Source organism: Miniopterus natalensis, chromosome 4 (genome assembly GCF_054644295.1).
Source record: "Miniopterus natalensis isolate mMinNat1 chromosome 4, mMinNat1.hap1, whole genome shotgun sequence".
NCBI classification, from domain to species: Eukaryota; Metazoa; Chordata; class Mammalia; order Chiroptera; family Miniopteridae; genus Miniopterus; species Miniopterus natalensis.
In genome coordinates this window covers 18241432-18385610 of record NC_142084.1, presented here as the reverse complement: position 1 = coordinate 18385610, position 144179 = coordinate 18241432, and the positions used below count along the sequence as shown (strand labels likewise).

Here is a 144179-nt window from a genome sequence, read left to right as displayed (position 1 = left end):
AGAAATTTGTGTCTTTGTCTGAACCAGTCTATCAGGGATTGGTATAAAACAAATCAGTTTTTATGTGGGCTCAAGTAAGTGATAGCTTTGGGGGCTAAGTCCAAAGGAAGAAGACACTGTAACTGTGAGGGACAAGGTTCTAGGGAGGAAGCAGATAAAAGAGGTGGGGAGAGCGTGCAAAATACAAACTGCCAATTTGGCAGTTCTGCCAAAAGTTGGACTTAAAGTTGTTGATTGCTTCCAAGAAAGTAAGGCTCTTAACTCTAGGCAACTTTTCTCCTGATATCTCTCATCAGTACAGTCATTGCAGGTGCTGCAGAATGAGACGAGGAAGCATTGTAGATTATTCTACAATGATCTAGATCCTAGAGCCCAGGCCTCTGCCACCACTGCTCCTTAGTCCCAGGGCTGGTTTAATTTCAATATTTTATCATCAAATAAGAGAAAAATCCTAAACCCAATCTTTAGCGAAATTAAAAAAGTTCTCTAACAAAGTAAAAAGTAGCTGGCCACATAATTCAAACCAATCATTTGTTTATCTTAGTATTTGAACCCTAAGATCTGAGTTTTTTTATAGAGAAGAATTCTAAAAATTTAGTCTTTTAAAAGTTGAGTCTTAAAATTAGTTCTTGTACTGCCATAATTGAGGGTCCAAGAAATCACAATAAAACAAAGTGGGGGGAGTTTTTTTTTTAAAAAGAGAGATCATTCTTGGAACACTTGCTCTTAGAACCCTAAGCCTCCACGTGAGAAAGCCAACTACCCTAAGGTCACCATGCTGTGAAAAGTCCAAACCACATATAGAGAGGTCCTGAAGGATTAGGCCACATGGAGAGAGAGACAGACAGACAGGCACCAAGTAGCACCAATGTGCCAGACATGTGAAGAAACCATGATGGAAAAGTGCATCTAAGCCCAGACACCCCAGTTGAAAACACATGGATCAGACATGAACCACCCAGCTAATGCTTTTCAAATTCCAACCTAAAACATCAAGTCACAGGAGAAAGACTATATGCTCCAAAAGAGCCCCTCAGTGAGCAAGAGTTCCAAGATATGTCCCAGTTGTTTCCAAGCCTACTAAGATCTCAGCATCAGGGAGAGGAAGTAGTGACATTTTCTAATTATGACCAGGCATCATATCCTTTGATTGAGAAGCAGTCTGAGAAAGGCCATGAACAATGTGGAACTTAACAAGAGGAAAACAAGTGCAGTAAGGGTTGAGCCACATAGATATGCAACTAGAAATCTGTAGGCTAGTTAGAGTATAGTAGTTATCTCTTTTTTTTTTTTTTTAATTTTTTTAAAAATATATCTTTATTGATTTCAGAGAGAGGAAAGGAGAGGGAGAGAGAGATAGAAACATCAATGATGAGAGTCATTGATCAAGCCCACAACCGGGCATGTGCCCTGACCGGGAATCGAACCCTGACCGCCTGGATCCCAGGTCAACCCTCAACCTCTGAGGCACGCCCAGCCGGGCATATAGTAGTTATCTTTTAAAGCAGCTTTACAGCCTGGCCAGGCATGGCTCAGTGGTTGAGCATCAACCTAGGATCCAGGCAATAGGGTTTTGATTCCCAGTGAAGGCACATGCCCAGGGTTGCGGGCTAGACAACTGATCAATGACTCTCTCATCATTGATGTTTCTTTCCCTCTCCTTTTCTCTCTCTGAAATCAATAAAGATATATTTTAAAAAATAAATAAATAAAATAGCTTTATAAAGTAAGTAGTTTTATAGCAAAACACCATTTAGCTATTGGAGGAACTATGAGAACAAGGACAGTGAGTGCTCTAACATGGAGAAACATGACTGATAATCTCCTTGGCACTGTGTAAAATCAAGAAATTGGAAAAAACACTGTGAAGAGGCAAAACATTAAGTATGATCAAGTAAAATTTCTAGTTATCTAGAAAACAACAGCTCACCCTTGACATTAATTTAATGAGTTGAAAATAAAAGGTGTTTTCTTTTCTGAAAAGCAAGAGAGAAAGAACAAAAGAAAGAGCCAAACACGAAGGCAGTATGGAAAAAAAAAAAAAAATCAGGAGATCTGAAAAAATAAAAACCTACTGTTGCTCAAAAATAGTCTAGATAAATTGGGAAAGAAATGGTGAGGTGCATATTTAGATTTTCCCATGTACCAAAACAGCCTTAAGAATTTTTCAAAACCATCATCAAAGTACTCATTTGATGTCAAATATCATCTTCTCTTCAAACACCTTGGCAATCACAAGTCAAATTCATTCATTTTTGCGGGGACTGATACCCATGCCATAAAAAGCAGAAGCTCTGAACTTGTTAAAAAAGTGATGAAAATCATACATACACACAACTCACAACTCCTTTTCTGACTTAACTCATGTACCTCTTTCCTCAACTATTTTTTTCTCCCTCTTCTTGCTCTGTTAGGTATAATACAAAGTAAAAAACAAATGTCTTCCATAATATCTGTTGCTCTGCAAACTTCAAATTAATTCTCTTTTTCTGTGAATGAAGGCTCCTTAGTATGGCATTTGTTAACAAATAATAGATAAATACTTAAAATAAATCTAAAATAGACAAAATCATGTGACATTTTAAAACATTTGAAATGTATGTTGCTAACCTGCCTTACTTCAGTTCTCTTTCCTCAATTTTTGCCTAATGTAGTTACTATCAGATACTTCAGTTGTTCACTTACGAAAAGATCTAATGTTCTATTTTTTCAGACCACTGAACCTACATTATATCCATTAAACTAGAATAACTCTGCAAACATCCTAGCTATTCAGGCAATGTTATAAGGGCATCATCATTGTTCATTTGTATGATCTCTATGTATCCTGTCATCTTTCCAGGGTAAGACTGCCAAGGTCTTGGACTCTTCATTTGGTGGAGTCTAATTCTGTTCTCTTTACAAAGAGCTAGGGTTACACTCAGCAAAGGTTACCATTTACGTGAGACATGAAGCCTGCTAGCATAACTCATCACCAAAGTAAAATCCCTAGCTATTTTTTCTCTCAAGGACATACCCAGCGCTACCTAAAATCAAAAAAGAACACTTCAGGACAGATCACATGTAGAACCCACATGGATTCTGAACCCACATTTTCATTTTAATGCTCTGGAGTGTGGGATTCTTTCACAGCAGTCAAGCAAAAGGGTGTTGTTTTCCTTTCTACACCGTCCTTTTCTAACCCCTAGAGGACAATACATGAGAATCAAATGGAAAGACTACAGTGGCTTGAAAGAAAGAACTCAGTATTTAAGAGGGAGCTGTTTTTTTATGTTATTCCTTTTCTGGAAGCGAGGTGGTTCTCATGTTGGGTTTGGTTTTATCATTTACCCAATGATTTCTGAAAGATCTGTTTTCATAAATAAATAACATTTAAAATTGTTGAAGTAATTCTAAAGCTCACTTCATCTTTCAAACCTCTGCATTCTGGAGTGGCAGTTTAAGCCGCAGCCCGAAATGGAGACTGCTTTTGCTTTTAGCCCAATGTTCACCTTTCTTTCCCTTATCCTCTCATGGAATTTCATCTATTGTGGTAATTATGTAAATCAGAGATTTTTAAAGCATGATTATACCCTGAGATTTAAAAATATTCAAAAAGAGCAAATAGAGCTAGAAGAAACTTTAGGGACCATTCCACTTCTCATTTCTCATTAGAAATGAGATCATTAAGATCTCAAAGGGCCTTGCTCAAGGTCATATAACTAATTAATGACAGATCTAGAACCAAAATCCAGGTTTCTTCAATCCTGAATTAATTATCTATTTTCCATACTACCTGGCCTCTAAATTTTTATCCATTTCTACACAATCTTCAGACATAGACTGTTTAATTCATGCTAACCAGTGGCATATGCCAAAGTAAAATGCAGAGCGTTTCTTGGTTCCATTGGTTATCGCTGTCTCCTTTCATTGGTTGGAAAATAAGGCACAGGAGATGGGAGGTCCTGCCTATCTTCCGGAGCCCACGGATTAAACGACACCATGAGCTGTCTGGTGCCTTTCCTATGAAGATTGATTATTCATGCTTATAACAGAAAGCATCTGGAATGTTAGGGGTCCCAGTATAACCTTCCCTTCATAAGGCTTGCATTTTCTCTTTTCGTTCTCATTAGCCAAAAACCAAAAACCTGAATTTCACCCACCACCAAAACTACTATTCTGATGTTTTCTAGCTTCTCCTTTGAGACATGCCAAGGAGCTTAGAGGAAATTCTAGCCTCTTGAACCAACTGGACTTGTATTTATTTATAAGTTATGTTTCTTCCAAGAAGTTTCATACACACTCCCTCACTTAATCCTTCTCTTCCCATGAGGGGAAGCATTTCATTTCTATCTTCCCGCCACAGCCAGAGTTTCCCTGGTGTTCACAGGGTTTCTCTCCAGGGTCTAATACTTAAAGGTTAGATTCTCTAGAAACCATAAACATTCTCCTAAAGTCTTATAGACAATATTGCCAACAAAGCAAATTAATTCATTCAACAACTATTTACTGAGCATCTTCTATGTGCCTGGCACTATTCTAGGCATTGTGGATATAACAGTGAACAAAACATATAATGTCTCTGCTCTCATGGAGCTTACATACAAAGTAAAAGGATTATTCCATTACCCAGTGAATTCAGAACCATAAATACACACTACTCTGGTAAAAGAAAAAAAAATCACTACAGTCTCAACTACTTAGACAAATTTTTTTAACTATTAAATTTTAAATGTATCTGGTAATATAGAGTCCATTTGCTGGGGGCCTATATGGATAGCACTAGAAGACTGGAGATTTGGATTCTAATCCTGACTCTACCAATAGATTGCATGACTTTGAGCAAATAATATAACCTCTCTGTCCTTAGTTTTGTTGTATGAAGATGTTAGAAAAGATTTCCCATATCTTCCCTTAGTCTGCAATGCTCCGATTACTTAACTTTACCTAAGAGGGTCAGTGTGGTGTGAGGACTTACTGCCAAGGTCAGAAGAAGAGGATTCTTTCTACATATCAATTGCTTTTATTTGTGGGGTGGGGTTGAGGAAAACAGCACAAAGCAATACACACCTCCTAGGACAACTATTAATAGTATCTCCATACACAATAATCTAAAAAATTAATCAACTCCACATCTACTATGTGTTCAATCCTGGGCTAGATACTCTGCAGATGGGAGACATATGAAAAGATTCCCAATCTTAAGGAGCTTCCAAACGAAAGTACACAATAGTAAATAGCTAAAAACAAAGTGTGCTGTAGAGTTTTTAAGTTCACAAGAACAGAAGGAGAGTATATAAACCTAGTCCTAATGATGATATCAAACACTATATGTAAAAGACTTTTTTAAGTGGGGACTAATTTTTTTTCACTGAAGCACTGTAGTATGAAGTGACCATATAGCCTGGATTTTCTTGAATAGTTACTATTTCAAATATTCTATTTCCATAAACTAGTGGCTTTTTGGAAATTATAATATTTTGTTATTCAGGCCCAGCCGGGTGTGGCTCAGCGGTTGAGCATCGACCTAGGATCCAGGTGATCAGGGTTCAATTCCCAGTCAGGGCACATGCCTGGGTTGAGGGATCGATCCCCAGTTGGGGGCATGCAGGAGGCAGCCAGTCAATGACTCTCTCATCACTGATGTTTCTATCTCTCTCTCTCCCTCTTCTTTCCTCTCTCTGAAATCAATAACTATATATTTATATATATATATATATATGTATATATATATATAGTTATTCAAGCTATTCTACATCTTCCAATTTACCTCTTCGATCTGAAAATAACGAAAGTTCTTTGTGGGGTTATGTGATCTAAATGATGGATTGGGTAAATAAACCATTACAGATATAGTTAAAAATAAAAGTATCAGGTTACAAATGTAGAAGATCCTGACTGTAATTTCTGTTGAATTATTGTCTATAAAGTGAGCTCTAGATATTCAAATAGTTAACACAAAGGGAAATACAACCAATATTAAGGAAAAACTAAACTAGCAGCACAGGAGAAGCCCAATTATTCATGATACTAAGAACTGAGATATATTGCTCTACCATGTCCTCACAGAGACAATACAAACATTGACAACATCCTCCCTTATAGTAAACACAGTAATCTGTTTCATTAGATTTCATATTATAAAAAATATTCTGAAGACTTCAGACCAAAACACAAATTCACAAACACTAATATATGCCCTTTGAAATGATGTTTTGGGGAAATAACTCAGTACCTCTTCTGGGTCCAAGTGGTATAGTTCTGTAAAGGTAAGCATTTGGATGTTTTAAACTGAGAATATTAAAGTAGCTCCATCTTAGTCAAGAATGCAGATGTTCTACCTGAGTCTCCTTTAGTCACCAGGTGACGGCAGTCGCGATGAGGCAGAAGCACTACCTCGAGACTGCGGTGCGGAAGCTGCAAGATAGCTGCCAGGGCCAGGCCGGATTATCTGCTCTGGGCCTACAATTCGTCACATGATGCTAGAAGAACTTTTGAAGGAACATGTCCATACTGTTTCCAGTTGCTCGAGGCACCTGAAACCCAAGCCCAAACTGACACCCAGAATACAGAAACTTCTTAATTGAGAAGCAAGAAACTATACACTCAGTTTTAAAGAAGCAAAAATTGTGCAAAAGTACAAAGACTCCAAACGTGTATTGTTGATTACTTGTAAAACATACAATAAAACAGTTAAACATCATGGTAAAAGTAGAAGCTTTCTATCAGCATTGAAGAGCAATCCTGCCACTCCTACGAGTAAACTCAGCCAAAGACACCAGAGAGAAAGACTCTAAGTTCTGCAAAGCTAAATCGTAGTATGTCTGGTTCCAAAGGCAAAAGCCAAGCATTGATTTTCAGAACACCTACATCTCAACAGTCAACACCCACTTGCTCCTCAAAAAGTGCGAACAAAACAAAGAAACACTTCTCTCAACTAAAAATGTTGCTTAGTCAGAGCAAAAACAAAAAGAATTCAAAGGTGGACTTCAGAAATTTCTTATCTTCTTTGTAAAGGATGGACTATGAAAGTAAGGAAAATTTAATGCAATTTCTGAAACTAAAGTTAGTCAGAAACTAACTTTAAAAACTTTTTAAAACTTTTTAAAAACTTATTCTTTAAATCAATGAAAACTAGGGTCCTAAAGCAAACTTTCCTTGGTATTCTTCAGTATTTATGGAGAAAATACCTCATTAGAATAAGTAAAACCCACCTACCTCCCACAGTGGTTCTGAGAAGCAAAAATATATGAGAGATCCTTGTAAGTAGTAAAGATTTATATGGGGAGAAAAAAAAGAATGCAGATGTTCTAGATTGACCTGCTGTCTGTAACTAACCAACTTGCTGGTCCTAGTTGAATACAGTTAGTTCAACTAAATTTTGTTAAATTCCAGTGAAATTTAGACAGAATTTTTTTTTCTCTTTCTTGTAGGTACCCGGGGAGGTAAGAAAATATTTTCTCTCTGGGATGGTGCTTGGAATATGCTACAGAAATGTCAGAGTAAGTACAAAAGGTGCACGAGAATGTACATTTGTTGCATATAAATATAAGGGGAATTCTACTTTTAAAAAATACACCAAAAAATTCCCAAACTTTGAAGTTCTTATTTGCTTTATAAGTTCTTTCTTGTGCATAAATTAAGTGTTTAAAAACAGCCCACTGACTACTGAACTAAGACAAAGGAAGTTTAAAGTGAAACTATTAGGAGACGTAATCCCCTAATAATTGGTCAAAAAGAAAAAAAGCTAAAATTATTATGGAAATCAAAAGAAAAATAAGGCCCAGCCAGGCGTGGCTCAGTGGTTGAGCATCGACCTAGGATCCAGGCGATCGGGGTTCGATTCCCAGTCGGGGCACATGCGCAGGTCGTGGGCTCGATCAATGACTCTCTCATCATTGATGTTTCTGTCTCTCCCTCCCTCTCCTTTCCTCTCTCTGAAATCAATAAAGATATGTTAGCCCGGCCGGGCGTGGCTCTGTGGTTGACCATCGACCTAGGATCCAGGCGATCGGGGTTCGATTCCCGGTCGGGGTACATGCCCGGGTTGCGGGCTCGATCAATGGCTCTCTCATCATTGATGTTTCTATCTCTCTCTCCCTCTCCTTTCCTCTCTCTGAAATCAATAAAAGATATATTTAAAAAAAAAAAAAAAGATATATTTTTAAAAAAAGAAAAATAAGGATTATAGGTTAAAAATGTGATACATTCAAATGCATACAGTTAGGTATTTCTATTAAAGCTACCTCTAATCTCTCTTTCACTGGATTGTGTTTGGTTTTGTTTCCTCCACAGGATAAAGAAGAAAACCACTAGAGTTTCTCTGACCATCAGGTCCCAGGTTAATGAAACCTCCAACACCAGATCAAGTTATTGTACCTTAGTTCAACCATTGTGTATTGACCCCAGAGGGTAGGTTCAGTTTTAAAAGCCTTCTGAGGGGTCCCAGTAATGGAGACACAGGCCCAGAGGAGAAGTTGCATTGCATTGATTAATGCAACTTTCTTGAAAAGTAGTAGACATGAAGAGAGCCTCCAGCTGCATGACCTCAGAAAGAACAACAAAGAAATCCATGGGTCTCAGAAATAACTCCATGGCAGCCCTGTGGGTTGGCCATTTGTCCGTGTGCCAGACCAAAAGGGACAGTTGGTTTCTAGGAGCTCAGTCCCATAAAGAGTATTCCAACTATCTAAGGAATGAATTCCCTATTTTAAAAAATGGGGGTGGGGAGAGATGCTTTTACAAAAACCTAAAAAATACAGGGACAACTGTATGGAGGAGGGGAAAAAGCTAGTCAGTAAAATTTAGAAACCTTTAATATATAGTCTCTAATTGCCAATACTTGTTTCTCAAATGTAACTTCCCAGTGTTCTATTTCACTATCTCATCTGATAGAACGCTGCAGGAGCTAGATAAAAAGGTGGCACTGGAGCAGACATCTAAATTAGAAACATCATCCTTTTCAAAAAGTAATCTTAGGGTGTGGTTGGCAGCAGCTAAAAGAGATCCAGTTCGTTCATGGCCACCATGTACCTCGGTTTCAGGGCCTTGATTATATGAATGATAGTGTCTCTTCTATTTCTTAAACCGGATGCAGAGTCCCTGCAGCAACCTGTCAGGATCCACTTGTGTTGTGGCCCCTGTGTTTACCAAGGTAATTTGTCCATATTGCATGACGGAGTTTGGAGTTTATAGATAAACTGTAGGCATTATCGAAGGGGTAGAAAGGAGGAAAGGAGAAACTAGAAAGGACCTCAGAGACTATTATTTTATGTATGAGAAAACTGAGTTCCAGAATGGGTGAAATGTCACAGAGCAACTCATGGTTTAGCCTATGCTCTTTAGACTTTTGCTGTGTGTCAATCCTCCAGCTCTGGAGGGCAATCCTTATATTGTTCTTTCTAAGCAGACTCTGTTCTGCCTAACTTCAAGGTTTATCAGATTCTCCTAACTAGCTATAAGACACCCTTACGAAGAAGTCAATGTCTATTTCATGCTTTGGTCACAGTCAGAAATCAGAATTGATAAGGCTCCTCTATCACCCAATGGAAACAGCAAAATTTAATCAGCTAAATCAAACCAAACTAAGGTTGAAATCCTCTGGGCTCTCTGTCTTCCAGTTTCCAAACCTGACAGAACTGGAACCACTGCCCATTGCTGGCCCAAGGTACGAGAAGCAGCATAGGGACTTAACCTGTACCACATACAGGATGGGAGACAGAGGAAACAATGTCATTAAGAGTAAGAAGCACTATCAATTCTGGAACCTCGCTTTCAGTAGATGCTGTTAGGCATGTGTCGATTATTTCCACAAGTGTCCTCTCCTGCTGCATTCTTTCCCTATGATATGCAGTCCTGGGCATCAGGCCTCAACCACTGGGCTGGTGGTCACTATGTCTCAACTAGGCCTCACCTAATAGAACTTCAAACACTCCCTCTCTGATCTCAGGACCAAGTTATAATCTGAAATGTAATTCTAATTCTAGAGGTCCTTGGGGCTGGAAATAGGAGAGGGGGGAAATGAGGGTTTAAGGGGTAAATTTACAACAAATGTCATACATTCATGTATGTACTGTGAGACTAAACTACCTATTATCAGTAACTACTTTTTTTAAAATATCTTTATTGATTTCAGAGAGAGGAAGGCACAGGGAGAGAGAAAGAAACATCAATGATTCAGAGAGTCATTGATCGGCTGCCTCTTGCACACCCCCTATTGGGGATCGAGCCCACAAATCAGGCATGTGCCCTGACTGGGAATCAAACTGCCATCTCATCAACCACTGAGCCACGCCGACCAGGCAATAAATACTTTTTAATATGTCAATATAACTCTTCATTCTTTAAAAAAAGTTTTCAGATTATTTGCCTGACATGAGCCTCAAAACCTCCATGTAGGCTGAACATTTTGCTAGTCCTATTTCACAGATAAAAATTCTGAGTTTGCCCTGGCCGGTGTGCTCAATGGTTAGAGTGTCAGCCCACACACCACAGGGTCATGAATTCTAATACCCATCACGGGTACATACCTGGGTTGCAGGTTCGATTCTAGCCCCAGTGGGGGTGCATGCAGGAGCAACCAATCAATGTGTCTCTCTCACATCAATGTTTTTCTCTCTTTCTCTCTCTCTCTTTCTCTCCACTCCCTCCCTCTGCTTCCACTCTCTCTAAAAATCAATGAAAAAAATATCATCGGGTGAGGATTAACAAAAAAGAATTCCTGAATTCCACAGAGATTAAGAACCTTCTGAGGGAGGAAAACAAGATGGCGGCATAAGTAACAGCTGCACCCTCCGCCTCCCACAACCACATCAAAATTACAACTAAAAACCAGAAACACCATCACTCAGAGCCTCCTGAAATCTGGCTGCACAGAAGCCCCACAACCAGGGAACTGAAGGAGCACTGAGAGCGGTAGGAGGGGCGGAGACGCGGGCGGATCGGGGCTGAATAGCAGAGACAAGGCCACGGGCCCAACTCGGTGTCGCAGTTGAAACCCGGGAGGAAATCTCGGCAGTGGGGGTTTCCCGGAGGAGTGAGGGGTCCCATCCCCACAGCAGGCCCTCAGCCCAGGGCTCCAGGGCCAGGAAGGGACATCCCCACAACTCCAGGCTGTGAAACCAGCGGGGACTGTGGCTGAGGGTTGCAGATGCTGCGGGAGCCCCAGCAGCTCCTCTCAAAGGGCCCGGCACGGACTCACTCAGACGCTCCCTCTGAGCCCAGCGCCGGGCAGCAGCCTGAAAGGAACCTGGGACACTCGGGGAGGAACTAACCTGCCTGAAGTTGGGACGAGAGCTGGAGGGGTGGCTTTCTTTCAGGCAGAAGAGCTGGCAGAGGCCATGGCTCCTGTGGCGAGTCCTCCCCAAACAATGCTGACAGGCAGACGCCATATTTGAATCGCCAGCACCTGACTCTCACCTTTGGCCCCGCCCCGGTGATTCCTGGAGGCCCCGCCCCTCTCCACCTGCAGCTCATCCAGGCCATTCCCAGGGGCTTTTCTATAAATGGGCTCTCGAGCCTCATGCTTAGGACTTTCCTAAAATCTCTCAAACAAGCAACAGCGTGCCCCATACGGCTTAATAAGTGGCCCCAGGCCTGGCACTAGCGGCAGCCTGCATTGGCTCATAGCTTGGCCTCTCCTGGACACCGCCAAGCCCAGCACAAGGAGCAGCCAATTACAGTTTGCTGTGTAGTTCATGCTGGGTGGCCCTGGGCAAGGCACTGGCACAGGCTGACTTTGTGCCTCCCGGGAGGCCACAGAGACAGTGCACCTGGTGGTCAGACTCAACCACGCTGGATTACAAACCTACCACATCCACAAGTGACACTCAAGGGGCGCACTTGGTGAACACCAAAGCTCCACTGAAGTAAATCCTGCTCCATAGGGGTGTCTCCAGCACAGCAGCTCTCTGGCTGTAGTTGCAGCTGGTCCTCACAGCTGATTGGTCAGGGGGTCAGTTCCTCCCAGTGATGCCAATAGCAACCAAGGCTCAACTGCAACAGGACAGTGCACACAGCCCACACAGGGGAGCACCTAGAAGGCCCAGCTCAGGTGACTGGGGAGGCTGAGCCACTGGACCCTATAGGAAACCTACTACACAAAGCCACTCTACAAATTCCAGGAGACATAGCAGCTCTACCTAATACATAGAAACAAACACCAAGAAGCAGCCAAAATGTGGAGGCAAAGAAACATGTCACAAAGGAAAGAAGAAATCTCTAGAAAAGGAACTAAATGAAATAGATCCAAGCAAGCTAATAGATACAGAGTTCAGAATAATGGTTATAAGGATGCTCAAGGATATTAGTAAGAGTATGACGAAAATAATTGAGAAAATCAATGACATAATAATGTATCAATTTGAAACGAAGGCTACCCGACCTGAAATGAAGAATAATTTACAGGGAATCAACAGTAGAGTAGAGGACACTGAGAATCAAATCAGCAATTTGGAACATGAGGAAACAAAAAATACCCAACCAGAAGAGCAAAAAGAAAAAAGAATCCAGAAATATGAAGATAGCATAAGGAGCCTGTGGGACAACTTCAAGAGGCCCAACATTCGTATTATTGGGGTGCCAGAAGGAGAGCCAAGACAGCGAGAAATTGAAAACCTATTTGAAAAAATAATTACAGAGAATTTCCCCTACTTGAGGAAAGAAATAGACTTACAAGCCCAGGAATCACAGAGGGTCCCAAACAAGAGGAACACAAAGAGGCCCACAGCAAGACACATCATAATTAAAATGCCAAAGGTTAAAGACAAAAAGAGAATCTTAAAAGCGGCAAGAGAAAAGCAATTAGTTACCTACAAGAGATCACCCATACGACTGTCAGGTGATTTCTCAACAGAAACTTTGCAGGCCAAAAGGGAGTGGCAAGAAATGTTCAAAGTGATGAAAAACATGGAACTACAGCCAAGATTGCTCTACCCAGCAAAGCTATCATTTAGAATTGAAGGTCAGATAAAGAGCTTCTCAGACAAGGAAAAGCTAGAGTTCATCACCACCAAACCAGCACTACAGGAAATGTTGAAGGGTCTTCTTTAACAAGAAGCTAATGAACAAAAGAATCTGATGAACTAAATAGATCCAGAGACATTGAAGCATGTAACAGACCATCATATTTCAGAGGGAAGGGGGGTGGAAGACGGGAAGAGATTAACCAAAGAAGTTATATGCATATATGCATAACCCATGGACACAGACAATGACGGGGTGAACGCCTGGGGAGGGGTGGGGACGAGGTGGAGGGGGTCAATTGGGGGGGGGGATGGGACACCTGTAATACTTTCAACAATGAAGATAAATTTAAAAAAAAAAAAGAATCTTCCGAGGTCCTAGGATCAGCTTCAACCAGACAGTGGCAGAGCTGAGATTTTGGCTTAAGTCCTCTAAGTCATGGTTCAGAATCCTTAACAAGTTACAATACTGCTCATGCTAACTGACTGATAATAAAGATTAAATCTGTGACTATATATGTACTCAACAAAATAGTCAATGAACTAAAGACTTTTTAAAAATTGATTTTGAGAGAGAGAGAGATTGATTTGTTATTCCACTTATTTATACATTCATTGGTTGATTCTTATATGTGCCCTGACTGGGGATTGAACCCACAACCTTGGCATTATCAGGACAATGCTCTAACCAACTGAGCTACTTGGCCAGGGCAGTAAAAACTTTTCAACTTATCTGTTCCTATTTTGAAAAATAGCTCTTGGGGAGTGAATAACAACTTTCTCATTAAACACAACCCTATGAAATTAAGATAAAAATAATTTATACCTGACTGTAAAACACACTATAAAGTACAAAAGAATGCCGAGCAGCTCCTTGTTTTGATTAAAGTAGTCAGTTATCAATTATTATGATGAAAAGCATGCTCACTTACTGCAACTGGCATCTCAAATCATTGCATATGGTAAAAGTTTCTTGCATTCTGTGAATTCTCTGTTTGTTCTTCAGCATCTTCAAGACAGCTCTATAACCAGAGGTCAATTTGTCATGTTTGAATGCCAAGTCCAGGCCACAGCCACAGTGCAAGTTCACTGGTACAGAGAGAAAAGGCAGATAGCAGACTCAGATAACTTTTGGATTCCGAGGAAAAGCATCGTGATAAGATTTTCAATTTTCTTCTTATTCCAATTAACCTTGAAATCTGATTTATGTTTAAAAGTTTAATAGCTGATTTGTTACAGACTCAGAGATTTCTATTGTTAAGTGTTATTTTAAATCCAAATGATTCCTCAACAAAAACAACCAAAAAAGACAAGACAGGTGCACTCTCCCTCCAGGAGCGCACCCAAGCCTTTCCCTTCCTCCTCTTCTTTCCCCACAGGCATGCATCTCCTAAACTCTACAGAACTCTGTAAGACTTGCAACCAGGGAGCAATGTGCACCCCCTGAACCTGTCCCCAAAGCCCCCTTTTCTCTGACTTCTTAGTGAGCCAGAGCAGCCAAGCCTAGGCTTATTTCCCCACCTAGTCTCTCTTCTGCTGCTGCTTCTTCCCAGGCCCTTCCTTGTTTCACTTCCCCAGCTTTAATAAAAAGAAGAAAAAAAGCTGTTTTGTTTTGATAAAACAATAGTTTTAATAGCTATGAAAGGACATATTTTCATAAATTAATCTTAACTATCTTCCCAATGAGTTCTTGCCGTACAAACAAGAAAAAATGTGAGAATAAACATGTATTTTAAAAGAGTAAAACAAATGAAAACTGATAGATAACTTTATAAATACTTTATTGTGTAAGTTCCTACAGAATAATTAATTTATGGGAGGCTAAAAAACATGATGCTATCCCTCATGCTAAACACTAAGTTTATACTTTATAAACAATTTCTCATTTAATCTTCACATCAACATTTTGAGGTATGTGCTATTACCTCCATTTTATAAGTAAAAAAACTAACATCAGAAATGTTAAACACCTTATCCAGGGTCACAAAACTAGTAAATGCTGCAGCCAGGATTTGAGTCCAAAATAGTTCTTGAGCCAAGTGAAGGAAATACATTCATTTAAAATGTTAATTCAAAACAACTAAACATCTGCACATCACATTTAAGAAACATCTGTATTACACAATATGATATTTCCTTTTTTTCATTCCTCACCCAAGGACATTTTCACTGATATTTAGAGACAGGGGAAAGGAGAGAGAGAGAAAAACATTGATCAGTTGCCTCCCACACGCACCCTGACCAGGGCAGGGATTAAACCCATTACCTAGGTATGTCCCCTGAACAGGAATCAAACCCACAACCTTTTGGTGTACAGGATGACACTCCTACAAACTGAGCAACACATGCCAGAGCATGATATTTCTTTTCAAAGTAATATTTATTGTATTTTCTGAAACTAAAATAATAGAAATTTTTTTCATGTTTTTATTGCTTTTAGGGAGAAAAGAAGGGAAAGGGAGAGAGAGAAACATTGATGAGAGAGAAACATCAGTCAGCTGCCTCCTGCAAGCCCCCTACTGGGGACTGAGCCAGCAACCTAGGCATATGCCCTGATTGGGAACTGAACCTGTGATCTCTTGGTACGGGGGAAACGAACTGAGCCACACTGGCCAGGGCACAAATTTATTAAAATAAATCTAGAATATCTATAACATAAAGAAGAAATTTAAAACTACCCATATTCTGCCAGGCCAGTGTGGCTTAGTGGTTGAGTGTTGACCCATACACCTAGAAGTAGCCAGTTTGATTCCAGTCATGGCATGCGCCAGGTTGTGCACTCAAAACCCTGTGGGGGCTGTGCAGGAGGCAGCGGATCGATGTTTCCTTCTCATTGATGGTTCTATGTCTCTCTCCCTTCCTCTCTCCTAAAAATCAATAAAAACATAATTAATTAATTAAAATAAAATTACCCATATTCTTACCACCCAGGAAAACTATTATTAACCTTTATTGTATTTTTCTACAGTACTACTACAGTACTTTTATAATGTATTCAACTTTATTCTTTAAATATTAAAAGAAAAGAGTTTTCTTGGGAGAAAGAGGCCACCTCAGGATTAGTGTTTTAGCAATAGTTCACATTCAGTAAAGAGATATTACCTGGTCTTACCTTCATGTTAGAAATGAAGAACAAAGGTCCAAAGGAGTAATTTTCACACAGTCACAGAGCAATTTCATGGTAGAACAGGATAAAATACAGTTCTTCTAAGCACCCTGCCAAGTGTTTGTTCCCTTATGCACTTTTTGTGAGTTTCTACAGAATTTATATGACTCCAGATTATAGCTTCAAGTTATTTCTCATATACACGTGGCCCCTCCTCACAACTAAATTAACTGTCACTATTTAAATCCTCTCCCTTTTCTCTTGTTTTATCTTTCAGAAGCTTGTTTATCACCTATTCCTGGCAAGTACAATTTTTCAGCATCTTCATAATGAATGACTAAGTCAAAATTAGTATAAGAAGACTCTGTCTCCTAAATTATTTTTGCCTTCATGAGCAGTTTTGAGGCTACCCTATGCCAACTCTTGAACTGACACACAGAATAAACAAGATAACTGAAATCTTTAAGTATATTTATTCATCTATTCATTCACTCAACATATATCTCCTGAGTAGAAACTATGGGCAGGTTCCAGTCTTAGCCACAGTCCCTGCCCTCACAGAGCATGCATTCTTCCTCTCTTTCCATTTGGCATAGTATTTGTGACTCATGAACTATGCACAGAGGCAGTAAGGAGGTGTCCTGACATCAAACATCCAAACTGTTGACTGCCCAAGAAGTAAATGTGGTGCCCACCACACAATGGCCATCGCTGTACTAACATTAAGTCTAACCACCATGGCAGTGATAATTTTTAGGTCAGTTCAGAAAATCTTTCTATAGGACATTTATGCTAAGCACTAAAGCTATCAAAACCTAGAAGTCAAGGAATAAAGTATAATTCCTGCTTTCAAGGAACACAAACTAGTAGAGAAAACAGATATATCTAAGAGGCAGGTGATAGGGACCAAGCTAGTACTGTTTTGGGTTATACTTTTAAGATTTATCTTCATGAGCCCACTCAAAGACAAAACAATCTAATCAGATGGATTTTTTTTAATCCAGGAATACTCTATACCTAGTATCTACTCTCCCTAACATTCTCCCCCACTGTTTGTTTGTTTGTTTGTTTGTTTGTTTGTTTGTTTGTTAATTTGGGGTACCCAAATATTCTGGTCATGTTGAATCTCTTTCCTTTTCAGAGGAAGTCTGCACCTTGATTATCAGAGTATTTCCTGAAGACTCTGGGGGATTCAAGTGCATTGCTGAAAATGAGGCTGGAACTGCAGTCTCCACAGCAAGATTCTTTGTTTTCCCAGGTAATTATTCTTCAGGATCCCCCTGCTCCTATTCAACCCTGAGCCAAGAGGAAGGCTCCCTGCTTCTATCTGAACTGGTTACTAATGATATTTTTCAGAAGGAAAAGAAATTAAAAAATCAGAGAGTTCTCCAAAGTTACCCATCAGAAAATTTTCTCCAAAACTGAATTCCTTTCCCTGGAGCAGTGACAGCTACACAAAGAACAAAAATCCAGACAGTATCCTAATAAACCTTATGCCAACTTTTATTCCTGAACCAGTCAGTCCCACCAAACATGAGAACCAGATTCCAAAGGAGGATTTTTGCACCATCAATGAAAATTCCTCTGAGCTACAACCACAATGGTAAGGGCAGAGAGACCTAACATTCACTTATTCAACAAATATTCTTGGTTCTGTAGACAGAACAGTGAACATGACAAAGCTCCTGCTCTCAGGGAGCTTGCATTCTGTGATGAATCACTTTATTTTATATTCTTCTACACTGTACTAGGATAGAATGGACGACGTCAGTAGCTTCTGAGGATAATACATTTCTATCACCACAATTTCTTTAGCAAACCTGGTTCCCCCAACTTATGCAACATCATGCAAAGTTAGTGATCAAGTTTCCACTAAGATGAATCACTTTAACTGTCATTTCTCCCTTGCGCTCCATAGCCATGGAAGAAATAATAAGTCATGTGCTTAGATTCATATTTAAGGGTTTGTTACAGAGACTTATTGAAAAAAATCAACAATGCTCAAATGGCACAAGTTTTTGAAGAAGTGGAATCTTTTTCCAAAACAGAATTCAGTGTCCTATCTCAATATAAATAGGTAAAATATTTTGTGACACAGGTTTCTTCAGTCTTAGAATACAGACAGAATTATCTGTATTGTATTCAGAGAACAAATGTATAAATGGAAAGATAATTCAGTAAGTGAATTTGCCAGTCAGGCTATGTTTAAAACAACACAATCTACCACCATGCCCACCCCTCAAAGAAACTATTGATTAAAAACAACCTAAGCCCTGGCTGGTGTGGGTCAGTGGTTAGAGCATTGGCCTGCACACCAAAGGTTCTTCAATTCCCAGTGAAGGATACTTACTCAGGTTGCAGGTTCAACTCCTGGCCCCAGTTTGGCCGCATGCAGGAGGCAACCAATCGATGTTATCTCTCTCACATCTTTCTTTCCGTCTGTCTGTCTGTCTCTCTCCCTTCCATCTCTCCCTCACTTCCACTCTCTCTAAAAATCAATGGAAAAAATATCCTCAGGAGAGGATTAACAGGAAGAAAAAAAAAAACAATATCTAGCATAGTCCACTAAATATTTTACCAGCATAAAGTTACCTTTAGATAAATTTAGGTTACATACCTTTAATAAAACTTAAATAGCATTCTTGACTAGTTACCTAGTACAACTATATATAGCCTATTAATTACAAAACAAAAAGATATTGGAATCTCTTTTAAGACGAGATTTCTTGAATAATATTTGGGTCTACTAAGTGAGATAAATATATCATGTTAGAGATGGAAGGAATCAGAGGTCATCTAAATGAAGCTCCTCATTCTACAAATGACTAAACTATAGATGATTGGCTCACATTGTTGAGGGATGGTTCTCCATGCCTCCATCATCTCGGATAGGTACTTCTCCAAGTGTTTCTTGCAGTGAAGACAGTGAGGAAAAGAGTTTGGATTTAGAGACTAACAGACCTGGAACAATATATACGAAGTAGTGAAGCACATAGTAGGAATTCAATAAATAGTAGCTATTACTTCACTGCATTGCTTTTTATCAGGATCACTATATCTCCAATAACAGTTTATGACTGTGATTTCTGTTGGTCTCCTGGAACCCCATTAGCTTCTGGGATCTCTAGTTGCCTGATCAGTAGCTACCTCTATAAATAAAGATTTCTCGCCCGGCCGGGCATGGCTTAGCGGTTGAGCGTCAACCCAGGATCCAGGCGATTGGGGTTCGATTCCCGGTCAGGGCACATGCCCGGGTGGTGGGCTCTGGGGCCTGCAGGAGGCAGCCGATCAATGACTCTCTCATCATTGATGTTTCTATCTCTCTATCCCTCTCCTTTCCTTTCTATGAAATCAATAAAGATATATTTTTAAAAAAAAAAAGATTTCTCATGGGGTCAAGTAAGAATGGGCATATGGGTCAATGAATAAGACTATAATTTATTTAACATTTATTAAACACTTTCTATGTGTTTATCAGTTTCTGTGCTAGACTTGCCTTGGAAAGATGGCCAATAATAATTATCTAAAAATTTTTCTACATGAGTACCTGTTTTTAGTAGTGAGCGTTTAGGACTTAAAAAGACCTTGAATTTATAATATACTATCTTTTACAGGAGAGTACCATCTTTATCATCAACAAAATCTTCTGTGGGGGAAATTATTGGGTAAAAGTTCTATAAAAGTTAACAAGTTTTTTCAGAGTCTATTATGAGCTACACTGTCCTAGGCAATATAAATATATAATAAACATTCCCTCCCACAGAAAAAAAGTTAACCTAATGTAGGAGATATACCACATAATAGTCCACTGTATGATTTCCTGTTTTATTTGAGTCTCTCAGCAACCTCTGATTTAGATTAGTATAACAGATACTATCTTTGTGTTTCCAGTTAATTATTAAAGCTCAGAGAGTTTAGGCAGCTTGTCTAAGGTTACACAGTAAGTATGTGGTAGAGTGGGCATTAGCACTTGGGTCTTCAAAACAAAAAGGTTAGTTTGTCTAGAAAGTTGTAGAACATTAACCAAATTAACGTTACCACTTTTCCTGTTTGACTCCAAACCCAGTGCAGTGTGCATTATTATTTCTTACATGAGAAGAACATAAGATTGAGTCGGGTGCTAGAATGGATATTTCAAATTACAAGTGTGACAGCAGGATCCCCTTTCACTATATGTCTATGCAGGACTTCAGTAATCACAGTGAATTACGTATAACCTGGAAATAAATAAAACATTCTTCACTCTTTAGTCCCTCCATCTTCAATGTGACATTTTCCTTCTCAGTTGATACAGCAGAAATTAGCATCATCACACACACCAGACCTCTGACTTCAGAAGAAGCTCACAGAAGCATCTTTACAATAGTACATATACTTCACATTTTAAAAAACAAGAGCTGTATATGAAGAAGGGATGAATGGAGGACAGCTAAACAGCTACCCTTCCACTGACGATAAGACAAGAAGGAATTCCCTTAGCATGCAGCAGGAAATAACAGGATGCTACCTACACTGCGTGAGGCATTAGAATGATTTACCAGAAACCCTTACTGGTCATTTAGAGAAAGAAAGGGAAAAAGTTGTCTTTGGGGGCAGGTTGCAATATGGTTCACCCACCTGACATCTTTGTTTTTATTCCTCACCAAGAATATTTTTCCATTGCTTTTCAGAGACAGTGGAAGAGGGGGAGAGAGATAGAGAGAGAACATCGCCCAGGCGGGCGTGGCTCAGCGGTTAAGCGTCGACCTAGGATTCAGGCCATCAGGGTTCGATTCCTGGTCAGGGCACATGCCCAGGTTGCGGGCTCGATCAATGACTCTCTCATCATTGATGTTTCTGTCTCTCTCTCTCTCCTTTCCTCTCTCTGAAATCAATAAAGATATGTCTTTTTAAAAAAAGAGAGAGAACATCAATATGAGAGACACACCAATTGGTTGCCTACTGCACATGCCCCAACCGGGGCTGAGCCTACAACCAAGGTACGTGCCCTTGGCTGGAATCGAACCCAGGACCCTTCAGTCCATGGGCGGACGCTCTAACCGCTAAGCCAAACTGGCTGGGGCCCCACCTGACATCTTAATGATTCTTTCCATTTTATGATTTTTTTCTCAAATAAGCAACTAAACTATTAAAATAGCCATATTTGTGAGAAAACATAAAATATTCAAGAAAGCAAACCAAACATTAAAAAGTAGAAAAACAGCCCAGCCAGGCGTGGCTCAGCGGTTGAGTATCAACCTAGGATCCAGCAGATCGAGGTTCGATTCCCAGTCAGGGCACATGCCCAGGTTGCGGGCTCGATTCTCAGTCGGGGGCGTACGGGAGGCAGCCAATTAATGACTCTCATTATTGATGTTTCTCTCTCTCTCTCTCCTTCTTCCTTCCTCTCTCTGAAATCAATAAAGACATATTAAAAAAAAAAGTAGAAAAACAGATCCATAATTATTAAATACAGACCTTTAACTTCTGAGAATGGTGTCATAAAAGAGGACCTTACTTATGTTTCCCAATTTATCCCTTAATCCGCTTATTGTAAGAACCTTAGCCTAGATGTACCACAGAAGTACCACACTGTAACCCATGTTACACCTTACGAAGACCTAGGGAATAAAGGATGCGCTTAAAAGATAAAGGGTTAATGGAACTAGGAAGCATTTTTCTCAGTCTATTGAGATCTTGCTTCTAGGCATATCCTCAGTTTAACTCAAATAACTTGTTTTAATTCTCAGAAAAAGAGAATAAATGAAAGTAAAATTCTGCCTCGACTATGGTACATTTAGAATTGATCATTTAGCCTGGCTGGTGTGGCTTAGCAGTTGAGCATCAGCCTATGATCGAGGAGATCAGGGTTCAAGTCCCAGTCAGGGCACATGCCCAGGTTGCAGGCTCAATCCCCAGCAGAGGTTGTGCAGAAGGCAGCCGATCAATGACTCTCTCTCCTCACTGATATTTCTCTCCCTCTCCCTCTTCCTCTCCCTCTCCCTTCCTCTCTCTGAAATCAATAAAAATATATTTTTAAAAAATTAAAATAAAGATTGACAATTTAACAGTTTCTCCTGGGCATCTTCCTTACTTGGCTGTTAGGTCATATCTCAAACTTTTAGGTACTAAGAAACCTCAAATCTAGTATCTCCTCTTCCTTGCCCCAATCAAACCCTGTTCTCAGGAAGAACCAAATATCAGTTACATACACCACATTTAAAGTGCTTAGAATAGTGCCTTACTCATAGAAAATGCTATACATGTTGGTTATTTTTATTATTCTTATTGTCACTTGCATTTACATTTTAAGTCTTTCTAATTTGGATGAAAAGGCTTTTCCCTTTCACTGGAATTTGAAATATCAGTGAGCAGATACAGAGAAATATTCTGGGAAATTCCTGAAGTAAGATTTTGTAGGCAAATACCTACTCATCGAGTCTAGTGTGCTTTTTCTAGTATGTAATGGCTGCATGCCCAGGCAGCAATTATTAAACTTCTTCTAGAACATAAAAGGAAGGTATACCTACATAGTCAGCTGTGAAGAATTTTATATTCACATGTGCTCAAACATCTGTTTATTGGACCCTAATGTACATGGTAATTAAATCAAGTTTGGAGTACCCATGAGGGAGGGGAATAAACAGACATGCTCTAAGCAGTAGAATCATATCAAAACCGAAGCCACCTGTGGAGACAATTTCACTTCATTGGCCTGATCCTCATGCTACCTAATCTTCCCCACCACCTCTTTTGTTGATTTGAAGGTTTCTTCCTCTGTAATTATTTACTTCCCTGCACAAAAAAAGGAAACCTAAATACCAAGATGGTCTCCTTAGTGTTAGTAGTAAGGAAGATGAAGGAAAGAGAGGTGACAGTGCAGAGCCCTAACTGTATAGATTGCTTCTTTGGTAGTTTCTTAAGCGTTTCAAACCGTTAGAATAAAAGTACAGGGTCAAGGAGGCATACACCATACAGATTCAGAAAACTTGCTAAACAAACCATATCCTGTTTTCCCACCAACCCACCTTCCCAGGGACATGTCACCTGCTTGGCAGCCTTTACCGAGACCACACCCCTTTCTTGAAACAAACTGCTTGAACACAGCTCCACCCCCACCCCAGTTGAGGGGGGGAGTCTTCAGATGAACCACCATCGAGTAAAATCAATTTGGAGCCCCTCCACCACTGGTCTTATTTCTGGAGAAGTCTTCCGAGATAGAACGTCAGTCTTAGAACATACGAAGGGACTTACTCCCTCTTTCCTCAACAAGAAGGTTCACAAAATCCCCACTACGATAAAGAAACTGAGTTTTCTTTGTACTTTTTCCCATTTCCAAATTCCTTGCTCTTCCCCCTACATGAGCTTGCTAAAGCTCATAATCAAAATTCACATCTAAAATAAAGCGGCCTGGGAGAAAAGCTCATGTAATCCCACTCCTTAAATATCACTGGGACATCTGAGATATTGTTTAGATTGTGGACTCTTACTTTGACATGCCAGCATAGGTAGATGGACAGGCGAGCACATCAGATGTCACTGCTTGGCAGCTGATAAAAGTCAGTGGTGCTATAATACTAAGCACAGAGCCACTAGATTAGTCTGTGAGGGAAGGGGATGCCTCTTCCTTCCCTTCAATAGTGGGTTAAACCCAGCTGGCACCCTCCAGAACTACGGGTAAGTCCCTTCTTTATTCCTGCTACAGTTTGGGGTTTTGTTTTTGTTTTTTGTCCAAACCAGAGGAGCGTGTACAGAGGTGATCTTCAGATAACAAGTTTGAAAGCCACAGTATCATAATGGTATTACAAAAAGATTTGAAGGCAAAGTGCTTTATTCATTTCACTGAAACTGGAAGGCATTATAGAAAGGGTAAAAGGAAAAGTAGTTATGTGTTATTATTTTTAAGTCATCATTTTTCCTTGAAAGGAGACACTTGGTCTGACTGTAATTGTGGTGATATCCTACAGCTTCAAAATATCCTCAATCAGTTTTTTCTGCAAGTCTGTGCTATATTAGAGATGGGGGGGAAATGTTAAGATTTTTTAAATAGGAGGCTGACTAATATTTTATTTATGAAATCTTTGATATTTAACATAATTTAGAATAAAGTGATATGTCATATAATAGAATATATTCTAGAATTGGACTGTTGAACAATAACTACAAACATGAAGAAAGCCTTTCAGAGTTACCTGTGGGAACATCTGTATGAAATTTAGTGAGACGTGAACAAAATTAAGCTTTTGAAAGAACATATTTTTAACTGAGCTTTATAAAATAACAGTAATTTTTAACTACATAGGCTGATATCAAAATGAACAAGATAGTTGACATTACAGAAATATATGTGAAGAAAAATAGGGGACTTTTTGGAAAATATCTGCTGGCTATTAGTTAAACAGTTTATTCCTTGCTACTTGAAATTAATCTGAATCATTTGCCTGCCCAAAAAGGAATTTAGGAACCAAATTGTATTCAATTCTGCAATGGAATGAGTAAACTGATAACTACAAAACTACTTGCTTGAAATAGTCTTTTTTTTTTTTTTTTTTTTTTGAGAAAATCTAATTAAAGCCTCTTCTGGATGTTTTCTCCAACAATTTAAAGGTCTAATATAGTTAATTACTAAAATGGACTCTAGTTGAATGTACTTGTGTTCATAAACTTGAAGTTAAGGAATATATGACTTTTTAAGCCTTTTCAATGCAATCTTTCTCTTGGCTGTTTAGTTGCATTTTTGTTCTTCCCTGAAACTGCTAGTTTTAATTTAAACTATATGCACAATTAGGACAAAGTTATCTGGGAATTTCTCATTAAAAATGATACTTTTTCAAGATAGAAAATTAAATAATTATAAGATTTTGTTTCGATAATGACAAACATTTTGGTCAATTTTATCAGCTAAAGGCTTGACTTAGCATTATCTCCGTGTTGGTTTAAACTATGTGAAACAAACTAAATGTATTTTCAACTAAATTATCTGATATTCTGAATAAAAACAGAATCAATGCTACAATTTACAGGACTAGTCTTTGCGTGTAATGTCTGCATATAATCCTGCTTAGATTTACCATACTAATGGAAGAAATCAGAGGCAAATATAACCCCTTAAGGATTTTAGTGACAAATGATTCCTCTAAGAAAAAATGGGGATCTACTATTGGAAGCCAGGTGAACCAGTGTAGAGCTAAGTAAGAGAAATGGCACCTATCTCTTCTTGATAAGGTATAGGCTTTATCTTCCTTCTGTATGTCCTTGGTACTATGGTCAATTTGGAATCAAGGGAAGAAAAAGAAGCAGTGAATTATACGGTAAAACAATCCACTCAGAGTTAACAACGGTGAATTATAGATGTTGTGAACTCTCCTTTGTGAACTTGTGAAAGGGCAAAGGAGTAAATATGGACATTAAAGTGTCATTCTTTACTGAAGAAGCATATTGCTCCCCTTGATTTACCAAGACCTCATTCATCACAGATCACCCTGACATGGTGTATCAGAAGAGATATTCATTGGTTTTGATGAGCAATGGGAAGGATTCACACTGAATGGAAGCTGACATGTTATATATTTAACTGCTAATAATTTTAAATAATTAAATTCCTGTCGATAATGAAACGGTAGCCTCTGGGCAAAAGCTAACCATGAAACATGGGAAAAGTCATTTGTGCAATGACAGAGATAAAGGAAGTGTAGAAACCAGGAAAGTTCTACTTTGAGATGACCTTCAAAGCATATAAGCTCCTAAAGATGTTAAACAAACAGAACTGTTTTTTATGCAAATATTGTAACTGAATCATTTTCTCCTTTTGAAGGAAAGACATTCTTCAAGGGAAGGCCACCCCATCAAAGCCAGGAGCACAGTATTCCCAGGATCTCAACAAGAAGGGGCAAACCCAGGTTGCTTCTGATTCCTTGCAACCTTCTGTAATTCCAGGCTTGCAGTCCCAAATTCAGGACCCCAATCCTCCAGGAGCAAATCGTTATAGTAACAAATTGCCTTCATCTTCCATACACCAGCTAAGCATGTTTAACTACGAACGGCCAAAACACTTCATCCAATCCCAAAATCCATGTGGCTCCAGACTGCAGCCCCCTGGACCGGAAGCCTCCAGCTACTCAAGCCAGACCAAACAGTCTTCCATTGTCATCCAGCCCCGCCAGTGCACAGAGCAAAGATACTCTGCTTCCTCAACAATGAGCTCCCACATCACCATGTCCTCCTCTGCTTTCCCTGCTTCTCCCCAGCAGCTTGCTGGCTCCAACCCAGGCCAAAGGGTTACAGCCACCTACAATCAGTCCCCGGCCAGCTTCCTCAGCTCCATATTACCATCACAGCCTGATTACAGTAGCAGTAAAATCCCTTCCACTGTGGACTCCAAGTAAGTGAGTTTTTAAAATATATATGCATATGGATATACACTGTGCATACAGTATCTGATGGTGGGGGCAGGGGGAGGTAGCTCATTCACTACCTAAAAAGGCAATGTGACCTCAAGGTCTCATCCCATAATTCTCCTAGAACACCTTGAACCTGGGTACTGGCAATAAGGGGTCATCTGACCCATTATCCAATGTCCAGGCTGAGCTGAATCAAATCATCTATTACCACATACAATTACTTACCTATTATTTTCCATCTTCAAAACATATTTCTAACATACCCAAGAACAGTGAACTATTCCTCCAGTCCTAAGCTAAGTTCCTCATGCTGTAAATTTAATTTAATTGCTCTGGTCTGGGCTCAGCTGAGATGAACACCTGCCTGCTCGTCTTCAGATAGGATTTCCTCTCACATAAGCAGAGGCTATTAAATTTCTTCTCAGTCTCAGTCTTTCTTCCTATCCATTTCCCCCTCTGATCTTGAATATCCACTTGGCTAAAAAGAAAATCTGGGATTCAGACACTAAAGTGTATGACTTTTCCTTACTATGATCAGAAGAAGAAAGGCTTGAATAGATAAAAATTGATGACCTTAAGGTTTCCTTTGGTAATTAAAACCACCCTTTGTTCAAATCCAGGGAAGAATACCTGCGGCCTTATGCAAGCATGTACTATTTTCACAGTCCTAAAACTGTCCTAGGAGAACCTGATACGAAGAAGGACACAGTGGTTGTGCTTTTTTTAAAACATGAACTGAATACTTTGTGCTTATGTAAAGTTAGGGCTATCAGTTTTCCTATTCCTTGGCTGGCTAGAACATCAGAGAATTAAATCAGAGGCATCTGGGGGGAAAAAATGTCTGATGGAATGTGTTTTGTTGGTTGCAGGCTTATTGACAAATATGCTGAAATTCTTGCTAATTTCTCTCAGTTTCCTCTAGAAGCTAATTTTTTTCTAGAGATTCCTATTGTTGGTGACAACTCTAGGAACCTAGTTGAACTGACTATAGCACTGAACTTGCAAAGAAAACTTTTCAATATTTTTTAAGAATAAAAACCAGAAAAAAAATCTTAGATACTAGGCTGAACCATTTGAAATGGCTGAGTCAACTATTTTTGACCTACAAAAATGGCATCTCATGTTGACCTATTTTTATTTTTATAATTTTTATTTTAATTTGAGAGACACAGGCAGAGAGAGAGAGAGAGAATCATCAATGAATTGTTCCACTCATTTATGCATTCATTGGTTGCTTCCTGTATGTGCCCCGGCTGAGAATCGAACCCGCAACCTTGGTGTATCAGGATGATGCTCTCACCAACTGAACTACCTGGCCAGGGCTCTGAGCTATTATTTTTAAAGATGTATTCAAGAATTAAAATCCCTTTTTCTTTTCTCTCCCAAATTCCCATTATGTCCACTATAACACACTGTAGATTTTTCTCGGTAACATTTTACCCAGGCGATCTTTTTCCATCTAGCTTTCTATTATTTCCAAATTTCCTATATGAGCATTTTAAAATCTAAAATAACCTTTTCTGACTATATTTTTCTTAATAGTCTTTCAATCCTACTCCAAATTCCTGCCCAGAAAAGAAAGCCATAAATAAATATTACTGAGCCTCAACCATATACCTAGCTCTGTGTACAGAACTGAGAGATAAAGAAAGGCAAAAATGGAGAGATAAGAAATAAAACACAGGAGGTCCCCAAAACAGAGATCAAAGGTCCATCTTTAGCTGTTCCATTTTCAGCAACCACAGATAACCCTTTTAATCTTCCCACAGCCACTTGATACCCATTCTGTGCCCAGCTGCACAGGGTGGAAAGCTCTGGCCCTTTGAACATTTGTGCACAACTCCCTCATTGTTATGATGGGTTTAAGTTTGCCATGTCTTCTAAAATAATCCCTTGGATTCTGACCTAGAGAAGTTTGAAAGCTTTATTTAGCTTTTCATTATTAGGAAACCCTTAAGCAAATGCTCTATTCGGTTGATCAAACCAAAGACTAGAAACTGAGAGGAACTCTTTAATTCTAATTATTCCTTCCAAAATCCTTGCTGTGTGATATTCAACTTCACCTTACCCGCTCAGTGATTCAGTTTTCTGATCCATAACAAAATTAAGGATCTGGGTAATTATAAGAAAAAAAGACCTATACAGCAGTGTACAAGTATAATATTAGTTTATAAATATGAGTAGATATCAAGTCCTGATACTTAAGCCATCTGGTAATAATGGGTGTATTCGGTGAACAAAGTGACTGAGGTTACATATACGTGAGTGATTCTCAGGCTTAGTTTTGATAATCCTTCAAAATTTCTCAGATATTACAACAGTCTGAAAAAAGGATTTTTTAATACTAACTCACTGTAACAAATGTGTGACTTTTGTAAAGATGGTAGCCTAGCATTAAAAAAAACAGTTTATTTTAACTTCATACAATTGGAGAAACAGATCTATAACCCAAAGAAATTTTACCACTTTGATCTGGGCATTCAAATGCAAAGCAAACGAACAAAAAACAAACAAACAAAAAAAACCTCACTATTTATTTAAACACTTGGTTTGGCTGCTGACTTGACTTCAGGATTAATACAGACAACCCTGAAGATCTGACATGTAAGAAAGGGGAATGTGTATCAGCATCTTTCGTTACAAAGCATCTTGAATACAATGAAAAACATTCACTCATTCAGCTGATAGTATCACCAATACCCAAACTCTGTTAGTGGATATAAATGATACAATAATAAGACATTTTTTCAGTATGTTTACAATCTAGAGATTAGTAACCAAGTCCCCAAAGCCTACAAAAATTAAAATTCTGGCTCTACTCAGAGGAGATACATTTTCACTTAGCTTACAAATTCTTTTAATGATCCTTGAGAATATTTGAACAGGAATATGTCACAGAACAGACAAGCGTGCCTCATCTGGATAGCAAGAATGTTTATTGTAATAATGGTAAAATATTCACTGAAGGTAGTGGCCAGTTTCCCCACATTAAATAGATGTAAGCTAGCAACTATATGCCCTAAACGAATGAACTAAGTGAAATATGAACAAAGCACTGTGAAAACTGCACCTAACAGATCTAATAATACAGGAGTCCCTAAATACCACCCCTGCTCTCCATCAGAATCAACAGGGGATCTCTGACAGAGGCACGAACATCTTAGAAGAAAATTTAGGATCAGAACTTGAAATAAGGATTTAAACAAAACTCGACCACTATTCAAATTTACTTCCTTTTTCTCCAAATCTCCCCTTTTCTTAGTTTACATTTCTTTCTTCTTCCTCCCTTAATCATTCCTTTCTTTCTTCAGAAATCACTTTAGCAACATTAAAGAAACTGTCATTACTGTAGAAGCTATTTGTTATATAGTGCCATCTTGCATTTTCTAGAATAAGAAATTAATAGGAGCCCTAGCCGCTGTGGCTCAGTTGGTTGGGCGTTGTCCCGTACACTGAAAGGTTGCTAGTTCAATTCCAGATCAGGGCCCACGCCTGGGTTGCTGGCTTAATCCCCAGTAGAGGGAGTGCAGGAGGCAAACAATCCATGTTGCGCTCTCACATCGATGTCTCTCCCTTTCCCTTCCTCTCTAAAAATCAATTTTAAAATCTTTTTTAAAAAAATTAATAGGAATTGGAAATTAATAGAAAAGCCAATGACTATGTTAACTGTATTCTCCATTCAAAGCAACAGAATAGTCACTAAATACCAGTGGTTATACTGGTAAATGTGTAACAATCAGCTGGAGGAAGGAGCCATGATTTGTGGTATTTACCAATTTCCCTGGTGTAGATATTCCACCACCACCAATTTCAAAGAGATCACAGGGAGCTGGGAAGAGATGCTAAAAATCAGCCCTCTTGAGCCCAAAAGTCAAGCGCATCACTGCTTAATATCCACCTATAAATCAAACTTATGAAATTCAGTTTTAAGATTAGAAGTGCTCTCAAACTACAAGTAACTAGACTTACTTCTGTAGGGAAGATCTTCAAGGAAGGGCAGCCTCCTTATACCTAACCTAAATTGTTCCTCCTGCTACTTAATTTTCACTTGCCAAAACAAAAAGAAACAAAAAAGCTGGTAACAACTCATAAAACCCTTCTTAACTGTTACTAGGGAAATCAACACTAGTAGTGCTAAGTGTTAGATTCAACCTATCTAAAGGTGACTGACAAAATAAGGCCAACCCTCTTTTTCATACAAACCTTTTTTTTGTAATACATTTTGAAGGGATTAAGCAGGGGGAAAAAACAAAAAAACCCATAGACAGACAGCAGTATGGTTATTACCAGAGGAAAATGGGGGTAGCGGGAGGTAGGAGAGGGTAAAGTGGGGATAAATGGTGATGGAAAGAGACATGAATTGGGGTGGTAAACACACAACACAATGTACAGAGGATGTATTATAGAATTGTACCTTAAACCTATATAATTTTATTAACCAACATAACCTCAATAATTTTAATTTTAAAAATAGATATACATCTTAAAGATCATCTTTTTAAAAAATCTTGTTTCTTTTTAAAGCTATCAACAATCCTTAGTTGGACAACCTATAAATGCTAAGCCATCCCAAAGTACAAATGCTAAGCCCACACCCAGGACTCCTGACCATGAAATACAAGGATCAAAAGAAGCTCTGATTCAAGATTTGGAAAGAAAACTAAAATGCAAGGACAGCCTTCTTCATAATGGAAATCAAGTGAGCAAGAAGCCTATTTTATACAAAAAGCCAATTAAACTATAAAATCTAATCTCAATAAGAAAGTTCTTTCTGTCTCACAGATCTATGACCATATAATCATCAAGGAATAGAATAATCTTTTATAAAAAGGAATATCTGGGTCCTATTTCATATTTCTCTGCATGAAATTACCATTTGGTCTTGAGTAGTAAAAAAATGAAGTGAATGAAAAGTCGATCTGAATGATTTAATATTTTGTTTTAAGCATTACTCTCTCATAAAATATGTCTAATGACCAAATAACTAATACTGTCAACCTGACTTCCTCATGTACTTTTGTATGTATTATTGGTGGACACAGAGCTACAAATTTTATTATGTAACTCTTATTGTGCACATTGTATTAGTCACCTATCTTTGAAACAGTACTATACGCCTTTAATCCAAATACATTTAGCATACCATTTGCACTGTTTTCAGCCAGAAGTTGGTAAATCAAATATTCAGTGTTCATTTAATAAAAGTTCTTTCTGAATGTGAGGACATGCAGTACTATTTTCAAAGACAGAGCTGACTGGAACGTACACAACAAGAAGGGAAAGAATTTCCCTTTACTTGGGAGAGCCTTATTTAAGGGTGCTTATGCCTGCCTTTCCAAGGAGCAAAAAGAAAACAAGTGAATACCACAGATAGAGTGGCACTAGAATGGGGGGAAATGCTCTGAATTAAAGATGCTTTTTAAAACATAGCATCTACTTATAATTCAAAAGACAGAACTATACTTCTTTGGTAAAATTCACAGTGGTTTTAAGTTAAATCTGTACAAACAATTTTTATTAAATCTCATTACCATTGTCCTTAATGATTTACTTCTTTACAGCGGTTAACATATGAGGAAAAGATGGCTCGCAGATTGCTGGGACCACAGAATGCAGCTGCTGTGTTTCAAGCTCAAAATGACAGTGAGGCACAAGATTCACCACAGGTAAATAAGAATACTCTTTGTCTAACTAGAGCTCTTTTCATGTGTATGATTTTTAAATGTCTGCTTTCTGAATGTTTCTAAATGGCATGTGAAGCAAAAGTGAACCACTTCCATGGGAGAGGCCATGATGGGCTAAAATATATATATATATATATAATTTTAATTTTACCCCATTTTCTGGTGGTTCTAATATCTGCATAAGAAATGTCACAAAGAAAAAACACCAGAAGGCTAATGGAGTCACTTTTCATCTGGATGTTTATGGGTAAGTTAGATCCAGGACTCCAGGACTCTTTCTTACAATGTCTACACAGATAGAGAATTTATGAGTTGCAAATCATCAGTAGGACAGAAATTAAAACACTAAACCAAAGTAATTATAACCTCTTACAAGCCATTTATCATTTCAATGTTTTAAAATATATTCATGGTACAATGAAACATCCAATTCCTTTTGTCATGTTCCTGTATTTACAAATGTTTCTTATTAAAAACAACCAACCAACCAAGAAAAAAACCCCACCTTGAGTAATGGCTCTAAGATTAACAAAAGCATCCTTTCCAAAGAGGGATTAACTTTATGGAGAGCATAAAGTGAATATCCATCCCATAGGCTCATACCTGACCCACCTCACTTTAACAAGTAAAGTTAACCCTGAATAGAAGTGTAGAGTTGGAGAGGCAGACTGAAATGCTCTGTCTTCCTTCTTCCATTCCTTCCCAAAAAGCCCACATGAAACCAGGAGCCAAAGGGTTAAAACTGGGCACTCAACAATTCCAAACTTCTAAGTATATAGGAAGCTGAAAATAAGATTTTTGTTTCTGTTAAATATGACCAGTCCTAATAAGAAGAATGGAGCAGGGTCTAACAGTACAAGTAACTAGAAACTGAAAACAAAATTTAACTCTCTTTTTGGCTACTGAACAGTTCATGCATTCATTCATTCAACTAATTTACATGGAGCACCTACTGTGGTGGTGCAGACTAGATCAAGTATAAGACACAAATATCTCTATTAGTGAAAATAATTCAAAGCAACATTCTATTGATGATGGTTTAACGTATAAATTCACAGCATATGATTTTAAGAGCAAGGATGTACTGTTTTTCTCATTCATTCTTTAAAAACTTTAAAATGACGGTGACGGTAAAGAGATGGCAGCAAAATATATCATTATAAAATCAGAAAATATAAATCTTACTTTTTTTGTACACTTCAAGCAAAATGTCATCTAACTATGTATAACTGAAGTATCGCATCTATGAATACGAATATACACATATTCAAACCACCTTAAAGGGGAAAAGTAAAAACCTTACTTTGGATACTTTGAGTTTAACTGGATTATTTTTATTTTTTACCAAAAAATTAGTTGATTTGTTTGATCACTGAATTGTTGTTTTGACATTTTGCTTAGAAAAAGCTTATGGCTAGCCAAAAGTTGTGACAGTTTTAAGAATTTTGTTTTAAAATGACAAAATACTTTCAACATATTCATCCAAAAATAAATTATCTGCAATGATTTGCTGTGTTGCTGTACAGATGGTTCTTCGGATATTTGGGTAGGAACTATATTTTCCCCGTTTCTGTATCTCCCACTATGCCAAGCACAGTGAAATACACAGAGTAGGCACTAAATACTTAATCCATTTATTGATTCTATTATAATTTCCATCATTCCTGATTTTATTTTCAAATAGAAATAATTTTTTGGTACTCAGACAATAAATTCTAAAAGATGTTAAATTAAGTATACCTTTATTAAGCAGGAAGTAATTAACGTTGTTTTTCAAAAAGCCTTTTCAGAGCTCTACACATATCTTCCAAGGTGTTCATCAGGATTTTGTGTCATGAGCTAAAAAGAGAAGTATTTTCCAGTCTAATATGTGTTTACTGCTGTTGGTGCCACTTTTGAGCAGCAGGCATAACACCCTGTATCTACTGCCAACACAAGTGACTTCATGTCTATTCCTGTTTTACTAAAGGACAACCTGTACTACGTGCTCTCATTTCAAATACACCAGGGGGACACACCGTCCTTTGTCATAAAACAGTCATCTGAAAAATGAACCCTATCAACTCAAAGTCTATGTAATTTTCATAAATCATGCCTGTGGAACAGCCTTATTAATTCTGGGGATTTCTTGCTAGAATATTAGGTTAGTGCAGTATGTTTTAAACGTTTAAAAGCTAAATTTATAGAACCAGCCGTATCTGCAAAAATATAGCCAACAGAGAAATGTTCCTTTCAACTACAAATGCTTAGTTCTGTTTCATTTCAAGCTAACAACTACATATTAATATTATCACTGTTTTAATTTTACACAGCATAATTCGGCACATGCACGGTTGCAAGTTCCTACATCACAAATAAGGTAAAAAAATTTAATTTTAAATATATATTTTGCTATCTAAAATGTTTTCAACTTACAAATGTAATACTTATAAAGCCCTCAAGCTTCCCACATACCTTTTATAAAAAACAAGGCAAATTTCCTAATGTCAGAGATAACGATCAAAACTTTATCTGGCCCTGGCCAGTGTGGCTCAGTGGTTCGGGTGTCGGCCCATGCACCAAAGGGTCACAGGTTCAATTCCTAGCCAAGGGCACATACCTGGGTTGCAGGTTCGATCCCCAGCCCCAGTTGGGGCGTGTAAGGAGGCAACCAATCGATGTGTCTCTCTCACATCAATGTTTCTCTCACATCAATGTTTCTCTCACATCAGTGTTTCTCTCCCTCCATCTCTCCCTCTCTCCCCCCCTCCCTCCCTTCCACTCTCTCTCTAATCACTAAAAAAATATCCTTGAGTAATGATTAACAAAAATAAATAAATTTATCTGTTAAGGCCCTGGCCGGGTAGCTCAGTTGTTTAGAGCATTGTCCTGGTATGCCAAGGCTGTGGGTTCCAGTTCTCATTCAGGACACTGTTAATTATTAGAACTATCTCAGAGGAAGTTTTTTAAATATTTTAGTCAAATAAGCCAGGACCACGTTTCCATGTTAAACAACTTTTTCATAATGGAAACCCAATTCTAACAATCTTTGCATGTGATCACTGTCCATGGGGTACTTTGCATTTGAATAGCTCAATTTCTTCATCAATTCATAGCACTGTAAAAAAGAAAGAGTGTAATTTGTACCAGATGTTTCTAAACTACTACCATTTCTAACAGTTATCAAATGTTCCACAGCTAAATACAGCCCTAAGGCCTCTCTCCATTGTTAATACACTATCAAACAGTATAGACTCAGGGTTTCCAATGTGATGGCTAAAATGTATTTGTGTGAGAGGAAGAACAATGACAAGTTTTTGCACAGTGGTTATTAAAATACTTTTGTAGAAGCAGATCATCTTCACGGGGAGATGTGAATGACGAGGATGCAATCCAGGAGAAATTTTACCCGCCTCGTTTCATTCAAGTGCCAGAGAACATGTCAATTGAAGAAGGAAGGTTCTGCAGAATGGACTTCAAAGTAAGAGAAGAGTTATAAAATACTGGAGGAAAATTAACAATGGGATACTGTTTTGAAAAATGTCCCCTTCCTCTTCGTAGCTTGCTACACAGCTTGGGAAGCAATATGTATAGTGGTAAGGACACAAATGCTGGAGCCAAGCTTACGTGGGGTGAATCCTGGCTCTGTCACTCTTCAGCTATGTAACCTCAGACAAGTCACTTAACCTCTCTGTGCTTTTGTCTCATCTGTAAAATGAGAATAAATGTACCTACTTCATAAAGTTGTCTAAGGATTGAGGGAATAGGTATAAGGTATTCACAGTAGTGTCAACCACCTAATAAATTCTCTAAGTGAAGCCATCATAACAGGGTTTCTAAAGCAGAATGGCTCCTTAGTTCCTCGCCACTAAGAAAGTCAAGCAACCCTGCTTTCTCTCAGCCCAGAAGAGAGTCCTTCAAACTAGAATAGTTTTTCCTACAATTTCATTATCCTCATTTTGGAGAACTTTTTCCTATAAAATGTTTTTCTGGATTCCTTATGAATGAAAGTTAGTGTATGGATTTATTTGTTTAGATTTATATAAGAACACTTAACAAACTGCCACTTATACATCAGAACTACAGCTTGAGAACCTGTTTCGGAAAGGTTACTCATGAGATCAGCAAGCCTCACATATGTGTGCTTCTGGGACTGCATTTGCAGTCACCATTAGCCAGAAAAGCCATGACTTCCATATTCCTTAATTAAAAGATCTTAAAGAGCCTGAGGTTGCATATGAAAGAGCTACATGTGGTTTTAGAGAGTCTGAAAATACTGTATTAATTTCAAGAGTTTTAATTTGTACTGTTTTGTTAAAAATTATTGAAAGCAAATACCTTTTTAATCTCTTGCTTTGCATTTTCAATCACAAATCCACTCAGGTACTGGAACTGTTAAAATTCAAAGACAAATGGGTTCCAGTGATGCTGTAATTTAAAACTCTGTCATCTCCTTGTATTTTCATTTCCAGGTGAGTGGACTGCCAGCTCCTGATGTGTCATGGTATCTAAATGGAAGACCAGTTCAATCAGATGATCTTCACAAAATGATAGTGTCTGAGAAGGGTTTTCATTCACTCATCTTTGAAGTGGTCAGAGTTTCAGATGCAGGGGCTTATGTATGTGTGGCCAAGAATAGAGCAGGAGAAGCCACCTTTACTGTGCAGCTGGATGTCCTGGGTAAGCCCTCCAAGAGATCATAAAGTATCTTTAATCCTGCAGTATTAAAAAACAAAGTATTAAAAAAGAAAATCCATATTTTAAACAAAAATAAAATTAAAAAATTAAAATTAAAAAAAGAAAATCCCAGAGCACTTCATATTTAAGGTTAATGTCTACATTATACAACCCAATAGAACCATAGTTTTTACCCAAAAGCCACAAATCGGGGTGGGGGTCTGAGGTGGATCATATTCTTGAGGGAAACTCAGTGAAACTAGAATGAATCTACCACCAAAGCTTTTCTGGTACAATTTCAGACAGACCAAAGAAGGTGGTAGAAGCATTTCTACAGATGTAACTAACAGGTCTTAAAATGAAAAATTTTAGTCTAATCATTTCTCTGGTCTACAGTCTAAAATAATCAATCTGACTCACATTTTCACAGAATTGTCATAATCATGCATAGTTGAAAACTGAAGAGTAAACATCAACTTTTGGCCTTGAACTGTGCTCCTTTTACTAGGAAACTCATCGGTAATTATGACAACAAAAACATACTTATTTGCGTTAGAAAACATTATGGCAAAACTCATATCTCAAATTTTCTTTGTCAGGCAGTTCTCATAAAGTTGATGTTCTGTTTTAAAATATTACAATTTAAGTGCTTTAAATATATCACATTTGTAATGTTTTAAGCCATGGTATATCACATAAAAGAGATTTTTGCTATAATTCATTGTTTGTTATATAAAAGCTTGAGAAGTTGAAAATTTTTCTTCAGTTTGTATTCTACCCAGATCAATTATTCTGACACAATAAGGGACCTCAGTCTAAGGGAAAAACTAGTGATCTAGAAATCAAAGAACACAAACAAATCAAGTGACTAAGCTTTGGGTAAATCCTCTTTATGCCAATAGCTCCAGAAATACTATAATGTTAGAGCTGAAAGAGACCTTGGCAGGCATCTGTCCAATCTCCTCATTTCTCCTTCAGAAAAGCTAGGGTTATGGTAGTATAGTATCATTTCCTTCTTATCCCTAAGGTATTTGAAGACAAGACGTAATAATTACTGATATTAGCATATTATTTTATAGTTTACAATGTGCTTCTTCATTCATTATCTCAATTGATCCTCACAACAATTCTGTATGGTAAGCACAGCAGTCACTATTACTTGGGTATTGTATTATTTTTACAGTAGATAACACTAAGCCTCAGAGAACTAAACAAATTTTTCCCAATTTGGCATGGCAAACGGGGTAAATAGAGAATTTGAACCCAAGTTGATGGTACTCTTTCCACCACTCATACTGCCTCCCTATAGATGACACAATACATGAGAATATGACTTAAATTCTTTGAATGAAACATGATTATAAATTCACTGCATCAATACCTTACTGTTTTAGAACTCTGAATGGTATAATAATACAATAGTTTTGTATATTATTTTAGCTAAAGCTAAAACATGAAGCTTCCAAACCTTTTTACTTTTAAAAACTTTTATATCAACATACAAATTTTATAATACTTTGGTTTGACTTAATATCTTTTTTATATTTCAAATACTTGGTTTTTTTAATATGTAGCAAAAGAACACAGAAGAGCACCAATGTTTATCTATAAACCACAGAGCAAAAAAGTTTTTGAAGGAGAATCAGTGAAGCTAGAATGCCAAATCTCAGCTGTACCTCCACCAAAACTTTTCTGGAAAAGAAATAATGAAATGGTACGATTCAACACTGATCGAATAAGGTAGGATAAGTATTTCTAGACTTAACTATAGTTTACTTTGGTGAATCCAGTTATACTTTGAAATGCATTAGAAATGGCATGCATTTGTGATCTCAATTTGTCTTGTTTTTAAAACATATATAGAAATATAAACCTCATTAAGCCAGAACCCACTAATCAGAAATTTAAAGCATAAAGTAGGCTGTCATTTACCTTATAAATGCTAACAATAAACAAAGATGGCTCAAGGAAATAGGTGGTATAAACAAGATTTGGTGTGGGGATGTTTAATGCAAGAAAAGCAATAGCTATTTATTTGACAATCACTAAATATAGCCTCAGAATTTCCAAATGCTTCTTTTTCGTATTAGTCTGACATTGTAGATCACAAACATCATAAATAAACTTTCACAGAAAAATTAATTCCTATCATTTCATTTTTTAATTGTTTCTTTTCAGCTTATATCATGATAACTCTGGAAGAGTTACTTTACTGATAAAAGATGTAAACAAGAAAGACGCTGGGTGGTATACTGTGTCTGCAGTTAATGAAGCTGGAGTGATCACATGTAACACAAGATTAGATGTTACAGGTATGTCACACTGTTATCAAGTGTTATGTCAAGTGTTACAAAGGACTCAACCAGGAAGACTTAATAAGAAACACAAATCCCAGCATAGCACAAAATCTGAGGGATTTTTCCCATATATAATCAGTTTTGATTTCTTTATTCCTATCTGATAATGAATAACTAATGCAACCCATTTGTTTAGGTTCTCTGAGTTAATTTTTATTTGATCTATTTCAGCCCGTCCAAACCAAACTCTTCCAGCTCCTAAGCTCCGTGTTCGGCCAACTTTCAGCAAATATTTAGCACTTAACGGAAAAGGTTTGGATGTGAAACAAGCTTTTAACCCTGAAGGAGAATTTCAGCGTCTGGCAGCTCAATCTGGACTCTATGAAAGTGAAGAACTTTAGTCTACAGCCATACCACCCTGAATGCGCCCGATCTCGTCTGAAAGTGAAGAACTTTAATAACTTTAACAACATTGGAAAACACAACTACACTATTAGTAATATATTCAATTAAAATTTTGAAATAAATCCATAGCTGTATTAACAGATTATGGCTTTCATTAGGTAATATAACTAATGTAATTTATAATATTATTTATCCTTTGACTATTGCACATTCTATCTACTTCTCTGGTTTGTGAAGCCAACAGAAAATCAGGGTACATGGTTTGTAATTGCAGAAGACCACCTTAAAATGTGGGATTTTTAACATTTAAGTCACACATTTAATAATTACAGGTTATGAATTATCAACTTTTTAGACACACCTAATGCTTGCAATAAGGTTTATTGGTACTGCTTTCTCAATACTGTTTTACCCATTTTCTCTTATAGAAATTCTAACATGGTATAGATTATCTGAGTGTTCCACAGTTTTATGTCAAAAGAGAATAAAATGTCAAATTACTTAAAACAGCCTGTTTCCTCTTCACAAAAATCTAGATCTTTAACATAAAACTTCTGGTTTTTATTTATCAAACAACTAACATGCCCTATGAATAACAAATTCCAACATCATATTCTAGAGCAGTGTTTCTTCTTGGTAAAACTCACAACTCAGTCAATTTCTCCTGAAACTGGGCTAGATTTGCACTTCAAAAGCATAAGGAAATCTCTCCTGAAATTGATTAACCAAGTAAGTCACTAATTCAAGATCTTTGAGACTACTGAACTCAATGGAGTAAGAACAGTATGTAGAGTTATCTGCTTAGTTCTTATATTTAATATAAATCTGAATAGCTGTATTTGGGGGGGGGGGGTTCCTCCTGCATTTTACGTTCAGATAACCTGTTACATTAAAAAGCATAATTTTGTAAGCATCTGAGAGTCTAAGTACAGGAAAGGGTAAATCCTTTTATTAACCTATTCTTAAGCTAGGACAGTAGCCGTTTCTTTTTCTCAGGCTGTCAGCCTTTTGCTAGGCCTCCCCTGTTCCTTTCATCATTGGTAGCCTCTGACCCTCCCCGCTGTGTGGCCTAGTTTTGCTTTTTATCTGCACATGAAACAGCATTCAGCAACATCAGTCTACATCTCTTTCGGGGAAAATAACAAAAATGGCTTTATTTTTTTACTTTCAAAACAGCTTGATGGTTTTCTTTGCTGGCTGTTCTGGGGCCTTTCGACTGATTTCCATTGTATTTTCCTTTGACCAACATGAGAATCCAATCAGTCTCAAATCCTGGCGAACTCTGGATGCCTTAATTCACAGCCAGATTCGTTCGGCCTTTCCTACAGCTGGTTTACAAGCCTCCTTTCCTCCTCTTTGCAAAGCTTCGGGGCAGGTGTGAGTCTGGGCTCCCAAGGGCTGCTGCTTTGGCCTTTCACATAATCGCTGCAGAGCTGGATTTTTATTGTTATTTTTTAACCTATTTTAACGTTCCCTTTAGCCATACTGGGTGGAAAAGAAAGATGGAAGCTATTTCTAGCCACAGCTCTCGGTTAATAACCAGGTTCCACACGAGCGGCGGCCGCGGGGGGTCCGGGGTACGCAGCTGGGCGCCGGCGGGCGGCCGACCTCGCCCGACGGGCCGGGGACGCGGGGAAACGGCCCTCTCAGCACCTCGGCTCCTTCAGACTTAAAACGAGGACAAAACACCTACCTTTCAAGAAGGGGTGTGTGAAGACCAAACACGCCCATAAATATGAAAGGTATTCAAGAAAGAGTAGCCCGTCCTAATTAATTACTACCACTTTTATGACTGACCGCAGGCGCAAAGCCAGCTCTGCCCCGGAGGTGCGCGCTCCGCGGGAGACGGCGCCGCGCTCTCCCAACCCCGCCTCGGGCGAAGCCCTTCCAGGCGCTCCTCGGTGCGCACGCGCGCTTGCGACTTGGAACTCAGTCTGCGCCCCTCGAGGAGCCGCGGGCCCGCGCAAGCGCACGAGCTCGGCGGCTTGCGCAGGCGCGGCGGACCTGGGGAGGTTGAACCGGCGTCTCTTCCAGGGCCGCCATGCCTGAGGCGTCCCGTTGGCACCGAGGCGGTGAGGGCTGCTCCGAGCGGGGGGGGGACTCTGTAGCCCCGTGTGTGTTCATGTGAGAGAGATGGCCTCCAGCACGTTTAGCCCTCGCGGCCTCCCCTTAAGCGGAGGGGGACGGTGGTCCCATGTGTCAGATGGAAGCCCCGCAGGGACCCGGCGCGCGCCCCTCGCCCGAGGCTCGAGTAGGCCCCGGGCGTTTGCTGTGCTATCGCGGTCGCTCGACCAGTAGGGAGGCGTGACCTTGGCCGAACCCCAGGCCGAGTCCTTTTCCCCCTTCTGTATGGACTGGGGGAGAAAACGATTGGGGACAGATGGGGGGTAGGGGGGTTATTTTGTATTTTGCTTTTTCATTTCAAGACAGGACTGGTCTTTTCCTGTACATCCCTTCTATGTTATAAAATTCATTAGTGTAGAGTCACAAAGAGTGCCCGCTCACCCACATGGGAAAATGTTAGTAATTATTGCTCCCTTATAAAAGTGAGCATAAAAAAAATAATCAGGCCACTGGCCGTGTCCTTCACACAGTGTAGCACTAAAAGGGGCTGGTTTTCTGCTGTTATTTATATACATTATGAATTACATAATAACGTAAGGAAATTTTTGTTTTATACTTCACAGGGATTCCAAACCATAAGCTGCAGTTCAGAAAGGAAGTAGAGAGTACAATCACACCTCAGGAGTTATTACTCTACTTTATTTTTTTAATAAACCTATGTATATGTAAGTACACAGATGGAGATGAAAATGAAAATGCTGCTTGAACTAAAGATACGTGGAGATGAGAAATAAAACGTGGACTTTATAAAACTATAGGCTTTCAGAATACTAAAACCTCAAAAACTAGTGACACGTTTCAGACATTATCTTAAATTCATTTAGACTGACCCTATTTTCAAACTTTAGATCACAGATGTAATGTAAAACTTTCATAGGCAGCATTGATTGGATTAATTATTCCTTTCTGTTGGCATTTCTATCTTGAATATAAATTATCCCCTTGAGTTGGCAATTCTAACTTGATTTCTTTTAGAGCCATATAGATACATTAGCTCAGTTTCATAGGTCAGTGAGGCCAGAGAAGTTAGTTTTAGTGTCTGCTTTGTTCTTTTCCCTGTTCTGTTGCACAATTAATAGTAAAATATGCTTGTGCTGAGTCACAAAACATGGATCAATGCAGATCTTTTAAGGAGGACTGGGAAAACTTAACCTGCATTCCTCCTATCTGGGTCCATGGCATTGACTTAATAAGTTGTAAAGAGCATTTTATCTTTAGAGCACCCAACATAGAGTAGATGTAAGCTCGCTAGCCCGACTTGGTATGGACTACATACTGGCAATCACACATCAATTAATTAATAGGTTTGTAGGGGTGTGCTTGAATTGGGTCTTGATTAAAAAGACAACTATAGCCAATCTTATGAATTAAGATATCTTAAACTGATTTTTTTTTTAGATTTTAATTTATCGTTGAAAGTATTACAACAGAAGTACTGATCCCCTCCACCCTGCATCCACCCCACCCCCAGGCCTTCCCCAAACTATTGTCTTTGTCATAGACTGATTTTTAAATACTACAGAACATTTAGTGAATGGAAAGATATAAAAAAGATCGTAATCCCATTATTCAGGGATCAAAAACCTTTATATAATTAGAAAGAATTGAAAACAAATCTCCATCAACAGAAGATTTGTTTAACACTGTACAGTGAAATAATGCAACATTAAAGAAAGGCATAGGCTCATGTGTACCCTGGAATGATGTTCAAGATACATGGTTTCTAAAAACTAAAGGGCTTCTAGCAGAAAAGTTAATCTATACTCTGCTCTAAAACCCACCCACCCCTAGAAAGAAAGAGTAAGGAAAAATGCTAGTTAATACTTGTTAAAATTCTTACCATGTGCCAAAACATGGTTGTAAATGTTCCACATGCATTCTCTCACTTCTCATAACAAAACTATATAGTAAGAGGTATTATTCTTGATAGGACTCTGTTATCTGTTTGTATTCAAAGTCCCTAGTCTTAAATACTCACCATATGGAAAACTTAATTACTCTCAATATGGAAAAAAGCCAGCTTGCAGAATAGTATGTATAATGTGATTTCGTTTTTGTAAAACTAAAGTTATTTTCTTTATAAATGTGTACGCATATAGAAAAATCTGGAGAGTATATGCCAAATCTAACTCTAGCAGTGGAATTACAGGAGTCTTCTTCCTGTTTTGTATGTATCTGTTTTAGTTTTTTATTCTTTTATAATTACTGACAAAAATTAAAATTGAATTTCAAAAGAAAATTGGGAACAAATATGTAAGTACATATTTAATCCTGATAAACTCAGTTTTTAAATATAAGTTTTTAAACAAAAAATTCTTCTCCTTAGTGGCTTTTGGGATGGTAAACCCACATATGTATTACTTAAACAAAGTTATGTCATCTCTGTTTTTGGATACTTCTCTGCCTGATGAGGAAAGAACCAACTTTAAGTCTATCCGAAACACCAGTGATTTTTGGAAGGTAAGGTGTCATGTGACTGTGGATAAAGTAGCTCTAAGTATTGCATTTGGCACACATAGTAGGCACTTGATACAGTACATATGTGTTGAAGGAATGAGTAAAAATGAGTATAATTTCTTTATATTAGAATCAACTAACCAATGAGTATTTATTAAGGACCTGTGTTCTCAGTGTGAGTTCTTGTAACTTTTAAAATGTAAGTATTATTTATTGCATTTTGAAAATAGGAAACTTGCCCGGCCGGGCGTGGCTCAGCGGTTGAGTGTTGACCTAGGATCCAGGTAATCGGGGTTCAATTCCCGGTCAGGGCACATGCCCGGGTTGCGGGCTTGAACAGTGACTCTCTCGTCATTGATGTTTCTATCTCTCTCTCTCCCTCTCCTTTCCTCTCTCTGAAATCAATAAAGATATATTTTTAAAAAAAAGAAAATAGGAAACTTGCTTCTTATGTGGGAGTTAGGATCCAAAGACAGTCTATAATTGTGTACAGTGAAAATTACTCTTTTTAAAAAATCCTTAAATTGCCCATAAAGTAAAATATATGTGGATTTGGGTATACTATACAACCCTGTACTGTGTGAGTGTTACAATAATATAGAGTATATATACAAAATATAATTTTATAGTGTTTTTAATTGTGTAAGAGAATCATTCCTTCAACATTGGAACAGACTTGTTTTTTCCATTACACTTAGCAAGATACTTACATTATGAGGAAAGAACAGTTAAGAAAACAGCAGTTTCAGGTATCCCATGTCACAACCATTGGAGCATACATGGAAGAGGCAGGGAAGGCTTTCCAGAGGTGATGACTATTCAGTTGAGGTTTAAGGGATGAGTAATGGAAGGGCATTCTAGGAAGGATAAACAGTATGTTTTATAAGTAATTCCACATATGGGGCTGTTTGACATTATAGGCACATAGAAAATGAGATAGAAAAGGCCAAACTGTGAAGTCAAATCATGAGTGCCATGCTAGGAATTTGGAACTTATCAAGGAGACAAGGTCATCATCATCATTATCATTAATGTTGGCTTGGTCAGTAACTTAATTTTTATACTCATCCTCAAAATCACTGATTTTTATACTATGGATAACATTATGAATGTAGAGTCTGTTATACAGTTGACATGAAAATATTTTTCCCATAACATTTTTCTATGTGAAGTTTATGGAAGGACCCCTTTTAGATGGTCTGTATTGGGACTCATGGTACAACAACCAGTTGTATAATTTAAAGAACAGCAGTCGCATCTACTTCGAGAACATACTTTTAGGAGTCCCCAGAGTCCGTCAACTAAAAGTCCGAAACAACACATGCAAGGTCTATTCATCCTTTGAGTCTTTGATAACGGACTGTTATGCCAAATACACTTCTGAAAATGAAGACATATCTGATTTTGGCCTTACACATGATACTGAGTAAGTAGTATAAAATTGCACATAACTTTTTTTTTAGCAGCTCACCATTGTATCTTTAAACAATTTTGAAAATATGTGTGTTTTCCAAATAGTACCAACAGGGGTCTTATTCCAATAATAGTATCAGAGGACGGCTCAGCAATGCAGTGTCAAGAAAAGGAAGAATTGAACCTGTTATTTTTTTGTCTACCAAATGATATGAACTGTCTTCATTTTCTCTGGTATATGAAGTACTAAGTCATTGAACACAAGGCAAAGTGTCCATTTTTGCTCTTACAATACTCCATGAGCTCTTCTGGCTCTGGCCAGACTCACCTCAAACACATCCCAAATGCTTCTTGGGATCCCTAAGGAGTACCCTAGGTGTGGGGCAACTTTCCTTCTTCCTTACTCTGGCTCACTTCAGCGATATCTCTATTGGGGCCAGTATTAAAAAGGGGCAGTTGTGCTCTGCAGGCATTGCCCTGATGATGCCTCCCAAAAGTGTTTTGGCCATGGTTCTCCAAAGTGGCTGAGGCTACTGCTGGCATAGATTCCTGTCTATATATTAAAAAAATGTGAAAGCCCAAAGCCACTGACACTACCTCCCCTTAACACAGAAGCTGCTGGCATCATTGCTTTTAGGGTCCTATGAAAATCTTAGGGGGCAGATAATAAATCTTTTTTAAAAATCTAATATTCACCAATTCACAAATATGGTGACATTATCTTAAGTACTGCAGTACTATACACTGTTTCCCCTTCAACAAGAAAAATTACAAGATAAATCAATTATTTAAATACACAATTTAAATTGGAATTTCAAGACTAATCTGTTAGGTATTCAATAATCCAAATTCTCATAACAACTACAAATAATTTAAATACCAAAATTAACACTATGGATTTGGAATTGTAATAACTTTCATTCCCTAACAACCAAAATAAGAATCAATTTGTGCTTGTTTGCCTGTCTAAAATGGAACATTCATTAATTAAAAACATAAAAAATTGGAAGTAGGAGAGTGTTGGTGTAACAAATGTCCTTGTTTCAGTTTAACAATCATGTGAAAAACATTCAAAAATAGAACTATGGACTTTTCTTTAAATATGAGTATTTTTTCCTTAGTTATGTCACTTTTTAACCCCCTGCTGTAAACATAGTATTATTAATAGAAATACGATTTAAGAAGTATGTCTTTGTATAATCGTTCCAATCTGTTTTGGGGAGACGGAATGACTAAAATGAGGAATCAGGCTTTATTTTTTTTTGATACACCACAACTAAGTTAAAAGTAAAAAAAATGGAAACAAAATTTAGTTACACACATTTTGCTTTGATTTATGTACCTTCATTAAAATAAGATACCTATATAACAATAAATAAATTATAAGTTCTTATTTACTGGGCATTTTATAAATGGTATATGACCTTTAGAAGACAGACTACGAAGCACCTTTTTTTTCCCCATGCTGAGACACATATTTCTGAATCACAACCCTTGGTATTCTTGTTCTAGTCAAAGACTTAAGATCTAATAAAATAACAGAGACAGTATGTTAAAGAACTCAGTCATTATTTTCTAGATTTTAAGCTCCCTGAGGCAAAAACAGATTTAATTTTTTTTCTCATAGCAAGTAGTCCAGTGTCTTGTCCACAATAAGCACTAGGGAATGAAAACATCAAATATTCTTTTAACTTCATCCTTAACTCATTGTCTTTTTTCAAAATGACTATAATACTCAAGAACTTAGTACTATTTTTTTTTAACTACCACTTTCAATCAAAGTTTAGCTGAAATTCTTAGAATACGTCTCATTCAGGCCTTTTCTCAGCTCTCCATTATTCTTTTTATATCCAACAGATGGAAGTATTCTACCCCTAGTAGCAACTCCCCTTGGTACAGGGGATTCGTTGGTGTTTACCGAAATGGGGGATATATTTTCATTTTATCAAAATCAAAATCTGAAACCAAAAACAAGTTCATTAACCTTCAACTGAACAACTGGATCACAAGAGGGACCAGAGTTATTTTTATTGACTTTACCGTATACAATGCCAATGTAAATCTGTTTTGCATCGTCAGGTGAGTGACTCCAAACCTCTTTATTAATACATTTAAAAAGCATCCAGAGCCCTGGCCAGGTGGCTCAGTTGGTTAGTGTGGTCCCATAAACCAAAAGGTTGCTGGTTCGATTCCCGGTCAGGGTGAGTATAGGAGGCAATAGAAAAATGTTTTTCTCTCACATCCATGTTCCCCCCCCCCCCCCCGCTTCCTCTCCTGAAAAGGGGGAGAAAAATCAATGAAAAGCATCCAGAGCCCTCCTTAGGATTTCCAAGGGTTTTTTTGTTTTTTTAAATATATCTTTATCGATTTCAGAGAGAGGAAGGAAGAGAGAGAGATAGAAGCATCAATGATGAGAGTCGTCATTCATCAGCTGCCTCCTGCACGCCCCTGAGTGGGGATGGAGCCCACAACCTGGGCATGCGCCCTGAACAGGAATCGAACCTCGATGTCCTGGATCCTAAGTCAATGCTCAACAGCTGAGCCACGCCCGGCCAGGCAGGATTTTCAGTTCTTACATGTCTGTACTGAGATTAAAATTATAAGCCTGAGGCCTGGCCAGTGTTGCTTAGTGGTCAGAGCATCAGCCTGCACACCGAAGGGTCTTGGGTCTGATTCCTGGTCAAGGGCACGTACCTGGGTTGCAAGTTCAATCCCCAGCCCCAGTCAGGGCATGTGCGGGAGGCAATCGATCAATGGGTCTCTCCCACATAGATGTTTCTCCCTCTCTCCCTCCCTTCCACACACTCTCACAAAATCAATGGAAAAAATATCCTCGGGTGAAGATTAACCAAAACACATTTTTTTATAAGCTTGAAAATAAATATAATGTAATTCTGCTAATAATGAAAAAGGTAAAATAACATCATATTCAGTTTCATTATTTCAGAATATATTCAAGAACTTGGAGAATTACATGTGTTAGTTTTATATTACTAAAGGATATATAGTCTTATTTCTTGTGATTCTGCAATTGCAGAGATCTAACATTGAGTCTTGATGATTTCTTCTATTCAAATCATTCAAATCTGTTATTTTCTTTCAGAATGAGCTTCTTTATTAAGTTATTAATCTTTGTCTCAAGAATGGGCAATTTTTATTTTAAAAAATATTTAACAGTAGCTAGCATCCTAGAAATGATTAGAGCTTGTAGTGATTTGCAAAATTGGCACCAATTCTTCACATCTTTGCCATGTAACCTTGCAAGTGCCCTGCCACCCAGGGCAGGGTGCACTGCCCCAGCCCTTGATGCTTGGACTCAACCATGTGATCTGCTTTGATCAATGGAATGTTAGCAGATATGACATAAGCAAAAGCTTGAAATGAGTTTGTACATTAAAACTTGCTCTCTTGCCCTGGCTGGGTATGTCAGTTGGTTAGTGTCCTTCTGATACGCCAAGACTGTGGTTGGATCCCTGATCAGGGCACATACAAAAATCAACCAATGAATGCATAAATTAGTAAAACAACAAATCTCTCTCTCCCTTGCTCTCTAAAAAAAATTTTTTTTAATTTAAAACTTGTGCCTGGCTGGCATGGCTGAGCAGTTGAGCGTCGACCTAGGGGTCAGGCAATTAGGGTTCAATTCCCGGTCAGGGAACATGCCTGGGTTTCGGGCTCCATCCCTAGTAGGGGGTGTGCCGATCAATGACTCTCTCATCATTGATGTTTCTCTCTCTCTCTCCCTCTCCCTTCCTCTCTCTGAAATCAATAAAAACATTTTTTTAAAAATTTTAGATTTAAAAAAAAAATTTTAACTTGCTCTCTTGCATCTCTGCCATCGCATGAGGACATGCCTGTGCTACCCTGTTAACCCACGAGGAGAAAGAGACATCCTCTTATGAAGAAGGGGGGGGGGGGTTGGAGGAGGAAAGAGAGGAGAAGGGAGAGGGGAGGAGGGAGGAGGGAGCCAGGGAGAACCAGTCAGAAAGAAAATGTTCTTTCCTTTAGTCCAGTTACCTTAGGCTAACTGCCTAACCTGGACCATGCTAACTGGTTAGGCCTGGGTTCTAGAATCAAACCCTGGTAAAGGAAATAGGGTTACCATGGCTGGATCTGTCTGGGGATTGAATCCAACCCCTCTGAGATCTGGGAGAGGGTGAAGACCTGAGGTAATCAGGGCTCTGTTTAAAAGAAGGAATGGGCAGTGACCGCTCAGCAGGCAAACAGTAACGTCCACATAACCTCCATGAGCCGCTTTTCCATCATGAGTCAGGGTTTACCCTGAGTGGAATATGGATCGGTGTTTCCTCTGATTAGGGGATCTTGCCCTTGTGCGACATTTTACAGTGAAACAAACCATGGCCTTTAAAATTTGTAAAAATGAATACAACATGGGCATTATACCTCTTCTTTTATAGATCTTCTCTTCAAGAATTAAGAGTTGTTTCTTTAAATATGTTTCTAGTGATTTTTGAGAGGGAGAGGGAGAGAGAGAAACATCCGTGAAAGAGTGTCCCTCAGCTGCCTCTTGCATGCCCCCTATTGGGGATCGAGCCCACAACCCCGGGCATGTCCCTGACCAGGAACCCAACAGGCGACCTCGTGGCGCATGGGGCGACACTCAGCCAAGCAAGCCACGCCAGCGGGCAAGAAACCGGAGCTTTTACCCAGCATTATTCGCCCTTCCCACTAGTCCTCCTCAGGATAAAGTGAAGACTACTTTATTTACTTCTATGTCCTAAATAAGAGTAGAAACACCGGGGTAACTGGCTCAAAGGCATATGAAGGACTCCTTGTACTACTAGGTTAAGTCCAGAGTTCCTTTCTCTAGGTTTTAGGCTTATTCTGTGTTACCTTTTAAAATGTTATTTTTTAGAAACTTCAGCAGATTTTGAAACTTTTATCTGGTAGTGTATCTAATCAGCAGTTGTGAGGAAGCATATTGCTTACACTAAGACCTTATCTACTTAAAATATCCTTGCGTGAGGATTAACCACAACAAAGGCGTCCTTTTTGTGGCTGTGTCTAGGAAGGCAAATGCTGTCCTCTTTCCTCTTTTTGCTTATATGTTTACACTTCAGGTCAAAATACTGAGTTTCTTTCAAGTCACTCACTTATCCAACCTTGCACGCCCACTATGTACAAAGTGAAACAAACAGTTCTCTTTTCCATTTGTTAACTGGGTGTTTTGTTTTTGTTTTGGCAGCACCTTATTCCAGTACCAGTAATATATGGTAATATCTTTAGGCAGGAATAATTACTTTGTGGCATGGCGGTAGAGATGCTTGTTCCTTAAAGTACTTAATTATCTGAACTTGTGGAGAATCCTAGAAGTACAGTGAACAACCTTAAAATCTTACTATATTTAGTGATGGAATTCATTTTTATAATTACATTTGCATATAGATCATATCCAACATCCAGTGCCTAAAGTAATAACACTTGCTTTAGGAGAATATGTAAGCTTGACATTTAGAAACAAGAACTCTCTCTGATACGCTAAGTATAAAAAGTGCATTTCCCTCCTCTGAAGTGTCTGGGGGAGTCCTCACTAACAACAGTACTAACAGGATAGCATTTCCTTGAACATCAGCTCATCCTTCTCAGGACATAAATTAGTATTTCCAGGTATGAATGAACAATCTGAACAGAATAGAATGAATGTCCAGCTAAAGTCACATCTTACTTTCTCATTTACCTTGGTCTTTGACCACTGAAAATATTCAAAGTACAAAAAGGGTAGAGCCATTAAAAAAAATAAGTCCACTAGAAATTTTTCAAATTCAACCCATTACCTCAAGAAAACGTATTGTGTACAGAATAACTGATTACCATTAAATTAATTTCTAATCAGCAATGATTAGAAATTTCATATTGAATTACATACTGAAATATAAATGCCTGAAATGCACAAATCTAATTTTACAGATTGGTGGCCGAATTCCCTGCAACTGGAGGAATACTTACTTCATGGCAGTTTTACTCTGTGAAGCTCCTCACATACGTTAGCTACTATGATTATTTTATTGCTGCCTGTGAAATCATATTTTTAATTTTATTTATTGTCTTCATAACACAAGAAGGCAAAAACATAAAAGAATTTAAGTCAGCCTATTTCAAAAGTATTTCGAACTGGCTAGAATTACTACTTTTGGTGGTAAGTATATGTTCACCTGTGTGGGTGAAGGGACTCACATATGAACCCATCAATAAGAGGTATAAAAAGCCGAAGTTTCTACTCGTCAGGACTTATTTTAAAAGCTGCAAGTATCAGTCCTAAAATGAATTGTATAGTACATACTAATGGTGGGCCTCTGAAAGGGAGAGGCCTATTTCTTTTTCCTGGTTTGGTCCATGGGATGACCAGCATGACCTAAAGGAATAGGTAATTCCATAGGCATTATGATTTAATGTGCACAGTAGGTCTCACCTACTCCCACTCAAAAATGTATTCCTTACAGGGCCTCATGTTTAAAATCATGGATCTTTGGGGATAAGGTCCTTTAAAATGTACCTCTTCTCTGTTGCCTAAATCTTTTCTCCTCACAATAAATTTTGAGAATAGCCAAAAGACACGCCAACAAAAAATACTGAAAGAGAAAGAGGTTTGAGCAGCCAGAGGGTAGCTTGTGGGCACGGAGGACACCAGGATGGGGAAATAGTCCTTGAAAGAAACTCCAAAGACTGCCAGTCCTGGTCTCTAGCACATACTAAAATAAGCATAGAGACGTAGGCAGGGTGGGACAAATGGTAAGAGCTTGGTTTCAGGAACAATGAACAAACATTTCTGATTTATACAATCTGATCTTTCACCCCGACTGGCCAAGTTGGCATGGCCTTGTCTCCCAAAACAAGGATTGGAAGTTTATCAGAGTCAGAAAGTGTGTTACTTACCTTTCTGGTATCCCCAATAATGTTTAACATATGGCAGGAATAGTGTTAAATGTTTAACAATTTGGTTATTTCAAAGCTGTTAAAAAACACTGAAATAACCACTCTCTCTGGTTATTTCAGTTATAAAGCTCTGATACCTAGTTCTGAAATCTTCTAAAGAAGTTGTTACAGGGCTCTAAAGGGCTTGTTTATTTATTTGAAACTGTAAAATTTTTTCCTTGTAGTAAATTTTTAGGTATCATGTGGTTACATGGAGCAAAAACCCTTAGAGCCTGGTCAGAATTATATAAGCATTTTATACATTTGTGTTTTATGACTGACTCAAAGAAACAAACAGGCAGATAGATCAGGATGGCCGGGTGATCACCACTTTATGATGATTGTTACCTTAAACTGCTATAAATTGAGACTTACTTCCAGTTACTAAAAGCCTACGTTTTCTCTCTCCCTCCCTTTTGTTGAATTTTTTCATGTGCTTCTTCATAGGCTGCAGGAGATTTAGACGTAGAAATAGCCTCTAATTTAACCCTTCTTTTTTTCCATATAGTTGTGTTTTGTGGCCATTCTCTTCAACTCATACTATAAACTGCAAATTTTCCTCTTACTTGAAAAGCTGTTAAAAAACACTGAAAATTATTCAGACTTCTATTTTCTTGCATACTGGCACATTTTTTACAACAATATAATTGCTATTACCTTCTTCTTTGCGTGGATAAAGGTATTTATATTTTATTATATTAGGTACAACAGAATAGATAGAATATTTTTATATTAGATATCAAGATGGGAACTTAAACTACAAAGTCATGAAAAAAACAAAAGGATACCCTTAACTGTAACGTAATTTTAAACATAGTTTGGCCAGCCCTGGCAAGTTTTGCTCAGTGGTTAGAGCATCAGCCCTCGAACTGAAGGGTCCAGGGTTTGATTCCTGCCAAGGGCACGTTACCTTGGTTGCAGGCTTGATACACCCGCCCATCCCCAGAATCGAGAGACACATTGATGTTTCTCTCTCCCTCCCTCCCTCCCTTCCACTCTCTCTGAAAAGCAATGAAAAAATATCAAGTAAAAAAAAATAGTTTGGCCATGTAGCAATCGCTCGCACATCCTCACCCCCCCACAGACTAGCATTAAGCGCCTCCTTTAATTTGAAGCTTATTTTAAGTAATTAGAATCTTTAATATTCTATTTCAATTAACTTTGTTCTTTTTCAGATATTCAAATTCATAAGCTTTAGTAACACAATGTCTCAGCTGTCATCAACCTTCTCCCGCTGCACCAAAGACATAGTAGGATTTGCCATTATGTTTTTTATAATATTCTTTGCTTATGCCCAGTTAGGATTCTTTGTTTTTGGATCACAAGTTGAAGATTTTTCCACTTTTCAAAATTCCATGTAAGCTAATTAATTATATATTAATTATATATTAATTATATAATTATATAATTATATATTAATTAATTCCATGTAGACTAATAAATTAATTATATTTTCCAGTTGATAACCAAAAAAAATCATGAAAAGATCTGTAACATGAGCTTTAATAACTTTGAACCTGGTTTGATATTTTCCCTGATGGCTAAACATGTCATACTCAAAGTATGGTTAAGCACCAGAAGGCCCAAATGGATGGCCAGAGCGGTTTTGTAAGTGTTACTAGGTCAAGTTGGAAAAATAATTTTCATTTCTCAGAAATGAAAGTTTTACCTGACATAAAAGAAACTGATTCTGGGAAAAGGAAATCTTACGTGTTTTCTCTAGAAGGCTCCATCTTTGGAATCCTTTTATTGAAGCTGACCTGATTTGCTGCTCTGGCAAAGCTGTTTAACTTTATATGCATAAAGCTATCAGAATGCAACAAACTTGTAAAACTAATTAGAATCCCTACAAAAGTATCCAGGCTTTTCTTTAAAAGCAAATGATGTTAATATTACTCCCCTTTTTGGGTAGGTAAAGCAAGTTCTGTTTGTATAAGAAAATTATGATAGTCTAAATATCAATTCTCAAAACACACTCTGTGGACTCTAGACCAAGACTGTCTGGGGGAAATGGCCTCATATTTAAGTAAGACTGGGGAATTTTGCATGCATAGTAACGCATGGCTGTGAGGGGGAAACGCGATAACTTTCTTAACTTCAGTTAAGAATTCTCCAAACTTATCTGTTCATGACCCTCTGGTCTAAAAAAATGTCTTAGGTTGCCCTCTTTTCACCATCCACATGTACATAACTGAAGTACCAATTATATAAAATTTAATAACATTTTTCTGAAATAACCCTTCACTAAATCAGTAGGGGGAAGAAGAGTAGACTAGGAACCAAAAGGATTTAACTCTACTTTTCCAGTTATGCCATGTGCCATTTAACGTTTCTAGAACCTAAGTTATCTGTAAATGAAAGGGCTGAACTCAATCACTTCAAGGTCCTTCCCAACTTCGAACTACCTATAATTTAAGAAATCTAATTAGCTTCTCCTGAGAGAATAATGTCTGCAGTTCTAACAACTTCTTAGGTCATTTCCTAGGATCTTATTTCAAGTATTACTTAAAACTCAGTAGTATTGGATATTGAATATAAATTTAGTAATTTACAGAACGTCGGAAATTTGTCTTACCTTAGTTAGTGGGGGAAAAGGAAGTATAAGGCACAGAATAGACAAGTAGAGAACTCTGGAACAGACTGAGGGTATTTTTGTGCTTGGTAATGATGTACTAGGTTATCCAGATCAACTGCCTCTTCAGAACAATCGAAAAAGCTAGAAAACACTGAAATTCTATAGGACTGACAAAAAAGTGAGTAATAATTGGGGCCACAATGAGAAGGCAAAAATCCAGAGAAGCCCAGCACCCAATGCTACTTTTGCCCTGAGGCTTTTTTTTTAAGTCATTAAGAATTTTTTTTATTGTGGTAAAACACACATAAATTTACCATCCTGACCATTTCTAAGTGTATAGTTCAGTGATATTTAGTACACTCGTATTGTGCAACCATCCCCACCACTCCTCTCCAGAACTCTTCTTTTACCCTGCAACACTGAAACTCTATGACTGTTAAAAAAGAACTCCACCTCCCTGCTTATCCCAGACACTAGCAACCACTGTTCTACTTTTTGTTCCTATGATTTTGATTACTCTAGTTACCTAGAGAATCATACAGTATTTGTCTTTTTGTGACTGATTTATTCTGCTTTAGCATAATGTCTTCAAGATTCAACAATGTTGTAGAATAGGTCAGAATTTCCTTCCTTTTTGAGGCTGAATACTATTCCATTGTATGTCTATACCACATTTTGCTCATCCATTTATCTGTCAATGGACACTTGTGTTGCTTCCATATTTTAGCTACTGAGAACATGGGTGTACAAATATCTTTCTGAGGCTCTTTTAATTCTTTTGAGTATATACCCATAGATGGAAATGCCAGATCATATAGCAATTCTATTTTGAATTTTTGAGGCACTGCCAGACTTTTTCACAGTGGCTCTAAGATTCTGCATTCCCATTAACAGTGCACAAGAGTTTCAACTTCTCCACAAAGGTGCGGAGCACACCTGCCTCTGTGTCTGCACCTCTGTGATCAGAAGCAGCAATCAGAAAACAAACTTCTGATGTGTGGAGAACGGGGTCCTTATTTCCCACCTGAGCCCCACAAGCTGCGTGCGAACTATTCCAGGAACACATGCACAGCTGTATGCCATGGGATGGAGCACGGGAGATGGGTAGCTGCTGCCAAACTAAAAACTGAAGTTGACCAAAACTGTCTGAGCCTTTCCTTGGAAATTGCAAGCTTTCAATAGCATTCCAAAATAATTACATCGGACAGCTGCCAATGTGATTGTCGTCTAGGTGGGCAGACAGATTACTAGGTTTTTCTTACTGCACTATCTTCCCAAAATCTCCACTTGAAGGCATTTTTGCTGATTCAGAAAAAATAGTTGAGAAACTGTGTTTCTGACCACCTCTCGGGAAGGAGACAAAAGGCAAAGCCCAGGGCCTGCATGTGTGTTTGTGTTAGGGGGTGGGGGGCAAAGGTGGATTTTCTGATAACCTCTCTACAAATCAAGCATGAAGCCTAAAGTGATACAGCCTCAAGTTAAAAGTAAATCCCTTATAGTGACTTGAAGCCTTGGTTTAAGCATCTAGGTGTCCAAGGAATCCCATGTCTTAAATTTGAATTAAGACATCCCAGGCCAGCCAGGCGGGGCAGGACTCAGCGGTTGAGCCTCGGCCTAGGATCCAGATCGAGGTTTGATTCCCGGTCAGGGCACATGCCTGGGTTGTGGGATCGATCCCCAGTCAGGGGCATGCAGGAGGCAGCTGATCAATGACTCTCTCATCATTGATGTTTCTATCTCTCACTTCCTCTCCCTTCCACTCTCTGAAATCAACAAAGATATATTTTTAAAAAAAGATATCCCAGGCTAGAATACCTGCATGAACCTGCAGACACAAACAAAAAAATCTCTCTGGGGAAATATGTCTTCATCCTAAGCATCAAATTACTTCTACAAGTAGTTTTTCAAATATAATTTACTTTTTGTAGTCAAAGATAACTTGGTACATAAGGGGAAAATAATCATTAGCAAGAACCAGCAGATAACAATAGACAAAAGAAACAGACGCAGAGACTTCAGTGATTGGAATAACCAAGCAATACTTACTAAAATTAGAGAAACAGCATAGTATAAAGAGTGACATTTGAAAAGTATAAAATTGTTTTATGAGTTCCGGAACTAAAAAATTACAGCAGCTGAGATTAAAAACCCAGCTGACAGGTTTGACAGCAAATAAGACACAGATGAAGAGAGTGAGTAAAGCAAAAAATAGGTCAGAAAAAAATTATAAAAAATATATAGAGAAAAACGTTGGGAAAGGGTATGAGACATAAAGGATAGAATGAGAAGGCCTAATATATATTTATCCTACGTTACGGGAAAAGACAGAGCATAACAGAGGTAATATTTAAAGAATGCTTGGGAATACCTATCACCCAACCAGGCCTCTGAGCGAGAGACTGGGAAGTCACATCAACCACAAATGGTACATTATTATGAAACAGTCTTTAGCTATTTTTAGAGAGAACTCTAAAAAGTTAGCAGTGGTATCAAGAAGTTACAAAAGTATTTCCATTCAATAGAACCTGTATGCTGAGAAGTTATGGTGTTCCTTTTAGCTTGAAAAAAGAAACAAAGGATGAACTAACCTAAAATCAAGAGGAGAAAAGTAACAATTACATTGCATTCGGAGTCTTCCAGTTCCTACTGATTACAGCCGTTCAGTAAATTGCTCAGGATTGTTATTCACATTATTATTTATACAGCAGAGGTACCTGGGTGCTGCCCTGATAGGAAAAGGCTGAATGGAAGCTTTAGTTAATTGCTAGAAAGGAGAAATGGTGCCTTTCACTTATCTTATATAAACACAACTCAAGGATAAAAGATCAAGTTAGAAATACTAAGACAGAACCTCTTACTCTATCCCAAAGAGGAAAATACATTTGATTTGTCGCGAAATTTTGGTCTCCTTGCAATTCAGCATTTTTCTTTTAATGTTGTATAGAACAGCATTAGAAACCAGTATTAAAGGTTGGATAAATACTTCAAGCATAATTTAGTAAGGTCTTAGGTACTGGGGGTGAAATTCCAGATAACTGTGGAGTCCTAGGACTTCAGCTAGCCGATTTCTTTGAAAACAGTTCTTCCTTCTTTGTATATAGTCCTCTGCCCCCTTTATGTGATTGACTAAAGCAACGAGGGACAAGAAACGGTCTCCCTTTTGACTGACTGGCCAATCATACAGAGAATCTACTTTTAAGAATTCCTTCCAGATTTCCCTGATAAGGAGCTCACACACACAACTCATATCCCTGGTGTGTCTGGCAATGCCACTGCAAATTGATGAGAAAATAAGACATCAGATTAAGAAATTCTAATAAAGCCTTGGTTTCTTAATTTGCCACCTTTAAAATTAAGAAAATGAAGATTTTAAAATATTTTAAATGCTATTTCACATCAAAACCAAACTTTTATAGTTACCAAAGAGAATAAAATAAACCTCAGGAACGTTACCTGCATTTGTTTGAGACTTAGCAGGTGACAAATTAATGGCCTCATTTTTAAAAAGCAGCTAAAATTAAACATATCATTGATATCAGAAGAAATTTTAGGGCTCCTGGGTCTAGGTACAAGTTGCAAATCACTTGGACAAGGCCCGAGCATCCTAAGCTTTAGGAGGGCATGGGGATAGCTAAGGAGGCCCCTATGAAGATCAGGCAGTAAAAAGGCATCTCAAGGTTCGTCTTGTAGGTAAACATTGGGTCCACTCTAGTGAAATAAACTGAAGCCCACCCCAAGCCTCGCCTTCAGGGAACTTCCCACACCCGGCTTTACAGAGCTCTGTGCTAATGTGGCTAAAGCCAGACCACACGCCACACTGAGCGAAACACTTCCCGAGACACCTGGGTAACCCCTTCAGTTGTCACGTACGTATGAAGGGATATAATATTTTCTCATGTTTTTCTTTGTTCCCATCAAAGATTTGCACAGTTTCGAATTATTCTTGGGGATTTTAATTTTGCTGCTATTCAGCAAGACAGTCGTATCTTGGGACCCATTTACTTCATCACCTTCATCTTTTTCGTGGTCTTTATAGTGTTGGTAAGAATGACCGTATATGTTCCCTTTTTTTTGCTTGCAAATTTTAGAATGAAAAAATGAGCAATTTAGAAGAAATTACAGTATCACTGCTTAGCTGTCAGAACGCCTGACATTTATTAAGAACGGTGTAGATTCCTAGTAATCCAGGCTCTCTGGTCCAGCTGTCCAGTGGAGGATGTGATCACAGTAGTTACCATCTGGGAGTCTGTGTGACACAAACCTGCGAGACCTTTTAGATATAACTTGAATGTCCCAGTCTCTCGAGCCTCAGACATTCCATACCAGTAGGTATGAATCAGGCCGTTAATATTCTGCCCATATTACAAGGACTTTTGGCCCTCACAGCCGAAAGCTCACACCCCTGGTTTTTAGGACTCCCCAGGATGGGTCTCATGTATGCTCAGGGCTAATCTGTTTGACTTTCCTAATCAAGGAACCTTGCCCTCCTAGTCAAGGCACTGCTACTGTCCTCCAAGAAAACATTCTGTTGTTGCTGTGCACAGCAGTTATCCCCTGGTAATGGCCAAAAGTCCTCATGTGACAGAGCTGGGTCACAGTGAAAGTTGGGAGAGATGGGCTGGGGATAAGAATACCCTCCCCGCAACTGTTTGTGTTACCTAAACATTAGTAATCATAAGAGCCTTAGTAAGATTGTGTTTTACAGAATTAAAAAACAAAAACCCTTATGAACATACAATGCAAGTTTTCTTCTAATATGTAATATTGATAAATTAATGTGTATATATACATAACCAGTTCATAGGCACTATTTTAAATTCTGCTGTTTTCCATAAACATATCCACACGCTACACATTACCCAGTCTACTATATTTTAGTCTTCATAGCCATTTCTCTATTACTGACCACATGAATTACTTATAAAATTTTAATCTAATTTTACAAATCCTATCACTTGTCAAAGTCACTAACATTTAAACTAAATTTTTATTGAAATAATTATTTGAATATTTCTCCCCAGAGCATGTTCTTGGCAATAATTAATTATACCTATTCGGAAGTGAAAGCTGATTATTCAATAGGCAGAAAGCCAGATTTTAAACTTGGCAAAATGATTAAAAAGGTATGTCAAATTCTTTTCCTAATTAGAATTCTAAGACAAATCTTGTTCAGTTTATACGCTTGCAGTTTGAACCCCAAGTGGTAGTGGGTTTTGGTTTTCTGGGGTGTTTTTTTTTGGGGGGGGGGTGGCCCAGCATTAATATTTGTATTCCTCATTACCAGGGCAGTGAGATAAGCTGTCTTTATTAAAAAGTGTGGCCAAAATTATTTCAGAGTTTAATGTATCAAACAGCAATCGAGCTATTTCCTAAATGCAAAGCATTGAATAAAAGTATATTTTCCCTCCAAAATTTTTCAGTTTAGATGCTGGCAAATTTCTATAAATAAACTAAACTCAGAACTCCATGTGCCTTATCTTCCTCACTTTCCCATCTCCGTTATTGACAACACTCTTCCCAGTCACCCCTGGCTCACAAATCTTGGATCTATTTCCTTGTCCCTTATATGATCTGTTGCCAAGGCTTGTGTATAGTTTTTGCTCACATGTGTGGAACTCAAGGACACTTCGATTCTAACTGCCACCATTAGGCCCTCAGTACTTTTCACCCAGCCTTCTACATAGTAACATCTTACCTGGTCTAGCCTCTTTCCTGTGCCAGGCCAGCTCTGAGCACATCACTTCTCCGCTCATAATGCTTCAGTTTCCCTGGGCCGACTGGCCGGTGATGCTCAGTGGTTGAGCATCGACCTATTACCTGAGATTGTGGTTCGATTCCTGGTCAGGGCACATGCCTGAGTTGTGAGCCCAGTGGGGGGTGTGCAAGAGGCAGCCGATCGATCAATGACTCTCATCATTGATGTTTCTCTCTCTCTCCCTTCCTCTCTCTGAAATCAATAAAGATATATTTTAAAATAAAATAAAATTACAAAGTTTCCCTGGGCCTATCAAAATAAGTCCAAATTCTTTACTCAAACATTCAGGGCCCTTCTAAAGTCGGACAGCCCCAAACTACCTTTATTTACTATCATCTAACTATAGATTTTCTACCCCCCGTTCCTCCATTTCCAGCATGGTATGTCCCAGCCAGTTTTAAGCACAGTGCTATTTACCATGCTTGCTCTCTCCCCACTCTGCTCATGTCATTTTCTGACCCCAAGTATATTCCATCCGCTCTCTCACTGACATTCTACTCTCCCTGACAGAGTGAAATCTTCTCTGTCCTCTTGACACTACTTCACTTTGGGTGGGAGCAGCATCACATGTGTTACACACTATCATGCCCACTTCTGCATTTCCACAGCTTTAACTATAGCACTTAACATGGAAAAGGTCCTAATAGCTGTTTTGGTTAGTGGGGCTTAAGAACTCTGTCCAAGAACTTATCTGTAAAAGAAAACTATTAATATGTCCCCCAATGAGCTTCCTTGTGGTTTCATCTTTTATCTCAGTTATGATTTTAGTTATATGCATTAAAGTGTTAACATCTTTTTTTTTTTTTTTAATTGATCTTAAGGAGAGAGGAAGGATGAGGTAGAAACACTGATGTGCAAAAGAAACATTGACTGGCTGCCTCCTGCAGGCCCCCTACTGGGGATCAAGCCCAAAACCTGGGCACGTGCCCTGACCAGGAATCGAATTGGCAACCCAATCGAACGGTGCAATGGGAGGATCCCCACCCAGCTGAGCCATACTGGCCAGGGTGTGTTAGCATCTTTAATGCAATAAATGTTAATAATACTTTTTAGAATTTTTATTGTTGACACCATTACAGATGTCCACCTTTTCCCCACCTCCTCCCAGTCCCACCCCAGGCTCCCCTGGCCTTCACCAAACATTTGTCTGTGACCACGGGCTACACATATATGTTGTTAATAGTAATTTTTAAAGGCTATTTTTTTCAAGTGCATGTGTGATGCCCACAGGGGAACCCGTTTTACCAGCAGGCAGAAACCTTAGTGCTGACCAACTGAAAGGAGGACAATCATAATATTTGCCTCTACCTTTCCTTAGAGTAGCAGTCCCTAGACACAAGCATTCCGTATTTCCTTCACATGGGCCAAAAATTAACAATACAGGATAGATTTCTGATTTTTAATTATGCCTAGAATTACAACAGTGTCCTCAGAAAACTCAAACTAAAGAAACCCGAAAAGTATGAAGACAGTAAAAGGTAAGATGGCTTTAAATTTTTTTTTTTAATGATATCTTCTTGTTTCACCTTTTTTTTTTTTTTTAAATATCTTTATTGATTTCAGAGAGAGGAAAGGAGAAGGAGAGAGAGAGATAGAAACATCAATGATGAGAGAGTCATTGATCGAGCCCGCAACCCAGGCATGTGCCCTGGCTGGGAATCGAACCCCGATCGCCTGGGTCCCAGGTTGACGCTCAGCTGCTGAGCCATGCCCGGCCGGATGGCTTTTTTAATTTACTATTTTAAATCTCTTTATTGTATGAGAAACTTTGGATGGCAAAACCACCACCATCCAAAGTGATGACTCTAAATATGTTAATATATCCAGTAGTGCCTCCTAATTTCTGAGAGTATCTTGAAACGCTAAGTTAATTTAAAAGTAACATCAGGCACCCCATACTACTGAAATAATTTTAGTCTACATTAAGTGCATTTATTTAGCTACTGAAATAAAAACATATTTACACAAAATATTAAGAATATACTTATTTATTGAATCATTTTGTTGTCAAAATGCTTCCCCAACCCATACCTCTGACAATGGGACATAATATAAACATTTTTTTTATAGCTAAAGATGTGATCCTCTGGGTAACTTATTAATGACTGCATTTTCCAAATAATTAGTGTTACCAGAAAGAAAAGAAATGCAATTCAGATCCTTTCTATAAATCTGATTGTAATTCATGCTGGCATTTCTCTTTTTACTGACATATGCCTCTAATTTTTATTTTATATTCTCAGTGAGAAAGGCAGAGATTTGGCTGAACAAGCCAGAAGAGAAGGCTTTGACGAACATGTAAGATTTAAATTTTCTCATAAAGAAGTTATAGCTTTATTAGAAATATGCTTACAAAAATGTTCTGATTTAGAATTGAAATAATTTCTTTTTTCAGAGCAGTAGTTGCCACCTCTAAATATTTCTCCCAGAATCTAGATCCTTGTGAAGGACAAATCATTTGGATTCCAGATGCTCCCTCTTTCTTATTGGTGCTCTCAGCCAGATACCCTGGTCCTACAGCTGTATACTCACTGTGGGATAATCGCACAGGGCTTAGTGAGTATACTCCATTGCAAGAGCCAAAGCAAGAAAGGGAGGACTCAGGGTGTATAAAAAGTTACATGAATAAAAACAAACCCCTGAAATAAAAATGGCTGAAGGGCAAAAGTACAAAAACAAGAGAAGAGAAAATATACCACATGGTAAAAGACTTAAAATATAACCATAAGACAATATGATATATTTGTGACCAGATATAGCAGACATGTCAGGAATGGCAAAAGTGTGATTTAGAAAAAGAAAATATTTTCAGATTGAATCAAAAGCAACACCCAATTCTATGCTATATCCTAAACTATACACCTAAAACAAAGTAATTCAGAAAAGTTATATATTATAAAAGCATGAGCTAAGGTATAATAGGCAAGCAAAAGATATCAGGAGACACAACTTAATATAACTCGAGAGAGAATTCAAGACAAAAAGCTCTGAATGATATGAAAGACACTTTATAAAGCTAAGATCAACCCTAATAGTTATGATTATCTATGCACCAAATAACATGCCATCAACTTTCACAAAGACTACTGGACTTATAAAAGGAGTAATAGACAGGAACACACAAAAAATAGACAAGAAATCAAGAAAAATAAGAGGATAAAAAGAAACCAAAACAATATAATGAACAGGCAATCTTCCAGTTATGTATTAAACTCTGTACTCAGAAGATAAACATGCTTTTTGAAAACCCATTCATTAAAACTGATCATATATTGGGCCACAAAGAAAACCTCAAGAAATCCCAAAAAGTTAATACAGAAAAAAATTCTCCCCCTGGCTGGTGTGGCTCAGTTTGCTGAATGTTGTCCCATGCACCAAAAGGTCAATGGTTCGATTCCTGGTCAGGGCACACACCCAGGTTGTGGGTTTGATCCCCAGTCATGGGAAGCAACTGACCGATGTTTCTCTCTCTCTCCCCCCGCTCTCTTCTTCTCTAAAATCTATAAAAACATATTTAAAACAGAAAAAAAAATCTGAAAATGACAGAAAAATATATTAATGAAATTAGAAAATAAAAAATTCTTTAACCAAGAAAAATTTTAACTATTAAACAATTCTTGAATCAAAGAGAAAATACAAAATAAAATTGCAGAACTCCCAGAAAACAAAATGATAAAAACACTGTATAGCAGAATCATAAGATAATCAAATACCCAGAGGGAAGATTAATAGCCTTAAATTTATCAATAAAAATCAAAGACTGAAAATATAAATTTTAGCATGTGACTCAAAAGGTTAGAAAATAAAATAGAAAACAAGTAAGATAAGCAGAATTGAGTTACAAACAAAAATTAGTATAAATAAATAAAAAGGCTGGTTCTTTGAAAAGATCAGTGAAAAGAAGCCACTAGCCAACAAATGGAATAAGAGGGAGAAAGCATAAACACACAAAATAGAAAATTACAATGGGGGAAATAATCAAGAAACAAAAACAAAATTTAAAATATCACTAAAAGAAACTGAAGACAACACAAACAAATGGAAAGATATTCTGTGCTCATGGGCTGGAAGAACTAAAATTGTTAGAATGTCCATACTACATGAACCAATATACAGATTCAACACAATCTGTATAAAAATTCCAATGGCAGTTATCATAGAAATAAAACAAACTCTTAAATTTGTATGAAAGCACAAAAGAGCCTGACTAGCCAAAACAATCTTGAGAAAGAACAAAGCTGGAGGAATCATGCTCCCTGATTTCAAATTATATTATAAAACTATAATATTCAAAACAGTATGGTATTGGCATAAAGACAAATTGACTAATGCTCAGAACTGGGAGCCCAGAAATAAACCCATGCATATATGATCAATTAATTTATGACAAGAGAGCCTAGAATATACAATGGGGGAAAGGATAGTCTCTTAAATAAATGGTGCTGAGAAAACTGGAGAGCCACATGATAAAGTATGAAACTAGACCATTATCTTATATCATATACAAAAATTAACTCGAAATGTATTAAAGACTTGAACATAAAATCTTAAACCATTTAACTCCTGAAAGAAAACAGTAAGCTCCCTGATCTTGATGATTTTTCGGATATGACACCAAAAGCAAAGGCAACAAAAGCAAATACAAACAATTTGGACTACATCAAACTAATAAAAGCTTCTGCACAGCAAAGGGAAACCATCAACAAAATGAAAAGGCAACCTATGCCATGGGAGAAAATATTTGCAAATCCTGTATCTGGTAAGGGTTTAATATCCAAAATATATACAGAACTCATATAACTCAATAACAACAACAAATAAATGGGCAGAAGACCTGAATAGACAATTTTCCAAATAAGACAAACAGATGATCAACAGGTACGTAATAAAGGTGCTCAACATAATTAATCATCAGGAAAGTGCAAATCAAATCCACAGTGAGACAGAATGGCTATCATCAAAAAGACAAGAAATAAGTGTTGGCAAGGACATGGAAAAAAGGGAACCCTTGTGCACCATAGGGGGACAATGTAAACTGGTGCAGTCACTATGGAGAACAGTATGGAGTTGCCTCAAAAAATTAAAAATAGAACTACCATGTGATCCAGCTCCACTTCTGGGAATTTATCTGAAGGAAACAAAACCACTAACTCAAAGATATCTGCACCCCCAAATCCATTGCAGCATTATTTACAATAGCCAATACATGGACGTGTACATGAATGGATAAATGGGTAAAGAAATGTGGTCTATATACACAAGGGAATATTATTTAGCCATAAAAAAAAAAGGAAATCCTGCCGTTTGTGACATGAATAGACCTTGATAGCATTGCTAAGTGAAATAAGTCAGAGAAAGACAAATACTATATGGTTTCACTTATATGTGGAATCATTAAAAAAAATTTTTTTCACAGATACAGAGAACAGACTGGTTGTTGCCAGAGGAGGAGGTGGGGGGGTCGGTAAAATGGGTGAATGTGGTCAAAAGATACAAAGTTCCAGTTTTAAAATAAGACATAGGGGTAAAACATACAGCATGCTGACTACAGTTAACACTATTGTGTTGTATATTTGAAAGCTGCTGAGAGAGTAGATCTTAAAAGTTCTTATCATAAGAAAAAAATCTCTTAACTGTATGTTGATGGATGTTAACTAAACTTATTGTGATAATTTCACAATATATATAGGGTGAGGCAAAATAGGTTTACAAATTGTGAGTACTCAAAACAGAGTTTTATCTTTTTTTTTTTAATCCTCACCTGAGGACATGCTTTTGTTGATTTTAGAGAAAGAAGAAGAGAGAGAAACATGGATGTGAGAGTGAAACATTGATCAGTTGCCTCCCACATGCACCCCAACAGGGGATTGAACCCGCAACCTGGGTATGTGCCCTGATGGGGAATTGAACCCCAATCATCTGGATCCTAGGTCGACGCTCAACCGCTAAGCCACACCCGGCCAGGCAACAGAGTTTATTCTTGTATAATTATTATTTTCCATACAAACAACTGTAAACCTACTTTTGCCCTACCCTCATATATCAAATCATTATGTTGTACACCTGAAAAAAATCACTTAAGAGGCTTTTTGTATAATTCTATAAACTGAGCACAGAAGAGATTTTTAAAAGCCTAAACAAATCTGTACCGTAAAAGGAAGAAAGTCATCAAAGAGCTACCTTCAAAAGAAATCAAGCCCAGCTGGTTTCACAAGGAAATCTTACCAGATTTTTAAAAATTGATTTTGAGAGAGAGAAGAGGGGACAGAGAGAGAGAAACATCGATGTGAGAGTGCAACATCGAACAGCTGACTTCCCCACACTCCCTACTGTGGACTGAGCCTGAAACCCAGGCATGTGTGCCGACCAGGAACCGGCAAACTTTTGGTGCATGGGACGGGGTGCCGCCCAACCAACTGAGTCATACTGGACAGGGCAAATTTTACCAGATTTTTAAGGAACACATAATTTCAAACTATTTAAGTTGTTCCAGAGTAAATGGAAAACTTCCAAATTATTTTTACAAAGTGATTATATAGTGATTTTAAAACCTGGCAAAGATTGTACCAAAAATAAATAAGAATAGGAAGAAAAAGAAAGTATCCCATAAATCTGGAAGCAAAAGCCCTAAAAAAGATACTAGCAAACAATCTAACAAGGACAAAATTATATCATTATTCGGACAGGGTTTATTCTAAGAATGGAAAGATGGCTCAAAACTGGGTAATCAGCTAACATAAATAGACGCGAAAAGGAAAATTACATCATCATTTTCCATAGATGTTGGGTATTTAATAAGATTCAACATTCAAGCCTGGCCAGGCGTGGCTCAGCGGTTGAGCATCGACCTAGGATACAGGAGATCGTGGTTTGATTCCCAGGGTTAGGGCACATGCCTGGGTTGCAGGCTCGATCCCCGGTTTGGGGCCGTGCAGGAGGCAGCCGATCAGTGACTCTCATCATTGATGTTTCTATCTCCTTCTCTCCCTTCTTCTTTCCTCTCTCTGAAATCAATAAAGACAAATTAAAAAAAAAAAAAAAAAGATTCAACATTCAATCTTTTGGGAAAACAAAGCAAAACAGGAATCAATGGATACTTCCTTGCTATAATAAAAACATATTTATCTCACCCCTAATCTAGCACCTTACTTAATAGGTAGAAACACTGGACACGTCAGAAACAAGACAAGGATGTATTAGAGGAATCAGCCAAAACAATTGACAAAAAATGAGAAGTATAAGAATTAAAAAGAAAGTGGTTAACGATAACCTCTGATCCCCTTAAGTTCTCTAGGTGTACAAATGAGCTGAAATGCATGACAAAGAGTTCCGTAAAATAGTAGGGAAATAATCTACACAAACACAATCACGTCATATATGCAAACATCAACCAGATTGTTAAAAAATTTAACAGGCTCTATTTATAAAAGAGATCAACAATGTAGAAAATGCCCAGGAATTACTAAAAAATATTTAAAACCAAGATAAGGAAAAATTTTAAACATCCCTTAAAGACACAAAAATTCACTTTAAAATGAAAATGTACACTTACAACACGTTCTCAGTCAGGACCTAGTCAGGAAAGTGTAAATCACATTATGTATTTCCAACAGAGAAAATTCAGTACAGGGAATTTGATTATGTATCATAAGACAGAAAAAGTCAAAGCACTGCGGCAACTCGTAAGGAGTCACTGTAGGATGCTGCTGCCACTCCAGGGCTAAGGTACAAAAGGCAGGGTTATCAGGAGGGCCTTGTACAGCTGCTGCTCGGACCTCTGAGGGCACCCCCAGCCCACCCCTGCTGCTGCTACTTCTGAGGGAGTGTGACAAGTCTGGTTCTGGGCTGGGCCACTGCAGCCTGGAGCCAACCACTGTTACTGGAGATAACCTGCATTTGCAGAAACAATGCTGACAGAATAAACAGGATCCTTCTCCCCTCCATCCTCCAATATGGCAGAACTAAAAAAAAATCCAGCAGCAAGTCTGGGGAATAAGTTTTCAAAGCCTAAAACCCAGTATCACAGAGAAGAGAATAAGAGGGTAAATTCTGAGTTGAGAGACATTAGCTGAGCAGCTGGCCCAGTTCACCACTTTGGCTATTTAGGACACACATTTGAACTTCCATAAAACAACAATAACTATTTCAAGCTTCCATCTAATTAGATGGAACTATCCTTTATACAAATGAAGGTACTCTTTATTTTCTCCCCAAAAAGGAAGAAGCAAAGTCCCAATAGTAAATGTATCCATCCTCTGGGTGATTTTGAAGCCTTTTCTACTCAAATCAAAATTCCTTGAGAATTTGATGTTTAAACTACAGTGATACCTCAGTTTTCAAATGTAATCCGTTCCGGAAGACGGTTCAAGTTCCGAAACGGTCGAAAACCGAGGGACTGACAGCCGACAGCCGGGCCTCCAGATCTTGCCCTCAGCGGAAGCCGTGTGGCCTGTTCCACTTCCGCGTGGCCTGTTCCACTTCCGAGGCACGTTGGAAACCGAAGCATTTCCTTCCGGGTTTACAGCGTTCCTGACCCGAAATGTCCGTCAACGGACACGTTCGAAAACCAAGGTGCCACTGTACAAAGCTTATTTTTGGACATGGGAGTATTAAGAGGACCCCACCCCCAAACTCAAGAATTCCCAGGCTCCAAATAAAGGCCTGTGCACTCATTTTGTAGCTGCAACCAATTTCCCCTTGATAATTAGGATCAATCACCTCAGTCAGTTGAATCTTTGCCTGCTCATTCAGTAGCCTGGGGGATCCCAAATGACCAGGTGGTAATCTCAATTTCTTCAGTCAATTGTTGTGTCCCTTGGTGGAAGCACGCTGTTTGAGTTTCTTCCTTTGGACCTCCCCTGCTACCAAGTACTCATCAGTTAGGGTCTAATCAGAAAAACAGAAATACACTAGGTAATTCAAAGGGAGGAGGTTTACTACAGAGAATTCATTCCTGAGTATTAGAGGACTGTAAGAGCCAACATGGAACACTAATAAATTAATCCAGAAACAACTGTAAAAGGCAGCTACCACCTATAGGGAAAATCCAGAAACAACTGTAAAGGCAGTTACCACCTACAGGGAAGAGGTGGGATAATTAGAACCTAGGAGCTTGGAGGGAATACCCCCAAAGAGCTGCTGCTCTGCCTGATTTCCCTATGAATGTCAAGGAAGGCTTCACAGAAGTGATGGTTGAGATGGGTTTTTTGAAAGATGATCAAGTCTATCAGGCATAGTCTATTCAACCCATATTACTAATGTTTCCACATTATAACAGACCTGGTCATTTAGAAATACTAGTTGTGGAACCTGCGACTTTTTAAACACCACATTAAAAGTATTAGTAATTATGTCAAAACATGGGTGCTGTAATGTGGACAATAAAACTAGAAAGATTAAAAGCCATCCTTTCCTACTTCAAATATGTTGCTTTAAAGACAAACACTACCTAATAAAAGTTTTTCTGACCAGAGCAGCACACATTTATCAGGTGAACAGTGTATAAACTTAAGCATCACCATCCTGAGGAAGGTAATCAGAGCCCTTATGCAGGGATCTACTTTGCTACTTAGGGTTATTGCTGGAGCAGGGCAGTATCATACTCATTTGCTGAGAAGTATCTGAATCACATCTGGACGCACTTTCTGCTTCCCCTTTCTTTCTAGAGCTGTCCTTATTTTCCACACTAAAAGAAAAATGGATGGTAGTGAGGGCAAAGCACAGGAAGGACTCTTTAGGATCAGAGAAAGATGTAGCAACAAGAATTTCCTGGTACAAGGAGATAATTTGGGGGTATGTGGACAGATTGGAATGCACAGATTGATGCAGTAATTATGAAAAGGGGATTGTGATGGTTAGGTAAGACTGTAGGAGTCTGGCTGAGCTGAGAAGCAGCCGGGCAAAGAATACCCACAGATGTATTTTGAAGTACATTTGCTTCATTAAAGAAAAGAGGTACAGCCCAGCCAGCATGGCTCAGTAGTTGACCATTGACCTATGATCCAGGAGATCGAGCTTCAATTCGCGGTCAGGGCACATGCCCGGGTTGCAGGCTCGATCCCGTGGGGTCATGCAAGAGGCAGCCAATCAATGACTCTCATCATTGATGTTTCTATTTCTCTTTCCCTCTCCCTTCCTCTCTCTGAAAGGTACAGCTCGGCCAGTGTGTTGTTGTCCCATACACCCGGAGGTCATTGGTTTGATTCCTGTCAGGGAACATGCCTAGGCTGTGGGCTCAATCCCGGGGGGGGGGGGGGGGAGTAGGAGATAGCTGATCCATGTTTCTCTCTCTTTCTCTGAAATCAATAATATATTCTTAAAAAAAATAGAGGTACAGAAATATCTCAGCTTTGCTCAGATGAAGAAAATCATGAAAAAACTGAGCTGCAGATGCAGAGGGGAAGAGGCAATGAATTGAGGATAAGCTGATAAATTTTAAAATTCACCAACTCTACCAACAGTTCTAACACCAGGTCCTCTGCAGTGACTCTGCTAATGCACAGAACTGAAAACTGGCAAGGCAAAAAGGCAGTGGGGCTCAAAACCTCAACCCTGTAATACTTGTATGACAAGACTCGAAATAGAGAAAAATTTTAACATTGCAACCTAGGCTTTTCCTATAACTTGACAGGAGATTCAAAGTGCAGAGCAGATGAAAAAATGGAAAGAGAGGCTTGAGAAAAAGTATTATTCTACAGAAATTCAAGATGACTACCAGCCTGTCACTCAAAAAGAATTTCGAGAGTAAGTATTTGTTCTCAGCAGGGTACTAGGGATTACCATGACATGGGGATTGGGGACGTGAGTTAGACACATTATTTTCCTGAACCCAAAACCTATTCTAAGATGCCACTTTTTTCCCCCAATTTCTTTTACTCAACTTTAAACAGGAAGCACAAGGCTTCATTTGTTTAAATGTAAGAGTGAAGCCAACTGCTTTTACCCTTACATTTCTATAAAGGAACTGCCATTTACACTTGGTGTGTGCAGCAGATGCTGTTCTTCACACAGCTTTAGAATATTAGACCCGTAAATGACCACACTAGGCATGTTTTAGGAGCTTAAATACTGCTGTTCTACTCAAAGCATTTCACAATAGGCACTAATAATCTGCTGTCTCTTTATGCACAAAAGTGTGTAAGACTCATTCTCTACTTCTTTCTAAATTATCCTTAGCCTCTTTTTATATGCTGTGGAGCTGGAGAAAGAATTACACTACATCAGTTTAAAATTAAACCGAGTGATGAGAAAGGTTTCAGCTCTGCCCTACTGAGACAAGTGGAGGTGAGAATCTGTGATGCAGTCATTGTACATTTCTAACAAAGGCTCATTCCTGTACTGATTTCCTAAACTTGTCCCCATTTCCAATATACTTTAAAAGCACTAAACCACCTATCATCAAAATATTGCCAGAGTCAATGATAATCATCAAATGATTTCTGGGACTTAAGTGCCCCTGGAGGCGACCTACTATACAATCCATGTATATTACAACATGCCTCCAAAGTACATACATACTGGTTCACACGGAGGATTTTATAATGTTGTTATTAAATTCTAGGAATATGAAGGGAAAAGTATAAAATAATGCTTATAGTTCATGGTGCAGGTCTCTAACCAACAGTTCAATACATAGGTAAAGACAGTTTTCTCTATGTTCCACAGAGTGTAAGAACTGTCAGTGCTCTCACCATGTACCATGTTCCAAGTTCCTCTAACAGGTAATAAATGCACAGGACTCTGCAAAGCCATCATACGATGGCTAAAGTAAAATAATCTCATCTCCACTCTTTCCAATTTGAAGTCTCCTATAAAAAGCCAAAGTGTTAAAGAACTTTCAAATCACCTACAGAAATTTTACTAATACCTTTGAACTGGAAATTCATCTACACGGTTTCTAAAGTAGCATCTAAAGTTTCCCCAAAGTGCTTCCTCAACTACTTTAAAAGCAAAATACACTTTAAAAAATAAAGAGCAAGGTAGGAGTATCAGGGTTATAAAAAGTCAAGTTGTGTTTGGAAAGTGTAAATGAGGCTACTGCAAAAGCTCTGTTGGATGGTTGGAAAGTTATGAATGGCTGGGATTCTGGAAACTAGAAGGAAACTTCTCTAATTTTTTTTAGGTTACATAAACCCTCCTAGAAGAAACTTGTTCTCTTAGCCCAAGCAACAGCATTTGACCATAGTACTCAATTTCCACATTGCTGTTCAACAGTTCTGGATTTTAAAATTTGAATAAAGGGAGTTTTAAATCTACCCACCTTCCCCAGGCCAAACTCTTAAGAGACTGTACACCAAGTTTTCTTAATAGGATAATTCAAAGCAACAAGAAATGCTGACTATCCTCTCTGTATCTTCTCCTACATTCTCACAAGGGAAACAACACGGCCTTTCCCTGTCTTACCACTCCCCAGAGCTGGAGCCAGCCAGATGGTTTACTAACCCTGTTGTCCCCACATATAACCGCAGGTTGGGGTAATTCAAACAAAGTCTGAGGACGTTAAGACAAGGGAACACTTGAGGTCTCTCTTTTTCCCTTTTCAACATCTAGTGGGGGGGAAAAAAGCAAACATTTACAATGACTTAGAACATTAAAGTTCTTTTATTACAAAAGTCTATACAATGAAGTGCCAGACACAGCAATGCAATTACACTGGTGGTCACATATATCTATATATTGTTTGTATATAGATATACAGTGTTTACTTGTACCAAAGTAAAACTATCACAAACTGCCTAATGCTACCACCTACTGCTCAACTCTGACACACAACACTGTGGTCACATAGCGTAAGTGCTGCCATGCCACTGTTACCTATTCTACTCACAGCCAAACATTAACAGTGAGTAACCAACATCATGAAGCAGCTGTTAATTTTAAAAGGAAACCAGTCAGGCCACTGACTTATAAAAATATGGTACTCATATAGATTTAGCATTATAAAGAAGGAATATATTATTTAAAACATTTAAATAGTGCATATGGACATTTTTGCATGTGGTATATAAAATAAGACATTCATATAAAACAATACACAGCGCACATTAAATTAGATGTTTGGATATACTCCTGTCTGGAGACTGGGAGAAATTAACTAAATGCACACTGCACAATGGATTCGAATCCTAATGATCTTTTGGCATTTTCAATGTCACTTTTCTAGGTATACATTAGGAACAACCTAGCTGTACCAAAAGGAAATGACACACAAAGAAAGGGCTGGGTTAGTGCTTTATTCCTTAACTACGTGTTCACTACCAACAAATATTCCCTCCCCGCAAAAAAGGCATTGCATACACAGGTGAAAGGTGAAGTACTAGAAACACTACTGATTACCAAGCTACTTCATGTGCTCACTATGTAACAGCGCCGGAAGTCTGAGGTTCATGCTTCCCTCATCTTATTAAAGGATGATGCAAAAGTCCATTTTTGTATGGAACAAAGTGTTAATATTAGCTAGTTAAGAAAACCATGCATGAGTCACTGCATGCAAACCATGGGCACAATCAAAGTGAGACACTCATCATTCCAAAAAAGCACCAGAAAAAAATGAACACTTAGATCGAGCCTGACCGGAATATGCTATTAATGACTGTTATATTGTTAGCACAAATAAAGTCATCATTCTGTGAAAATGATTAGCAGAATGATACCACGTGAGTACCTGAAAAGCCATGCAAAGCCAAAGAAAAAAAGATGTTTAGAGTATATGACAAGGGGTATACCACTACAAATCTTGTGACCAACACTTTAAACAGCATGTGACTGAGCAAAAGGTGGTCCCTATAAAAGATGTTTTCTTTATGGATTTTGCTGATTAAGAGAAAAAGGATGCAACCCCTTGAAGGTACATGTAAAAATGCAGTGGTATAGCCCTTGTTAAGAATAGATTTACTTCAGGCATAATGATTCTTTTGCCAATTTAGGACATTTGATCGAACACACAAATATGCTGAGTACCATCAGAGTTCCTACATACTGACATGGCTCTTTGCTCACATTATATGGAGGTGGGTAGGAAGAAAAACCAGAGGTTCTGATCCAGACAAATTACATCATCACCAGCTGATAAACAGTAGCTGAGAAAACAAACAGTAACTTAAGTCCCATAGGCAGCATGTTGTATGATTCATTTCTGTGTGTATGCGTGATGTGTGTTTTCACTATACTAATAAGCAAGGTCACTTTTTGGTCTACCCTCTGTTATCTTGATCCAGAAGCTGTGTGACCACTGAATTGCAAAATTTTGTTAACATACTACCTGTGAAAAAGTGTTACTTTGGGAATTAAACAGAAATGTGCTCCACAGTAGGACTTGAAATTTCAGTTGATTTTGGTTTTCTAAGAAAACATAGAACATAGTTGCATATGTGCACATTTATAGGCTTTTCTTTCAAATTTTCAGTCATTCTGTAAGAAAAAAGCAACCGAAGAATTCAATGTGAAGATTTTTCCTCTTAATTTTCTTCAGTAATGAAAAAAATAATAAAGTTGGTAAAAACAAAAAGCTTGTACTTCCAAAGTTCTTGAAGTTGAAAGAATAAAATACTAGTCTTTTGCTAACAGGATGTATCTGTAGTACAAAACAATGAAGAAAACCGGATGTTTGCTAAAGGTGGAGAGGACAGTCTGTGGCTAATATGGAACATTGTGCTCCCTAGAGAGGGTCTACTTACCCCCCATCATTTCTCTAGTGGCACCACAACCAAGTTACAAAATGAGACTCTGAGTGCCTGACAAAATGAACTCAAGTACCAGCCAAGTACACACGATGATAGCTTCAGGGAATACAACTGATTTTATGATGTTTCAAGGATCATATTTTAAATGGATTTTGAAGAATCCTGTTTGCTGATAAGAACTTCAAGAAGCCTAAGCTTGGCTTTAATTTTCTTGTACTCCCTGTACTCCTCAAGCACTGGAGCACGATCCTCTTTCTGGGCATTCCTAGGGGAGAAAATAAAATGTGTAATAATCTAGAGATCATCTGGAAAATAAAGTCCAAGAAGTTGTCCTAATGTGAGACAATGTTACCAAATACAAAATAAAAAATTGCTCTGTAACAAAAATATATTATTGAACTAATTCCCCCCATCCCCAAGGAACATTCCTGAAATACTTCTTTTCTGATGGATTTTTCTAATGACAGGTTAAATGATACTATACTGATCAATGATCATTGTGGATAACTAGAAGTAATATTTTATCTTATTTGTTAAGAGGTAATATTTTAATAAGACATACATTGCTAGACTCGGTCAGGTCTGATAGTGTATGTATATGTTAAGTGCCAGAGGGCTACAATGAGTCATTTCATACATTAACTCTGGCTTCAGTGAGTTAAGACGTAAAAGTAAAACATCTTACCTGTGGCAGCAAGTAAGTAGTTTCCTAACTTTATATTATTAATGACCCAATGCAATCCAGTTTAATCATGAGGTAAAGCATCAAACCATCCTAGGTATAATAATTATAAGCAAAGTTTTCTTCCAATAAGACAAAGAACCAGAAGGAAAATTTATTCCTGTACTTAAGATATTTTTAAACCACTTCTGCTAACCTATATAGAGAACTCTCAAATTATTTAAAGTAAACACATTTTAGAATTTTCAATATAGCCACTGGCTGGTAAAACCACCCAGTTACATGGAAAAACTTTGAGACCTGAGATAGCCCTAATTTCTGGCTACCATTTGAATTAGAATGTTATTTTTCTTACTTTAAAAAGAGTCTCACTGGGTCAACTGTGCATTATTCAGTTAGATAAAGGCAACTTGTCGTACTGTATTATAGGAGCCACATGACTGCCACTCTGTGACACACCTTGGAAATGGGCAGCTTGGAACGAACAATGCGGCTTAAGCAACGATGGTCTCAGTTATGAGAGTCCAAACCAACTGAAGATATCACTCATGTTATGAGACCCTTTCTAAAAGAAGAAACATCTTGGTCCACAAACACTTCCAAAAGGGTGAGGGCATAGTATAAAAGAACATAAAATAGTTGCCACTCAACAAAGCCTCCTTAGGAAAACCTTAGAATATCAGATGTTGTTTACTTGGGCTCTGACTTCTTCTTGCCATTAATAGTAGAACTTCAAAATAGAAAAAAGTTTTTTACTTTTATTTTCAATGTTAATATCCTTATACGCACAATTTATTTCTGATCCTATACATTTAACATATGAGCACTTGTGAGTTTAAGAGAACTCAATTTTGCGATGCTCAACAAACCTTCCATTTTGTTGATAAAATGCTTCTTCAAATTCCCGTAATGTCTTACGTAGTTTCTTTTTTTCAGCTCTGGCTTTCCAAAGTTGTTCCAGTAATTCAGGCCTAAAATTGAAATAGGAAGAAAACATTATTGAAAGGGCACTGCTGATTCATTATGTTCTTAATAGTGGTTTGAACCCTGGCTACACCCAAACCAACTAAATCAGAATAGCTGCCGGTAGGGCTCTGCAGTAATACTTTAAAAAAAAAAAAAAATCTTCCCAGGTGACCCTAAAGTGAAGCCAGGGCTGAGAACCACAGTCAGACACCGTATCAGGTAAAGAAGCTGACAGAGAACTTAATTAACAGATAACTGTAAGCTGGTTCCAGCACTTTATTATGCAGCAAATACAGAATTTTAGTTTTTAAAATTTTTCAAAACACACTAATATTTAATTTAAAAAAATGTGAACTGGCTCAGCAGTTGAGCATCGACACAGGATCCAGGAGATGGCGGTTCAATTCCCGGTCAGGGCACATGCATGGGTTGCGGGCTTGATCCCCAGTGGGGGTCGTGCAGGAGGCAGCTGATCAATAACTCTCTCATCAGTGATGTTTCTCTCTCTCTACCCCTCTCTCTTCCTCTCTCTGAAATCAAAAAAATGTGAATTGGACATGTATTTACAAATCACATTTTTTAAAAAAGGATGTATCTCTTGAGCACTGTATTAATTCCTTCCAAGTGCTCAATTATTTAACATTTAATTTCTTGGCATATAAGTTATATTATACAAAAAGGCTAAAATCACAAACTAGCCAACATACATAGACGCTGCTCGAGTACTTGACAATCGGAGATCCAGAGCCAGTTTTTCTTGATTTTCCTCCACATCAGATTCTGAGTTTTCTAATGAAGACTGTGCCTGTACAGCAGTTTGCAAGATATCAGTTAACTCAGAGGACAGACTAACACCATCTTCTTCTTCTTCCTAAAAAGATATTCAAGCAAAGAATCAAACAGGCCATGACTTTCAACTTTTCCTTTAGAAAAGAGATCAGACAATAATTTCTCTTAAAGATTACCTTGATTTCTTCAAAAAAATGTGCAGTTTCTCCTTCTATGATCGGTTGTAACATCTGACCCCTGCGCTTGGTGGATGGAGATCCCTATAACAATCAACATACAAATGGTTTACAGTTCAAATATTAAAAGTGTTCAATGAAGCTTCACCTTCACTGATATTAAACTTTATTTTCAAAATCCTAATCATTTATGCTTTTAATTATTTAGAAATTCCTTAGTAAAAAAATTTTTTTGCTTATATGTATTCTCTAGTTATGTGTGCACAAAAGTGATAAATTATATTTTATGTATAAATAATTCTAAAAGAGCTCTCATTCAGTAAATATTTTAAAAATTCTAAATAAAAGAAAGCATGACATAATTTAATTGGAAGCTTTTTTTTTTTTTTAAACAACAGCTGTCAACTATTTTGGTCTGAGGACCATATTATACTCCTTTCTAAAAAATAATAGCTTACCCAGCCAGGTGTGGCTCAGCGGTTGAGCATCAGCCTATAATCCAGGAAATCAGGATTCGATTCCTGGTCAGGGCACATGCCCGGGTTGCAGGCTCCATCCCCAGTAGGGGACATGCAGGAGGCAGCCAATTAATGACTCTCATCATTAATGTTTCTCTCTCTCTCTCTCTCTCTCTCCCCCCCCCTCCCTTCCTCTCTCTGAAATCAATAAAGATATATTTAAAAAATAAAAAGAAATTAAAAATAGCCTCACTGAGATATAATTCACATACCATAACATTCACTTTTGAAATATACAATTTATTGAGTTTTAGTATACTGTATTCACAAGTTGTACAACCATCACCACTATTTAATTCCAGAACATTTCATCACCACCCTACCTCCAAAAACTCTATAGTTATCAGCTGTTATTCATGTGCCCTCTCCCCTCAGCCCTTGGCAAACAATAATCTACTTTCTCTATCTATGGGCTGGCCTATTTGAGATACTTCATATGAATGGAATCATATAATACGTTGCCTTTTGTGTTTGGCTTCTTTCATTTTCAAGGTTCACACATGTTGTAGCACATATGAGTACTTCATTCCTTTTTATGGCTGAATAATATTCCACAAGATGCATACACTATATATTTTTTCAAATCCTCACTGGAGGATATGTTACTGACTTTAGAGAGTGAGGAAGGGGAAGAGAGACAGAGAGGCAAACATCGATTGGCTGCCTCCCATACATACCCCAACCAGGGATTAAATCCACAACCTAGATATGTGCCCTGACCAGAAATCAAACTGGCAACTCTTTGGTGCACAGGACTACACACCCTAGCCAACTAAGCAACAGGTAAGGGAAATGCAATACTTTTGTTTATCCATGAGTCACTGGACAATGTGGGTTGTTTCTACATTTTGGTTGTTATGAATAATTCATAGCTATAAACATTTGTGTACAAATTTTTGTATAGACATATGTTTTCAGTTCTTGGGCATACACCTAGGAGAACTGCTAGGTAATTCAATGTTTATGGTAATTCTATGTTTAACCTTTTGAGATACTGCCAAACTTTTTTCAAAGTGGCTGTACCATTTTATATTCCCACCAGCAGTGTGCAAGGGTTCCAATTTCTCCATATCCTTGCCAACACTGTTATTATCTGTCATTTTTATTATACTAGTGGGCATAAAGTAGTATCTGAATGTGGTTTTTACTTGCATTTCCTAATGACTAATGACATTCAACATCTTTTCATCTACTTAATGGCCCTTTATATATCTTCTCTGGTGAAATTTCTATTCAAACGCTTTGCCTCATTTTTTAAAGTGGGTTATTTATCTTTTTATTATTGAATTATAAGAGCTCTTTATATATTCTGTATATAGTCCCTTATCGGATACATGATTTGCAAATATTTTCTCCCATTCTGTGGGTTGTGTTTTGTTTCCCTCTTTTTTAAAAAACATTTTTTTAAAATGTTTTTATTGATCTTGAGAGAGAGAGAGGAAAGGAGAGGGACAGAGAAATAGAAACATCAATGAGACAGAAACTTCATCACTAGGCTTGCTTCCTGCTCGCCCCCTACTGGGGAATCAAGCCTGCCACCTGGACATGCACCCTCACTGGGAATCCAACTGGGACCTCCTGGTTCATAGGTCGAGGCTCAACCTGTCAGGCAAGTTTAAAATTTTCATAAAGTTCAATTTATTTTTTCTTTTGTCACTATGTTTTTGGTGTCATATCCAAGAAAACATTGCCTAATTCAAGGTGAAAAAGATTTTCCTCTATTTCCTAAGAGTTTTATAGTTTTCGCTCTTACACTTAGGTCTATAATCATTTTATAGATAAATTTTGTGTGAGGTAAGAGTCTAAATTCATCTTTTTTGGGGTTTTTTTGCATGTGGATATCCAGTTGCCTGAGCACCATTTGTTGAAAAAATCATTCTTTCCTACTGAATTGTCTTGGCTTAATTTTTAGACTGCAAATTTCTGTTTATGAGTCATATACAGGAGTCCTTAAGACCTAGAAATGCTTCCTACAGACTCAGTTTTTAAAACAAACTTGTGGAATTCTAAAATGGTTTTTATAAAGAAATTCAAAGACTACACTATTATGGAATTATAAAAATGCTGGTGACAGCCTTGGCTGGTATGGCTCAGTTGGTTGAAGCATCATCCTGTTCACCAGAGGGTGGTAGGTTTGATTCTCGACCAGGGCACATGCCCAGGTTGTGGGATTGATCCCCAATAAGGGTGTGCGCAGGAGGCAACTGATCAATGTTTCTCTCACATCAATGTTTCTCTCTTTCTCCCCCTTCCTCTCTTTCTATATATATTTTTTTTTAAGTCAATAAAATAAAAATTAAATAAACTTTTATGTGCAAAGAATATAAACTATACAGGCTTTTTTTCCTTGTTCAAAGGAAACTGACTATATCTAAAAAGTGTTGAGATGACCAACTTAAAAAATGGCCAATTACAAAAGAATCAGGGCCACCGGTCAAGGGCACATACCTGGGCTGCAGGTTCAATACTTGGCTCAGGTCAGGGCAAGTGTGGGAGACAACCAATTGATGTGTCTCTCTCACATCAATGTTTCTCTCTCCCCACCTCCCTTTTACTCTCTCTGAAAAATCAATGGAAAAAATATCCTCAGGTGAGGATTAACAAAACAAAAAGAATCAGGATCCTGGCCCCGTAGCTCAGATAGTTAGAGCATCGTCCCAATATGCCAAGGTTGGGAGTTCAATCTCGGCTCACAGCACATATAAGCAGCCACCAATGAATGCATACAGAAGTGGAATACCAAACTGATGTTTATCTCTCTCTCCCCCTTCCCTCCTTCTCTCTCTAAAAATAAAAAAATTAAAAAGGAATCAGTTTATGAAAGCTAAATAAAATGTGCACAGAAGGCCAATGTGAACCTTCTAATGAGTAGTCAGCCTGAAAGAAACCCCCATGCAAAGTGGCTATCACCATAAAAATGGACTGCAAGCCTAAGAAAACCATAGCTCTAGCAAATTAATTCCTATGGGACGCTACAAAATGGGCTACATACTGTTTTCTACTTGAGCTTGAGAGAAATCTAGAGCCATACTATCTAATGGTTAATTTGGGGATAGCACTTCACTTGCACATAAGTATTAGAGTTTCATTTTTCTCTAAAATTGTACATGAATATGAATAAGCATTATTTTAATGAACTTTTTCATTTAAAAAGATAAACTTGAAAAAATCAGCTGATATTATTATACAAATAAAGTATACATAATCATGATGAACATCACAAAACTAATGTAATTTCAAAGACATGAATTTAAATGGAAAAAAAATAGGCAAGAGTTTGAAATATAGGCTTCTTTTAATTCCACAAAGTAGGTGACCCGAGGCATATCACTCAGTTTCACCATCTATGAAATGAAGCTAAGAGGCTATTATCTTCTGCTACCTGTTGTAACTTAACTTGCTGGTATTCAATGACATAATCATACATAAAAATGCTTTATAAAAATGACTGGGAGATCATAGTAGGCACTTATTAATTTCCTATTCTTCTGTAAAGCAGCAACCTCACCTTACATATACAATTCGTGCCACGATGACTGTGTCTTTCTCCCATTTAACACCATAATTTTTGTTGTTAACCCTCACCCCGAGGATATTTTTTCCATTACTTTTCAGAGAGAGTAGAAAGGGAGGGAGGGAAGGGGGAGAGAGAGAGAAAAAGAGAGAGACAGAAACATCGATATTAGACAGACACATTAATTGGCTGCCTCCCACACAAGCCCCAACCAGGGCTAGGGATCAAGCCTGCAACCCAGGTACATGCCCTTGACCAGGAATTGAACCCGTGACCCTTCAGTGTGACAGCTCACGCTCTAACCACTGAGCAACACCAGCCAGGGCACCACCATAATTTTTTTAAGAGTAGGTCTTTGTAAAATTAACTAGATAAATATTTGCATGCTTTACTTACAAGGATAGGAGTGATGCTAGCTCTTGTCAACATCTGTTTCACAAGTCTGTATCTATCATAGAGGGGTTTAACAATGTGCCTTTCTTCCCTGGTCACCTGAAGCAAAAACAATAGAAATTACCTAGTCATCAGAAATCTCAAATGTCCAAAACATTAAGCAATATGACTTTCCCCCCAATTTTTAAAGTTATTTTAAATAAGGAGACAATCTCCCAGATGGAGGAAACAATGCTCCAAAAAGACAGTGTGAAGATGTGGACCACAAGAGTGATGTGTCCTCTTTTTTAAGACAGAAAATCAATGTTTTATTTTTTGTTTAAGCAAGAGAGAAATTACCGGCCTTCCATGTTGACTTTCATAATAAAGAAGACTTTTCTGGAGAGAAGTTTTCTCTTCTACCAAATGATCTTTTGTCATTTTCTAGAGGGGAAAAAAACAAAAGCAAAAAAAAACTCCCATTGGCACCATCCTTATTGTCGTCACTCTCACAGTGTAAGTAAGCTGGGTGAAAGGGCAGCCCGTCACCACTCTACCCAAGGCTAATAAGGATACACCTGTTGCTTATGGATTTGCAGGCAACATTTTTCAGTCACCTGTACAAGCTAATATTTAGGTTCCAGTCCTCTTTGGTGGCTTGATTTATATTTTATCTGAATAAGTTATGAATACTAGCTTAGTGACCTTAGGTAAGTTACTTAACCTCTTTTTGTTCAATAGCTTAATCTATAAAAGGAGTAACTTCACCCCGCCTCATAGGGCTCTGATGAGTTATTATGTTATAAAGGCATTTACAACAGTGCCTACCTAGTATACAATAAGCATACATAAATGCCTATTATTTTATTTTATTTTGCATAGTATTTTATTGGCATAACTATATACAGGTCTTATTATCCAGTATTTCTCCTAAACTATTAACAAAATCTGGACGCAATACAGTGGAAAGAACATGAGTAAAAACACTGTCTATTTGTGACCTTAGACTTCTACTCTATGACCTCAATATCCCCTCATCTAGAACTTTCTTCTCACTGCAGTACTCTTTTCATAACTTTTAGTACTCTCAATTACACTAGAGTAGGCAGGGCACCCCAAATTTATTTTCCCATAGAACCTTCCAACTTTGTTCCACGGGACCTTTTAACATCTCAGTGAACCAATGTTCCATAGATGACCATTTAACACTACACCAAATAAACGCTCTACTTAATCCCAGAACTAGATAATACTATCTACCCTGTTTCTCACCAGAGTGAAATTAGACGTAAAAAAATTTTTCACTGGATAATATCGTCCTCTAATAAGTATCACTTTAGATTATGTGTGTTCAGTTGAGGACAGGTGGTATAGATTCTATAAAACAATGTGATTTCAACCTCAAGTTTGAACCTTAAACCTAGGATAATGAATGTGAAAAGCTAATCCAATCAAAATCATTTAAAGGAAGGAGGGAAGCAGGTTGGTCTAACACAAAAATCGAACAAGAAAAGTTGAAGGAAAGGAGCAATTAGAACTTCTAATCCAGCTCTGTTCAAAGGAGAGAGACTCCAATATTTAGATCATGAGAGAGGTGTAGCTCTTTTGTCAAGATTGCCTGAACAAAAGTTGACTTGAGGTCATCTACCTCTGTACTCTCCTAGCAAATTTCATCTGATAAATGATTTGGGGTGCCAAGTGCTTTGATCAGGGCTGCCCAAGGCATGGGCTTAGTGAGTAATGGCTCTTTTAAAAAAAATACATTCATTCAATCCTCGTAACTACAGTGGCATCTCGGTTTTCAAATGTGACCTGTTCCGGAGACCGTTCAAGTCCTGAAACATTTGAAAACTGGGGGTTCGACAGCTGACAGCCAGGCCTTAGGATCTTGCCCTCAGCGGAAGTTGTGTGGCATGTTCGACTTGTGAAGCATGTTCTAAAACCGAAGCATTTACTTCTGGGTTTATGGCATTCGTAAACCGAAATGTTAGTCAACAGAGACGTTTGAAAACCAAGGTACCACTGTATACTGTGTTAGTATTTTAATGGACTTCAATATAAGTCATAGGGCTGTTAAAGGGACTCAGTGGCAGAATGCACATAATATAATCAGTCAGGGTCAAGCCTAAGTTAAGAATTCAATATATGTAACTGTCAAGATACAAAGCCAGAATTCAAACTGAGGTTATTTCATGCTCTTTACTCATCTTACCAACTGCCTCCAATATAAATGAACAAATCAGCATTCTAGTCTCATTGTGATTCAGTCCCTGAATGATCGGGCATTTCTAGTGTGCTGATAAAAACATGTTTCTGTATCAGACTACCTAGACATCCCTTTATCACTGTGGTAATTACTTTGTTTTAGGGACTCTAAAGGCTAGTCTGGGCAAACACCATAGCGCAAGATTACTTTGATATCTTCTGGAAGACACCTCTCAACACGTTTTTCCTTCAGTCTTTTCAGAATAAGTTCAAGTGTAGCTTCCTTAGACGGCTTCTTCTCCTTGTGAATGACCCTGGATTCATCTTCATTCTCTTCATCCTCATGGTCTAGAGAAGAGCCAAAGCTTTTTGGAAGAGTGTTACTACGTGGACGTGTCTGAGGTACAAATTCTCCATCAGAGCTTCTGTGTTTTGCATCTACATTTCAGAACCAAGAAGATAGATCACTGATTTTAGCTAAAATGCAACTATGTCAAGAGTAAGCAGTAAACAAGATATACAACAGGAAAATTGTACACCAACAGCACACAGGCTCAGCTATTTCAAGGTTACACGGAATATTTAAATTATATATATAGCAAGAGAGCTATACTACTCATTCTTTCAACCAATATTCATAGAAAGCTTACTATAACATAAGATGCTCTGATAGGAATTGGAAAGATAGACACAGTCCCTATTTTCATGGAGCATATAATTCAGGAAGTAAAAACAAAAAAAAAACAAGTAATCAAATTCATAAAATAATTTTAAGGAGTGCTAAATGCTATAAAGATAAAATAGGATGGTATCACAGCGCTAAAAGGAAGAGAGCTGTGTTTGTAGAAAAGCAACTACATTGGATGGGATTGACAATGAAGGCCTTTCTGAGATAGTGATATCCTAGCTGAATGTGGAATAAAAAGATAACCTAGTACAAAAGATTTAGGAGAAGAACATTCCTCCCCAACTGAGGCAATAGCCAACAGTGCATAGGCCCTAAAACGTGGCATATTTAAGGAACATAAATGACAAAGGATAGTGATAAAATGAGCTAGGGGCAGAGTAGACAAGGTTTTGAAAGTCATGGCGAGAAATCTGGACTTTATTCTAAGTGGGAAGGGAAGCCCAATGAAGGGCTTTGAACCATTTTTAAAAAGATAGTTCTGGCTGTTATGAAGAGAATGGACTGTAGGACAAAAAGTGTGGAAGAAAAATGAAAAATTAGTTGGGAACCAATTTTCCTAGTTTAATGCCAGTTTGGTTAGAAATTGGCATTAAAGAAGGAAATGCTTAACAGAGTTATAGGAAACAATTCTAAAGAAGAGATGAGAGAACCTAATTATAATAATGTAAACTCAATAACTATAGGGACACTGTGTTGTTCGTTGCTATAACCTCATGACTACAACTACTTTATATTTGAAAATACTAAAAATTTGGTTGAATTCAAATAAAGCAAAATATAATAGTCCAGATTATAAACCCATGCTTGGTACGGATAATTTTTTTAAAGTATTAACAATTATTTTAAAACATGCTCACTAAACACACACAAAGTAATTATACTTTAGCAACTGCTGTTCTGGGTTAATACCCAGTAACACAATACCTAGTTTTTGATTCAAGAAGCCTTACTATTTAGTCCTTGTAGTATAAACAGTTCATTATGATTATATATTCTTAGTCTAAGTTGAAATACCGAAAACCAAAACTGCTTAATATTTGAAATATATTTCAGATAAACTTTATAATATAGTATCACCTATAGATATACAATCTAGGGCACCTTTCAAAAGAATACTACTAATTAAAACACAGGAAAGACATCTGGAAGAATTGTACAGCGCCACAACTGATCATAACTAATACGATAATTTTTACTTTGGCGAAGTGTCCGAGATCTAAAATTAACAAAATTGTAACTATAATTCTCATAGGCATTATGAGGAATATTTTTTAAATGAAAATATATTACAAAAGTGGCACATTTTATACCTTTAATTTGCTTCCGCAGTTTGGTAAGCTCTGTCATCCATTTTAACACCTTTGGATTAGCTGCAATATCACTGTAGGAAGGCTGAAAAATTAAGAAACAGAATCACTGACACCTTTGTGGTAAGCAACAGTTACATTGATTTATGCCAAAGTAGTATTTTATGGTTTCCACAGCAGAGATTTCACTCAATTCTCACTTTCATCTTATCTTAAGTAGATATTAATGCAGAATATTAAGCAAAGCTCTCAAGAGCAGGATTTAGCAACTGGTAGAAGCCAGGTTTGAATATGGGTCTTCTGACTCCTTGTACAGGATTCTTTCAACTTCATGTTCTAATTATTAAATTATAATATTAAAATTTATTATTAAATTTTAAATTGTTTATTATTACATTTTAAATTTATTATTTATTATATTTATTTCAATTTATTAAACTCTCTTTCTCCACCTACTATCCTTGGCACTTGTAGTTTTAGGAGAGCAGAAGTAGTATTAACATGATTTGTCAAAGTAAAGTATTTACTTTAAAAATTCTACAAGCTCTTTTGCCCATGTAAATATAGCGATGCAAGAGCAAGAGCACTGGCATGAAAATCAGGAGATTAAGGATATATATAATCTCGGATCTGTATGATGTCTGGGCATCTCAGATTCATTCTCTCTCCCAGGAAGAGATGGACTAATGCTCTCCAAATACATTCTCCCAGTTCCAATAGATCTAGCTGGCAAGGCTACAAACTTACCTTGCTATTTCTTTCCCTTTCAAACTGCTCTTCAAATTGTCTAATTTTTTTCTGAAGTTTCTTGACCAACTGATATGGTGTTCTGTCTTCTCTTTTCTCATCTTTTGAACTAAAGGATGATCTTCGAATCCTGAATTAAAACAAGAGGCAAACACTATGTTAAAATGTTAAGTTATCAACACCATATCTCTTATTACCCTGACATAAAGTGATACTATTACCAAGAAGTATATCCCTCAGACTAAAAAACAGTCAGAAAAAGAAACTTATGCTGTGGTGTTACAGGCCACAAAATTAGCTATCACAAGTGTTGATGAAAAGTTCCTTGGGCAAAAGGAAAAAAGAAACAAAGATACCTAGGCAGCTCAGAGCTCTCTTTGTGTTCAAACTGCAAAGGAAAGGTTTTGACATTAAGAATCAATTTAATCTAAAATTTTGACAATAAAACCATTAGGGACTGATGAGCTCCACTTGCTGCTTCTCTTCCAGAGTTCTGTATTTCAATGAATGATTAAATGAATAAATACACCATGAGAAAATTTCTATTAGAAAGCAAATCCCAAACAGTACATCCCAATGAACCCAGAATTTAGGGATCCAAAAAATTAAGTTACAAAAATGTACTTCATGAAAGAGGGGAGAAAGCTTTGAACTGCAGATCCAGAGGATTAAATTTCTCAAAGGACCTGGGTACACAATAGGAATCACCTCTCTTAAGTACATAAAAAATCATATACCTAGCAAAAGACAGTGCTTTTGATGAGGAAGCCAACGTTTCTGGATCATGAAGGAAACGCTGGCTTTGCCCAAAATCTAAACTACGGTGTGATAATACTGGAGGGCAGTCCTCTTCCAGAGGGTGATGATTCATTCTTCCAGCTTGTGGAGAGAGCTGAGCTTCTCCAGACTCAGAGTCTTCCTGCCAAGACTTAAAAGCAGGAAATGGCTCTGTAAAATAAACACAAAGAATAGTACCATGGGTCTCTTGGTTTCATATGGAAAAAAAGTCACATAATATCAGCTATATGTCCTTTAAATCAGATCATTATGTGGTGGTTCAGATAATATTTATGATACATTTTTTTAAAAAACAAGGGATACTAGGATCTTCATAACGCCTACTCTAGTTTAAAATTGCCTGAGTTTCATTTTTAAGCCAAGAAATCTATTTTCATATAAGAAGCTATACTTTAAATTTCTGAACCCAGTCACAAAGCAAGAAAGGACACTGTCAAGCTCTTAAAAATTATAGCAAATGTTATTTTTAAAGTATGGGAAAGTCTTCATTTAGAAACACTCAAAAGTCCTTAGTTAGGAATTTAACTTAGCCAAATGCTGCCAGGTGAATAAATTGTCCCTCACTGTCAAGTGGCTGTTAAGAAGAAGTGGAAGCTATTCCCCAACCTATACAGAACACTCACCAAATGGAGCTCCCCGATTCCAAAATAATTCTAACATTTCAAAATGAGTAGCTAATTCACTTAACAGCACCTGGCCTCTAACATTAAACTGTGGTGGTTATTTTCTGTTATGGGATTCCTATCCATAATATATATTTTAATAATTAAACACTCAACAGTATTATCAAGACATAATTTAATAGCACTAGTCTTTCTTAAACGCATTTATTTTATTGGTTATCCTGTATGTGTTCAGATAAAACCATGTTGACATATTTAATATCTTTGCACATATAAGGTTCAATTACATATATAATACATAGAGATAAACACACAGTCCACAAATATACTCCAAATATAAACTTAACTTCAAGTACCACTGGAGTCTGTGGGGGAGGGGAGACATTTTTCACTTTTCCATCTACATATTAACTTTATTTAAAACTTTGATGCCATGGCTATTAACAATAACAAAAATGAGTTTTAAGGTATTTTTGGATGCAAAGACGGCTTGACAGTGTCAAAAATCAAGAATGGTTTCTTTTTCTTCACACAATAGCTAAGGATTGCTACTTTAGTAATTTAGTTTTTTACTTTATGCATTAGCAATATAAAGCATTACATTTTTTTCCCAGTGTAATAAAAAAACCGTAATTTTGTTAGTTTTTAAAGCCAAGATCAATCTGATCACTAAAAAATTGGGTACAAAGCGTGCAATCCCACAATAAACCCAGCAATAAAGTGATTTTCAAAGCAACCCTTGTACCTGCTTCCCAGCTAATAAGTAACTGGTAATAAACATTTTACTAAAAATCTCCTATTTTAAGAAAAGACAGAAGTAATAAAAACAATTTTTTCTGGGTACCATTTTTAACCCAGATCAGTTTTCCTATCATATGGGGACAGCAGGAGAAGGGCTAATAAAAAAGGCAAACAGAGTGAACCATAAAAAGGCATAAAAACTAAACTATGGTGAACCATACTTACCCTCCCCATCTCTCTGCAGATGCATTGTTTTGAAATCAATGAGGGGAAAAGTGATAGGGCATGACGCTAATAAAATGGAAAAAATGGCAAAAAATACTAAAGTGAACACACAGCACAGTCAGAACAAACCATACACATAACTAACACAAGCCAAAGATACCAAAAACATTTCCCTAAAACCAGTTAGACATTCCGCTCAAAAACTTTATTCAAAGAAATTATTAACCAAACTTTAAAAACAAACACAAACATACATTTCCATTTCAGCAAGCAAGGCAAAAAAATCAAAGAGTATTGTTTTGTTAAAACTCAAACATAAAACTGAAGAAATGGAAACTCTTAACCAGATACTACTTGAAGCTTTTCAGTATAATTGATTTGACAGAAAAATATCTCCTTTTTATTGTTCTTTGATTGCTGTTTTCCATTCAGGACTTAGCAGGAGAGAATCTAAAGGAAAAATGTTATCCACTTCCATTAAAAGCCAAGACCTTTGAACAGCTGCTACAAATTCACACTCATGGTAGGTATGTGCTACCTGCTTGCTACTGTATTCTGTTGACTGTACTTTGAGCAATACAAAAAAGAAAGCCCACACACAGGAAGAGGTAGGCCTATATCTGGAGGCACCCCACTTCTCTTATAGTAAGAGTCACACGTAGCCCTGGCCAGTGTTCTCAGTGGTTAGAGCATCGGCCTGAGCACCAAAGGGTCGGAGATTCAATTCCCGGTCAGGGGCGGCGCGTATGTGGGTTGCAGGTACGATCCCTGGCCCCGGTCAGGGCATATACAGGAGGCAACCAACTGATGTGTCTCTCTCACATCGATGTTTCTCTCTCTCTCTCCATCCCTCACTCCCTTCCACTCTCTCTAAAAAACACACAAAATCAATGGAGAAAATATCCTCAAATGAAGATTAACAAAAAAGAAGGAAAAAGTCACACTCAAACAAGGTATGTCTTTGATTCTAGGGTATTTAAGGTCTAAAGTAATTCAGTCTCTTAAGAAATACTTTTATTTAGACTATCCTAGTGCCTAGCTATAGAAAATCAATCTTTGTATTGGCGGCAACACTGGAAGGAACAATATGGTCTGCTAACGAGCCACTCTCCCAGCACACACAGGGTTCATGGCTGACAAGTTCACTCAGATGTCTGTTACCCTTTGCTCTCTGAAAAGTCACTGACACCTATTCCTGGAAGTGCCAGAAGGAGGCCTCCATCAACCTGTCAAGGCTATTGAGCCACGTGGATAACAGGGCAGCTTGGGCACTGAAAATCAGAGATCAATAGTCCATCCTTACCTGCCTTCCGTACCACAAGTGGTACCGGGTAGATTCTGACACACAAACAAAAGAGAGCCCAGCACTAGGTTCTCTTTGGGGAAGTTCCCAGAAAGCTGAAGAGACAGACAATGTCTTATCTCCTCAAGTGATTAAAAACAATTGTTCTTTTATGCGTAATACTTAAGATGAGGACCTTCAGAATTGTAAGAGGCTGCAATCTCCAAGAGGAAAAAGTCCTTTGTCAGAATTCCAGACTCAATCTTTCAGAGACTCCTTTCCTAAGGCAGCTTCAGGGATGCTCTGTTGACCATCACGCCTTTTCAGTAACTACGCCAGGTTAAATAACTGCCAGGATAAATAACTAAGAGGGACATTTGACTTTCTCTGTCACCAGGATGCTAAAATACCTCCTCACTCTGGGGAGCATGTTCATAAATTCTAAACAGCCTAATAACCCAGAACAAAGCAAATGAAAGACAGCTTCCTGATTTGTGTATTAGTCTAAATTAAGACACATAATATGCCACTGGGGGGCATGCCAAACACCCAGACAAAAAATAGGGGAGCAGGAAAGGGGAGACAGCAGTAAAGGTTGGCACAGGCAATGAGTTGGTTGGGACTTTAGAAATTGGCTATATCTTAAAAATAAATACATAAAAACACTCCAACTGTGATCAGGTGAGTAGACTTGAGGCAGCAAAAGGAGTCCATGGTACTGGCTCTGCAATTCCTCTTGTTATTGCCACTGTATGTCATTAGCTAACTTGCCAAAGGTGAGGTAACCAAGGGATCTTCATCCAAGTGAACAAACATGTAACTTTAAGATTCCTGAGTTGTCTCATTGTCTCTTTATCAAGGAAGGTATATGATCCAAAAGGACTCCTGGATCCAAATTTGTTGCTTGCTTCCACTCCCCACTTCAACATTTTATTTCAAAGTTTACAAATATACAGCCAAGTTTAAAGAATTTTACAGTGAACATCCATATATCAATTACCTAGATTCTATGGTTAACATTTGACTAAATTTGCTTTATAACATTTATCTATCCCATTAACCATCTTATTTTTTCATGAATTTCAAAGTAAAATCAGATATCAGCATACATCCCCATAAACGCTTCAGCATGCAATTAATCACTGCAGTTCAAAATTTATTGTTTTCGCTTTTTATAAAAAAGAAAAACTTATATATAATGAAATCCAAGTTCTAAGTATACATTTTCTGAATTTTGACAAAGACATATCCCCAGGTGTCTTGCTTTTAAAATTTAAATTCAAACTTCTCTCCTTTGTAAAAATTGCTAGGACCCAGCTCCCAAACTTCATAACCTAACCTAATACAGGGATATGGTACAGTATTTGCATAGAAATTCTCCTGAAGGTAATTTTTTTTTAAAAAAGTATTCCTGATGATCATAAAGAACAGGTAGCTATACATAAGCTCCCTCTTTAATGTGGTGAGATTCCCAAGCCCAAATATATTGGACTTTCAAAGACTGGTCAATATCACCTAGTTTAACAATTAACAAAAGCCTATCATGGGTGATTTTATTTTTCTCTCTCTGTTCTAACATCCATCTTCAAAGCTAATGGATTAGATAAGAACTTCTAGTTCATAAGAGATAGTTGCCACATAATCTCATTAGTGCACCTAAGTAAAAACATTCACTCTTTTTTATATGAAAAAGAGAACAGAAAATCAAAATCAATAATGACCAGAAAAAGGGCAGTAATCTCATTACTGCTTTAGGTAATTTCCGTTACAAAGAACATTATCAGGAAAAGAATACGTGTGGGTAAAATTACCTTCCCATTTATCACCATCAGAAACATTCTTCAGATCTAAATGTGGAATTTGGACACATGCTGCTTCTCCTTGAATACCAACACTCTGATTTCCTGGCACTTCTGATTCAGTGTTGGCATTCAAATCACATATCTTGCTGCAAGAGTCCTGTATTTTAAAATAAAGTATACATTTCACAACCAGGAAGTTTTTCATACCCAGCTTAAAGACAACCAGCATCGCCCTAGCTAGTCTGGCTCAGTGGTTAGAGCATCAGCCCCTCAGACTGAAGGGTCCTGGGTTCGATCCCGACCAAGGGCATGTGCTTCAGTTGAAGGCTCGATCCCCGGCCCCAGTCAGGGCATGTGCAGGGGGCAACCAATTGCTGTGTCTCTCTCACACACCTCTCTTTCTCTCTCTCTCTCTCTCTCTCTCTTTCTCCCTCCCTCCCTCCCAGTCTCTGAAAAAGCAATGGAAAAAATCCTCTGGTGAGGATTAAAAAAAAGACAACCAGCATATATCCTTGTGCAGTCTTCATCAGTTTACAGTGCCTGTACAGTCAGCTGCCCCACTCCCACCATCCAAACTATTTTCAAATGTAAATTTGCAGTATATAAGATGTCTTACTGGGAGACTAAGTTTGGATCCCAAGTTCAGGAAAGTGTTTTCATAACCAAGTTTCTTTTAACCAAAAGTGGCATATTAAGTGCTACTTAAACTGTAAAACATTTGGTAAGAGTATCTATATTTAAACTCCCTTGCCCGGCCGGGGCGTGGCTCAGCGGCTGAGCATGGACCTGGGATCCAGGCAATCGGGGTTCAATTCCCGGTCAGGGCACATGCCCGAGTTGTGGGCTCAATCAATGACTCTCTCATCGTTGATGTTTCTATTTCTCTCTCTCCCTCTCCTTTCCTCTCTCTAAAATCAATAAAGATTTTTTTTTTTTTTTAAAAAAACTCCCTTGAAACCTACATAACCCATAAGTTAAAAGCCAGATATAATTGTAGATTAAGTCTAGTCAAAATTTTAAGAACCATAAAAGAAAAAGAATTCTTACCAGAATCAAGTGTGACAATTTATCACTGTCAAATGACAAATATTCTTTCCTAAAAATACAAATAAAGTTATTAGACCTCTGAGAATAAATAGGTAACTATCACTGCATATTTCTCATCTAGAGCCCTCTCTTCCCCACATAGCTAGCATTTACTACGGGACAGAATGACAGCTAGACACATGCCCATTCTTTGGAGCCCTATATCTGAAAATCACACACTACTGAAAAGATCCACAGAATCACTTCAGGTTAGGAAAATAAAGTAATGTTCACCACCCTCCCATACAGCCACACCAAAAAAAAAAAAAAAAAAAAATCTTAAAAGAAAAATAAGCCCGGCCAGAATATCTCAGTTGGTTGAGTGTCATTCTGTGCACTGAAGGGTTGGAGGTTCAATTCCTGGTTAGGGCACATGCCTGGGTTGCCCGTTGATTCCCAGTCGGGGCACAGTTGGAAGGCAACAGATCAATGTCTCCCTCTCTCCTCCCCTGCCTCCCTCTAAGCATGTCCTTGGGCGAGGATTAAGAAGAAGAAAAAAAGACAACCCATAATAAATAAAAACCAAAAGGACTGAATGTATAAATGCAAAAGACTTTATAAAATAAATATTAGTTTTAACCAAACAGTTTTATACTCCCCCACTCTGGGATTGTTTTTTCTTTTAAAGATGATTTTTGAAAGGCATAGCTAGGTCTATACTTTAAATCTGCTTGTGCTCTATCACAATCAAAGTAAGGCTACTTCTTCTAAACCTCTCTTTCCTAAAAACATCATGATAACATGTAAACAGGAAATTTTTAAAAATCTCAATTCACCTATTTCCCCACAAAAACCCACCCCTATTTAGAATAAGTGTTACACCAAGTGTCACAAATGATCTCTACCTACATGAGCAATTAGCGGAGCGTCTAGTACTTAGTAGGTTATCAGTGTGCCTACTGGGAGAAGTTCTCCCCAAAGACACTGTGGCAAGTTGCAATGACACACACAGGTGCTGCTCTAGCCCTGCCATAACAGAGTGTACACTCAGAAGATTTGACCTAAATTCGGCAAGTCATCTCCTCAAATACCTAACTACCTTATTCTTACTGAGCACGTAAACTACTAAATTTCCTGGCAAGCTCAAAGGCCTTCCTTTGCTCAGAGTGGGAACAAGTGGTGGGATGAGCTAAATTCTACCCTATCAGATTAAATTTGAGAAACATGAGTGTTAAACATACAAAATATAAAATCCACCTAACCAAGAAACTCTTTGGATCTAAAAACAAGTTTGCTAACCTATACACAAGTTGAAGAGGAAAGAGCTTTTTCCAAAAAGATTGAGTCCTCACTAAATGGATCCTTATTGTTCTACCAAATCCAGATGTCATCATTCTGGGGATGCCTGTCAATGCTGTTAATCTTATATCTTCAGCCCATAGCTCCAATACTCCCTGGGCTGGAAGAGGATCATTCCTGCCTCCTGAAAGGAAGCACAAGGAACTGCTGTAAGCAGGAAATCTGTGGACCTTCAGAGTATGGGGACGCTCCAGAGACATGGCTCCAAAGAATTTACTTACCCTCAGAGAACTGGTTTCCCACTCCCAATTAAAAGAGACAATGGCATTAACACAAGCTTACCCTTGCCAACAGGCTATCATCAAATTAATAATGCTGTTCGGAATTTCTCAGTATTTACAATCTAGTCTGCAACTTTATTACTGATTTGGTTTCAGAATATCAATGATCTTTCCTAAGAAAATTACAATGCACTTCTCAGCAACATCTTAAATAATTATAAAAAGGGTAACAAAATCCAACACCTACCATGGTGACTTAAAACATTCTAGAAAACTTCCGTTCAAAGGGACTCTATCTATTGACTATCTATGGAGACTACATATGGCTGAAATATTCATGGCTTCAAGGAATCCCCTTCCCATTACAGCTGGCCAAGGGGATAAACAAGCACCAAATGCATAAGGTGATTATGCTAAGTGAAATAAGTCAGATGAAAAAGACAAACACATATAATTCAAACAAACGAACAAAACAACCTAAACCCAACTCATAGATACATACAACCGAATGGTGGTTACCAGAGGGAAAGGAGGGTGGGGAAGAGCAAACTAGATAAAGGGGATCAAATATTCGCATATAATATAGAATTATAATGCTGTACACCTGAAACTTATATAATGTTACCTCAATAAATTTAATTTAAAAAAAAAAAAAAGACAGTCCTGGGACACACACACCAAGGAGAAGGGGAATATATATATATATATTTTTTGAAGCAAATATGCTACAATCTTTGTTAGTCATCTATAGTTCCAAGACTATGATACACTGAAAGCTTTATTCAGAATATCAATAAATTCCCAATTGTTCTATAAATTAACTGAAAGTTTTTAGTGTCTCCAAGGTAGCTGTGTTCATCCCTCTGAATGTTTTCCAAGTTATAACTGTCTGAACTTGCACCCCTTTGAATTTAATATGCTTTATGCTTACCAGTAAAACAAGAAGCTTGGTTCTTTCGAGAGTCATGTAAAAATTTCACCCCCAAATTTAAGAACTCCAAATCTCAAAATGATTGATCGAGTAGCAACAACAAAAGGAAACGCTTACCTCTCAAGGCAGCCTTCTTCCCCATCACCATGAGCACCACATGGCTCTAACAGTATGCCTACAGGCTGACAAAAAGAACACCACTGCATTAATGGGACTCCCAATACTCCTATGTGAGAGGAAGTTTCCAGTCTCAATTAGAATAGCAGATTACAAAGTTAGTCGAATGCCCTTCTTTAACTTGCTACCCTATTAGGTTAACAGGTACTGCTACTATCACAATCCTTTTCCTTCCCCAGAATTTTCTCCTCCAAAAATGATGGTCTCATGGTCTCATTTACCAACAGCCGCTTCTCCTTCTCCTCAGCCACAAACAGAAGTTTGATAGCTTCTTAGCAAGTCACAGAGGAGTCATGTAGTTCACCAGATCCTTTTATTTGAAATAACAACTGTGAACTTCAAAAACACATAAGAACACTCCTCCATTTCTCAATGGACTTACAGTGACACCATCCGTCCCTATTCCTCCCCAAAATAAATACCTACTAAGTCTAACACAAATGTCATGTGCATTATTACAAATTATGTAAACTTTTTAGTGTTCTGATCACTACCTCTGAAATAAACAAACGGTTCAATTCTTCTTAGATTCTTAAGAAACAGGACCCACTTTGTTTAATATGAAAGATAGTCCATAATTATCTAAAAAGGGCTATTAAAATACTTTTCCCTTTTCCAACTACATATCTAAGGCTAAATTGTCTTCACACACTTCAAACAAAAGAACCTATATAGCAATAACCATGCCATTCCTTAAAATAAAAAATTTTTAAATGGCTGCTTGTTATTAAGGAAAAAAAAGTAACCTTATTTGTTATCTTGAATGAGTTTATCATTGTTTTTGTTTAAGTGAATTAATAAACATTTTTTAATTTCTCAGTTTTAATTTCCAACAGTAAATACTGATAGATATTCCTATGTAAACAATAGCTTTACAGGATCCTCAATAACTTTTAAAAGTATAAAGAAGTCCTAACATCCAAAGTGTGAGAACCACTGATCTAGAAAAAAGACTTAGCTTCATTCTTAAACATGAAGGTTTCTGGGTACTGTTATCCAGACCCAAATTTTTTTTTTCTGGGCTCACAATGAGCTACAGTTCAGTTTGGTGTTTGTTTTCTCAGGGGCTTGAAATTGAGAGTGGGATTGTAGTAGTTTTCACTCTCCCTAGTATCTTTTTGAGATTCCTGTTGTGCAAGCCAGATATTCAACCAAAACCAGATCCTAATGACTGCGTTGGGAGCTTTACATTTCAAGCTGCTATAAATCATTAAACAGTTCTACAAATAAGGAAAACTGCACAGCACAGATTCTCTTCAGCATTTCATTCAAAACCATACCCTCCACCCCCATGTGTCATGGTGTGTCATTTACCTGCTCCTGATTCCACTGAAGTAGTTGTGTGTCCCACCCCCAGCACACAATGGATTAAATTCAACTCCTTGGGCCCAACTTCTCAACCAAAAGTGAGTTTTGCAAGTTATTTAGCAAGGTACTGTTATAGCACAGTAAAAGCTAGGAATATTACAGGACAAGTGGAATAGGGAAACTAAGACAGATAGTTAAACAGCAGCTTGAAGCCACCTCGTAAATCCTATCTTCCAGACTCAATATTTAAAACAGGCCTTGGTGTTTTACTCAAAGAACAAAATTAAATCCCAGCTCTACCTTCCTCATCACAAATATGAAGCATAATAATCATTTACTTGTCTATCTCAGTTATTGTGAAAAAATCAAACAGCTTACAAAAAAATTATAAAGTTATATTATAAAAGTATTGTTATTACATCACTACGTATTATCCAACCTACTATTCTTTGTTTTTAATTTGTTTTAAATATTTTTTTTTAAATATATCTTTATTGATTTCAGGCAGAGGAAAGGAGAGGGAGAGAGAAAGATAGAAACATCAATGATAAGAGAGTCATTGATTGGCTGCCTCCTGCACGCCCCCGACTGGGGATCGAGCCTGCAACCCGAGCATGTGCCCTGACCAGGAATCGAACAACGATCACCTAGATCCTAGGTCGACTTTCAACCACTGAGCCACGCCCGGCCAGGCACTAAATATATTTTTATTGATTTCAGAGAGAGGAATGGAGAGGAAGAGATAGAAACATCAAGGATGAGAGAGTCATCACTGATCAGCTGCCTCCTGCACGTCCTCTACTGGGGATCAAGCCGGCAACCTGCACATGTGCCCTGACCAGGAATCCAACCGCGATTTCCTGGATCCTAGGTCGACGCTGAACCACTAAGCCATGCCTGACAGGGTTCAACCTACTATTCTTTTTACTATATCATTGAGGAAATAACTGGGCATTCTGTAATCCATACAGAACCTTAAAACTGAGCTGTCCCAATCATCAGTCTGTGTTTCCTTAGTACCTACTGCTTTATTTTTATGCCAAGATGGAACTGGAAGGTTCTGAGAAAAGAACTGGCATTATGTAATTTTCATTTTAAAAAAATATCTCCGGCTGCTGCACTGAGAACAGACCATAGAGAGACAAAGATGAGATCAGTTAGGAAGCTATCTTAATCCAGGCGAAATGACGTTGGCTTCAATCTGCATGTGGGTGGCAATGGAAACAGTAAACAGTGCTCAGGCTCTAGATAACGGTTGAAGGTACAGCCAACTGAACTTTGTGAGACTGATGTGAGAAAGAAATCAAGAATGACTCTAGTTTTTTGGCCGGTAGGTATAGGAGATATTGCCCTTTAATGAGATTTTAAAGATAAAAGGACGGGCAGACGTGCAACAAGATTACAAATTCAGTTTGTGCATGTTAAGCTTAAGATGTTTAAAAAATATTCAAATGGAAATGTCAAGTAAAACAGCTAGATCTAGGAATCTAAAATTTAAGAGAGGTCTGGACTAGGGATATAAATTTGGAAACCTTTAGCACATCTATGTTATCTCATTAGACTAAATGAGATTACCAGAGGAGTGAATGAAAATGAAAACAATCTGAGAATTGGGCTCTGGGCCATTCCAAATTTCTAAGATTCAGAACAGGAAAAGCAATCAGGGAAAGGATAAGGGATAGAGCAGACAGTCACATAGGAAAAATAACAGGAGTGAGATATCCTGAAAGCCAAGTGAAGAAAATGTACCAAGGTAGTGGGAGAGATTAACTGAAATTAAATTGTGCTCTCAGGTCAAGTAAAAGGTGTAACAGACACCATTGGTGACTTACAAGAACGGTTTCAGAGGAAGGTAGGAGCAAAATGTTGCCTGTAGTGGGTTTAAGAAAAGACTGGGAGGAGAGAATTAAAGAAGACAGAGACCATTCAAGGGAAGCAGACAATTCATATAAAAGGGAGAAGGGAAAAAGGGCTGTTGCTAGACTGGGGATAAAGGGTTAAGAGAGAGTTTTTTCATACTAAACATGGGAGAAATAATAGTATAAATATTTTACACTAATGGAAATGATCCAGGAGACAGGGACAAATTAATAGTCCAGGAAAGGGCAAGGAGACAACTCCAGAAGCAATAACCATGAATAAAGGAAAAGGAATTAACCTAATATACCAGAGGAAGTAACAGCATTAATACACAAGCAATATATAAGTCCAGTCAGTAGTAAAAGCAGCTTAACTTCTGTGAAATGTTTTCCAATTTATAAAATAATTTTATACTTTAACTTCTTTCGATATTTAAAATAATTCTCTAACATCAGTATTACTAGACTTACCTATAGAAAAGAAAAAAAGAAGCTCAGAGAATTTAGGTGACTTACTGAAGTCACACTGCTCTTAAGAGGTGAAGCCAGAATACCAATCTCAATTGCCTGACTCTAAATTTCTTATGTCTACTTTAGTTTATGGTTTAGAATGAAAACATGCTGAAGAAAACCTCCTTATCAATTAATTAGAAAGATGCCGCTTTGTACATTTATTGAAATTATGTTAAAAACAATGTTACTACTAACAACTGTGACAGCAAAAATAATTTTTTTAAATCTATTTTTATTGATGGCAGAGAAAAGAAGGGAGAGGGAGAGAGAGAAACATCAATAATGAGAATCATTGAGCAGCTGCCTCCCGCATGTCCCCCGCTGCGGATTGAGCCTGCAACCTGGGCACATGCCCTGACAGGGAATCAAATCGGGATCTCCTGGATCATAGGTTGATGCTCAACTGCTGAGCCACACACGCTGGGCGAAAAATAATTTATTTTTAAAGTGATATTCATGGGTTTTCTCTAATCATGAAAAAGTCTGGGGAATAGAGAAAAACTTTTAAAAGAACAAAATTTAACCACAATACTACCAACCTTCTCAGCTAACATTATTTGTCTTTTCAGAAAATACTTAAAATAAGGCATTTTATACCTACTTCTCTACTCAATAATGGTTCCTGGCCTCTATTAAGAAAATGTATGTTCTCGGGACTTAGAATCCAGACAAATATGTGTGTTAGAAAAGACAGTAGTGTCCTGGCTGGTTTGGCTCAGTGGTTAGAGTATAGGCCCTGGGATGGAAGGGTTCAGGGATCGATTCAAGCCAAGGGCATGTTGCAGGCTTGATCCCTGGCCCCCTTACGAGCTCGTGCGGGAGGCAATCAATCGATGTATGTCTCTCTCGCTCTCACATTGATGTCTGTCTGTCTGTCTCTCTCCCTTCCATTCTCTCTGAAAAACAATGGAAAAAATATCCTCAGGCGAAAATTAAAAAAGAGGAAGACGAAGAAAAGATAGTGAACTATGGCTTCTGGTATCAAAGGAACATGTGAAGCAATCAGAGTTGTATGTCTAGCACATCTAAGAGAGATTTTTTAAAGTCTTTGCATTTCTTACCTGGTTATTTTCTTCATCCTCAAACACAAAATCTTGCTGCATAACTTCATTGTCTAAATTAGTGCTAGCCACAGGTTCTGAGCAGTCTCTGTTACTTTCACTGGCATTAATAATATCATCAGCAATGTCAACCCTAGTGATGAAGATTGAAAAATCAGATCAGGCTAAATGTTGAATATGGAATGCCTTTAAAATAAGTATCAACAATTATCTGAAACTTTTACTTATTAAAGAAAATGTGTCCTTTTCATAAAAATCTACTCTTTCTTTATCCTGACAGGTTCTATTATTAAATGCACTATTTATTTTTGTCTCTCCATGGGATGTTGTGAGGAATCTACCTTGTTAGTTATCCCTCTTGAAAATTTTCTAAAACAAATGAATGGTGCCCTGCTCAGTGTGGCTCAATTGGTAGGAGCGTTATCTCATACACCAAAAGTCTGCAGGTTCAATTCCCGGTCAGGGCACATGCCCAGGTTGTGGGCCCAATCCCCAATCGGGGCAGTGCAGGAGGCAGCTGATCAATGATGACTCATCATTGATGTTTCTCTCTCTCTCTCACTCTCTCTCTCCCTTTCCTCTCTCTGAAATTAATAAAGACATATTAAAAAACAAAATAAAATACAAGTCTAGCACTAGACACCATGGAGTCAACACTTTATCAAGTACAACAGGAAGAGCTTCTTAAGGCAGATTTCCCATCTTAAATAATTTAGAATAATTTAGCAGACAAAACACTGCAGGTTTTTGTTTACAAAGACAATACCACTACTGAGACAACATGAGTGGTAAAAGTAAGAAAACTGTCTGAGCATGGGCATAGGTTTTCAGGATCTCTAGCTAAGCTAAGGGCAAACTCCAAAGGAATCTGCTTATATATCCTTTGAAACATTTTCCCACTTTTCCCAACTTTTAGATCCTTTTTTCCTTTATATTCAGCCCAAATACACCCTATAAATCCAGTTCTATCACTTCTAATTATGCCTTGAAAGCAGACAAATCAGGGCCATTGCACAGAGCTGCACAGGCTGGTGATGTCACCCATGCAAACTACTTGACACACCTGCAGCTGTACAATATGGTATTCCTAAAATATTCCAGCCATTGGTTTTCACATCTATTAATTTTGTTTCACTTCATATTTAATAGCTATTTTAGTGTACCAGATATATTTGGCCTTTTAAAAATATATTCCTTTAAAAAAAAACCTTTCTACCCAATAATCTATTTTTTTTTACCATTCTATGAATCCTCCAAATTTGAGTACATCTTTCTCTTTCTCTTTATCTGTCCCCAAAATAAAAAATGATAAATAAAAACTATGAAATCATTGCATGTGGTCTCAGCGGAAGGCATCTATATATACTAAAGTGCAGGACTGAGGTAAAGAGGAAATAAGATGAGGCTTTCATTCATTTAAAGGTAACAAGTCATATTAAAGAACAGAGTAACATCACATTACATAGTACACAGAGGTACTTTAAACTTATATAAATTCAACTATTAACAGCTACTCTAAAAGAAAAAACCCTGTAGGGAGGACAGAGGCTGGTGGCAGGGAATAACAATTTAAATAGGAGAAGATGATTCTGCTCACCATGTCATTCAATGATCATGTGCGCCAGGAATGATGTCAATCTCCTGTCCCTGTAACCTATCTGTCTAGATCTCTGCTTGTTTCTCCTGGTGTAACCATCTGTTGCACAGAGGTCTTTTTTAAGTTATTTTTCATACAACATACAACACAGTCTGTAAAGTAAGTTAATTACTTTATCTAATGTTCCAGGAGGAAAACCTGGCTGTGTTGGACTTAATAAACAATTTAAGAGAATTTTTTCAATGTTACATAAGTATATATAATTTATATAAAAATACATTAAAGTCACTTTTCACAGACTTTCAGAAATCTCCAAGTAAGATGAGACCTCATTTTTTAAGTAAAAATACATATTTTTAAAGATAACAAAACAACTTTATAACTCTTAATAGTAACAGTAAAATGTTTTTAGAAGTTTCTTACTGGTTATTAGATCCATCCCCATCATAATTAATACTTCCTGCTTCATTATTATACACCAGACTTGGCTGTTGTAAATTCTTAAGATCATGATCTATGCTGCTCTGCAGATCAAAAAGGTGCTGTTCCACAGCTGTTCTAATTGTTCTTTCTAAAATGCTACAAAACAGAACACATTTTAGTGAGATGCAGTCACCCTAACTGCACATTTGACCATATAAACACAAATGTTAAAACCTATGACCAGCCCTAGCTGGTTTGGCTCGGTGGTAAGAGCGTCGGCCCAAGGACTGAAGGGTCACGGGTTTGATTCGGTCCAAGGGCACATACCTCTTTGCAGGCTCCACCCCAGTTAGGGTGAGAGCTCAAGGCAACCAATCGATGTATGTGTGTGTCTCTCCCTTCCACTCTCTCTGAAAAGCAATGGAAAAAATATCCTCGAGTGGATTAAAAATAAATAAATCATTCCTAAAAAAAAACAAAAAACCTATGACTATCAAAACAAATTATTATGCATTTAAGTAGGTAAGCTAAATATAAAAAGAAACACATAAAAGGAATACACAACACTAGCTCAAATTTTAAAATGAAATTTGCCCAAACAGATATTATACAAATCAATCATAATGTCACTATTACTACTGAGGGGGGAAGGGTCAGGGGTACCAATAATTCATCGTTGCTACTATTTAGATAGTAAATTAAATAGACTTTTCAAAGCTATGTTTATAAAGCAAAATAACTTACCAATGCTCAGCTAAATAAAAAAAAAAACTGTAAGGGTATTGTTCATATTTTTTACATGAAGTCTACTTTTTTTTTTTTTTTAATTTTTAATTTTAAACATTAATTTGTTGTTTTACTTATCTATGCATTCACTGGCTGATTCTTGTATGTGCCTGGACTGGGGATCGAACCTGCAACCTTGGTGTATTGGGACGATGCTCTAACCAACTGAACTACTTGGCCAGAGCTAAAGTCTACTTCTTAAAGTAATAAAAAAGCTAGTTTTCAATCTTTTCAAAAGATTAAAAAAAAAAAAAAAAAATCACCCCAAGAAAGTTCATCTTTATTTTGTATATTAGTGCAATGTGTGCCTTCTTCATTTGTTCCTCCTGCAGTACATAAAATTCTAAGTAGCTTCACTGTTATGTACGATCCTTCCTCTAAAGTAAGCACAATAAATACATGATTTTCATTTCTACAATGTAGCAATATTTTTTAAAAACTCTTAAACTGTCTTCTGTAAATATACTACTTACTCTGCAGAGGCTGGTAAGATGCTGGTGGGAGATATACGGGCACTGTAATCAAAGAAAGAAATTAGCTATAAAATTTTAAAAGACTAAATGACTACAAAATACGCTGAAAACCACATTTGCACTGCCTTGACACAACCAGAAGAGCATGCAGTAAGTTTTATGTTCATCTCTAGCAGAGTATAGTTTTCTAAAGAAATTACTTTTTCACAAGACCCTTAAAAACACATCCCCACCCCCACTCCCGCTGTGTGTGTGTGTTTTAGTGAACTACTTCATCAGATACTCACTTGGGAGAAACACTGACCTATTCCAAGTGTTAAGGAAAAAGAATTGACTAGTGGCCCAATAAAAGCACACCATCTAGGACAGTATGATGGCCTCAATGCTGGCCCTGTAATCCTTGCCAAAAGTAACAGCATATGCTACTACTCAGAAGACGTTCTCCAGCTACAAAAAGACAAAATTGATGCTAAAATTCAGACCACCTAATTCACTGTGCCAGTAACAGACTTGCCTTAGCAAATTTTGCACCACATTTTCTACTGATACTTACAAAAATACATTTAATAGCTTAATTTTTACCACAAGTATCAAAAGTACAACGTAAACCCACAATGAGATGTGGATACCACTAAAATGTTTAAAATTAAAGTGTTGGTGAAAATGTAAAACAACTAGGACTTTCATCTAAACCTAGTAAGAACGTAAAATGTTCCAATGACTACAGAAACCAGTTTGGCAATTTATTCTAAAACTTAACAAATGACCCAGCAATTGTCCTCCTAAGTATTTACTCAAGAGAAATGAAGCCATTAAGTCCATAGGAAGACTTCGACAAGCACAGTTTTATACAAACACATGAATGGATAAAGCGTGGAATATCACACAATGGAATATACTCCATTGTTTTATAGAAGGCATGAACAACTGATGCATGCAACATGAATCTCAAAGAACACATACCAAGCAAAAGCCAGACACAAAAGAGTACCTACTATGAGATTCCACTTATAAGAAATTCTAAAACAGGTAAAACTAATCTATAGTGACAGAAAACAGATCAGTGGTTGCCAGGGGCCAGAGATGGAGGGAGGGTAGATTTACTATAAAAAAGCATGTAGGGTAATGGAAATAGTCTCCATCTTGATTATGGTGGTTGTTCAAATGTATATATGTGTAATATGTGTACATGTGCATTCATAAAATGGGTGCATTTTATTGTGAAAACTATACCTCAACAAAGTTTATTTTTAAAGAAAAAAATCAAATCAGTAACAGGAAAAACTAATCTGCAATAATAGAAGTAAAAGAGTAGCGGCTTTGGGGGAACAGGGAGATGATTAACATCTGAGAAGAAGCAGGTGACCCAGGGGGTGGTTATACAAGTTGATTTCACTTTCTAATAATTCAAGGACCTTATGATTTGTATACATAAAATTCTTCAATAAAAAGTCATTTTTAAAAAGTAAATTTAAATTAGTTTTTTGAAGCTCCTCTATAAAATGTGCCAACAGAAACTCTAACCAACATGAGGAATGGAGTTTGTAAGGTTAATATTCTCAGGACTCTCTGTAAGAAACCAAATGAACATCATTTACCCTTTATCCAGTAACCTTCAGGTCTTCCTTACAACAAGCACATCAGTAGCAAATTGCACAACTGCTTTATCAGACATCAGTAAACCATCCTGGTTTGGCATACATAACCTCTCCTACCTTAAAAAAATTTTTTTAACTGCCAATATGCCAGTTTTCATACATGGATTATTCTTGAGCTCTACATGCTTTCATGATGATAAATGCTTCCTCAAGGGAATGACTTAAAAACATTTTCATGTTTAAATGAAGTTTTTTGGAACTTTATTTCTGAAATCAAGAAAACCTAGGGAGAAAAATGATATATACACTCAAAGAAGAGTACAGCCAGCCATCAATCTATTTCTAGTAGTTCCAGGTGAGCTGAAAGCTAAATATTTAGTGATTTCTGCAGGGGGAAAAAACACAAAAAACAATGTGTCTCTCTCTCTCTCTCTGTCTCTATCTCCGAAAAGCAATGGAAAAAATATCCTCAGGTGAGGATTAAAAACAAACAAAAAAACCCAGAAAAGTTGGAAAACAGTACCTAAACACCCTAAGACCTACCATCTAAATTCTATAATTAAAATTTTACTATATTTGCAGGATTCTCTTTAAGAAATCAGAAATAAATATATAAAATGGGCCAGTGTACACACAATCAATGGACCATTTGAAATTACTTATTCATAAAGATTAGAAAATAACTTGAGAAAGTATTTTTATATGAGCACAAATGATATGTTTATGTATCAAAATGGCTATATTAAATAAATGTGTTTTTATAATTATACACACAGGCTAGTAAAGATTAAACCAGAACTTGGGAATGTTCTTACTACTGATAAAACAGAGTTATCTACAGACTTCCTGTATCAGACTCTCCTAAAGTGAGAGCGTTATTTTATTACAGACCTGGTCCCTACCCCAGACTTCAAATACTATAAAGCCAAAGTAAATAGTATGGTATTGGCACAAGAATAGGCAAACAGAACAAAAACGAACCCATGCATATATACTTGATTTAGAACAAAGGTAGTACTACAGAAAGCAAGGAGAGGACAGTCTTTTCAAAAATGAGTATTAGAACAACTTGGTATACATATTGAAAAAGATAACTTGGCCCCTCCACATACCCAGGAGACAAAAATTAATTTCAGGTAGATTATAGACCTACACATGAAAGGTGAAATGATTCAGCTTTTGGAAGATAACATAGCAATGTATATTTAGGAAAAGATTTCTTAAACAGAACACAAAAGGCATTAACCACAAAGGGAAAGAATGATAAACTTGATTAAAATTAGAAATTATTCATCAGAAAACAATATAAGAAGGAAAACATACAATGGGGGAAAAGATATTTAACATATTTTTAAAGGTTTCCTACAATTCAATAAGATAATCCAATAGAAAAACAGTAAACAGACTTGAACAGGCATTTCACAAAAGGAACTAGACCTTGCTGGTAAATAAATAAATAAAAATACTTAACAAATTTATCCCTCTAAATCAGCACAATCCAAAAAAATTTTCTGCAATAACAGAAAAGTTCTATATCTGCACTGTCCAATATGATAGCCACTAATCACATGTGGCTACTCAGCACATGAAATGTGACTAATACAACTATGGAAATGATTTTTAAATTTTATTTCATTTTAACTGGTTTAAATTTGAATAGTCAATGTAGCTAGTGGACACCTTATTGGAGAGCATAACTCTAAGTTAATTAAATAAAGGACACTCATTTACATCTAATGTTTTCAGGTCCTCAAGAAAATATTGCTAATGGCAATGGAAATTGGACCAAGTCCTTTGAGCAGTCTGAAAATACTTATAACCAAAAGCTATACAAAGTTTACTCTTTGAGCGTAATAAATTCATTCAAATAATTCAAAAAAAGGGGGGGAAAGGTCTCAGAACAAAAGTTGTTTAGTAGCAGTATAGTACTTCAAGCTACCTGGAGTAATTCAAAATGTCCAGAAAAAAAGAATGGCAATAAGTATATAATTAAGATATAGTTAAGTGAAATAAGCCAGTCAGAGAAAGACAAATACCATATGATTTTACTCATAAGCGGCATCTAATGAACAAACTGAACTAACAAGCAAAATAGAGACAGACTCACAAGAGAGCCGGCTGACAGCTGTGGGGGTAGGGGGGGCTGGAGGGACTGAGCAAAAAGAGGAAGAAAAAGAGAAAAAAACTCATGGACACAGTGTGGTGAGGGGAGGTGGAAAATGGTACAGGGAGAATAAATGATGACTGGCTTGGGATGGAGAGCACACAATACAGTGTACAGATGATGTGTGTGGAATCGTGGACCTGAAACCTGTGTAAATTTTTTTTTTTTAATATATCTTTATTGATTTCAGAGAGAGGAAAGGAGAGGGAGAGAGAGAGATAGAAACATCAATGATGAGAGAGTCACTGATGGAGCCCGCAACCCAGGCATGTGCCCTGACCGGGAATTGAACCCTGATCGCCTGGATCCTAGGTCGATGCTCAACCGCTGAGCCACGCCTGGCCGGGCATGTGTAATTTTGTTAACCAACGTCACCCCAATAAATTCAATAAAAATGAATGAATAAATGAATGAATGAATGAATGAATGAATGGGAAAAAGATATAGTTAAATATCTTAACATGTAGTTTATGAATATCTCAATATATAATTAAAATATAGTTAACAGGCCATCAAAAAATCAATTAGAAGGTCATGTAAACACAGAAAAGCACAAACAAAATGTTAAATCGGGAGAAAAAAGTGAATAAACATGTTAATATACAATTACAATCATGTTTGAAGAAACTATACATAATATAAAGATCTAGAGGCCCACAGAGAAATGTAATAGTTGTATTTAGCAGTATACATTTTATTTTTTTTATTTTTTTTATATCTTTATTGATTTCAGAGAGAGGAAAGGAGAGTGAGAGAGAGAGACAGAAACATCAATGATGAAAGAGTCATTGATCGAGCCCACAACCTGGGCATGTGCCCTGACTGGGAATCAAACCCCGATCGCCTGGATCCCAGGTCGACGCTGAACCGCTGAGCCACGCCCGGCCGGGCAGCAGTATGCATTTTAAATTACTATTTTTCTAAATGACATTAGATAGTTCCTCCCCTAGATATTACTAGTTTGGGGTGTTTTTTTTAATCCTTACCTCAGGATATGTTTTTTTATTGATTTTAGAGAGGAAGGGACAGAGATAGAAACATTGATTGGTGGCTTCCTGTACACACCCAGAAACTTAGGTATGTACCCTAACAGAGAATCAAACCCACAATCTCTTGGTGTATGAGACAACGCTCCAACCATCTGAGCCACCTGGCCAAGGCATTAGTTATTTTTAAATAACATTTTGTTTTCTGATCTTAAGTTATTATTTCCTCTGCTTTTTAACCACTATTCTATTGAACACAAATCTAATGAAAAATACCTAGTGGCCTAAATATATAGCTATCTCCCTAATTAGAAAGGATGAGTAAACCATGAGCTTTACAGAGAACTAGCAGAGAATTTACCAAATCTAAGCTGTGTATAGGGAGTTCTTGAATGCTCCAAAGCTTCCTAAACAGCATGTTTCAGCCAGTGCCTCCGGCCTACCACCACATTGACCAAGTTTGCCCAGTATGCCATATAAATATTATATTATATCTACGAACATATACATGAAAAGGACTGGAAAGCACTATCTTAAATGGATCACGGAGTTCTCTCCTTACAGCCTAGTTCAACCTAGTTCTAACCTAGAAACTAGAAATGTAAGTCAATGCAACCACTTTATCTTTCTCTAGCAATTCTACTTCCAAAGGTTCTGAAATTTTATCAATTCACCTAACATGGGAATAATACAAAACCAAACTTTAAGAAATATATGTAAGAGGTTATATTTTTAAAGAAAGGTATACATGTTATAGTTCAAATTTTCTTAGCAAGATTGCTTCTTTAAGTTCTTCTTGTTACTCTTTCTTATATAGGAACCAATCTTTCACATACTGTTACAAATTGATTGATTCAGTGCTTGAGTGAATCTACATCTATAATAAAATGCTCAAAAGCTAAAACTCTTTCAACTGAAATACTACCTTGTTGATGCTGTAACACTATTTGCTTCCAGGATGTTTTCAGTCATCCTCAATTGTACCACCTCTGGCACATCATTTGATTTTTCTGCTCCCTCTTCTGGAAGTTCTTCTATATGTTCCAGCTTTTCATCTTCCTCTTCTTCCTCAGAAAGTTCATTAACCTATATAAAAGAAAACTGAGAATTAAAATTTAATTAAACTGTTAATTAACATTATCTAAGATACACTATTCTAAGAAAATTTTAAACACAACCCTTTTTTCACTTCATTTCCTAGGACCAATTTCTGTTGTGGAGTAATTGCCAACTGCAAACCAGACAAACATGGCATTTCAAAGCACAAAGTAATGATTACATTAATGTATCACTAGGAATATGTGTGAGAGTGCAAACTGAAAAGGCCTGCATGTTGTAGTTAGTTAACATTAAGAAAGCTTCATTTTCTAACAAATCGCTTTTGTAAATCTAATAGTTACAAAGACTTCTAACTGATCTCTCCAATTTCCAGGTTCATTAAACAAGTGATTTTAACAGAGTAAGTGTGAGGGGAAAAAGGCACAGAAATTTTGCCTTAAGGTGTTTTAGAAAATGTCAGTTAACTTCTAAATGATTCAGACTGAAATTTTTCATGAAGAGACTAGACCCTACAACAAAGGGGAAACACTGTTCCATGATCACTAAATACAATTCAAAGTTGTAATTATCTTTCTGGAAGGGACTGCAAAACGTCTTCCATTATTCACTAACCAAATAAATAATCACACTAATAAAAAGACACTGGAATATTAGAGAAGGAAAACCAACAAAATTTTTTTTTTTAATATGTCTTTTGATTTCAGAGAGAGGAAGGGAGAAGGAGGGAGAGGGAGAAGGAGAGGGAGAGAGAGAGAGAGAGAAAGAGAGAGAGAGAAACATCAATGATGAGAGAGTCATTGATGGGCTGCCTCCTGCACGGCCCCCTGCTGGGGATTGAGCCCACAACCTGGGCATGTGCCCTGACCAGGAACCACTCAGCCACACCAGCCAGGCAAAACATTTTCAAATGAGATGTTTGAAGATATCCCAAAGAAGAAATTAGCCATATGGTCTTGACATCTTTTATAAATTAATACCAGTTGTTATAAACATTGAGTGGTAAAAGTATACTTTCATCCATTCTAGCCAAGAGCACTGGAAATACCTAGAATAAATTTACCACTACAGGTAACAGTGGTGTTTTTCCTGATGGACAGGCAAATATAGTTGCTAGAATACTCAGAAAATAAAACTTCAACCAGAAGAAAGGTTATCACACCATGATATTCTACCACATTCCTGTCCTAACCAGTAAGTGTAGGCTGCCTGCTTTTCAATGTAACACATTAAGTACTTAAAAGCCAGGCTTTGTAGGGGAAAAGAACTATGTTCACATCCCTATGTGCTCTTAACTGTCTCTGGAAACTTCACATGGCCTCTATAGAAAATAAAGATGCTACACTGCCTACTTAAGGGCTAGTTAAAAGGATTAAATACCATATGTAAACTCTTCAGCAGTGTCTATAATTAAGTGATAAATAATAGCTATCATTATAACTGAAATTATCTTATTTCTATATAGCACAGACCCTCATTTCTACAAGTAACATCACTTTTTATAAGAAATGTAGAGAGTGTCATCTAAACTACTTAAAGCAGGAGCTCTCAACCACTGGTATATCTAGGTCATTAGTCAGATGGGTCACTAAAAATTCATTATTAACAATAGTTAATGACCTCAAAATTGTGAACCACTTACTTTATACACAAAGCATATGCAGCAGATTCTCCTGAATTTGTTGTGCTTGTAAATGCCATCCCTCACATCACTTATCGTGTATAATAGTGATGAAAGAGACTGAAAATCACTGGCCTAAGTGGTTATTAACTGAAAAGTAAGATATATATACAAGGGTGAAAATTTCAAATGACAGATCAATTTTTAAACTGGATCAAATAAAAAATTATCCTCTTGCTCCATCTACGTATTTAACGAATTAGTGAGTGTCAAGAATGTACTCTATTTGGTAACCCAAGAAAGAAAAATACTGGAGCCCGGCCGGGCGTGGCTCAGCGGTTAAGCATCGACCTAGGATCCAGGCGATCGGGGTTCAATTCCCGGTCAGGGCACATGCCCGGGGTTGCAGGTGAAATCCCCAGTCCGGGGCGTGCAGGAGGCAGCCAATCAATGACACTCTCATCATTGATGTTTCTATCTCTCTCTCTGCCTCTCCCTTCTTCTCTCTGAAATCAATAAAGGCATATTTTAAAAGAAAGAAAAGGAAAATACTGGAAAGAAAATACTGTTTTCACAAGTACAAAATGGGAATTACCATGGTTGATGAAGGTTTGGACACAACAGAATATTTTTTTAAATTTCTAAAGATGGCTATATAAACTGAGAATACATGAATATTTATTCAGTCCACAAATATCTGGTAAAGAGGTACTGCTATTTTAACATATTACATCATACATTTTAAAATCAGTTTGTCTACAGTCGACAGCTCTTAGGAACTACAAAAGCCTTATACTCAATTATATTATATTCAATTCAATAAGCTTTATGTAAATTAATTGACATTCTCCAGTATTTTCACCAATAATCATAAACTAAGATAAAACATCAACAGTAACCTATAGGTTTTTCTTCTCCCCACCCCACGGCCTCCGAATGTAACTTCCTGCAGTAAGAGTTCACTAAGTTTGGTAAGAGTAAACATTAAAAACTTAGATAAAAATGCTCTCCCTCACCCCACTCTTATCTTCAAAAGTTCTTCTGATCCTCTCCTTGTGAACATGACCTTCTGCTTATCAATAGTCTATTCTGTTCATAAGTTATTCTGAACCTGCCCTATATATGCAGCTACTTCAACTCCACCTAAGGAAAACCCTCATCCATACTTATATCTTCTTTCTTTGACTGCTGTAATTCTCCTCTCTAGGGTTTAGTGAAATACCTGCTCTCTAGACTCCAGTCTGTGGAGAAAGGTGTTACCTGCCTTCTCAAACGTATACAGAAACATAATTATCACCTACATCTTCAAACCACTCTACTGGATTCACATTCATTTAAGGATTCCATAGAAGGAACTTGTCTACTGACTCTCGGTCATTTCTCAAACACTCCCTCTGTTCATCATCTCCAATCCTTTCTCTCATACTATTACTAAAAATATCTACTACATTAAAAAGGTTCTAACAGCCAAATAGTTGCATTAATAGAATGAAACTCCAAACAAAGAGAGCAGTAGACAAACTTACTTTTCAACTTTCAAAACCAGGAGAAAAATAGAAGCACTGCCAGGATGCTTCAGGTCTGCCCACATCTTTAAGTATGTGGAGAAGAAATTAGCAGTACCTTAGCCTGTTTGCTCAGTGGTTAGAGCGTCAGCCCATTGCGTTCGATTCCGGCCAAGGGCACATACCTCAGTTGCAGGCTCAATCCCCGGCCCCAGTTGGGGTTCGAGAGGGAGGCAACCAATAGGTGTGTCTCTCTCACATCAATGTTTCTTTTTCTTTCTCTTTCTCTCTCTCTCTCCCTCCCTCCTCTCTCCCTCCCTTCCTCCCACTCTCTCTGAAAAAGCAATGAAAAAAATATCTTCAAGAGAGGATGAAAAAAAAAAGGAATTAGCAGCATTTAAGTTAGGTCAACTTAAAAATACAACCAAATTGTGCTAAGTTTCGGGAGATTTTACTTTCACTCAATACCTTATCAATGCAGCCTCGTAAGTCAAATTGAAGTTATCCAATCTGCTTTAAAGAAAACAAACTTTCAAAAATCTGTTCTTCTATTATTTGCGACCCACTTTTAAGTCAGAACTATAATAATAGGTAAGAAAGTAGATTCTGGTAATTAGCAATACAAGCCCAGATAATTAAATACACAGACAGCACTGTCTCTGAGGACTCACATCACTACCCCATTTATTGAACACAGTCTGTTCAATATGCTAACATACTCTTTTCTATTCACAGGCAAATCTGCAGAATTCAACATTATCTCCTGATGTTAATTAACCACCATTCTACATAATACAAGGCACAGGAGAGTTTAAGTCAATTTTTCTAGTGCTTAAAAAAAATACAAAAATACAGCCCTGGCCAGTGTGGATCAGTTGGTTGGGCACCAAAAAGTTGCTGGTTCAATTCCCAGTCAGGCACATGCCCAGAGTTGTGGGCTCAATTCCCAGTAGGGGCCATGCAGGAGGCAGCCAATCCATGTTTCGTTCTCACATCAATTTCTCTCTCTCCCTTCCTTTCTCTATAAAAATCAATTAAAATACATATATATTTTTTAAATATTAATGCTATACATGTGAAATAGATATATTTCAGCATACATTAGGAAACCGCAGAAAAGAAGTATCAGAGAACTATACCACAATATAAAACATAATCAAGGATACCCTGAAGACTTCACAGGAGTCAAGATAAACATTAGGTCAAACTGGCATCATCAGTTCTTTTTTTTGAATTTTTTATTTATTGATTTTAGAGAGAAGGACAGAAGGGACGGAGAGAGAGAGAAACATCAATTTGTTGTTCCACTTATTTATGCATTCATTGGTTGATTCTTTTATGTGCCCTGACTGGGGATCGAACCCACAACCTTGGCATATGGGGACGACACTCTAATCAACTGAGCTACCTGGCCATCACATCACATCAATGTTTTCTCTCTCTCTCCCTTCCTCTCTCTCTAAAACTCAATAAAGATATTCATCCTGGCTGGTGTGGTTCAATGGTTAGAGTGTCAGCCCATGCACTGAAGGGTTACAGGTTCAACTACTGGTCAAGGGCACGTAACTGGATTGCAGGTTCAATCCCTGGCCTAGTTGGGGCATGTGCAGGAAGCAACCAATCAATGTGTCTGTCTATGTGTCTGTCTGTCTGTCTCTCTCTCCCTGTCTCTTCTCCCCACCTTGCTTGCACTCTCTCAGAAAAATCATTACAAAAAATACCTTTGGGTGAGGATTAAAACAATAATAATAAAAAATAAAAATCAATAAAAAATATTTTTAGGCCCTAGCCGGTTTGGCTCAGTGGTTAGAGCATCGTCCTGTGGACTGAAGGGTCCCAGGTTGGACTCTAGCCAAGGGCACATACCTCAGTTACAGGCTTGATCCCCGGCCCTGGTCAGGGCCCATGAGGGAGGCAATCAATTGATATGTCTCTTTCACATCCATGTTTCTCTCTCTCTCTCTCCCTTCCACTCTCTCTGAAAAACAATGGAAAAATCATCCTCGGGTAAGGATTTAAAAAGAAAAAAAAGGGGGGCCCTGGGTCTTAAAAAAAAAAAAAATGCTTATGTGAACCAAAGAAAATATGAACCCCAAATATTAAAAGGACGTATCCATAAAAGTTCAAAAAAGTATAGGAACTCTTTTAAACAAAAGCTGGGCTATCCAGAAAATAAAACTCTTAATTCACAAGAACATGGGAGACATCTGTAATACTGTTAACAATAAAATAAATTTTTTTTCATAAGTTAAATTTTAAAAAAATCTCCTAATTCACATAATCAGAGCCAACACCTATGAGAATTAATGAAAATCAGTATGATAAACTACCTTTCAAGGGATGCTACTTTATAATCTAAGAGCAAATAAAGCAATCCAAATGTCCATCAATAGTGTGACTGTATAATTTATCATCTAACCCTGGATACTTTAATAAATATAATGAAAGTAAAATAAATTAACTAAAATAAACCTGAATATATCTAAGTGAAAAGGGAAGCTATTAATAATTACATCAGAAAGCAAATATAAACCAGGACTATTCTGAGAAAACTATGATGTACCATCACCTTTTCAAGTGGGCATTGGCACTATAAATCAAATTATGTTATATCCATATAATAGGGAACTACATAGATATAAAAACCAAAGAATATGTTCTCTGTGTTCCAGTAGAAAAGATCTCCAAGGTATACTGTTAACTGGTTAAAAAAACAAGGTTCAGAACAGTGTGTATGGTATGCTATTTTCCTGATTAAAAAAACTATTAAAAAATATTTACTTTTATCTGCATAAAGAAACTCTGGAAAAACACATTAAAATAACAAGGGGAGGGAGAGAGTATGGTTAAGAGCAAGATATTTTATGTATATTTTACCTTTTTTTTTTTAACCAGGTGGATATTATTCATTAAAAAAAAAGTAGAAGCCCCAACCCATACCCAAAATATTAATAACTTAATAATAAAAGTTTGCTGGACAAATCATTTCACTGAAGCGCAAAAAAAAAATTTCCACATAGAATTAAATAACAAATTCTAAATCTAAGTCTGGATTAATGTGGCTTTATAATAAATTATAATTACTCAGCATCAATATTTTCATTTCATAAAAGAAAAAGTAAGATACTTGTACAATCTCAACCAAGGCATACCACTAACAACAAATATAACGTAGCCTGAGAAATAGATTTTAATATTCAATAGTCACAAACAGGAGTTAAAAAATTTCCTGCAACTTAAACTTACTCTCCTAATGCTTCCCATTAATGGCAATGGACTGCACTGCTATACTGAGTTGCTACTTTAATCAAGAAAAACTTCATATATTTAAGAGTTTGCATGTACTTTGTATTGACTCTTTCCCTGTACCTTCTACTTCTCACCCTTTGCCTACATTCCTCTGCTAGCAGTTTCTTTGCAAAGACAAACAAACAAACAAACACTATTCTTACAAAACAGACAATGCGTAAGTTAACAGAAGAAAAAACACAAAGGGAAAAAAACACACAAAGAAACCCACAAAATCTCTACCATATATTCTGATTTCATACCTTTCCCATAATACCCAAATTGAGGACAAGGAGCTGTTCAGAAAAAACATCACATTCACGTACTACATGGATGTAGATGATTCCAGACAATAACCAAAAGTATGTCTTCCAATTTAGTACTTAAAAATTCTACCAAAGTTTGTGCCAAGCCCTTGAGAGCATATTCTTTTTTAAAAAATTCTCCAAGTAGAATATTTAAAATATTCTCACCTGTTCAGTAATTGAACTCAAATCATTTGATGAAAAATCTTCCTCTTCATTTTCAAAAAACTCATAATAATTTTCCAGAAGTCCAGCCATTATCCTGCTCACTATTTCTTGCTCTTTCAGATCTTCCACATCTGTGTAAATGCTAAGAATAAATGTCCAAATTGAACTGAGAGTTCTTAAATCATAGATAAAAAGACAACCAATGAGTAACTTTATGAACTTGAGCAATTTATGTCATCATTCTGTGCCTCAGTTTTCCCATCTGTAAAACCTACTTAATTTGTACCCTGTTCAAAAAAATGCTAGGAGGATTAATCAGATCTACTATAAAAAATAATGGTTCATCAAGCAACCTATGATCCTTGGGAGACAGCATAATGATTCTATTTCACAAATTTGGGGGAGGGGTCCTTTAAATTTATCTTTATTGTTTAAAGTATTACAGATAACCCCTTTTTCCCCCCATTGATCCCCTCCACCCCACATCCACCATCCCCCAGGCTTCACCACACTACTGTCTGTGTCCACGGGGTTATGCATATATGCAGATAAGTTCTTTGATTAATCTTTGATTCCCCCCATTGCCCCACCCCCGCCTCCCCACTGAGATTCATCAGTCTGTTCCATGCTTCTATGTCACTGGATCTATTTTGTTCCTCAGTCTATTTTGTTTATTAGAGTGAGATCATGTAGGACTGAATCAGGAGAAATCAAAAAACCTGAATAGGCTAATAACTGATGAAATCGAAGGAGTGATTAAAAAAAAGTCCCAGCAAACAAAAGCCCTGATCTGGATGGCTTCACAGGGGAGCTTTCTAATTCTTTAAGTTGTAGGGTTAGATAGTTTATTAAAAATTTTTCTTGCTTTTTGACGTAAATCAGGGTGTTTTTTTTTAATTAAATAAAAATTATGAAAAAACTTACTGGAAGACATCTGGACCAAAGACAGCAGCTAACGAGTTTGCAGACCAAATTTCTTCATGATGTGATGCTACATTGGCTAAAAATCTACACAGAAACTTTAACAAACTGTAATTAACAGGTGGAAGCTGTTGTAAGAGGAACCTCAACTTTCTTCCAAATTCATCTTCGTTATTATAATCTATAAAACATAATGACAGGTTTTTTTTTAATGAAGCAAAAGCAAAGCTCAGATATTTTGCCAGGTTCACATTATTCCACCCACATCACCTTTTTACTGTAACAATTCAAAACCTCTTCACTTCCTCTACTAGAGACCAAATGCCCCAGGGCTTTGCATTTCACGTATTAAATAGAAGTGGAGAAGGAAACTCAGCCCCTCAACTGCTGGAGGATGTTTTCCTCATCTATTACTCACTGGCCCCAATTCTCTATTTTCTTTTTAATTCTCATATTGTCTCTTGCATGACTGTACCCGTATTTCCAAATTAGTGTCAACTACAAAAAGTCAAAATACACTGGCCAATACCAGTCAAGTAGTAGAGAGCTAAGAAGAGAAGCAATTTAACCTGCTAATAATATCATACTTTTCCACTTGAATGAATGGGAAAACAAGAAACAGGATAAGGGCGACTTTCTTCTCCCCTGACATCCCAAAATGAACAATTAACTTCAGCAGTGTCGACAGAACTAAATAAAAAGAAATTCCACTTCTCATTTGTTTTTCTTCTTTAAGGTGGCATTGGTTTCTGTTATGCAAGTGAATTTTCAAATAGCAGAAGTTGGCCCTGTATTTACCATGTCAATGAGTTTTCATTAACAGAAACTAGGCCTGTACCAACCCCACTGATTGGTGAGAGCTCCACTTACAAGAGATACTTTATCAGAGATAGCCTCAAAATGAAGTAATTTCTTGCTTCAATAGCGACAATAAACCCAATTTTAAAAAATCTTTTTCTTCAGGTTCTTAAAATTAATTTTAAAATTCTTGGTTAAAAAATTCTTAATAGGTTATGATCATGATATTGGCCATCAGTGCAAAATAATACATGTCTAAGAAGTTTATCAAGAAAGGCTATAGTCACGTAGGTTTTACTTAAAATTTAAAATACAACCAATAACAATTCTATATTTTGTAATATTACCACTGTCCCCAAACACAACAGGTACTTTGATTTTATAATTGGATGGAACAGTCCCTAGATTTATGTTTTTTAAACCACCATGCCTTATTAAAACTGGTGGAAAATTTAAACCTAAGCATTTAGCAGAAAAGGATTATTTAGAAAGTCATATATATCAACTCAAAAAATACATGAGCAATTAATATTATCAACATGATGACTATAGCAACACTGACAAATTCTACATAGCATCCTCTCTAGTTTTGTAGCACTTATCACCTAACATACCCATATATTCACTTGGTTTACCATCCATTTTCCTCTATCTCCCCTTATGCCCTTTAGAATTTTAGCTCTATGATGGCAGACATTTTTATTCCTTTTAGTTCACTGCTGCATTCTCAGAATCTATAACAGTGCCTAGTATATAGCAGTGTTCAATAAATATTAGTTGAATAAGCTGAATAAGTATACAATCACTGAAAAATATGCTGAACTATTAAAATATTTGACTGGTGGGGTGGTAGGATTGTAGGCAATACTGTTTTTACACAGTATTGAAGTATACAGTCCATGTTGCTCTACTTTTGTCTGTGCATATTTCTACTACACAGAAGTATTTATACCTGTCTGGCTGCTTCTAAACTTTTCAAATAAGGCAGAGGAGCATTTTAAAAAATATACCTATATCTGTATCTATACACACACACACACACACACACACAAACTACACACCTGCTTATTTCCTTTTGAGCGTACTTCCTAATTAAACAATATCCAGGAAAAATATATGTATATATCAAAGAAGTTTCTCTTGACTAGCAATTCTTTCAAGCATCATTCACAAAACTGGGAACTGTGTTTTCTACCAAAACATAAATGTATACATAGTTGGACAAACCATTATGGTCCAAACCATGGCTGACAAACTTTGACAATCAATGGAATGGTTGTCATAACTTGAGGGAAAGAGGTGCTAGTGGCATCTAAAAGATAGAAGCTAGGGATCCTACTAAACATCCTAAGTTCACAGGATAGCCCCCTGTAATAGGGAATTATCCACCCCAAAATATCAATGTTGCCAAGTTATGAAATCTTGATTTAAATAAAAGATGTAATCACACGAGAAATGCCGCAATGCAGTGTCCTACCACCACAGGAAATGAAAACCCGTTTTTAAAAACACTAATTCAAACACATCTGCAACAATGCTCACCTCCAAATTTTTTTTAATGTTTTTTTTAAAAATTTATTGATTGATTTTTTTTTGAGAGAGAGAAGGAGAAATAGAAGCATCAATGAGAAGCATCCTCAATCGGCTGTCCCCTGCATGCTCCCTACTGGGGATCGAGCCCGCACCTAGAGCATGTGCCCAGTCCGGTAACTGAACTGTGACCTCTTTGTTCCTGGGTCAACTCTCAACCACTGAGCCATACGGTCGGGCAACTCCCCACCACGATCTTAAAAGCAATAATCTTCTCTTGGATTTGTGAATGTCAGTTAAAATATTAACATAATGTTTATCTACAAAAAATGGATTTTAGTAGACACCTTCCCAAAAGAATGTTCAAAAGATAAATTAAATAAAATAGATTTGACAACAGAAATGCCACTATCACCTCAAGTACTGCCACACCCATCTGCATAGCTATTAAAGAAATGGGTGTGTATGTGATTGCATGTGTATGCACATACACACATATGCTAATGGTTATATAAGTAGGAAATGGAAGGGAATGGTAGATTTCTCATTTTGTGAAACTGAAGGACTTATCGGCCACAAACATTTTTACATTTTGACACACCTTAAATTCCTTCAAAGTTAATTAGATGCATATTCTAATTCCATGAATGACAGATAACATAGCACATGATGCTGTCATACTTTTAAATGAATACCAATTAAAATGACAATCCTAGTGATAAAACAGCTTCTGATAGTCTCAATGAGTCAATGACTTTATTACCATTAACACTCATTCCAATTATTTTTTTATAAATTTTCATTCAAGACTGAAAGATAATCTGATTCTTGAAACTTTGAAGACTTGTCTACAATTCAGCTAAAACAGGGAACATAAAACCCTATCACTATAAAACAAAAATGGCTCTAGAGTCATAAAAAGGGCCCAGAAAACTCAACACATCAGTTTCATTACATATTTAATGGCTGCAAAATGCTCATTAGGTAACAATATAAACATTTGAAAAAACCCCTACAAGAAAATGAAGAAATTAATTCAGAAGTTCAAAAGAAAACAACATGTAATATTTGTTGGGGGGAAATATAAAGTTGTACTTTGAAAAAAGGTGACATTATTGATGACACTTCATTTTGAAACGTTTTTTTTATCCAGGTGGCACAATAAAAGAACAAAATTGAATCAGCTAAACATTCCTGAATATAGCAAGTTCAAAGTAGGCCCCATCGTCTAGCTGCACAGAAGAAAACATTTGTAAGAGGGTCATAAAATAGCACTGTAATGACCTTTGTACATAAATCAGAGGCATATACTAATTTAGGCTCATAAATGCTTAAAATTTAAGAAATAAAATGGATATTCCCAAAAGGAAATCCTCCTTTTCTGACTACATACTGCTTAAGGATAGACACTGTAAAATGTCCTGCACTGACGAAGCACTTATAATTTATTTTATTTGTCACCTTTTATCCACTCTAAGCCCTCTACCACCTCCACTCACCCCTCCTCATCCTCCCTAGCCCCCTAACCGGAGCGGGCTGCCTGATCTCCATCTATGAGTCAATCTCTGTTTTGTCTGGCAGGTCAGTTTATTCATTACATTCCACACATGAGTGAGACCATGTGGTACTTGTCTTTCTCTGACTGGCTCATTTCACTTAGCATAATTTTCTCCAGGTCCATCCGTGCTGTCCCAAAGGATAAAATTTCCTTCCTTTTATAGCAGAGTAGTATTCCACTGTGTAAATGTACTACACCTTTTTTATCCACTCATCTAGTATTTATAATTTCTTAACATCCCAGAATTTCTCTAGAAGCCCCAATTCAAAAAATTAAAGATTCCATAATACAAAAAAAAAGCCAGAAAAAAATAATTTAAAAAGTCAAGAAATACATATTATACGTCACCTTTATAAAGTTTCCTGTATAATGAAACATGTCATTCACTATGTACACATGAATACCATCTGGCTCTAGGAACACATGCATTTCCTCACTTCCTGGTTCTTTTACCTTTCTGCCTATCCCTACCTTTACTTTTCTTGTCCCTATTCCATTCCGGCTGGCTCTACTTTTAGTCACCACCAAAAAACTAACCCAACAAGGACAAATTTGTTTCTTTACTTAGCTTGGAGCCTGATGTCCAATTTGATATTTTATTTCCTTCAGGCAGGTGTCCAAGAACAAGCTTTAGGTATATTTTAAACCTAGAATCAAAGCTGTCTTCTGGTTTTTGCTAGAAGTTCTATCAAAAGAGATAAATATCCTATAATAACATCACCACTAAGCAACACCACTGGCTATTATCAGACACACTGCCACACAAATCGCCTTACCTGTATTTTTTCTTCCTTCTTTCCCTACCCTCCTACCTACTCCTTGTTCTTATCTCCTGCCTTTCTTCCTTCTAACCCTATATCTTAGACCGATTATAAAAAGTAAATAATGCCACAGGAATCTAGTAAGTTGCAATTCTTTGACTAGACCATACTGCCCCCAAAAGCCTATGACCCCAAATGGGAACATAGGAAATTAATCTCAAATGACTGACAGATAAAGAATCAAATTTGCCCGGCTGGGCGTGGCTCAGAGGCTGAGCGTCATCGACCCAGGATCCAGGAGATCGAGGTTCCATTCCTGGTCAGGGAACATGCCCAGGTTGCGGGCTCAATCCCCAGTCGGGGGCGTGCGGGAGGCAGCCGATCAATGACGACTCTCTCATCATTGATGTTCCTCTCTCTCTCTCTCTCTCTCCCTTCCTCTCTCTGAAATCAATAGATATATACAAAAAATAAATAAATAAAAATAATAAAAAATAAAATGTACTATCTCTAAAAAAAAAAAAAAATCAAATTTTGTTACCTTGAGAAAGCTGCATCAAGTGAATATGCAAACTGCCAGGGATAACAGGTTCAGGAAGTTCTTGAAGGAAAAACCTAAGAAGACTAATAGCTGAGGGAACATCTGCTTCCTTAACCAAATCCACTTCTTCTCCACTGTCGTATCTCTGCCGAAGCCACTCCACTGTCTCAGCATTTCCATTGACTTGAAAAAGTCCTTGTTGCTCCAGACCTCCTACATTAGTTCAAGGCAAAATTAAATAAGCTTTAATTACTTGGTCATACATTCATTCTCCAATCAACTTAAAATATTCATACTTTTGGAAAGCCATTCTTGGCTCCCCTGACTGGGCTAAACACCTTCAAATTACACATCTAGAAACATATTAACACTCTGTCCTGAGGGATATTCTATTTTATCCCACCCCCTACTATCCATTAAAAATATTCCTATTACCCACACACACACTATAATGCTCTACACTGGGCATTTCTGAGTATAAAACATACTAAAACATAAAAAAGAATTTCTATTGTTTTTCCTCACTATATTTTGGATTTTCCATGCTAAAAAAATCCAAGGTCAAAAAGGGAAAAGTTGTGTTTATTAAAACAAAGGCTAGCCCTCAAAGTAAGGAAATGTATACCATGTTCCTCAATATAGTCCACAACGTGGCGGACTATGAACGGAACCTCATTGTCTGGATGTCCTCCCTGCTGCAGCTCATCAAGTGGAATTCCAAATATTTTGTTAGCATGAACGGAGTTGCAGTTACTCAAGGAAGGGGAGGAGCTCTTCCTCATATCTTTTTTGCAGCCAGAAATCAAAGCTGTCTTTTCTGCCAAATGAAAAACAACAACAAAAAGACTATAATGATTAACAGGAGGCAATATGACTAAATACATTAAAGAAAAAGGCTTTATATATACCTCTGTGTGTTCTCATCTATTAAATATGTTCTAGTTATCAGGCCCATACTAGTGTGTTTTACAAATAAAGTTTAATACAATCATCTAAGCATTTTCTCTACTCTGTAGGGTTAGTTCTGAATATTCCACTTAGCACTTGCATATTTACCAAACAATGGCAAAATTGATCATTAAACTTAGCAAAGGAAATTACTGTCCCAAAGACAAATTAAAGGACAAATCTGGCTCAAAGAAGACCTTTACTGATCAAGTTTGCTAATGACACAGGTAAAAAACCAAACCCAATCATGTCTAGACTCTGTTATATAAAGCTTATCTAATCCTTCCATTCATAAGCATCCAAACAGAAGAGAATCATTTTTATAAAGAGGTAGGCTAAAAATCACTTTTTATAAGCAATGGGCTAATAAGAACAAGATTAACCAGTTCTTATTTCTACATGATGGAGCAGCCATAATATATCTTTATAAACAAAAGAAATTTTTCAGTTCTAGACATCAACTTTCAATGAGAATGTTATCAATCCTGTTTCATAATTACTCAAAAACAAAAATCTGCAGAGCCAGTCTAGTTCAGAACTAAGTTATTTGTCTTAACTTTGTAGGAATTGTGATCAGTAAAGAAGTAGTGGGAGAAAATGTTTCTAATATCTTAAGCATCAAAAAACAATCCCACCCTAGCCAGTGTGGCTCACTATTTGGAGCGCCAGCCCACAGACCAAAGGGTCCCGGGTTCAATCCCTGGTGAAGGGAACATATTACTGTTGCAGGCTCAATCCACTTGGGCACATGCGGGAGGCAATCAATCGATGTGCCACTCTCATATCGATGTCTCTCTCCCTCCTCCCTCCCCTCCACTCTTTCTAAAAAAAAAAAAAATCAATGGAAAAAACTATCCTCAGGTGGGGATTTAAAAAGTAAAAAATAAATAAATAACAATTCCAAGAAAAATTCATTTTCTAAAATAAATATATTACTTTATGTGGGAAAGGAGTATTTTTAAAAGAATGAAGGGGGATAAATGGTGATAGATGGAGACTTGACTTGGGGTGGTGAACACACAATACAGTGTACAGATGATGTGTTGTGAAATTGTGCACCAGAAACCTGTATAATTTGGTTAACCAGTGTCACTCCAATAAATTCAATAAAAAGGGACAAAAAGAAAGAAAAAACCTTTTTCAAAAGTTGAAAATGAACAAAATAACACAAACTGGGCTTTTTCATTACCCCACAGAAACAACTCTTTTTGCACTACAAGCAAGATAACAAAGCAAAGAATTAATCTGCTCAAAATTCTGAAGTTATTACAAAAAATAAGGTCCATATACAAAGGCTGTCCCAAAAAAATGTATACACACTTTAACAGTTGATAGCTCAATTTTAAAAATGAAATGTATTTTTTTAAATGTATTTTTATTGATTTCAGAGAGAAGAAGGGAGAAAGAGAGATAAACATCAATGAGAGAGAATCATCGATCAGTTACCTCCTGCACACCCCCTATTGGGAATTGAGCCCAAAACCTGGGCATGTGCCCTAACTGGGAATCGAACCCTGATCTACTGGTTCCTGGGTCAGTGCCCAATCACTGAGCCACACTGCCCAGGTGAAAATGAAATGTATTTTAATAAACACTGCCTTTATAATTATTCACAGTGTGTGTATACATTTTTGGGGGATACCCTATAGAACAGATGTATCCACTGGATCAAGGAAGTGTCACGATGTGACTGGGAAACAAATCCATCCAATATACAAGAACAGTAGACATTAACTTAGGGGTAGCAAAATGCCATAAATTTAAATAGTTTTAGACAAGTAAGATCCATTCTTCAACAAATCTGGTGCCAGCTAATGATTACAAAACCTCAAATTAACTATCAAATAGCAGTAATAATAGGTAAACCCCCAAAATCTCTGTGGATTTATAGAACATGGGATAATTACCATTTTGAAAAACTTACCTTGAGTACTTAAACACCTAAGTTTAAAAAATGGATTCTGCACCAGCTACCCTCACTGAGCAAGCATTCTTTTGTCATTTATGGCTGTTTGAGATTATGGCAGAAGATCAGCCTGTAGTTCCTCATTGAAGAAACGCAGAACTCGATCAGTACTTCAGCAGTTAATCTAGGAAAAAAAAACAATTCTTTCAATTTCGTACAACATCTTTAACTGTGAGAAGAGACTAGAATACCCAGTGAGGTTCATTTAGGAAGGTGCCTATACTCAAAGACATTCTTCAGCCTACAAAATAATGTGACCTATTTAGGGGCCAAATCTTGAACAAAGTTTAAAACTGTGATGGCTAACCAGGGTAAGAATCTTTGTTAAAAATAAATAAAGGAATTACACAGGAGAATCTTTGACAGTACACATCTTCAGGGATTATGCTATTCAAATAATCCATTTTCTTCAGTGGACCCATCATTTGTATATACACCCCACCCAGCTCCATTCCATCTTTGTATACTCAGAACAAAACATGGAAACATTTTCAGATCAAAGAATGAAAGATATAACTTTAAGCTTGGAACTTTATTCTCTTCTTTGTATGCAACAAATATTGTGCAAGAACTAGTTGTCTGAGCTTTCTGATTTGGAGAGGCAACAGCACATACTGGAAAAGAGCAGTTAACAGAACCAGAAGGGCATGCACTCAAATATCAACTCCACCGTTCTATAGATGTGACCCTAAACAACTTCCATGTCTCTAAGCCTAGGTTTCCATATATAAAATAATTCCCACACACCTGTTAAGTTTAACTGAGATAATACATGCATGTAATATACAGAGAATCAGTTTCCATTCTCTTCTTTGAATAATGTTAAAAGACCAGCAAACAGTCTGGAGAAAGAGGGGAGGAAGGGAAAAACCTGTTTGGCAATGTTTAATCATCTGTGAATTCCTAGTAATCTAGTTAAAAATCTTTGAATAAGCTCAGTAAACTACACTGCAGCATTCCACTTAAGAGTTCAGGCCCTGGCTGGTGTGCTCCGTGGTTAGAGCATTGGCCCTCGCACTGAAGGGTCCCAGGTTTGATTCCCGGTCAAGGGCACATACCTGGGTTGCAGGTTCAATCCTCGGCCCTGGTAGGGGTACGTACGGGAAGCAACCAACCAATCAATGCGTCTCTCACATCGATGTTTCTCTCCCCACCTCTCCCCTCTCTCTAAAAATCAATGGAAAAAATATCCTCGGGTGAGGATTAACAACAAGATGAGTTCAGGGTTCAGGTAAGCAGAAAAGCAGAAAAATATTACCATTCGGTAAAGTTTTCTAAAAGTCTTATTAGTAGCATATACTCTAGAAGGAATAGTAAAAACTGAGGGGAAGGAAAACCACATTCCCACAACAAATCTTTAGTAGATGATTACTTCCAAAGCATCCTGAAATGCCTGCTAAAACATGTAGTCTAGTCACCTGAAAAAACAACTTCAAAGTTACAATCGTCCCTCCCTCAGTATCCGCAGGGGACTGGTTATTCCTCCAAATCTGAAGATGCTCAAGCACCTTATATAAAATAGTACAGTATTTGCATATAACCTGTGCACATTCTCCCTATACTTTAAAAAGCATCTCTGAATAATTTATAATACCTAATACAATGTAAATGCTATGTATATAGTTGTTATATTATATTGCTTAGGGAATAATGACAAGAAAAAAAAGGTCTGTACGTATTCAGTACCAACCATGATAGGCCTAACTACATGGCAGCAACAAGTTTTTCCCCCCCAAATATTTTCCACCCACACCTGGGTTGAATCCAGGGATACAAGACCCACAGATACAGAGGGCCAATTATATGTAAGATCCTTTAGAGAGGTTAACTTCAGGGACAAGATGTTTAATGAACTTACATTAAAATTCAGGTTGATACCATCATAACATAAAGAAAAGGGGGATTTGCTTGATGTACAATAAACGAAGATTCATTGGAAGTCTGTCAGAGGCAAGTTACATATATATATATATATATATATATATAAAACTTATATATATATATATATCACTAAAATGGCTACTCATTTAGTGTCTTGTTAGTGAAACAAGGAACGAGTTATCTCATCCTGTGTTCTCTACTACTCCCAGCCTTTAACTAGACAATCTGAAAAGCATCTTTTCTAAGGTGACACTGGGTAGGAATCTGCACTCATCGTGATGCAATCATCAGTACAAATTCATCCTTACAACTAGAAAAACAAAGGCATAAATTTTTCAGGTGTTGAGTTTTCCTCCTGAAGAGCATCTATGATGAAGATGAAAACAGCAGCAGCTAATATTAAATGAGCAGTTATTGTGTGCCAGGCAGTTCGTGTACTTTACATGTATTGATAAGGTATTCTTTTAATCCTTATTGTAATAAGACATTGATTGCATAGAGGTTTACCAATTTACCCACAGTAATCCCAGCTGTTAAGGGTCAGAGGTAGAATTTGAACCCAGACAGTTTGAACTAGGTTCAAATTCTAACTCTTAAAGTCCTTGCTCTTAATCACTATACTATTGCTTTATGTAAATTTTCACAATTTAAAGTACCATAGAAGCTCACATTTCATCACTCAAACTGACCACATTTTAGGAGGTCATTTATTCCTAGCTTGCCTAAAGGTTACTTAATGAGGGCAGGCCTATGCTCCAAGCCCTACTAGCCAGCAATTATTCACTTGAGACCTCTATCTAGAGCACACTGCTCCGGGCATTCAGACTGAAGTGGCCCAAAATAATATTTCTGCAGACTGCAAAATAGTTTTGACATTACTTAGTCCTGCTTCCCTAACCTTTTCAGAGCTTAAATCATGTTAATATTCCCTTCATATCTGTAATGAATTGAATAGTTCCCCCCAAAATCTCATGTCTACCTAGAACCTCAGAATGTGACTTTATTTGGAAATAGGATCTTTGCATATGTAATTAAGTATCTCAAAATGAAATAATCCTAGATTTAGGATGAGCCCTAACTCCAAAGACTGGTTCCTTATTAAATGACAGGACAGCCTGGCCAGCATGGCTCAGGAACTGAGCATCGGCGTAGGGTCCAGGAGATTGTGGTTCAATTCCTGGTCAGGACACATGCCCAGGTTGCAGGCTAGATCCCTGGCAGGGGTCATGCAGGAAGCAGCCGATCATTGACTCTCTCATCATTGATGTTTCTATCTCTACCTCACCTTTCCCTTCCTCTCTCTGAAATCAATAAAAGACATATTTAAGAGAGGGAAAAAAAGATGACAGGACACCCACAGCAGGTAAGAAGGCCATATGGAGGAAGAAAATTGAGTTATGCTGTCACAAGACAAGAAACGTCAAGAGCCACCAGAAGCCTAAAAGAGGCAAGGAAGGATTCTTCCCTAGAAGCTTCAGAAGGAGCATGGTCATCCCCACACCTTGACTTTAGCCTTTTGGCCTCTTGATCTGTGAAAGAAAAATTTCTATTGTTTTAGAGTCACCACTTTTGTAGTCATTTCTCATGGTAGCCATAGAAAACTAATGAAACATCTAAACTACAATATCCAATTCTCAAAGAAAAGGAGAAAAAAATGGCTGCAGATACCACAGAAAATGTCCCAAAGAAATCTGGTGAAATGTCTTAACAGATAGGATCAATAAAACCCAAAAAAGCAGTTACATAAAAGGCCTGACACAGAGAATACAACGTGTAGTCTTTTAAAATAACCAAGGAACAGAGTGGTCCCGATACACCAAGGTTGTAGTTCCATCCCCAGTCAGGGCACATACAATCAGTAAACAACAAATGCATAAACAGGTGGAACAACAAAGCATTGTCTCTGTCTCTCTCAAATCAATTTAAAATAAATGTTTAAAGATACAAAATAACCAAAGACTTCCAAAAGCATGATTTTATTATAAATCAAAACAGCAAAGTCATTTTAAATACAAGTGACAGCTGCCTAGCACGTTCGTATTAACAATGAATAAAAAGTCTTGAACTTTACATACCATACTTTACCATGAGACAAGAGTGATAAAAGTAATGCAATTAAATACCAATTATTGATAAAGTTGACTGATGGGTACATTCAGAAAAGTGTACCTTCATATACCAACTATCAACCTTAATTCTGCTTAGGCTCAAGGTACTTTTGCACTCAATTCAGTTCCATTTACATATATATACATATGTATGACAGCAATACACCTTTCTTAATAGCATAAAATTTAAGTTTTAAATACCTAATAAAATTAGTGAAGGGCTTTTAAAAAAGGGTAGAACACCAACATCAATACTATGAATAAGAGCAGACAGCATTAACTAAGCTCTTAAAATATGCCAGGAACTATTTTAAGGACTCTAAATGTATTAACTCATTTAATTCTTACAACAATCCTATAGAAGTAGGCACTCTCATTATATCCATTTCATTAATGAGAAAAACAAAAAGCATTGAGAACTTGATAGAGTGATGGAAATGTTCTATGTCACAATTGTGGTAGTGGCGGTTGGTTACATTGCTTAATATACTTGTTAAAGCTTGTTGCACTGAATATTTTAAATTGGTGAATCCTATTGTATATAAATTATACTTCAATAAAGCTGAAAAAATAAAGAGAAAGAAATCACACAAATAAAGCACTTTAGTGGATTGACTATTTAATATCAAACTTTTATTATTATAGAATGTGATTTTTAAAATAAATACTTTTCCACCCACAAAAGAAAAATAAAAGATTTCTTTTAACCATATTTCAAGAACCAATCCTGTCTGGCCCTTCTGTGCTATCTAGCATATCCAGAATTACTATATAATTTTCTATATGGCATAACTAAGAAAAACAGTAAAGTTGCACTGAAGTCATTATTCATTTTAGACATCAGTTTAGTGTCTTTTCAAAGCAAATAATTTAGCAAAACACTGTAACAGTAACAAGATTAGGTCTGCAATATACTAATAAAAGTTTATCATTTTATACATAAGGCAACCTATGGTAAGAGCAGTTATCTGCAAGACAAATTATCATTTTCATGGGAAAAAGTTCTACCTTCAAACTCGAGAAAGAAGAAAAGTCATTTTCGACAAAATAGGATACAATTTACATAGACAAGTTTAAAAGAGCTACCTCGAAATTGCTATCACTAGTATACAAAGAGAGAAGAGCCAAACAAGAGGGAACTAGGTCTCAATAAAGATGGTAAACTGGGAACAAAAATTAAGTTTGGAGACAAGGGCTGTGTCTAACTTTAGTCAGTGAACCAGAGAGTAAGGAAAATAAATTTACCCCTGTTCCATACGTTCAGCTTTTCATTAGTAAGCTCTGAACAATGCATTGAAGCAAAGGAAAAGGCACCTCCTTCATTCCAACTGAACAAGGATGGTACTTCAAAAGCTGCCAATATGCTAAATCAGTGGTTCCTTCCTGGTCTGAGAAACTGACAAGGCATTAATTTGTCTGAGATCCTTAATAGTACACCAAGCAAACAGAAAGGCTGAACACATGTCTCAACAGCACATAAACTTATCTGTCAAGTGTTCATAGATGTTATTTGATCGGAAAAACACAAAGTCATTTAAATCTATTAGACTCACTGACTTTGCTCTTAATTTATCAAAGTATACTTATACTAAATTTATTAGAAAGTTTTTAGATTAAAGAGAGCTCTAACACTCAAAAGTTTAAGAACTTCTTTGTCTAAAAAAAACTATAAAGGATTTCTTACAATAATTATTATCCTTATGCCTGAGGATCTGTTCATCTATGCACACTTTAACATACTACTTGAGGCAACAATATTCCTCCATGGTGATTCCACAAAACTGTAATGAACAATGGAATCAAGCATAGTTTGTAGGACTACACTTGCCGAATTGTGGTTCTAGATACAGCACATATTTTTCAGACTGCAACTCAATAAATGTAAAACATTTCACCTCAAGACAGTTCATTATTCCTCTCTTATTCAAAGTATTCAGGCAAAAATTGGTTGCCCCTAGAGATAATCTATTGGTAAATAGCCTGCCTAATTTTGACAAACTCTCAAAAGGGTTTCATGGGCAGTCAAATATTTTATAACCTCCAACTATGATGTCAAGCTATTGAAATCAAGACAAAAGTAATAAAGCCAGAGGGAAATAAAATCCCCTGTGACTAAGCCCCTCATCTATCTCACCAATCTCAATACTAAAATCTAACCTGAATTCCCCTACACAAAATTCCTACTTTTTTTCCTACTGCCTAGAGCCCAGGACTCCAAATTTTTTGATCAGGAAAAAAATTATGAGCACAGCCTCATATATGTATATGTATTTCTAAAGTAGAGTAGCAAACAATATACTAGCATAGTAGACACATCATAAACATACACAAAAATATTTTAACATTAAAAATAAACAGAAGCACACACACTCAAAAGGTCATCTGCCCATCCGAAGTGCCAGCATTTCACTTTGGAGACCAGCAACCCAGAACACTGGTTCTCCAACTTCATCTGGGAATGGGAGAGTTTATTCAAAACAGGTTTACAGTTGTGAATACACGAATAGTGTTTATCCTTGCATTATTATTAATTGTATTATTTTCTATACAAACAACTATAAACCTACTTTTGTCCCACCCTGTATAGGATGCAAAGCCACAACCCCAATCCAGCATCCATGAGAGCCTGGACTGGGCCCTGTATGTTAAATAAGCTCTTCAGGTGATTATAATACATACAAAGTTTTAAGAACTTCTGGCATACAGGATAAACTCTAAACTACGTTGCATGGTCTACAAGTACTTCACCTACTAGTAAAATCTCCTTTCTTGTCACACCTACACTTCACTCGACTCTCCAGCAATACTTAACTACTTGAAGTTCACACAGTCCACATCACCCAGGTTTTGCACATACTCGTTTCTGTGCTTGGAGCCCTAACTCAACACCTTGACCAACCCCATCTTGTTCAACAAACTTACACTGATCTTCAAAGTCTCAACTCCAACTTCCTGTCAAACCTTCCCTTACTTTCTAGGACAGACAGTTCTCCTTTGCTCCTAATGTACCTCTCACCTTTTTAGCAATTACCTCATAAAACAGAAAAATATGTTTGTCTCTTAATAAGAGGGAATCCTTGAAGGCAGGAACCATGTCATTTCATATTTGTAACACCAAAGGCGCCGCACAATGCCTGATGCATAATTTAGTTATTTAAATATATGTTGAATAAAGACATAAATGAGAAGCAAATAATGTTAGCTAAAGTTAAGATGATTAACAAGAAGAAGCATCTCCTTCGGTGATTAAAAGCTGCTATACCTACTTCCAGCAATAACCAAAGATAATCAAATCAAGAAGGGAAAGCCACTATCATTTATGGAATATCTATAAGCATTTTAAAAGTTAATTTTCTTACCAAGAATAATGCTGTGAAGCAGGCACTATTCGCCGTTTACATGTATTGTGAGCCTCAAGTCACTCGGCTAAACTTCAAAATCTGTAAATAGTGATGCTAGAATGTGCCACTGCATCTAACTGCAAATCTTTCTAATGAAATTCTTAAGAAACCAGAACATTAAAATGAACACTATTACAGGGCAAAGTATTTATTCACATTTACCTAGAAACCAGCCACAATTCTGATTCAAAAAGCCAAGGAGACCATGAGATACCTGGAGTTAGTCTCCAAAATTAAAGAAATTTCCCCAAAGGATGACCTCTTGAGATATCTGTCAGATCTAGAGTTTTACATGGTTCACACATCAGTACATAAAAAACAGGAAGGCGTTTAATCCTACTTATACAAGTATGAAGAAAGGTGACACTTTAAAAGCTTGTCTAGGATTAAAGGGGAAACCTGTAATGTGCTATGGCAAGATGGCTCCCTATAGGTTCCCTTTCCCCACATGCACTTATGTCACTGGTCTAATTTAGCATGATTTTCTATTAAGTTAAAGTATCTGCTATATTAGCTCTTCCCACTAGGTATTAGCACAATGATTAATCCTTTAAAAAAATAAAAGTACATGATTTTATATGCATAGTAGAGAACACATTCTTGTCAGTTATATGTGCGTATTTCAATTTTGACAAATGTTGATGCTTCAAGATTCCTCTATTCTAGTAACCTTTGACCTCTTCTCCATCATAAGTATGCACACCCAGGGCCTACCTCAGACCAATGAGTAAGGACTTAGGAAGACTAGCTTACCATTTCTTTTTTTTAAAGTATGTCTTTATTGATTTCAGAGAGAGGGAGGGAGGGGCGAAGGGGGGGAGACGGAGCAAGACAAACATCAATGATGTGAGAGTCACTGGTCAGCTGCATGTGCCCTGACCAGGAATCAAACTGCGATCTCCTGAATCATGGGTTGATGCTCAACCTCTAAGCAACACCAGCTGGGCAAGCTTATCATTTCTTATAGCTCATTAATACAAATCTACAAACACACAACATTTTTTCATGTAAGGGGTATTAAGGGTAACTGAAAAACATGTTCTAGCCAAATGAATCCCTTGAAATCAGAGATTTCTCTTTTTGCACAGACTTGTATAAAAACTGCTCTGGATTAAAAAAAAAAAAGGAAGTTGGAACATGAACACAAAAAATACTGACTATACTTATTTGTACATCTGTCTTCTCCACTAGATTGTGAACTTTGAGTGCACCGACCAGGGCTAAATAATCTTTTTTTAAAAGAAACTCAAAAACAAAGAAACAAAAACCAATTCAAAAATGAGCAAAGGGCTTAAAAATATATTTCACCAAAGAAGACACAAGTGAAAATATGTTCAACATCAACATCTCTTAGGGACATGCAAATCAAAACCACAATGATACCACCCTGGCTGGTGTGGCTAAGTGGTTAAGAAGGCTGGCCTTCACAAGTAGGGAAGGGTCGTACCTGTGCTGCAGGCTCGATCCCCTGGGCGGTCTCAATTTCTCTCTCTCAATTACTCTCTCTCTCTCTCTCTCTCTCTCTGCAACCCATCTCTCTCTCCCTCCCTCTCTCCTTCTACTCTATAAAAAAAAAAATAAGCCCAAGCTATATAATACTGACCCTTGGACAACACCCATGCAGTCAAAAATCAGCATATAACTCCCCCAAAACTAGCTAATAGCCTACTGTTAACCGAAAGCCTTATCAATAGCATACATGATTAAAATATATTTTATATATGTATTATATACTGTATTCTTACAATAAAGCAAGCTAGAGAAAAGTATGTTAAAAAGAATCATAAGGCAGAGAAAATACATTTACAGTAGTGCAAAAAGATCGAACTATAAGTGGGCCTGCACAATTCAAACCTGTGTTGTTCAAGGGTAAACTGTACTCCTAAGTATATATACCCAAAAGACTCAAAAATAGGGACTCAAACAGATACTTGTACACTAACATTCATAGCAGCATTACTTTTGGCTTCACAAAAGCCAAAAAGTGGTTAACAACCCAAATATCCATAAACAGATAAATGGATAAGTACATATTATTCAGCCTTTAAAAGGACAGAAATTCTGACACACACTACAACATGGATGAAACCTGAAAACACACTAAATGAAATAAGCCACACACAAAAGGACAAATGTTGTATGATTCCACTTATATGAGGTACCCAGAACAGGCAAAATTATAGACACAGAAAGGAGAATAAGGGTTACCAGGGGCTGGGGGGGGAGAGGGAATGGGAAATTATTGGCTACAGAGTTTCTGTTAGGGATAATAAAAAAGTTCTGGAAGTGGACAGTGATAATGCTTGCAAAACAATGTGAATGTACTTTACACCACTGAATTGTACACTTAAAAATGGTTAAAATGGTAAATTTTATGCAATGCACAGTTATAATTTTTTTCGAAGTTTAGCTGCAGCAATTTATACTATTATTTCCCTAATACTAAAGTTAGTGTACAATGAAGGGGAAGCCATGCACACTGAGATTATCCATAAATGATAATAAAAGTAGTCATTTTATTGATAGAGAAAAACATTTCCACCATTTTCTCTGTCCTACAGCAATGGCATTCTAACAGTTCTTCACTCAATGAAGAATTTTATGATACTGTGATATGCCTTTCTACATCTTTCAAAGGATCCAAACTGTGTCACAGATCCCTAATTGGTGACACAATTAAATTGGAGAAAATAATGCCCCAGGTTTTTTTTGGTTAATTTTATTTGTTGATTTGAAAGACAGAGACATGAGGGAGGGAGGGGGGGACGTGGGGGGGGAAGGGGGGGAGAGACAGATGAGAGAGAGAGAGAGAGAGGGAGGGAGAGAGAGGGGGAGGGAGAGGAGGAGAGGAGATTGTTTTGTTGTTCCACTTATTTATGCATTCACTGGTGGTCTTTTGTATGTGCCCTAACCGGGGTCGAACCTGCAAGAGGATCCAACGACAAGGGGACGTTGCTCTAACCAACTCAGCCATCCCACCAGGGCTTCGCCCCAGTTTTAAAAGCAGCACAGATTTAAAAAGAAGGGGCCAGGATGGATATGCAAATAATGATCGGTTCATTCAATTCCATTCAACAAGTACTTACCAAATGCATAGTACCTGTGAGAAACCCAGGCGAACAAGTATGGCAAGATTACAAAAAGGAAAGTTGAGAAAAAAAGTAGCCTCACATTAACGCAAAAAGGCACTAATTCAAAACTATCCTTTAATGTCTGCCTTTTTAGAAGTAAGTGCACTCCAATTATTCAATGCCACTTTTAAATTATCAGAAACTTGAAAGTAAAGTAAATGCCCAATACTTTAGGTACTTTTTTCATTAATTAGACGGCATAATGGGGAACCGAATAAAATTCTGCAATGCAACTGTCTTTCTAAAAGTCAACTAGATTTTTAATTGATTACAAACAAAAAAAGTTTACCAATTTCCCACTGGACAAGTGTACCAACCGATTCAATTTCCTATATAACCTTATCGCGGAAACCAGGCGCCCCATCTGAAACTTAATGCTGTACCCTCTGGCCTGACCTATGCAGAGTGCATACTAGACAAGTCCCCAGAGCGCCAACAGCTTAATTTCGGCTATATTCTCTGAGCGATTTAAGGAAGTCAGCAACCACTCGTCTCACGTGATCTTTAAAAGGGGCGCAGTTGAGCTTGTAATAAACCACATTCTTTTTTCTGCATCAACTTCACTGCCCAGCATAAAGGAAGTGGGCAGGGAGATGGCGCAGGGCCGGTGTGAAGGGGAGGCTAGCAAACAAACGTGGGTTGCTGTGCCTCCTACTTCGGGGGAGCCGGATGAGAAGGCACACCCGCTCGCGCGCTGCAGCGGCTGAAAAATCGAAGACTGACACACACACACACACACACACACACACACACAGCCAGGGGCACGGCTTCATTTCCTCTCGTTCGAGGAGAAAAGGGGCCCCCTCCACGAAATGCCCCACCAGCAGGGTACTGCCCAGGATCCCCAGCACCCCGACGTGCAACGCCCTTGAGCCCCGCGCGGGTGGGACATGGCGCTGGTGGGCGGCAGATGGGGGCAAGCCGCGGCGACCGGCGGCCAGCGCATGCGCAGAGACGGGTACCCGCCCGTTCACCTACCGTTGGAACCGCGACGCCCCGTTCCCCGGCCGCGGCCGCTTCTCCAGGACCCGCGGCGACGGGAAGAGGACGAGAACTGAGGCCTCGAGTGGCTCCGCGGCCGGCGAGCCTCTTCCTAAGGCGGCCGCTGGCAGCAGTCTGAAGCGGCGGCTGAGGCACGGGGCCAGCCCGCTGAGCGACCCCCGGATTCCCCGGGCGGTGGCGGCGGCGGAGACGCGGGAGAGGGGGCGGGAGCGGCGACCGAGGCAGCAGCTGAGGCGCAGAGCCTCCCTAACGGCGAGCGGGAGGAGAGCTGAGCGCGGAGGGCGGAGGGCGGGCAGGGGCCGGGCCGGACGTGACGTGCGTGGGAGGGGGCGGGGCCGCCCGCAGGCGCTGGGGGGAGGCGGGGCGGGGGCGGGGCGAGTGCGCCGCGGGGGCTGGGGTGCCCCACTTCCCCTAACCCCCTCCCCCCCGGCTTGGAGTCTGGGGGCTTTGGAAGCGCGACGCTTCACCCAAATTTGGGCCCTGGGTTAGGGTGCGAGAAGCCGGCCGCGGGCCCGGAAGAGGTGTCTGGGGGTCCTCAGCCTGGGGCAAGGGATGCAGGAGGGATAAAGGACGGATAATCCGGCAGGCCGGGGTCGCGCCCGGTCCCTGCAGGAGGGGGTCGTGCTCCCCTGCAGAGGCCGGAAGAACCCGGGCGCCCTTGGGCAAGTTAGAAGCCCCGAGACCTTAACAGAAAACCGCCGGCGGACGGAGGTGGTGACTCACGTTCCTATTCCCAGCGCGGGGGTTAGACCGGGAGCTGTGCCCGCCCCCCACCCGCCTCTTCACCCGAGGACGCGACCTAGACTCGGGACGGAGCGTCGGTGCCGCGGGTGGAGAGAGCCTGGGAATGTGAAGGCCGACGGGCAACGTGCTCACAGGGAGCTTCCCGCACCCCGCCAGAGCCCGAGAGGCGGCCCTGAAGTGAGAGGAAAAATGAGGAGCTGCCTGAGGCGGGCGGGGCGCGCTGGGTCGCACCGCCGTCCCGCCGCCCGCGGCCCCCGCGCGCCCCCAGAGGCGCCGCCCGGCCCGCCTCCGCTGTGCGTTAGGCTGAGGGGCCTTCGGAGGCTCCGCGGAGTGGGATGCAGCGTTCCGCCTTTGGCCGCCCCGGCGGCGGGCAGGTCCCCGCCTACACAAAGAATTCTGGGTGTCTGCAAAAAGATGAGCCACCACCATCCGCTGGTCCCCTACCTGCCTCAGCTGGAAGTCAGTAACCTGGAAAATGTAAGACAAGAACCCTCATAGAACTTGAGACAAGATTTAAAAACAAAAAAAGAGTCACCCTGTGAGATGATCTGTAAGTGTGTTACAGAGGCCAGGGTGGCTCCCAAATTTCATCAGAGAGAGTAAAATAAATCATCTGTAACCTGAGTGTCACATGCCCAGTTGATGCTGTCATAAAAGAAGGGTGGGGTCCATAAAGGGTCTAGAACCAGCAGAATCTGAGTAAGAATGTAATTTTATTGGGCCCTGGCCAGTGTGGCTCAGTGGTAAGAGCAGCGGCCGGCACACTGAAGGGTCGGGGGTTCGATTCCCGTCAACGGCATGTTCCTGGGTTGCAGGTTCCACGGGTCCCCACCCAGGTCGCGGGGTGCAGGAGGCAACTGATGGATGGGTCTCTCTCACAATATGTTTCTCTTTCTCCATCCCTGCCTTCCACTCTCTCTAAAAATCAATGGAAGAAATATCCTCAGGTGAGGATTAACTAAAAGGGAAAAAAAAAGAATGTATTGTGAGCTCCCGCTTGATCTAGGAGAGAGGTTACTGACTCTAATAACAAGGACCAATACCCATTATCGGGACAGTTAAAAAACTTAATTCAGATTCAGTCACACAGTCAACAAATACTGCATGTTTACTATGTTTGTCTCGGGATACATTAGCAAATAAGACTTCTGCCTTTTTTGAGTTTATATCTAGCAAACAAATTCTGAATATTCTTTAAGATCATACAAAAGCCCCTACTGTGATTCCATACTCATCAAGTAGCCTTCCCATCACTCGAGGGGTCTCAGAGTAAAACAGCACAACCAGTAAGAAACAATTGTTCTAGGCACATGACTGGTTCTAGTTATACTAGCTATACAGTCCTCAATTAATAAATTCACATCATCATTTCTAAATCAGCCTCTGTTTACTGGGTTGAATTATAGAGTTGTTTTATCCAATTAATTTTTCAGAGCCTGATTAAGTTCGAGTGAAGTGAAACGTAAGTTCCTGAATCTGCCAAACTGACGACCAGACAGACCCTGGTTTCATAGAAGCCCAATCAGAATGCAGCCTTTGCAGTCAGCTTTGCATCTCTCTTTAAAGATTTTAAATGGGGGCTTTACCTGTGATTTCATGCTTGAAGAGCAGGAGCAAAATGGTTGCTTCTAAAGCTTAATCATAATCTAGTAAAAATCATAAGAGAGTAAATCGTTAGAGTAAAACTCCTGAACCTGCTCCACCCATGCAACATATGCTCTTGCTGACATAACTGACTAATAGATACTTTATTCTGAGTATGAAACCCAAGACTCTAAGCTCCCAGAGGACAAGACTCCCTTGCATTTATGTGCCCTACTCCCAGCATATGAGATCTCAAAAAAAAAAAAAATTGATTTAATGATCATTTTACTTTGTAAAACTCAAGAACATGTCCTTGGGAGATATCTTTTCCAGATCCTACTTTATAACAGGTAACCAGTATGGTCAACATACTATATTTTACTTTTAGAAACAAGACAAAATACCTTTGTTTTTGTCTTTTGCCATCCGTTTAAACCTGTGCAGTGGGAGTAGGTAGATTTGTCATACACCCAATTCAGGAAGGTTCCATGAGATCTGTAGTCCCTCTTAGAATAAAAAGCCCTTTGGTCACTGAGTCACAAAGAAACTTTTCCCTCTTCTCCACCTAGGGACAGCTAGCCCACTTCTTGCCATGGAAAGGCATCATGCCTTGTCTTTCTATCTTCTAGCTTACCAACCAGATCCAACGGGAAGGAGACAGAGGAAAAGAAAGGGAAAGAGGAAAGTTCTTAAACTTTTACTTCCATGTGACGCTTTAGCACTCTGGAACTGATAGATATTTAAAGTTGCCTTTTTTTCTGATACTTTTATGGTTATTTCAGAAACCACCACCATCCCCATTCTGTAGTGATTTCCCATCCATAGCTTTCTTGATCTAAGCAAAAGCACTCTATTTCGGCAGTTCTTTACTCCTTCTTTCAGCTCCTGGGCCACCTATAACTTCTTGTCTGTTGAAACCTGTTTTTCTTTGTAAGGGCCCTGCCCAATATGGTCTAAGACAGCTCTTACACTGGCCCACTTGCAAGGCTGTGTACTCCATACCATTGGGAATGCCATTCACATCATCGTTGTCGTCGATGTGTATATTTATTTTGACAGTTTTCCAGGAGGTGGCAGTAAAGTGTTTTGTCCAAACTAAATTAGTATGACTATTTTCCAAAAGATGGAAGTGAAGTTTCTGGACAAAGGGGGACATATTTCTGATGGTGCTGTTTAAGCTAAAGGCAGCTCTGTATGGTCCACACCTGGTGCACATGAAGCTTTCAAGTACTTCTTGCCACAACTGCCTGGGAAGTATAGGCCAATCCCAGTGCAGCCTCAGTATCCCTCTGCTGCCAAAACAGCTGCCAGTCCTTCTCTTGTCCTCTATATTTTCCTGGCAGGAGTAGACAGAGGTCCATTGTGCCCCTCTAACTGCAAGAGACACAGCCCACGTACCTAAATAGTTCCATTTTAGGTCCCTCTCCCCTTAAGGTAAGAGGCAGGCAGGCATCTGAGGCATGAATCAGTCACAGCATACCAGCAACAGTCTCCAAAGAAAAACTCCTCACTTGACCTTTTATAACATTTGGTAAGAATTTAGACTTATCTCCCTGATTTTGTCTAAATCCTCTCATTTCTAGGGGAAGTCCATTTCAGAACTCACTTTAGTGAAGTTTTTGGGGGGTGGGGAAGAATTGTTGCTTTTTTTGGTAATATCTTGGTGCTCTGGTTAAAATAGTCGTTCTCAGCTGGGGTTGATTTTTTGGGGGGGTCATGTCTGGAGACATTTTTGGTTATCAAAAGTGGGAAGGTGCTATTAGCATCTTGTGGGTAGAGGTCAAGGATGCTGCTAAACATCCTACAATGCACAGGACAGGCTTCCCCACAAAGAATTATCTGGATGAAAATGTAACTTTGATTTAACATCTTGTAACAAAATGGAATTTCCACACTTGGTACACACTGTGAGAAAACCTCATACTGCCCAGCTGGTGTGGCTCAGCGGTTGAGCATCAACCTATGATCCAGGAGATTGAGGTTCGATTCCAGATCAGGGCACATGCCCGGGTTGTGAGCTCGATCCCCAGCAGGGGGCATGCAGGAGGCAGCCAATTAATGACTCTCATCATTAATGTTTCTCTCTCTCTCTCTCCCTCTCCCTTCCTCTCTCTGAAATCAATAAAAATATGTTTTTAAAAAATTACATCACTTTTTCTTCCTTTTTCCTACAAGTGCTTTACCTGTAGATGTAGAAGTCATATCTTAGCATATAAGTAGTGTCAAAAACAGCATTTCAGATAGCTGTTTGGCCAGGATGAGAAGTGACTGGTATGGTTCTAAGATTTCCTCTGGAGGGGAGGCCTGCCAGGAAAATTATTACTTAAGGTGAGATATTTATAGCCCAGGGAAACAAATATTTTGCCCAACTTATCTGAGCAGAGGCTTTATGCCTCTCAAAAGTAAAGACATGAGTCAAATCACCATGGAAGGAATATATATTTGCTGCAACCCCAGACCATGTCATAGATGCCAGAGAGGACTTCAGTATGCCTGCCTCCCCAGAGTCACCAGTGTCACCGGGATGAGACTTGAAGACAGGGAGTAGCTCTGTCTCTGTAGCCACCTTACAACTAATACCCTTACTATTCAAAGAGAATGCAAACACGCCCTGGCTGGTTTTGCTCTGTGGTTAGAGCATCAGCCCACGGACTGAAGGGTCCTGGGTTCAATTCTGGCCAAGGGCACATACCTCAGTTGCAGGCTCGATCCCCTGCCCCAGTAGGGGTGCAGGAGGCAACCAATGGATGTGTCTCTCTCACATCGATGTTTCTCTCTCTCCTTTCCACTCTTTCTGAAAAGCAGTGGAAAAAAATATCCTCAGGTGAGGATTTAAAAACAACAACAAAGAGAATGCAAATGGGCTTCTTCCCCACAACTCCTCACCACAGATTAGTTTGATTGAATTCATCTCTTTCAGATGTAGCAGGATGTTGAGCCCATCTTTTGTGCCATCAATAAGGAAACTCATTATTCAAGTGTCTTCCTCACCTCTACTGGTCTCATCTCTCACCAAGGCTATTTGAGTACTAGCATATAGATTAACTTTTGTTCAGGAGGTTGCAATTATCTTTTTGTTACTGTTGTTAACCCTCACCCTAGGACATTTTTTTCCATTGATTTTTTAGAGAGAGTGGAGGAGAGAGAGAGAAACGTCAATGTGAGAGAGACACATTGATTTGGTTGCCTCCTGCATGAGTGCCCCAACCAGGGCCAAGGATCAAACCTGCAACCCAAGTAAGTGCCCTTGATTGGGAATCAAACCCAAGACCCTTCAGTGCCTGGGCTGATGTTCTAACCACTTACCCACACGGGCCAGAGCATGCTGTTATCTTTTTTAATACAATGTTCATAAGAAACAAGCCACAGTAGCAAGCAAGAGCCAAAAAGATATCTCCCACCGCCACCAATTCTATCATCACTTAAATAATAAAATAGACACAACAAACATTCAATACTTGTGAATGTCAGGCATGGAATAAGAACATTGAACTTATAATAATAACTTGTAATAAGAACCTGCATTTGAATTTTAGCCCATCACTTACTAGCCATGTGCCTCTCTGGTCAAGGTACTTAACCTAAAAGCACTTTAGAATCCCCACTGGTTTAAAAAAAAAAAAAAAAGGAAAAATAACTCCAAATTAAATTGGTATGCATAAAAAGGTTTTATTAGCCATGTACTACTTTTTTCCCCCGCTGCTCCTATACTCTTTCGGAGGCTTAAAGAAATCTCTGGAAGTATTTTGCCACCATATCTGGGTTTTTACTACTAACGATGAGGCCCCATGTGGAAAACATTCTTGGCAAAAGTTCCTAAATAACTGTCCATTTTTTTAAATGAAAACCAAGAACCCCCAAACTCTTGGTGCTGTTTTTAAGATCTTCTGAACCTCATGAATTACAACAAGTACAAATACACCTGCTCCTTAATTAGAAGCATATTTTCACTGCCCACTTATAGAATGTGACCTAAGTGTAGACGGGGCTAGGAAATAGGTGCAATATTTTGTGCGGAGGGGTGGGAGGGCTCCCGTGC

General features: G+C 37.9%; 3 protein-coding genes, 2 non-coding genes and 1 pseudogene across 11 annotated transcripts; 3 read left to right on the top strand and 3 right to left on the bottom strand.

Annotated features, from left to right (window-relative positions):
* The first annotated feature begins 6357 nt into the window (after window positions 1-6357).
* On the top strand, window positions 6358-6994 carry LOC148093214 (ribonuclease MRP subunit p24 pseudogene; annotated as a pseudogene).
* A 6580-nt stretch (window positions 6995-13574) lies between these two features.
* TRNAI-GAU (transfer RNA isoleucine (anticodon GAU)) lies at window positions 13575-13653 on the bottom strand. The gene has a single exon. It is a non-coding gene; the product is annotated as a tRNA-Ile (tRNA).
* Window positions 13654-17787: 4134 nt separating this feature from the next.
* LOC148093212 (small nucleolar RNA SNORA66) lies at window positions 17788-17920 on the bottom strand. The gene has a single exon (XR_015714447.1). It is a non-coding gene; the product is annotated as a small nucleolar RNA SNORA66 (small nucleolar RNA).
* Window positions 17921-25858: 7938 nt separating this feature from the next.
* Window positions 25859-39606, top strand: MYOT (myotilin). Its single transcript, XM_016203751.2, has 9 exons — window positions 25859-26407; window positions 30951-31125; window positions 31988-32092; window positions 34423-34469; window positions 35438-35570; window positions 36562-36769; window positions 38341-38506; window positions 38945-39078; window positions 39295-39606. Exons 1-9 carry the CDS (start codon window positions 26052-26054, stop codon window positions 39462-39464), a joined length of 1494 nt encoding a protein of 497 aa, XP_016059237.1. The 5' UTR covers window positions 25859-26051; the 3' UTR covers window positions 39465-39606.
* A 1903-nt stretch (window positions 39607-41509) lies between these two features.
* PKD2L2 (polycystin 2 like 2, transient receptor potential cation channel) lies at window positions 41510-71997 on the top strand. The gene is made up of 14 exons (XM_016203730.2): window positions 41510-41540; window positions 42156-42257; window positions 43919-44052; window positions 45222-45475; window positions 47320-47541; window positions 51391-51619; window positions 52904-53074; window positions 53571-53752; window positions 58891-59011; window positions 59992-60093; window positions 62139-62203; window positions 62969-63023; window positions 71356-71468; window positions 71901-71997. Exons 1-14 carry the CDS (start codon window positions 41510-41512, stop codon window positions 71995-71997), a joined length of 1878 nt encoding a protein of 625 aa, XP_016059216.2.
* A 1309-nt stretch (window positions 71998-73306) lies between these two features.
* Window positions 73307-138003, bottom strand: FAM13B (family with sequence similarity 13 member B). 7 transcript variants are annotated; one of them, XM_016203754.2, is made up of 24 exons: window positions 137789-138003; window positions 126248-126413; window positions 124001-124192; window positions 123376-123588; window positions 118191-118368; window positions 117267-117408; window positions 110249-110409; window positions 104576-104617; window positions 103317-103472; window positions 101297-101429; window positions 96496-96560; window positions 93889-93937; window positions 92851-92998; window positions 89758-89823; window positions 88108-88318; window positions 87371-87500; window positions 86627-86708; window positions 84837-85066; window positions 82784-82867; window positions 82448-82543; window positions 78020-78103; window positions 77762-77859; window positions 76958-77059; window positions 73307-75671 (listed from the first exon to the last, which is right to left on the bottom strand). In XM_016203754.2, exons 3-24 carry the CDS (start codon window positions 124155-124157, stop codon window positions 75548-75550), a joined length of 2751 nt encoding a protein of 916 aa, XP_016059240.1. In that variant the 5' UTR covers window positions 124158-124192; window positions 126248-126413; window positions 137789-138003; the 3' UTR covers window positions 73307-75547. The 7 variants fall into 7 exon arrangements, with proteins under 7 accessions (XP_016059240.1, XP_016059238.1, XP_016059241.1 ...); XM_016203752.2 differs by having other exon boundaries at window positions 77762-77925; window positions 137789-138002; XM_016203755.2 differs by lacking the exon at window positions 103317-103472 and having other exon boundaries at window positions 77762-77925; window positions 137789-138001.
* Window positions 138004-144179: the final 6176 nt, after the last annotated feature.

Bases quoted from the DNA above. Each gene is read 5' to 3' on its own strand.
- MYOT (XM_016203751.2), top strand. From the start codon at position 26,052: ATGTTTAACTACGAACGGCCAAAACACTTCATCCAATCCCAAAATCCA. The intron at 35,571-36,561 runs GTAAGAGAAGAG...TTTCATTTCCAG, and splicing joins TCTGCAGAATGGACTTCAAA to GTGAGTGGACTGCCAGCTCC. The intron at 39,079-39,294 runs GTATGTCACACT...GATCTATTTCAG, and splicing joins CACAAGATTAGATGTTACAG to CCCGTCCAAACCAAACTCTT.
- FAM13B (XM_016203752.2), bottom strand. From the start codon at position 124,157: ATGAGGAAGAGCTCCTCCCCTTCCTTGAGTAACTGCAACTCCGTTCAT. The intron at 96,561-101,296 runs GTAAGAAATGCA...TCTTTTTGTCAG, and splicing joins AGGATGAAGAAAATAACCAG to CCTGTAGGCATACTGTTAGA. The intron at 78,104-82,447 runs GTAAGTAAAGCA...TGATTGTTATAG, and splicing joins CTAGCATCACTCCTATCCTT to GGATCTCCATCCACCAAGCG.
- PKD2L2 (XM_016203730.2), top strand. From the start codon at position 41,510: ATGCCTGAGGCGTCCCGTTGGCACCGAGGCG. The intron at 44,053-45,221 runs GTAAGGTGTCAT...TTCTATGTGAAG, and splicing joins ACACCAGTGATTTTTGGAAG to TTTATGGAAGGACCCCTTTT. The intron at 53,075-53,570 runs GTATTTATATTT...GTTCTTTTTCAG, and splicing joins TCTTCTTTGCGTGGATAAAG to ATATTCAAATTCATAAGCTT.